At 57.4% G+C, this 130,452-nt stretch overlaps 9 protein-coding genes across 10 annotated transcripts; 8 read left to right on the top strand and 1 right to left on the bottom strand.

The window, feature by feature from the left end:
* Nucleotides 1–16,426: 16,426 nt before the first annotated feature.
* Nucleotides 16,427–21,318, top strand: PROCA1 (protein interacting with cyclin A1). Its single transcript, XM_063291083.1, has 5 exons — nucleotides 16,427–16,722; nucleotides 17,270–17,402; nucleotides 18,668–18,802; nucleotides 19,502–20,215; nucleotides 20,961–21,318. The coding sequence occupies exons 1-5, from the start codon at nucleotides 16,434–16,436 to the stop codon at nucleotides 21,316–21,318; spliced, it is 1,629 nt and encodes a 542-aa protein (XP_063147153.1). The 5' UTR covers nucleotides 16,427–16,433.
* Nucleotides 21,319–21,824: 506 nt separating this feature from the next.
* Nucleotides 21,825–56,613, bottom strand: SUPT6H (SPT6 homolog, histone chaperone and transcription elongation factor). Its single transcript, XM_063295409.1, has 37 exons — nucleotides 56,503–56,613; nucleotides 51,441–51,570; nucleotides 49,988–50,143; nucleotides 49,814–49,884; nucleotides 49,284–49,479; nucleotides 48,513–48,597; nucleotides 48,009–48,282; nucleotides 47,736–47,837; nucleotides 47,096–47,212; nucleotides 46,820–46,909; nucleotides 45,241–45,383; nucleotides 44,895–45,046; nucleotides 44,437–44,535; nucleotides 41,566–41,695; nucleotides 40,815–40,965; nucleotides 38,885–39,039; nucleotides 38,608–38,803; nucleotides 38,083–38,222; nucleotides 37,886–38,003; nucleotides 36,307–36,383; nucleotides 34,973–35,108; nucleotides 33,023–33,160; nucleotides 32,309–32,476; nucleotides 32,042–32,169; nucleotides 31,651–31,858; nucleotides 31,427–31,574; nucleotides 30,840–30,982; nucleotides 30,546–30,686; nucleotides 27,418–27,613; nucleotides 27,061–27,299; nucleotides 26,856–26,969; nucleotides 26,186–26,310; nucleotides 25,626–25,738; nucleotides 24,772–24,849; nucleotides 24,473–24,639; nucleotides 23,380–23,570; nucleotides 21,825–22,738 (listed from the first exon to the last, which is right to left on the bottom strand). The coding sequence occupies exons 2-37, from the start codon at nucleotides 51,544–51,546 to the stop codon at nucleotides 22,540–22,542; spliced, it is 5,190 nt and encodes a 1,729-aa protein (XP_063151479.1). The 5' UTR covers nucleotides 51,547–51,570; nucleotides 56,503–56,613; the 3' UTR covers nucleotides 21,825–22,539.
* A 155-nt stretch (nucleotides 56,614–56,768) lies between these two features.
* On the top strand, nucleotides 56,769–58,964 carry SDF2 (stromal cell derived factor 2). The gene is made up of 3 exons (XM_063295371.1): nucleotides 56,769–56,964; nucleotides 57,618–57,814; nucleotides 58,429–58,964. The coding sequence occupies exons 1-3, from the start codon at nucleotides 56,784–56,786 to the stop codon at nucleotides 58,714–58,716; spliced, it is 666 nt and encodes a 221-aa protein (XP_063151441.1). The 5' UTR covers nucleotides 56,769–56,783; the 3' UTR covers nucleotides 58,717–58,964.
* A 2,108-nt stretch (nucleotides 58,965–61,072) lies between these two features.
* BLTP2 (bridge-like lipid transfer protein family member 2) lies at nucleotides 61,073–86,974 on the top strand. The gene is made up of 39 exons (XM_063295398.1): nucleotides 61,073–61,202; nucleotides 63,715–63,844; nucleotides 64,500–64,549; nucleotides 65,278–65,437; nucleotides 65,531–65,649; nucleotides 67,230–67,290; nucleotides 67,870–68,050; nucleotides 68,560–68,671; nucleotides 68,845–68,969; nucleotides 69,635–69,702; nucleotides 69,779–69,927; nucleotides 71,324–71,439; nucleotides 72,401–72,564; nucleotides 72,735–73,005; nucleotides 73,620–73,825; nucleotides 74,226–75,327; nucleotides 76,586–76,777; nucleotides 76,949–77,151; nucleotides 77,237–77,355; nucleotides 77,452–77,672; nucleotides 77,820–78,010; nucleotides 78,392–78,491; nucleotides 78,584–78,786; nucleotides 79,166–79,460; nucleotides 79,942–80,099; nucleotides 80,977–81,183; nucleotides 81,806–81,905; nucleotides 82,121–82,303; nucleotides 82,644–82,765; nucleotides 83,263–83,418; nucleotides 83,519–83,640; nucleotides 83,914–84,094; nucleotides 84,184–84,270; nucleotides 84,481–84,591; nucleotides 84,674–84,809; nucleotides 84,925–85,049; nucleotides 85,651–85,752; nucleotides 85,983–86,117; nucleotides 86,485–86,974. The coding sequence occupies exons 1-39, from the start codon at nucleotides 61,132–61,134 to the stop codon at nucleotides 86,665–86,667; spliced, it is 6,717 nt and encodes a 2,238-aa protein (XP_063151468.1). The 5' UTR covers nucleotides 61,073–61,131; the 3' UTR covers nucleotides 86,668–86,974.
* Nucleotides 86,975–89,076: 2,102 nt separating this feature from the next.
* Nucleotides 89,077–94,844, top strand: RSKR (ribosomal protein S6 kinase related). Its single transcript, XM_063295291.1, has 10 exons — nucleotides 89,077–89,187; nucleotides 90,793–91,044; nucleotides 91,145–91,228; nucleotides 91,325–91,393; nucleotides 92,406–92,475; nucleotides 92,839–92,946; nucleotides 93,707–93,747; nucleotides 93,974–94,001; nucleotides 94,401–94,490; nucleotides 94,577–94,844. Exons 1-10 carry the CDS (start codon nucleotides 89,122–89,124, stop codon nucleotides 94,804–94,806), a joined length of 1,038 nt encoding a protein of 345 aa, XP_063151361.1. The 5' UTR covers nucleotides 89,077–89,121; the 3' UTR covers nucleotides 94,807–94,844.
* A 3-nt stretch (nucleotides 94,845–94,847) lies between these two features.
* On the top strand, nucleotides 94,848–95,621 carry LOC134488619 (ribosomal protein S6 kinase-related protein-like). Its single transcript, XM_063291082.1, has 2 exons — nucleotides 94,848–95,097; nucleotides 95,421–95,621. The coding sequence occupies exons 1-2, from the start codon at nucleotides 94,969–94,971 to the stop codon at nucleotides 95,619–95,621; spliced, it is 330 nt and encodes a 109-aa protein (XP_063147152.1). The 5' UTR covers nucleotides 94,848–94,968.
* A 4,405-nt stretch (nucleotides 95,622–100,026) lies between these two features.
* On the top strand, nucleotides 100,027–106,074 carry LOC134488618 (sperm-associated antigen 5-like). Its single transcript, XM_063291081.1, has 9 exons — nucleotides 100,027–100,062; nucleotides 100,576–101,420; nucleotides 102,197–102,389; nucleotides 103,287–103,410; nucleotides 104,842–104,930; nucleotides 105,069–105,182; nucleotides 105,492–105,611; nucleotides 105,714–105,806; nucleotides 105,895–106,074. The coding sequence occupies exons 1-9, from the start codon at nucleotides 100,027–100,029 to the stop codon at nucleotides 106,072–106,074; spliced, it is 1,794 nt and encodes a 597-aa protein (XP_063147151.1).
* A 3,915-nt stretch (nucleotides 106,075–109,989) lies between these two features.
* LOC134488617 (sperm-associated antigen 5-like) lies at nucleotides 109,990–116,450 on the top strand. Its single transcript, XM_063291080.1, has 14 exons — nucleotides 109,990–110,021; nucleotides 110,330–110,411; nucleotides 110,503–110,636; nucleotides 110,718–110,883; nucleotides 110,971–111,079; nucleotides 111,411–111,488; nucleotides 111,566–111,677; nucleotides 111,827–111,938; nucleotides 112,544–112,624; nucleotides 112,695–112,826; nucleotides 113,612–113,686; nucleotides 113,779–113,859; nucleotides 114,495–114,621; nucleotides 116,323–116,450. Exons 1-13 carry the CDS (start codon nucleotides 109,990–109,992, stop codon nucleotides 114,564–114,566), a joined length of 1,266 nt encoding a protein of 421 aa, XP_063147150.1. The 3' UTR covers nucleotides 114,567–114,621; nucleotides 116,323–116,450.
* A 3,593-nt stretch (nucleotides 116,451–120,043) lies between these two features.
* Nucleotides 120,044–128,962, top strand: ALDOC (aldolase, fructose-bisphosphate C). 2 transcript variants are annotated; one of them, XM_063295241.1, is made up of 9 exons: nucleotides 120,044–120,159; nucleotides 122,498–122,624; nucleotides 123,143–123,354; nucleotides 124,013–124,067; nucleotides 126,047–126,207; nucleotides 126,303–126,386; nucleotides 126,953–127,127; nucleotides 128,175–128,374; nucleotides 128,675–128,962. In XM_063295241.1, the coding sequence occupies exons 2-9, from the start codon at nucleotides 122,513–122,515 to the stop codon at nucleotides 128,768–128,770; spliced, it is 1,095 nt and encodes a 364-aa protein (XP_063151311.1). In that variant the 5' UTR covers nucleotides 120,044–120,159; nucleotides 122,498–122,512; the 3' UTR covers nucleotides 128,771–128,962. The 2 variants fall into 2 exon arrangements, with proteins under 2 accessions (XP_063151311.1, XP_063151320.1); XM_063295250.1 differs by having other exon boundaries at nucleotides 122,498–122,628; nucleotides 123,147–123,354.
* The last annotated feature ends 1,490 nt before the right edge of the window (nucleotides 128,963–130,452 follow it).

The raw sequence follows: 130,452 nt of genomic DNA, 5'->3' as shown, positions 1-130,452 counted from the left end.
AACTTGCAAAGCCGAGGAGGGTGGAGTTAACCCAGAGCAAGGGCCTATTGTTGGGGAAGGTGTGCGCTACAATAAAGCATTGTGAGCCGTTATCTCCCACGCAGTGGTGTGTCCAGTCCTTGGAAAACAAAGAACCCTCACAATATTTCTAGGCCGTCTCTTTTGCAAATTAAAGTGCCCGACCCTTTAACCCTCCTTGACTGGGCTTGCTTCCCAGACCCCGATCCTCCAGGAAGATCATACCTCTCCACGGCCCTGTTAAGTTGCAGTGCCCAGAAGTGGGCATGGGACCCCAAGGCTAGCCGAGCTCTGTGCAGCCTGGTGGAATTGACCGTGGTCTGGCTCCGTTGGTGCCTTCCAAACCTGCACTGGCCCATTTGCTTGCTGCGTTGCACAACTGGCGACCCACTGGGTCCCCTAGATCCTTCTTCTCATGTGTGTTGCAGCTGAGCCCGGGGTCTCCGGCCCTGCACCTACACATCCGATGGTGCAGGAGAGTTACATCTTTACCCTTGTGGCCAGCGCACATGCTCCTGCTGCATTTGGCCCAGGGCTTGAGCTGTGGAACACCAAAGTCATGATTTTGCCTCGTAAGGCGTTAGCTGATCCCCCTTGCTTGGCGCCGTCCGCAGATCTGGAAACAGGCCTTCCGTTCCATCATCCTCATTTCAAAAGAGGTCGAGTAGCGCCGGTCTAAACCCAAAACCTGGATAATAAAGTGCAGTTGCTCCACACACAGGCCACGTGGTGTCCAGACCAATGAATTGTGCTATTGTGCCTTAACGTGCTGGCCCAGTTCCACGGCAATGGCTGGGTTCCCACAACCCGTGGGACAGATTTGTTCCCCCCAACTTCGCCTCAGCTAAACTATGGTGAATATCCACCCCTCCAGAGGGCCTTTGGCTTGGTTGCAAAACGGTACCAGCTTTGCCAGGAAGAAAGGGTTCTGTAGGCTTAATCATTTTTGCAGGACAAAAACCTCCCTCCGGCTGCTTCATAATCTTTACCAGCAGCCTGTCATGTTCTCATTCTAATGTATGGTTAACATTGTAACGTTTCACATGTCATTCTCTGTTCCGTGTTCCTTCACCCGGGGTTTTTCCATTCTTTCGCCCTCCCTTGTTTTGAGGGCTTGGAATGCATGTTTGGGTTTGCGCTCCTGTTCAAGGTTACTTTCCCAGGCGCGTCTAACGGCTTCCAGCACCTGGGAGGGGGAGCGTCCTGACGGGCGACGGGGCGGGACCTGCTCACAAGCAAGGCTTTTAAGTTTGTATTTGGCGCGCTTTTGCTCATTCTCAGCTTTCTCTGTATTTGCATACTATTCCTTTAATAAATCAGTTATCTTTAAGCCCGAGCTTGTGAGACTGAGTATTTGGGTTTAGGCAATCGTTACATAAAGCTGAGAATCATTCTATCCATTTTCCGCTAGCCCCATCCAATCATTGGATAAGAGGGAACGCTAGCGATGACAGAACCTCTACCTCGCGCAAGTGAGGGAAGCGAAGAAGAGCGGGAGGCGGTCAAAAGCCGGCCAGTGCTAACTTCGAGAGCGCAAAGAGCAGCACGTCGGGAGTTGCGAGATATCCAATTGGACGAGCTGCTGATATCCATGCAGGAGAGTCTCAGGAGTGAACATAGAACTGTCATGGAAAGAGCACAGGGGAGGGGGTCTCCACAATTGACCTGGGAGCACGAAGTCCCCTTGTCACCGAGGGTGGTGGTAACCAACCAACCCTCGGAGGAGCCGGTCACTCCGGCCCGTATGAGGGCATTAGAAGATAAAATGGATTTAATAGTGACGATCCTCAAGGATCTACCCAAAGAGGATCTACCCGGAGAGGCAGAGCCCACCCCGGAGGATTGGGAGGAAGAGCCGTCACAGTACCCCAGGCAGAGTACCATGTTGACCCGGGGGAGAAGCAAGACTCGATCAGCCCGTCAAGGGGGGGAGCGAGAGGCAAGACCTCCTAGGGATCGACCACCCATGGGGGCTCGGCGCACGCTGACATTAGCGGCACCGCCACAGCCAGCTGAGCCGGCAAGGTCCTTCCCACCATTTGGAGTGAAGTTCGATGGGGATCCCACCACGCTCTCCTTCTTTATTACTAATGCCAAGCACTATATAGAAGATTGGGGTCGAAATTTTCGGTCTGAACATGGCAAGGTCAATTTCATTGCCAACAAGCTGAGAGGAAAGGCAGCGGATTGGTATGTGCAACTATGCCAAGCTGAGGCAACTGAGTTAGAGGACTTCGATGACTTTTTGTGGGCACTTAAAGAGCATTTCGAAGACCCCCTAGCTCAAGAAACGGCCAAAAATGACCTGCGGAAACTTTACCAAGGGTCCCTCTCAGTTGCCAAATATGCGTTGGAGTTTAAAGCTTTGGCAGGAAAAGTGGAAGACTGGTCTGAGCCAACAATCATCGAATTGTTCAAGCAGGGGCTTGAACCCGAAATCCTTCGATGGGCTTTGGGCAGAGATGATCCTAAAACGCTATATGGGTGGATTCAGTTGGCGGGAAGCGCAGAAAATGCCCTACGAACCTATGCCCATACCAAAGAGCTTAGACAAACACGTCTCGCTAGAGGAGCGCGCACATCTGGACTTGCCAGCCGCCCCAAACCAAAAACCTGGGAAGAAGAGAGGGAGCAACGGTTCTCCAAGGGTCAGTGCCTCAGATGTGGGAAAGAAGGGCATCGAGCCACGTCGTGCCCGAGACGCCGTCCAGAGGAACGACAGACGAAACCCACGGTAAAGACGCCTGCTCCTGCTCCACCGCGAAAACTGAAGGCAGCCCTCGCGGAACTGGACCCCCCAGACCTTCCCTTCGGTGAAGAGGAGGAAGAGTTGCAATTCGAGCAGCCGGCGGGAAAAGCCTACCACCTGCCCTGAAGGGCGCCCTAGGGCAGGTGGAAGAAACCGGGCGTAACCATGATTCGGTGAGTGGAAACTTCCCCACACTGACTGTTAAAGTTAAACTAAGCTCAAAAACCAAAACGGTGGAAGTGTGGGCCATGCTAGACTCGGGTTGCTCCCGTTCCCTGATGCACCCTGATGTCGTAGCGGCTCTGGAACTGCCCACGTTCCCTTTGCCAAGACCCATGATTTTCACCCAATTGGATGGAACTATGGCGGGAGGGAAAGCAGTCAATCTTTCCACGGGACTGGTCGCCTTGCAGATGGGCTCCCATCAGGAAAAGCTGCCATTTGTGGTAGCTCCAGTGGGGGGTCCTCTGGTAATCTTGGGGATGCCTTGGTTTGTGCAACAAAACCCTTTTATCAACTGGCTGCATAGAACTGTGACGTTTGCAGATGGATTTTACAAAGTACCCGAAAAGGACCTACTGCAGGACATGGAGGGTGGAGGGGTAGCGTATACCACTGTGCAAACGCTTCAACCTCTTGAGGGGCTACCCAATCAGTACCAAGATTTTGCTGAAGTATTTGGGGAAAAGGAAGCGGATCGCTTGCCACCCCACCGAAAAACGGACTGTGCCATTGAGTTTTTACCAAATGTAAAATTGCCTCACCCAAAAATATACCCCATGTCTCCCAAAGAGCTTACCACGCTAAGGGAGTTCATTGACAAAAATCTGGCTAGAGGTTTCATTGAGCCGGCAAATTCCCCGGTAGGAGCGCCTGTCCTATTCAGGCCAAAAAAGGATGGGTCATTAAGGCTTTGTACCGATTTCCGCGGGCTCAATGCGGTCTCAATATTAAATAAATATCCTTTGCCCCTGATCAAAGATATGTTATCACATCTGGCCAGAGGCAAAATTTTTTCAAAACTGGATTTGAGAGAAGCCTACTTTCGCATTCGCATAAGGGAAGGGGATGAGTGGAAGACAGCGTTCAACTGTCCTCTTGGGGCTTTCCAATATAAAGTCTTACCATTCGGTTTATCTGGGGCACCTGGGGTTTTTATGCAACTGATCAATGAGGTCTTGCATGACCACCTATTTAAGGGGGTACTGGTATATTTGGATGATGTATTGATTTATACTGAAACCATGTCAGAACATATCCACCTGGTGCGTCAGGTACTGGCTAAATTGAAAAAAGCACAACTGTATGCAAAACTGTCAAAATGTGCCTTTCATCAGTCGCAAATTGATTACCTAGGGTACCGGATTTCAGCTCAGGGCATTGAAATGGACCCTGCAAAAGTAGAAGCCATCGTGGCATGGGAACCTCCCCGTACCAGGAGACAATTACAGAGTTTCCTTGGATTCTCTAATTTCTATCGGGCATTCGCCAAAAATTTTGCGGAAATCGCCCTCCCCCTTACTGAACTGTTAAAAACTAAAGCACAGGGGGATACGCGACGTTCAAAGAACCCAGGCGCGCTCCTTAAATGGACTCCAGCCTGTCAGCAAGCGTTTGAAGCGCTCAAACAAATCTTTACCACAGAACCGATTTTACAGCATCCAAACCCCTCTAAACCCTTCGTGGTACAAGTCGATGCTTCTGATTTTTCCATAGGAGCAATTCTATTACAATCTGACCAATCTGGCGTTTTAAAACCCTGTGCCTACCTCTCTCGCAAATTCACGGAAACAGAGAGAAGATGGCATGTTTGGGAAAAAGAGGCTTTTGCTGTAAAAACAGCGTTAGAGACATGGCGACACCTATTGGAAGGCACTTCAAACCCTTTTGAAGTCTGGACTGACCATAAAAACCTGGAAGCTTTAAGCACCAGTCGGAAACTCAGTCCCAAACAGCTGCGCTGGGCTGAGTTTTTCAGCCGCTTTGACTTCACCCTTAAATTTATACCAGGCAAGAAAAATTTCTTAGCTGATGCACTCTCGCGCAGACCCCAAGATGCTGGCCCAGGGCCAACGGTCCAAGGCACCGTCTGGACCGACAAACAATTGGGTTTGGCAGCAGTGACTCGCAGCCAGACTCGAGCGCAATCAACTCCGCCTCCAGCCGCTCCGCCTTTCAGCCACCCACCTCCCTTGTCAATTCCCTCCGATTTGCAACAACAGTTGCTCTCCCACCTTAAAACAGATACTTGGTTGCAAGCCAATAGACACATGTTAACTTTCACCGATGATCTTGCCTGGCGCAACGATCGTCTCTATGTACCCGAAGCAATGCGAAAAACCATACTCCAGCGCTGCCACGATGACAAGCTAGCTGGACATTTCGGCTACGTGAAAACTTTGCACCTCGTTCGCCGCCAATTCTGGTGGCCAACTTTACTCAAAGACTTGAAGGAATATGTCACTGCGTGCCCTGTATGTGCGGCGATAAAGCGCAAACCGGGCAAGCCCCAAGGTCTCCTTCAACCCGTGGCCACTCCATCTGTCCCTTGGCAGGATATCTCCATGGATTTTATCGTTGATCTACCCCCTAGTCAACGCAAAACTGTCATTTGGGTCGTCAAAGACTTTTTCTCCAAACAAGCCCACTTTATCCCATGCGCTTCTATCCCCACCGCACAACAGCTGGCACGCCTCTTCCTCATCCACGTGTACCGCCTCCACGGTATCCCCGCCCGTTTGGTGAGTGACAGAGGCACACAATTTACGTCACAATTTTGGCGGGCATTTTTGAAACTTTTGGGTACAAAACAATCGCTTTCTACCGCCTGGCATCCGGAAACGGACGGATCTACAGAGGCGGTTAATTCTACATTGGAACAATACCTCAGAGCTTTTGTTAACTACCAGCAAGACAACTGGGTCGATTTACTCCCATTTGCTGAGGTCGCTTACAACAATTCCATTCATCAAACCACTGGTCAAGTTCCCTTTAAAACAGTTTTTGGACGTGAATTTGTTCCGATTCCTGAACTTCCTCATCCTCAACCGCTCCCAGCCACCCTCGCTGGCTGGGCAGACTCTCTCAAAGACTCATGGTCTAATATTCTACTCGCTCTCCACCATGCCCAGGCTACCTATAAACGCCATGCCGATGCAAAGCGTTCCCCAGAACCATCTTTTGCGGTCGGAGACAAAGTCTACTTGTCAACTAAGTTTATCAAGTCCCCACAACCCTCTAAAAAACTTGGTCCTAAATTTGTCGGTCCTTTTCCAATTGTTGCTCAACTCAACCCTGTTACGTTTAAACTTGATTTACCTCACAACCTTAAACGTTTGCATCCTGTTTTCCATTGTAGTTTACTCAAACCCTGCCTGTCGTCGGACCGTTGGCATCCACAACCCACTCCTCCACCTCCCCTCATGATTGACAACCAGCAACACTTCGAGGTGGCATCTATCCTCGATTCCAGACGCCAGCGCTCCACTCTACAATACCTCGTCCGCTGGAAACATTTCCCTCATCCTGAATGGGTTGCTGCTCCAGACGTGCATTCTCCTCGTCTCGTAGCCCAATTTCACTCTGCCTATCCTGACAAACCGGCTCCCTAATTTCTTTTGGGGGGGCAATATGTCATGTTCTCATTCTAATGTATGGTTAACATTGTAACGTTTCACATGTCATTCTCTGTTCCGTGTTCCTTCACCCGGGGTTTTTCCATTCTTTCGCCCTCCCTTGTTTTGAGGGCTTGGAATGCATGTTTGGGTTTGCGCTCCTGTTCAAGGTTACTTTCCCAGGCGCGTCTAACGGCTTCCAGCACCTGGGAGGGGGAGCGTCCTGACGGGCGACGGGGCGGGACCTGCTCACAAGCAAGGCTTTTAAGTTTGTATTTGGCGCGCTTTTGCTCATTCTCAGCTTTCTCTGTATTTGCATACTATTCCTTTAATAAATCAGTTATCTTTAAGCCCGAGCTTGTGAGACTGAGTATTTGGGTTTAGGCAATCGTTACACAGCCTCTCTGCATTTTGGGGATTTCCTCTGCCTTCCCTCTCAGTTGTGTTTCCTTGTTTATTGCAACTTGGGGTCCCGGGGAGAAAGTTTGTACCTTAGCACCCACCCACCCGCCCGCCCATTCTCTGGGGTTCCTGTTTCTTTCAGAGGAAGGTTACTCTGAAGTCAGCACGCTGCCTTCCAAGTCGGAGGCAGGCGCTGATCCCGCATGCAAACAGAGTGCCCTGAACAACACGTACCACAGTCTCAACGCAAGGTATCGTTCTGCATTCATTCCTGGACACGTCACCAAGACCGTCATAGGCTCCATGACCAACTTGGATGCAGAAAAGGGGTTGCCCCTTGGAGGAGGGTCTGTCTTTCCAGAGAGCGGTTATCAATAAAAATAATGCTTTTTCCACTCTGTTAGCAGAAGAAAAGCAACATGTATCTAGCTGGATCAGAAGGAATTGGGTGCTCCCAAAGAGGAGAGCAGAAAGTGAGCAGAGCTGTGTCAGGCCAGGGCCCTGAACCCTCGCACTGCTTCCCGGGGGAGAAATCGTTTTGCTTCAAGGCCAAGGCTCAGAGTCACTGAAGGCCAGCCCGGAACGTCTGAGGCTCTTGTATCTGGAGGAGAGAAAGTTGGAATGTGCAGCTGACAGACGGGCTTTCCAGCAGCAGCAGCAGCAGCAGCAGTGAGTTCCCTGAGCACCCCAGTTCATGCACCAGGATGTGTGAAAGGAACAACTCGTATTCTCTGGGTGGCCTTTGAGTTCTTCCTAGGGTGGGGAAGGGGGTCCAATGTTCAGCATCCAGGACAGGACAGGGAACGTAAACCTAGAGAGTAAATTAATTGTTTTAACTGAAATTGTTTTAATTGTTTTATGGTTTTTATTGTTGTAAGCCACTCAGAGTCACTTGCTGAGATGGGCGGCTATAGAAATTGGATAAATTGAATAAATAAAACAAAACAAAACAAATAAATGCTGGTCTCGCGTTGCAGGCAGCCTCTTCTGCTTTTTGCAGCTTCAGATTGTGGGTCTTTGCTGGCAGGCTTTGGCCACAGAGTCTGGGGTCTCTCTGAGTGGGCTGGAATTGTAGTGGTGGGGGGCTCAGGCAAATGGGCATCGCTCTTTAGCCGGGCGACAGGGGCCAAGTAGGGCAGGGAAGATGACAGGGGACCCCTAAGGCTTTGGAGTGCGGGGGCAGGTGGCCCATTTCTAGGATTGTCTGTGGCACATTAGAGCCACTCCCAGGCCTCTGCTCTGTGCTGGGAGGACGGCAGGGCCTGGCTGCTCCTCGGCCAGCTGCTGCGAGGAGGCATCTGTCTCGGGGGAGGTCAGAGTCCTCACGGCTCGCTCCCCCTGAGCGCGGGAGGCAAGCCTTGAGCGGCTCCCTTCTTCTTGTGGGGTTGAGCCCTCTGAGGCCAGGGCTGGCTCAGGCACTCCCTGTTTCCAGCCTGCCTGCGGGGCTGATGAGGCGAGCCGGTTCTGCCTACTGGCGGTGCCCTCGGGGCCTTCTCAGGACCACCTGATGATCTCAGACACAATCCGTTGGCACGTGAATTTAGCCCTCAGTATGGGCTCGTTCCCAGGATCCCAGCAGGGAGGGGCTTCACCAGGACAGACTTTCTGTTCCCCCACTGAGCATCTCTCAGTGTCGGTGTTTGGTGTTCTTTAAGCATCATTTCATCCCTCTGCGACAAAGGGCTTCTGCTACAGCAGATGTTCTTATCTTGACTGCGAGCCGTGGTCTCTCTGGTGTGCCTGTTGGGTCTCCTACAGGTTGCTGGTCTTCAGCCAGGACTGAAAATGAAGGGTCTTGTTGGTAACGTGGTGCATTCTGGGAATGCCCCCCCCCCCCCGCAAGCATCCTTCAGACTAGCCTCCTCAGTGGGGGCCCCAGATAGGTTGACTTGGTCTCCATGATCCACTGTTCATTAACACAGCCTTGGATCACCCAGCTAGGGACACAGGGAGAGGACATTCCAACAGATCTTAGCAGTCTCCCCTTGGGAAAGAGAATTCTACTGTTAGTTTCACTGTTCTTTTCTTTGCACAAACACCCTTACTTCAGACTCCCATAACCCTGTAACAAGGGAATATATATCTGTATTAAACATGCATTTAAAGGAGGAACTGTACATTTGGTGAGGAAGGTAGGGTAAAGGTAAATGTTCTTTTGAGCTGCATTCAACTCCTTCTGACTTTGTGAATGCATCCATGCAATATTCTCAGCAGCATTTCATGCTACCTTCTTTTGGGATGCTTGTTCATTTTCCAGAGTAGCCTAAACTCCTGGAAATTCCTGGTGATCTCCCATCCAAGGTCTAACCAAGCTGACTCTGCTTAGTGTTTTGAGATCAGCCAAGGCTGGCTATCTACTATTGATTGCAAAAATAACACGGGTGGTGGTGGATTAAAATCTGCTCATTGTAATTGTCTAATGCCTGAAGACCTACAGGTGCAGCTTCACCGAGGAAAACTTCAGAGACAAGGGGACTGTCCAGGTTGCCAGACCCAGGACTGCTGAGGTCAAGGATATCCTTCCCCACCCAAGCTGGTGCCCTCCAGATGTATTGGTGTTCAACTCCCATCATCCTCAGGCAGGCTGGCCAAGTGCTCAGCAAACAAATCAGCCCGATCCACCAGGTTGAACTTCACAGCCCCTATCCTGCCTCCTCTTCACTGCTTTTTAACTCCAGCAGCCTCTGGAGCAGCGTGCTCTGCCAGGCCCTGCCAAGGCCAGTTCCCCTCTCTTGCCTGAGACAGGGCTCTTGGGCCACATCCTGGCAGCACAGAGGTGCAGAGCCCCACTCCCTGGGAAGGAGAGAGCTGCAGGTGGGGACCCAGGGTGGGGGGTGGATTCTCAGGAGGGAGAGCATCCCACCTGCCTCTCATGGGAGCAAAATTCTGGCTCTCCTCAAGGGCTGGATAGGTGGGAAACCATTTTCTCATACTTTCCAGCATAAAGAGAAAGGCTGTCAGGATGTGACGTTTTAAGGGTTAGAGATTTTGAAACGGGATTTGCAGTAAGTGTATTAGTAGCAATGGGGCTGGGTATTTGCAGGGGGGCGGAGAGGGCCTGAGCCTCTGCAAGGTCAGGAGTGTGAAGTTATTGGTGCTTGTTAGTGTGAGTGTGAGAAGGAGGGGAAGAACTGGCAGGAGATGGAATGGAATTTTACCGTTTGTTAGTTAAGCAGAAAAGGGGGTTTTCGCTGTTTGATGTATGGAGATGTTTGCAGGCTTTGGGAGGGGCAAGGGCTGTAAGGAAGGTTTTAATTTCGCTTTTGCGCACACTTTTTCTCAGACTGATCTTTGAATTGGAGTGCATATCTGTATCAATAAAGGACTTATTTACCTCACCTGTTGGCGAGTGGCTGTAAGTTCTTGGAGTGATAACGGGGACTCAGTTCATCACAAAGGCCTGAGTTCAAACATGGTACTAAGCCCAAATGTGGCTTGTCTGTTGTGTGAACCTGGATAGGGGTTTGCAGGTTCAAGTGACCTCTCGATCGCAGAGCCCATGGGTGAGATGGGACACTCAGTCTCTTCACCAAAAGTATCTGAGTTTTGTGCAGAGAAAATCAGCCCCCCCCCCCGAACATTGCCTTGAACAGAAAAAAGGCAGGATGTAAATGCAATAAACACATTAATGATATAAAATAGACTCTGCCGTGGCATTTTATAAACCCTGGTGTGTGGCTTAGCCTGATGTGTGAACCAGGTTACTTTGCTTGCTCACAAGCTAGGGCCAAACTGTGAGCCATAGTGGCATGGGAGAGCCCCAAACCCTGTGCTCAGCAGCACCCACATTTGCAAGGGGGACGATGGGCTCGGTCTACCCGTTGGCCCTCCCATTGCCTCCCTGCCTGCCCTGCGTCCTCTCAGCCCAGGCTACATCAGGAGCAGGCCCAGCTCTGGGGCAAGCTCCCCCTTCACATGCAGGAGGCCCGAGCACGATCCACCCCTTCCTTGGTGGAGAATGAGAAACCCTTTTTCTATCCTGGGACCGCACACTGCAGTGCCGAGCCCTGGGAACCCCCAGCCAGGCGTCCTCCTGGCCCCTCCTCCCCCGCTCGGCCAAGGAACTGGCGTGGTGGGACCAGCACCAGGAGTCATGGTGCCCTCTTAGGAAACACCCCCTCTTCTTCTCCTCAGGGAGGCAAGGCGTGCGTGCCTGGCTATCTGCCCCAGGAGATAAGGGCCAAGGTCTTCTGTCTGAGGGAGGAAGCGGGTGCAGCCCGTCCTTCCTTCCAAGCCGCAACGTGCAGAGATGTTCCCAAGAGCCCCTGCCAGAGCCGGGCCAGTGGGAAGACGGGCCATGGAGAGACCTGGGACAGCCCCGTCACCGTGGCTGCTGACTCAGCTGTCCCAGATGGGGGGTCCGGGGTCATCGCAGGCAGGCCTCTTCCTCAGCGTGACGGCGCCTGTGTGCGTGCCTGCCCGGCCAGAGTCTGAGGACCCGGGGGGTCTCTGCCCGTGCGTGGTTTCACCTCTTTCCGTCCCAGGTTTTGTCTTCAGTAGTGCACGTACTGCACCCATCACACTTACCCTTATGGAGAAGCAGCGTTACATAAAGTGCGGAAGAGGAGTAAAAAAATGAAAGAAAGAAAAGGAAAAGAGAGGAAATGAAAGACACGAGTTCAGGGAACAGGGGAAGAAACAGAGCTGAAACAAACCTCTACCCCACCATTTGACATCCCTCTCTATAACTTTCCACCCTCCTCGGCTGCCTTTCCTTCTTCCTTCTTCTTTCAGAAGGGAAATGGAGCCCTGGGTGGCCCTCATGATTTCACTGGGGATGGGAGGCCACTGCAGAGAATTCGGGGCTCCGGGGCCAGATGGGTCACATCCCATGGTAGGGAAAGAACAGTGTTGGCTCCAGAACCAGCCTCCGTAGTCTTTGAGAGCTCCTGGATCAGCCTTTCTCAACCTTTGGACTCTGGAGGAGCCCTTGAAGTATTTTCCAGGCCTCGGGGAACCGCTGCATGGTCAGGCTCCTATATAGGCCGGAAGTTACCAAATTATTATCTTCATTTCATGGGTAGGCCTGTCTATATGCACTCACAGTGTTCTTAAACCCAAAATAAAGAATGAAACTTACCTCTTTAATGTGAAGTTGCCCAAATTTGAAATAATTTTTAAAATAAATTGTGATATCCCAGGGAACCCCTCGTGACCTCTTGCGGAACCTGAGGGTGCCACGGAGCCCTGGTGGAGAAATCCTATCCTGGAGGATGCTGAAGTGCCAGAAGACTGGAGGAAAGCAAGGGTCATCCCCTCTTCAAAAGGGAAGGAGAAGGACCCAGAAGGACCCAGGCCTGTTAGCCTGGCATCTATACCGGGCAAAATCCTCAAACAGCTTATCAACCAGGGTGTCTGTGAGCACTTGGAAAGGCAAATTATGATTAACAGGATCTTAATAGACTAACCTTACTTGCTTTTTAGTAGAGCTGGGGAATGGTGGCGGCATAATGTACCTGGCCCTCAGCAAGGCCTTGGAGCTCTCTCCACTGCAGGAGGGTACAGGCTGCTGTACATGGGCTGGGACAATGCTCTTCTTGGACAGATGCCCCTGGCTTAAACTCAGCAGAAGTTCCTAGGGAACGCAAAGTCTGGATGGCCTCTGTTCCCCTGAGGGCACACCCCCTTTCCCCCTCCTCGGCTGGAATCTGGTACCGCTCTTTCCAGCCTTCCTGATGGCAAGAACACCCCGTGTTCCTCAGGCTGCCCAGAGGCAGCCGGGGCCTGACTTAACTAGCCTTCTGCTCCTGGGGGGGCCTTTAATGCCCAACATATCTCCCCCTGCAATGCCCCCTACATTTTCCATGGCCTTTAGACTTTTACCCTGGTGCTTTGGGCTGCTGGTGGGGCAGAAAACCCGGCTTGATCCTATGCTGCTCTCCTGTCCCTGGAGCTCCTGGCCATGCTGGTCCTCGGCTCCACTGGCAGGAGTGCCCGTCCCTCTGCCCCAGTGGGGGCCCAGCTTGCTGGCTCTTCTGCCCTTCTCATCTGGTCTTGGCAGCACCCCTGATACCTGGGGCCTGTGCTGACCAGAGCAGCACATCCTCCTTTCCCACACCCAGGACCCTTGGTGGAGCATGTGGCGGCCCATCGCAGCGCTGCTCCTTCCGGGTGAGGTGAAGGGAAGCGCTTAACTGCCGCTCCGCTCCATCTCACAGCCTTGCCTCTCCTCTCGTGCCCCATGGCAGAACTGGGGCGTGGCACTTCTCTCGTTCCTGTGCGCCATCTCCGCTTTGCTCCAGCTGTCTCTCTCATGCCCTGCGGGGCTCCCTTCCCAGGGAGGCACAAAGACCCCAGCACCCACCGAGCCCAGACCCGACCCCCCTCAGTGGAGGGTCTGTTCTCCGGGCAATGCGAACAAGCTCCACTCAGCAGGAGGATGCCCCTGCCGGCTCCTGCAGAGGGTCCCCAGCTGGTCTTGCCACGGCTGCACATCTGTGCGCCTTGGGAAAAGGGCACCCCACCACTTGGCTTTCCTGCCTGCCCCTGCCCTGGAGCTCAGCGCTTTCCCCAGAAGGAGTGGATGTGCCTCCTGGGCACAGGAGCCACCTTTTCCCTTGGAGAGTCTCAGAAGTCACGGGAGCCCCCCCTTTCTGCCCTACTAGGCAGCATCAGCTCTCCTGCCTGGGGCTGAGCCGGGGCACTGGGCTGGCAAGCCAGGTACTGAAGCCCTTGGCTGTCCCGCTGGGCATCTCTAGGCAGAAGGGTCTTGCACTCCTGAGCAACTGGGCTGGACGCCTTGGCTAAGTCCTTTCTCAGCCTGCAATCCAGTTTGGTAGGATATATTGCCTTCTGGATGAGCAGGACTTCAACTCCCATAATCCCCATCCCTCACCCAGAACCCAGAGCCTCCCCTCCCCTCCGCCCCAGCTTCTTTTTTGCATTTTTCCTGGAGAAATGGGCAGAGCCAGCCCCCTCTTTGGGTTCTGAGAAGGCGAGAGAGAGAGAGAGAGAGAGACAGACAGACAGACAGACCCACACAGGGCCCAGAGCCTTCTTGGAAACTGAGGCCGGCTGGAGGGCCAGCAGAACTGCCCTGCGGGACAGCCAGTCTCGGGGGCAAAAGCTGCAGATGGCAGAGGTGGGTCAAAGAGTAGCTGGTTGCACCCAGACTGGATCCCCACACACAGCAGCCAGGGTCAAATGGGCCCCAGGCTCCCCTTGGGTCTGTTCCTTCCTGTCCAGCCCAGCACGGGGCCTTGGTCAGCCCTTCTTTGTGCGGTGTCACGGCCTCACTTGATGGGCTTCCTTTCATTAGAGGTGGTCAAACAGAGACTAAACAGATCTTTCTGGAGGCTTCGATTTGGAATTCTGCCCTGCACTAGCCGGGCTTAAGGATCCTTTTCAATTAAAGTTCCATTCTTGGGAAAGTTGAACCAGCTGATGCCCATAAGCCCCTGGTGAGCCAGCCCCAAGTGCAGGACTGAGCCAAAACCCAGCCCCAGGTAGCCCCTGGACCCTCCAACCTACGCTCTCCAATGCCACCCACCAGTCCTTGTGAATGGGGCCACTACCAGATTAAGGGAAGACCCAGAAGCCCTGAAGTGCTGGGAGATCAGGCAGAGCCCCTCAGGAAGCAGAGTCTGCTCCAAGGTGGCCCAGCAGTCCTGGATGGTCTGAAAGCAACCCTTGAGTGACAGCTGAGTAGCCACCACACATCACTCAGTCTTGGAAGCAACCCTGCTCTGCACAAGCTTCTGGGATGGTCCCTTGCCTGGAGCCTCGGCTGCCCAACAGACCAGAGCCTCCTGAGCCTTGGGGGGTGGGGGGCTGATCTTCACTGCCTTGACCAGGACCCAGGCCAGCTTGGTTTTCGTCTCCTGGACCAGCTTCCCAACTACTCTTCCCAATGTCCCTCTGGCCTCTTTGGGACTTGACCTGGGGTGGAAAATGATGGGTTTGGTGCTCCCAAAGCCTGACCCTGATGCAGACATGGGGTAGTGTCTCCCACCCCCACCCGCTTGTCCCTGCCATTCCTCTCCCCTTGAGGGTTGGCAGCTGAGCTGCTCCGCTGTCCCAGGCCTTGAGGGAACCAGGGGGGTGAAGGAGTACATGGGGCTCCAGCGAGGAGCAGCCTTGTGACCTGCGCACAGGACACATGAGAAGACCAGCCAGAGCTCTGATCATGGCATCATTTTGACTCTTTTGACCCCCCCCCCGAAGGATGCCCCTAACTGTGCAGGTAATGGCTGTGCATTTCAGCACATCTCACCAGAAGCCCCATGAAGTCGCTGCACGTGGTTTGAAAAAGCCTTCCATCATCCCTGCCGGGCTCTCAGGGAAGGGGGGACACAGTCTCTGGGGCAAGAGGGGGTCACCCCATTGACCCTGCGGGACAGGCCCCATCTCAGGACAAAGAGCTCCATCCCAGGCAGAGAAAAGGGCCGTGGAGGAGAAATCCCTCTGGCCTGAGGCTGCCTCCTATGGGCCTGGCGAGATCACCCCATCACGGTTGCCGCAGCAACCAGCCTCAGCCCACCTCCTGGAAGCCGGGGGAGAATTCAAGAGATGGGATGGGGGGGGACAGGGGGACAGGGAGGTAACTCTCGGTCAGGCCTGTTGGCAGGGAAAGTGGCCAACGCTGCTCCTAACCCTTTCCTCTTCTGTGCGCTGCAGCGCAGATGGGTTCTCTGGGAAGAGGGAAAAAAGGATCTGTGGGGTGGGGGGCAGGGGCCGGGGGGGAGGTAAAGAAAAATGTCCCTGCTCTTCTCTGATTCCTTCACCAAGTTTCATATCTGCATCAGAGGCTATTTGAGGCCAGTTTTTGTTTGACTTCAGCCAGGAAGGGGCCTTTTGGGGTGTTCCCCCCCTGAAGTATGCACAAACTTTGCTACAGGTAAGAACTTTTTGGTTGGCCAACTGAGGTTTAAAAAGTTCTTAAATGCCTGGAAATGTCTTGTATGATAGGGCATATAAAACTGTCGTAAATCAAAAAATCATAAAAGGACCTTTGCCAGGCTGGGCCAGGAGTGAAGGCTGGGCTCAGAGGAGAGGGACCATCAAGACTCACTGCCTGTGCTTGGCAGATCTGCACCTTGCTCAACACCTGTCCTTCACAGGTCCCATTCCAAGCCTCCCCACAGGAATGTGGCACCAGTGTGGTGGTTTGGCTGCCCGTCAAATGTTGTGACAGCTTCTTCCAGCTCAGTTCCGGCCTGCAGCCACATCAGCCTGGAGCGCTGGCTTCTTGATGGGGCGGTGCTGGGCAGCCATCTCTCAGCTGCCCGACGGGTCAGCGGGAGGGAAGGAACTCCCCTTCGGGAGTCCCAGTGGTACACTGAAGCAACCGGGATCTACTGAGTTTATTCATGGGGTGCTGGCAGCAAAAGGTAGACTGCAGCTGCACCCGGAGGCTCCACTGAGTCACCAGAAGCCAGCTCTCCTGGAAAGCCTTTCCCAGGGCAGCCAGTGGCCTCTGCCTTTGGGGAAGCCGCCGCCCCGCCGCCGCCCCCCCGCGGAAAGGCCGCCCGCCAAGCCCCCAGAGCTGGGACAGACCTGGGTGGTGGGGAGCAGCTGCTCCTCCCCCGCCCCACCCGGGGATCAGGCCACCGCTCGGCGGGGTTTAAAAGGCGGCGGGCCCGCGGGCGCTGTCTCTGCGCGGTGGTGCTGAAGACAGCTCGTCCGGCGGCGGGCAGGAGCAGCCCCGCACCATGGGCCCGGCAGTGGCGGCGGTGGCGGCGGCGCTACTGGCGGTGGCCGGAGCCGGGCTTCCCCCTTGCTCGCTCGGCAGCCGGGGGAGCGACGGGCGGCTCTGCGCGGAGACCCGGGCGCTCGGCGGGCAAGCGACGGCTTTGGCGCTGCGCGGAGGGGGCGCCGGCCAGCGGGCGCGGGATCCGGGCTCGGCCGCGGGGGGTCGTCGGCGAGCCAAGCGGGGCTTCACCTACCCGGGCACCCTCTGGTGCGGGGCCGGAAACATCGCGGAGAGCTACGAGCAGCTGGGTAGGCGAAGCAGGGGCGCCCCTGTGGTCCAGCCCAGCAGAGGCGGGCTGCCTAGCTCCAGCCCAGCCAAGTCCGCCACGCTGGGCGGCTCTTGCCCGCAACCCTCGGGCGGACGTCCTCGGAACAGGGAGGCACTGCTCGGCCAGGACCCCCGAGCCTGGAGAGGCCGCTCAGTCTCCTCCTCTGTCTTGTGGCGGGGAGTTCCATGAGGAGGCGCTCTCGGAAGTTTTCCGGGCACTGTCGTGCCAGGGGGAAGGCCTCTGCTACGGGATGGGAGAGGGCACAGCCAGGCTCTGGTGGCCAAAGGGGACTGCAGTGCCCGCCGTGGGCAGAGGGGCCGCTCTGAGTGGCACAGGCCTGCCTGGGAAAAAGCCAAGGCACTTCCTGCCCCGCCCCCCGCATCCTGCCTTGGAAAGTCCAGCCTGTGGTCCTAATACCAACGGAGCCGTTTGGAGTAGGAGTTGTGGCCGGGAGCGGGGAAGACTGTGGGTCTCCGTGCTGCTCCCCGCTCCAGCCACGAGCCCTCACTGCCCCCACCCCCTTGCAGGAGAGCACCAGGAAACGGACAAGTGTTGCCGGGAACACGACCACTGCCAGCACCTCATCTACCCCTTCACCTACAAGTACGGGCACCGCAACCTGCGTTGGCACACCATCAGCCACTGTGACTGTGACAGGAGGTGAGGGTGGGAGAAGAGACCCTGATTCCCCCAAGCAGAGCCTCTCCTGAACGGAGGGCCTGAAACAGCCCCCCATCTGTGTGATGAAAATGCCATCAATGGCTGCAGCGGGCAGGGCTGGGTACCTCCAGCCACTCCTGGCTCCTGGAGGCTTTGTGGACCCATCCACGCCATTATCGTGGCAACAGTACTGAAGGGTTCGGCCATTCCCTTCTTCTGTGGAGGGGCTTTTCCCAGGAGAGCCTGTAAACTCAGGATTTCCTTGTGGTCTCCCATCCCAATAACCAAATTCGGTCCTGCTGGTTTGGGGGATCAGGCAAGACTGCTCGGTGCTGCAAGGCAGTGCTGGTGAGGCCCCTGAAGGTGGCCTGGGACCAGGCACCTCTGGTGCAGTGCTAAGAGCAGTGGTGCATTTGGGAAGGGGCCTCTCGCAAACACTGATGGTGGTGGGCTGGTTCTCACAAATGGCTTCCCCACAGCTAGCTCAACCATGGTTTAACTAGTTTCCTGGTTGCACATAACACGCTGAAACCTGGCCAGCCCACAGGCAGGATTCACAGCCTGTTTTGGGAAACAGTCATAGGGTTGGGGCACAAGAAGGCCTTTCCCCTGTCCTCCCCCCGCCCCCGCATTTCCCCCCTTGCTCTCCCCTGGGACTCCTCTGCAGGCTGCAAAGGTGCTCCTGTGGGGTGGGTCTTGGGCTGACAGACCCGCCAGGCTGATCATCTCTCTTTGGTGGCAGTATGCAGTTCAGGTCCCGCCTGAAGCCATGGCTTGTGCAATGGTGGTTGGACTTGGGGGCCCTCCCTGCCAGTCTCGGGAGGATCTGCTCCTTCAGTTGCTGCTTCACCCACTAAGAAAGGCCAACCACTTCTTGGCCTGAGCAAAGTTGGGCTGGCGCAGGCCCCGGCAGATTCCCCCCCGAGTCTGGGCCCCCACCCAGCCAAACCTGTCTGCCATGGGAGAGTCCCGTCTCTGGCAGGGCCCCTGGCGACTGGAATCCCACCACAAGCTCCGCTCTGGCTTGATGCCTCGCTCAACAGAGGGGCCGCCTGATGCTGCAGGCCCTGCACTCTGGTCCCTGAGCCCTATTTTGGGCTAGCCTGTTGCATGAGGCCAGCCAGTGCTAGGCCAAGATGCCCGTGCGCAGCCTTCTCCAGCATGGGACCCCTGGCTGGGGTGCCTGCAGTTCTGCTCAGTCTTACCTGGGGCATGCCCCAGAAGGCCTTATGAGTGTGTGACTCATACAGCCCCGCCCCCCACAGGCTGAAAGACTGCCTGAGTGCTGTGAATGACACCTCTTCCCGCGTGGTGGGACAAGCCTTCTTCAACATCATCCAGGTGCCTTGCTTCGAGTTGGCCTACAAGGAGGCCTGTGTGGAGTCCTACCTCTACGTGTGGTGAGTAGGTTGCCCACAGGCTGAGCTCCCCCACCCCCACAAGCAGGCAGGGCCTCCTCCGCAGAAGGGACTTGGCCAATGCCCCTCCTCAGAGTGTCTACGGCACCCCTGCTCTCCCCACCCCACACTGAAGCTTTTCTTTGCGGGACAGTGAAGGGGTTGGGGGTGGGCTAGGAGGACAGAATGGGTGTGCAGATCAAGGTCACCGGCACACCCCGAGCAGGTCCTTTGGGGTGAGCACAAGCCAGCAGGGAGATTATCTCCTGGGGAAGTCCGGCAGCCACTCCCTTCCTGTTTTTAAGTGGCATTCGGCTGGGGACAAGATGCTGAGAATAGCCAGCCGTCGGCCAGGTTGGCCCCCACCTCGAAAGAAACGGCAAGGCAGCATGCGAATTGGGCCTCACTTAACCCTGGGGACCTGGTCCCTGCAATTTCCTTGGCAAGATTCCTACTGGGTTTCCCCTTGCCTTTTTCGGGGATCCCTCACGGGCCACTTTGAGCAAAGCATCCAGTGGGTGCAGCTAATACGGGAGCATGGAGGGCTTAAATCGGACCCTTGAGTTGATCTCTCGGCTTCCAAGCTGATCGCTCACTTGCTTTAAAGCCACCTGGGACTGGGAACCGCTCTGTGCCCCCCCCCCGGAGTTTTTCTCCCCTCGCAAAGGACCCACACACCCCGCGCGGGTCTTTCCTCCCCAGGTGCAAGAACTACAGCACGGCGGCTGTCGCCGTCCTCCAGGACCCGGTGATGTTCGAGCACGGAGGCGAACGGATAGACGCGCCAGCGACACGCCGGCCGCAACCGGCCTCTTCCACCGCCGTTCCCCCCACCAGCACCTTCCGACCAGCGGGGAGCTCCGCTCCTCTTCCTCCCCGGAAGCCAGGCCAGACTGCCCAGAGACGGCCCTCCCCCGGCCCCCGCCCCCGGCCGAGCAGCTCGCCCCCCAAGCCTCGGAGAGGGAAAGGGAAGGAGAGACGAGGCAGGAAAGGAAAGGGGGCAAAGAGGAAGCAGAAAGGCGCCCGGGCCGAGGCAGGCGCCCCTGCGCCCCTCCTGCGCCCCACCAGGGAGGGGGCCGCCATCTCCCTGAAGCAGCTGGCCGGACAGGACCCGGGGAAGGGGGGCGCCCAGGCCCCAGGCGGGCATCCCGAGGTGGGGCGGGGGGACGCTTTCAATGCCATCCTCAGTGACGAGCCTGGCGCAGGAGGGACTGAGCCGGGGGCGGGGGCTCCGCCTGGGAGCATGCAGACCCTCCCGCTCAAAGGCGCCACCCCTGGGCCGTCCGGGGGAGCGGGGAGGAGGAGGGGGAGGAGGAGGAAGCTGCTCCAGGAGGAAGAGGCAACACCGCCACGCCGTGAGCGGCGCTCCGTCCCCGGCAGAGACCCGGGGGAGGAAGCGGGGGCTCCCCGGGATGGGTGAGGGTCAGAAAACTACCGGCAGCGGGTCTCTCTGGGGTGGAGGGACCCGCGGCTGAGATGCCGAGGACCGGTCTGCTCGGCCGGCCTTAATCGAGAAGGAATAAAAACCAACGAGCCGAGCACAAGCGCCCTTCGTGCAGTCTGTACCGCGTCGCCCTCGGCCTCGGGCAGGGCGCCCCCGCAGGGGCCGAGATCGGGGCAGCCAAATCCGAGGGATGGGAAAGGGCACTCCGGAGGGCCCAGGCCGGTCCCCACCCACGTTGACCAGGAGCTGCCGCAGAGCCGGGGGGCCTCGGGGAGGGGGCCAGCGCCCACCCTGCCTGAGAATGAGCGCGTTACACCCCCAGCGCCTTGCCAGGAGACTAACTCCGGGGGATAAGGCTGCCCGAGGGAGCCGGCCACCGGGGCTCCCCACCTCCCGCTGCCTTTCCCACTTCCCAGGCTCTGCTGCAGGCCCCCAAACGGGGCTCCGGTTTCGCTGCTTTAAAATAAATGTCCCGAGAGGCTCATCGCTGGCTCTTCCCGGCCTGCCCGATCCGATCGCTTTTATGCCTCGGCAAAAACCACATTCAGCTCCTCAGAAGTATGCGGGGAGGGGGGGCACCCTCAAGAAAATAGCGGGAAGGGCCCACTCATTTAGACCGAATTAAAGATCGAAACGGCAGCAGCGATTTAATTCTCCCACCCACCCTCTGGTCTCACTGGCCCAAGCCCCAGAACAGCGGCCTCCTTGCTCCACCAGCCTTGCTCCTCCGGCCTACGGGAATGGCAGCTTGTTGCGCCTGCTCCCTTCTCTCCAGTCCTGCCTCGCCCAGGGCCAGAGTGGCCCTGAATCCAAGGAGGTAAAAGGCGCTTGCCAATGGCAAGGAGAGGATCCCAGATACCCTGAAGGGCAGCCTGCCTTTGCCACAGGTGCCAAGGAGAGCAGGAGGCCCCACCTGCCTCCAGGAGCAGCATCTGCCCAGCCAGGCTCACGGGTGTGTGCGTGCGCCTCAGGGGCCCGGAGGAACGTGCCCCCTGCTGCCCACTCCCAGTATGGGCCAGCACAATGGCCCACGCTGGCCAGCCCCGTCCCCTTGCCTCCCGCTGCGCAGCGCTAAAAAGAGTCAGCCTGGAGACTTTGTGGCAGGACCGAGGGGAAGTGTTCGCTTTGCAGGCAGCATCGGGCTCACCCTCAGGGTGGCAACCCCCACCCCGTGAGAACAGACCGAGACACACCGGCAGCATCCAAAGATGGTGCCCCGAGTCCTCCAAGGGAGCAGCAGCCGGGCAGGCAGGCGGGCGGGCCTGCTGCCCTCCTGATCCAACGGCCAGGCTCCACTCCCAGAAGGCTGGGGCTGCTCCACAGAAGGGCCCAGCTGCTGGTCTCCCCGAGAGTAAGCAGAGAGCCCACCCACAACGGGCAGAAGCACAGCTCCCTGCCAATATGAAGCCCCCTTTGGTTCTGAAAAACACCAGCCAGTTCTTCCAAAGCAAACCCGATTCAGCCCCTCCTTTGCCCAATGGTCGCTGACCGACTGGAGGAGCTGGAACACGCCAGCCGGGCACCTCAGTTCCTCCTCTTTAGCAGGCAGGCCAGAGAAAACCTGGAGGAGGAGTCGGAGTCGGTAGAAACACCATTTATTCCCTCTTTTGCTGTTGGAAGGGGACATGGGGGGGGGAGAGAGACGCTATTTGGCATCCAAGCCGCTGCAGCAGACTCCCCCACCTCGCTCGTTCACAAAGGCTGCCACTGACCGGGTTCAGCTTTCCAGCTTTTTTCTTTCCTTTCTAGCAATACAACTGAATAAATATTGTCCTGGAGAGCACCAGAGAAACCCGGCTTATGGCAGAGGCTACGTTCTCTTCAGAGCTCACACAGCAAAGCCCCCCGAACATCATCACAGCCACTGAGCACAGAAGAGCGAGGGAGAGAGGGAGAGGGAGAGGGAGAGGGAGAGGGAGAGGGAGAGAGAGAGGGAGATCAGATGGTCTTCTCACATCACTCCTGGCCTTGCCAGTTTGTGTCTGTGCAACTGCACAGCCAGGCAGCCGTGGAACTCGAGGGCGAAGGCTGGGCAGCTGGGATTGGGCGTGGGGGCGCAGGGCCCAGCAACACACGAGCACCTCGGCCTGTCCGAACGCCACCCGCCCAGTAGCAGGGCAGCCTCTGTGCCAAGAATCGTGCGGGCTTGAGTCTCCGCTCCCCGTGGAGGGCACTGCCTGGTGTCCCTGGCACACCTCTTCCGCTTGGCGTGAAGCAAAAAGGAAAAAGACGGAGTGGCGTGGCTGAGGAAGGAGGGCCGGCTTTGCTGCTCCTGCTGGAGACGGGCTGGGGAGGACTACCGGTCCATCTCGTCCAAGAGCGGGGTGGCGTCGCCCGCCACAGACATGGGTGTGCTCTCGATCATGGGGCTGGGCGACGGGCGAGGGGTCAGGCGCTGCTTCTGCTTCCGGCGCTCGGCCTCCTTCTCCTGCAGCCACTGTTCGGCCATCTTGCCCCAGTCGATGGGCGCGTGGGAGCTGGCACCGGAGCTGGACCTGTGCAGGGAAACAGGGAGGACGGTGAGGACTGGCAGCGCAGCCCCCTTGCGCAGCAGCTGCGTCTGCTGGCGTCCATCCCATTTTCCCCGAGGCCTGGAGGCCTCCTGCCGTGACTGCAGGCAGGGCTGCCGGGCCCCTGGCCCTCGCTTCTCCCTTGGGAGACGCCCTCAGGTTTCTTGAGGGAGCACCCTTCCCTGGAAAGGCCCCCCCCATCAGTGGGATTTGACCCAGCGGGAAGGCAACGCCTGCAGACGGGGCTGTCATCCAAGGGCGTAGGCAAAGATTCTCCGCTGCAGAGTGAAAGCCATCCGGTTAAATGTCTAAAATAACTTTAAAGATAGCTTGATCCCTTCAGCTGAATCTGTAAACACCTAAAAATAAGGAAGCTAAGGAAAAAAGATCTCCATTCCTTAAAATATTATGTGAGGCAGGAACCCGCTTCCCAGGACCCAGGAGGAGAGGCAGCCCTTGCCCCCCCCACCAGTGCCTGCTCTGATGCGCCGCGTTGAGAGGCAACCCACCAGCGAAAAGCGTCTTCCTGGGGTGGGTCCCACCGGGCACCAACTGCAGTAACTGGAGCTCTACCCCCCGGCCCCCCTGGGGCCGCCCCTCCCCACAGGCGGGGGCCTCTCGCTTACTTTGGCTGCTGCCTCTGCCCAGAACTGGAGGAAGGCTGGGACTGCGGCTGGGACTGGGTGGACTGCGGGGTGGTGCTGGCCTGGAGCTGGTGGTACTGGGGGGTCGTGATGGGCTGGCTCGGGGTGGCGTAGGAGTAGCTGGGGGTCAGCAAAGGGGTGGCCACCGGCTGCTGGGCGGGCGTGGTGAAGACCTGGAATCCAACAGAGACACGTCATGGGTTGGTGGCGCAGCACTCCTCATGGGGAAGAACCGGGCCATTACAGTCAGACGATAGCCCCCAGCGCCGGGGACGCGAGACCCTTGGGGCTGCTGTACAGGGAGCGAGTTGCCCTGCGCTGCTCCGGGGGTGTTCCCTTTATTTAAGAATTACGCTAAAGACCTCGCAGGCGCCCTTCGACAGACTGCTCAGGGCGACTTGGCTCAGTATGTTGCACACTCACTCCTGGGTTAGTTGAGGGTTCCATCTGTTGTGCAAACTGACAAATGAATTTAGTAACCAGGCTAAGGGTGTTGTGTGAATGCTCAGTTCTCTCCCCAGGCCCAGGGCAGACCTCCCCAGCTGCATCTGGGGACTGAGTGCAGGGCTTCTGGCGAACAAGGAAGGCTTCCCCACTTGGGCACGTCCAGCGCCTGCTGGCTGTGCAGGACAGACATCACTGTGTCCCAGCTCTCCACCGGCCAGGCGATCAGTGAGCCCCGCCTGCCCGCCAGCTCAGCACTCTCTGGAGAAGCTCCTTCGCTGGCAGCTGAACAGGACCCTCCCCCCCGGCCCCTCCAGCAGGAAAGAGCCCCCCCCCCGGTCTTCTGCCCATTTCCACCTCTCTGTCCACGGCAGCCAGGCCTGTGGAGCGGGGGGAGGGCAGCCCCGAGAGTGAGATCTGGTGTGCAGCTGACACGGCCAGGAGCAGCGCTCGCTCTCTGCTCCACGATCAACAAGGCCAACAAGCTTGGGGCACGTGGCCAGGGCTGTGGGCAACTGACTGCTGGGAATCAAGTCGTCCCGCTGCCCAGCAATTCCCAGGTGAGGGGGGGCCTGGCTGCTGGCATTGCCAGGCAGCTCGAGTGGGGCCGAGAACCTTCCTGTCCACTCACGTGGTACGCGCTGCTCCCGCCGCCACTGCCCCCATAGCCATATTGGCTGGAAGCCCACTGGGCAGGGGTGGCATTGGCATTTTGCCCCTGGCCTGTCACGGCAGCGATGGCGCTGAACATCTGAGAAGTCATGTTCTGTGGCAAGGCGTTCACGGCGCGGGTCAGATCTGTCGGGAGGGGGGAGGGGGGGAGGCTGTTAGACGTGCCCACGTTGCGATGCCCGGCAGGCCGTTAGACGTGCCCACGTTGCGATGCCCGGGAGGGGAGGTCATGCCAGGGGGGGGCCTGCAGAGACTCACCTGCAAGGTTAATGTTGGCGGGAGTCGCGTTGATGGATGCGGGCGTCCTGGTTCTGCTGCTGCTGCTGGGAGTGACCCCTGGGGAGGGGAGAAGAGAGGGAGGGAAGCGGGTGAAGAACAGGCGAGGGGCCGAGGCTCCTCCTCAGAAAGCCGGGCAGCTGGCTGAGACTTGCACGACGGGCGACGGCTGGGTAAGCGAGATGGGCTCCCACGTTCACATCAGCAGAGCACTCGGACAACGCCGGATCACCAACTTCCCACCCTGCTGGAGCCCCCTCTGGCAGGCTGCGGCCGCCCCTAGAACCGCCCCCCCAGGCAGTTGCCCCCCAGATGTTGGGGGGACAGGGCAGTCCCCACCGCTTCCTTAAGGCTGAGCTAAAGAGACGTCAGGACGGTGGAAAGACCGGGGGGGGTGTCTCCTCACACTCACTGAACAAGAGAAGGGGGGGGGGCAGAAGACAGGCCTTGAGCCACTGTGAAGGGGGAGCTTCCTGCCTGGCCATGAACCCTAGTGGTGACTCCCCAACTGCCTTGCAGGATTGGCCCAATTGCAGCTGCTAGAAAGGAACAAGCCTCTTCTACCCTCGCCTCCCCCCCCACCCAGCAAGAGAAGGAACAGCTCTGTGCAGAGATTCATTCTTGGCCTCGGGACTCAGGCACAGCTCAGAGGCACCAGCAGGCCTGCTGCAGCCGGCCTGTCGAGGGGCAGCTGGAGGGCAGAGCGCTGGGACTCAGCTGCTCTTTCCGGCAGCGTCATGGCTCCGCGTGGAGGCGTCCCCTGGCCTTCCTCTGGCTAAGGTCTGGCCACTCAACGGACCAGAAAGGGGCAGCAGCTGGGTGGGTCTGGGCGTTACCTGGCACAGGGTCCTGGTAGTGGTCCTTGAACCACCGGAAAAGTCCATTGACCGTGGGGAAGATGTGGTTGCGGTACCGGAATCCTTCAGGAGTCACCGTCACGTACTCAATTCTGTGGCAATGAGAGAATTTGGTGGCGACTCTGGCAAGCACAGGCCATCTGGCCAGCCTGGGGGCAACAACGGGATACCACCCACCTTCCCTTCTGATTCAGGTTTGTCTGTTTGCCAGAAGAAACGCAATGGGAAGCCAGAAAGGCAGAGACCGGAGGGGGTAAGCGTGAGACACTCCCAAGGGCACATTTTGGGTTTCAGATGCAGAGAACCGGCCGTATCTCCATGGCTCCCAACTGCTGCAGTTGGGGAGCAGCTCTGCCTGTGGCCGTCCCACCCACTTGTGCTTCCCTCAGGGCCTGGGGAGGGGCTTCACTCCGCAGCAGGACCCCTGCTCTGCACACAGGAGGCCTCTTTTTCATTTGCCAGTGAAAAAGCCTCTGGGCCAGGACACGGGGAAGCCCACAAGCCCCACCGTCCGGCCCGGGGGGTGGGGACACGCCTACCTTGGCTTGCCTCGTGGTTGGTAGCCCAGCAGGAATTTGCCTGGAAGGTCCTTGCAGGAGCAGATGAAGTAGGGGATGAAGGCCGGCTTCTCCCTCTTGGTCTTGATCAGCAATTCCTCCAGTTTCTGGGATGGGCGAGAAGATGACCGGAGCTTCCCGCGTATGGAGGCTCCCCCCCACTGGGGGACTTGGGCGCTTTCTCATCGCTCAAGGGAAAGACGGGGTATCACCCCCCGGGACCCAAAGAATTACATTCCCACGCCTATAGCCCTGTGTCCAAGGCAGCCCTCGGTGGTAAAACACGCCATTCCAACAATCCCTCGTGTGAAGGCTATGAGCAAACTGCTGCCTGCAGAACTGAACCCAGCAGTGTCCACCAGACCAGATTTCGGCAGACAGGAGGCCAGCCCACCTGGGAGGTGGGAGGCCCCAGCCCACTACCCCAAGAAGCTCTGTGGGAGGAGAGCCAGGCAGCCCAAAACCGGAGGGAAACTTACAGCGCCATTTCCGACTAACCAATGTTATTAAAAGGCATCGCTGTCACCTTTTAATAACATTTGTGTTTGATGAAGTGAGCTGCAGCTCGTGAAAGCTGATGCCCTTCAACAAAGGTGCTCCTAGACCCACAGTAAGGCGGGCCCACAAGCTGGGCACACTCCTCCCTCCTCACCTTCCTGTCTCCTCCGCTGCACTCCTGGTAATATTTGTGGCTGAGCAGATCCCGGGCGAAGGAGGCCATCGGCTGGACGTAGCGGGCTACGATCTCATCCAGGTCCTCAAACTCCTTGGGAGGGAAGACAGGGTGGGCGGAAGTCCCAGACGGGGCCAGGCAGGAGGGAACCTCCCTGCTCCCCAGCTGCTCCCACCCCACTCACTTCGGTGTTGATCCAGAGCGTGGCCCCCAGGCTGAACGCATTCTCCTTGCCTTCCTCCCGCACGTCCACGTGCTGGTAGATGTTGTCGCACACTTTCCAGGTGACCGTCAGATGGTTCTCCCCTTTGCTACTGGGCCGTATAATGACATCGCCTTGGTCCATGGTCTCCATCATCTTCTCGGCCTGCTTGAAGTTGATGTTGTGGAAGGACGGGTGAGCAATCACGCGCTTGATGTATGCTGCAGGAAAAGGCGAGCCAGCCATTTGCACCTGAAGCTCTCTGGCAGGGGATCCACGTGCCCCCCTCCATTCCCAAGTTGGAGGGCCGGGCCCCGGCACGCCCCACCATGGACCCACTTGTCCGCTGCTGCTTCCTCTTCACTTCTTCTTCCTGCTTGTGATCGGCAGCCTCGGCCGCAAAGTCATAGTGGGCGTCCTTGGGCAGCTTCCACTCGTTACTCCTGTCCATAAGGTCTGAGGTTCGGCAGGTCAGATCAGCACTGAACTTCTCAATGTCAATCTTCATGATCCTGCAATGGACAGTCATCCCCACCTGCAAAGGAGGGAAGGTGTTCAAAATGGATGCCGGGCAGCAGGAACAGGTCTCACTGGGTATGCAGAGGTAAGCCTAGCGTTACTGAAGCTTGAGTGGATAAGGATGGGTACGTGTGACTTGGATTTCACCAGCCTCAACCCTAATGCAATGGAAGGAGAGTGGCACCTGTCCATCAGGAGACCCTGACGGTGGCACGGAGCTTTGATCTGTAGTTACCAACCTTCCCTTTCTAGGGAATGTGAGGTGGGTGGTGGGTGGTAAGTCTAAAAGACTCTGGGAAAAGAGGATCATCGGGACCCTTCACAGTCAGAAAATGCACTGGCTGCTCTCATCAATGGCCTTGTGGGGCCAGATGTGGGGAGCACAACCCTACTTGTCCTGCTGGACGTTTTAGTGGCTCTGATGGCCTCAACCAGTGTCCTTCTTGATGGTCTGCAAGGGTTGGGTCTCAGTTGGTGGCAGTTTCCCTTCCTCCTGAGTGGGTGATTCCAGCTGGGTGAGGGGGAGGAAATATGGGGTGCCACAGCCCTCAGCCCTATCTTATTTAATGGGTACACAAAGCTGCTGTGGGACATCATTCAACGCTCTGGGGCACAGTATGAATAATACGCCACTGATACCCAGTGATGCGCCTCTATCCCAGATGCTTGGCAGATGTGGAAGGAGTCCTGACTCGGTGTCCAGCTGGGGAGAAACAGGTTAAGACCTAACCTTAGCAAGCCAGAGTGGCTTCTGGTTCAGAAGCAGACAGGATTCAGAACAATGCCAATTTTAGCTTTTGATGGAGTTCAGCTCCCCCAGAGAAAGCCAGGACGCGGGGGACTCTGGATTCTCTGCTCCTGCTGAAGCAGCCGGAGAAGTAATGGTTGGAAGGGGCTTTGCCCAACGGTGCCTGGTGCACCAGCTGTAATGGTCCACAGGGTGGGAAGCCCTGGCAACTATCATCCAGGCCCTTGGCACTTGCCAGCTCCACTACTGCACCCTGTTCCACATGGGACTACCCTTAGAGACATCTGATACGCATCAGTATTGTGAGGGCTACGCTGGCTCCCATCTTCTGAGCCAGTTTGGTCTAGTGGTGAAGGTGCTGGCTAATAACCAGGAGACTGAGCGTTCTAGTCCCACTTGAGGCACAAAAGCCGGCTGGGTGACCTTGGGCCAGTCTCTCTCTCTCAGCCCAACCCACCTCACAGGGTTGCTGTTGTTGGGAAAATAGGAGAAGGAAGGAGTATTAGGTAGGTTCGCCACCTTGAATTATTTATAAAAATAAAGAAATAAAATACAAGTGAGGAATGGTGTGGAGTCCTTACTTGCAGAAACATTTATTCCAAATAGAATTAAGGCTGCAGCAGAAAATATTTGCTGGGAGCTCCCCCCAACATGTGGGAGATGGAGAGGCATCTCAGGCAGGCATTTTCTGCAAGGGCTCCCCTGTTGCGGGACACCCAGCCACCTGATACTAAGATTTGCATCTTCGTGCCTCATTCTGAGGAAACTAAGAACCTGGCTTTCCCAAAGAACATCCAGGACTGTGGAGTGTGGGGTGGAAGTACCTGAGGTGAATTTAGATTATTAAAACGTGGTTATTTACTGATGCTTCTTTAAAGAGTCCCTCTTTCAGGGGAAGATGGGTGGTGGCAAAATTTGATAAACAAACGAACAAACGTGATCTATATAATGTTGATGTTTTTGCTATAAGCCACTTCTTAGATTCTTACTGACTGAAGTGGTATAAAAGCACCTGAATTAGTTAATTAACTAATTAAATTGTATACTATCCTGTCTCAAGACTGTGGACAGTTTTTACAACCCAAAGACCATATAATAAAGCTGCATAATTCCATAACCTTAATTAACAAATGGACCATTAATAGATGGGCACACTCCTTTGTTTACCAGATACAATTTTTTTTTTGGTGCTTTCAAGTCAAGTGTTCGCTCCCAGCGACTGCCTGGACTAGCCTCTGCAATTTTCTTGGCAAGGTTTTTCAGAAGTGGTTTGCCATTGCCTCCTTCCGAGGGCTGAGAGAGGGTGACTGGCCCAAGGTCACCCTATCGGTTTCGTGTCCATGGCTGGACTAGAACTCACAGTCTCCCAGTTTCTAGCCTGGTGCCTTAACCATGACACCAACCTGGCTCTCTTAATAGATGGGTACAAATATTCAATTGGGTAAAGAAGGGGGTCTTGAGATCAGCACAGCAAGAGGCCCCTCATGGGCCTTCTCCATCTCACTTCCAGGGCTCGACAAGCGGCATGGTGGGGCAGCTGGTGAGACCGTCAGGAAAATCTCCAAATGCCTGCTGAAAATGTCTGGGCTCCGGAGGGTGGCACAGGGGGTGGGGCCTTTCAAAGGGGCCTCTGGCCTCACCGAGACCCAGGCTGCCAAAGAACTGCTGACTGAGCAGGGGGTGACAGTCCCATGGCACAGCTACAGAACTGGCCAATATGAAGGGAAGAATCATTGGCTGCAGGGGAGGCCTGGAGAGGGCCCCCCTTTCGCTTCCTTGTTCCCACCCCACCTTCAAAGGCTCCAATCCCCAGGAAAGGCCAGGAGCTGCACAGACATCCAGCTCTCTGGTTGGAAAGACTGGAGCCCCCTCCACACCCACCGCCCCCCAGGAAAGCCTGATGTTTTGCTTTCTATTTGCCATACTGGAGGTCTGCTGCCAGGCAGAAAACAAGCCTGTTAAACAAATGGGTGGTCACTGCCTGTTAATTACTTTGGCCGGCCTCCCACCATCCGGTCAAAGTGCAGAGCAGAAGCATGCTTGGAACAGCAGACTGGTGTGGGGCTCAAAAATGCCAGCTCCCTGCTTGGAGGGACAAGCCAGCGCAGTTGGGCGCACTGCAGGGCGTGGAGGGAGAGGCCACGAACGTCCCAACTGGCCGTTAACAAAGCCGCCTGGGCCGGTTCCCCCGGGGACCCACCTTGACTCTTTCCTCTGGCCGTTTGACCACCTTGTCGCTGAGGAATTTGGTGGGGATAAAACCGGTGACCCCGTTGTCCAGTCGGGTTTTCACCCCAATGGCCTGGCCAGGGCAGGAGCCGCTATCAAAATGGTTCCAGACCTGGAAAGAGGGAGACGTCACGTTAGCCAGCCATGCGGCACGGCCGGGCCCAGATGGGGCAGAGCTTGTCCCCAAGAACGCAGCGCCTTCTGGGGGGTGGAAAGAGGGGCTTGGGGAAGCTCCCCCCCCCGATGGTCAGGCAGGCTCTACTACCTCGCTCAGCTCAGGGAAGTTGTCCTGCTGACAGAAGGGGCACTGCCAGAGGCCTGTCTCGTCGTTCCTGATGGCCTGGTCGTAGCTCTCGCCCTGTGGCCGCCGATGGGCGATTCCCGTCACGTTGCAGATGATCAGTTTCCCTGAGGACAAGAGGAGCCAGACCTTTGGGGAGGCATCAACCCGGACAAGGAGAGCTTGGCACAACCTGGGTTGCCATCTACTCTTACAGCAATGGGGAGACGGCGAGGCCCCCCCTTCCGCTAAAGCTGGGAAGGTGACTACACTGGGTGAGGCAGCCAAACCGGCGTCCTGTTTTCACAGCGTCCGACAAGATGCCAAGAGGAGGCCCAGAGGCAGGCCCCCTCCGGTAGTAATCAGAGACAAACTGCCTCCATTGCAGAAGGAGCATGCAGCCGTCCGCCATGACTACTGGCAGAGTGGAGGAACCGGGCCCTGCAAACGCCGGAGCCTCAGCACTCGACATACCTGACCGCTGGCCCTGCCTGTTGCTCACCGCAGAGGGAGTCGGACTCCCACACCTCTTCCCACTGCCTGTCTGGGCGATGGGCGCCATGCGCACCTACCTATGTAGAAGGTTTCGGGTGTCTCTTTGGTCAGCATGTTGAAGACCTCCTCGGAATTGGGAGACCGGTAGGGGCTCCGCAGGTCCTTGTAGCGGCAGCTCAGCTCAGCCCGGATGTCGTACAGGGTGATGTGCTTGTCGCCGTAGCCCTGAGAGGGAACCGGGGCTGTGAATGTTCGGAGAAACCAAGGGAGGTGCTTCTCTGGGGCAGGAGATCCTGCTCACCTGCCTCTCCAGCTCCTCTGCAAAGGCATCGAGGTCCAGATCCTTCAGACGTTCCGGGTTTTCCAGGATCTCCTCCAGGGCACCAGCTGGATTGGCATCTTCAGCCGACTCATCGTACTCCAGGGCATCGACCGCCATTTTCCTAGCCCATTCGTATGTCTCCGGATGCACCCTGGACCCATCCAGGACCTCGATGTAGGAATCCGTGCTAGGAGCACAGAGACGCAATGTCAAAAGGGAGAGACAAAGACCGGAGAAGCCACTGCTGGCTGCAGAAGAGGCGGCTGCTCGCAGCTCCCGCAGTCAGGCTGAGAGAGTGGCCCCATTTGCAGCAGCCGTCTCAAGCTGCGGACGTGTGAGGGCCTGCTTCCCAGCACCCCTGGGCACCAACCTGTCTCCCAGCGAGGCTGTGTCAATCTTGATGAACCCAGCACAGTTGATGAAGACTTTGGGCCCCATGTGGCACATGGTGACCAGCTGGGTCCGGTTCTCTAGCCTCGTGTTGTTCTGCTTCAAGATCTGAAAGGGAACCCAGGGCAGGAAGTGGATGTGCCCTCCGGTTGGGCCTGGGGGAGCCGGAAGAGTCGCTTGGGTGTTCTCCAGGCCCCGAGCAGCCACAGGGTCTCCTTGCCCTCCCCCGCCGGCAGCAGAAACCCACCTTCAGCAAGTGAGTCCCCTTGCGGGGCCCCAGGCCACAGACGTACTGCAGGAGGGCCTGGCTGTGCGGGTGGGCGATGGCGCGGTTGGCATCCACGCCCACCTCGTTCACGCGGTTGATGAACTCGCAGTAGAGGGCGTTCAGCAGGCCTTCCTTCACCACGTGGTCCTGGCCGGGCACAGGGAAGAGCGCATCAACGGTCCTGCCACGCAAGGCGGGTTGCTGAATCCAGCCAAGGGAAGAGGGGGCGTCCAGACAGCTCGGAGAGGAGGCTTCGGGCTGAGACGGGAAGTGGAGGGGGGCGGGGGGCTGGTGGCCCTCCATATGCTTCTGGGCTCCCGTTCTCTCAATTCTCGGGCAGCCTGGCCAAGCACACCCACAGCAGCACAGCCCCCCCCCAATCTTTTAGAAAGAGAGAACCCCACTGTCCTGCAGCTGAACCCCACAACAGAACAAGCGACAAATGTCCGCTCAGGATCCCAGCATGATCTGCTCTGCTGGGAAGCGACAGAGGTTTTCCACCCCACCGCTGACCTTCCTGACTCTCCCCATCTGCCTTCGGACCCTCACAGCTCAAGACCTTCCCACTGGTAAGGACTAAGAGCCAAGGTCTGTTTTCAGCAAAAGGAGGACCAATTCCCCAGCTTCCCGGCCCATCTGTCCCTCTCGTGAGAGGCCAGAAGAGCCCTCCAGGCAGGCCCTCCCTGGGGTTACCTGCAGGGGGTGGAGCTTGAGGCAGAGAATGTCTTCGTCAGAGCTGCAGACCTGAGCAAACTCAACCAGCGGGTCCTGGATGCGGCGAGCGAGGGAGACGGCTTGGCGCAGGACCGGCGGGTAGTCCCGGAACTCGTTCTGCAAGAAGAGTCAACGGGAGGGGTCCATCTGAGGATGGGGCTGGAGGGAGGAGCAACAAAGCAGGCCAGGGAGCCTCAGCTGCAACCAAGCCAAAGTGCTTCTACCACCTGTGGAATAGTAGCCTTGTTCTCACCACCTGCATTTCTTTACACTACAGGCAGTCCTCGCTTAACGACCACAATTGGAACTGGAATTTTGGTTGCTAAGCAAAACGGCCATTAAGCGAATCCGACCTGATTTTATGACCTTGTTGCAGCTGTCATTAAGTGAATCACCACGGTCATTAAGTGAACCACAGGGTCATTAAGCGAATCACACGGTTCCCCATTGATTTTGCTTGCCAGAAGTCGACCAGGAAGGTCAAAAATGGAGATCACATAACCACAGGATGCTGAGATGGTCCAGAGTCCCTCTTTTGGGGGAGATGGGCGGTAATACAATTTGAATAATAAAAATAAATAAATAAATGTGGACCGGTCGCCAAGTGACCAAACCATGATCACATGACTGCAGGGATGCTGTGATTGTCGTAAGTGTGAGCACCGGCTGTAAGTTACTTTTTCCAGCACCGTCGTAAGTCTGGACCATTACTCAACAAATGGTCATTAAGTGAGGACTACTTATACTTCATGTAAGGAAACTTACAATACAAGCCAAAGAAAAACGGACCCTTAGAAATAAGAATGAAAGGAAACAGAAAAGCTGACATTACAGTCCTCCCTTGAAAAAGCACCATCGCTTTCAAACAAGAGGTAAACAGAAAAGCCGGCTCTAGAGAAAGTTTGCCTAACCTAGATGCGCACCTAGCCATCATTTGGGGATAAACAACACCATCCATAGCACAGGGGAGGGGTGAGGAGGAGGAGGAGACAGAGAAATTAAAGGCATGTGGTGATAAGAAAAAAAAAGGAAATGTCGTTCATTCTGGGTTACTGGAACAGCGTTCTGTATCGCTCTCCGTCCTTTCCTACCCTTGCAAAGCTTTCTTGCTTTCACCAGATCCATCCGTGGCTTTGCAGGCGGCCTTTGTTCTTTGGATCTGTCATCTCTCTCTTTTTCAGGATCTCCTTAACTGCACCCAACCACGACTCCTTGGCCTTCCCTTCCGCATTCTCTCTTCAATATACTGTTCGCAGTTCACCCGACTTATTCTCTTTACCCAGCCACGCCGCTCAGATGCCTTTCGTACCGGTCACTCTGCTCCCTCTCGACCCCATCTCCTCTTGTCTTGCCGCACGCCTTCCTAAGGACCCTGTTCCCACTGAACTGGCACATCCAGCTCTCGCTTTGATACGTAAGCAGATGTTTTCACTTCTTTCGGCAAACAGTCATTCCTCCTAAAGGCTGCATATTATTCGCTACCTTTCTGCCAGTATCTGCACCTTTCTAGGATTTCTCCATTCCCCCTTCTTTAGTAAAGATCCTACTAATAGTACACAGATTTATTCTTCTTGCTGCCTTTTTTTGCTATTTATGTGTAACTTGCATCACTCCATACAACTGCCTTGGTCTCTGATATCTGCACTTTCAGATCAACGCTCCTCACTGCATCGTACAGTCTAAGATGTGTTGCAAATCATTTCGGTTTTCAGCACCATCTGCATACAAATGTCCGTGCACATGGCACGTCGCCAACCTGCCCACTTCTGAAGTTGCCACCAGCATTAAGAAGCATTAAATAACCACCTCTGCAACCGCCAATGTATCTTTGAGAGCAGAGTGGGGAGTCAGCAAGAAGGCGGGTCTAGGAGCAGCGGAGCAAGAAGTGCCCCCCTTCCCCCTCGAGGCCCTGGCCCTTCTCAGGGTTACCTCGGATTTCTTGCTGTTCATGTAAAGAGTGGCCAGTTCATTGTCCACCAACTCCACGCCGATTGAGGAAAGCTGCTGCCCCTGTTCCAGTTCGTGGACAATGCGCTTCACATCCTCCATCAGCATTTGCGCGTCCCTGAGAAAAATAAGGTGGGGGGAAGAGCTAAGGACCCCCACTAGGCAAAGGCTCCATGAGGCGAGCTGGCCTGGTCCTGCTTTCCCTCCGTCTGGGGGTGAACTGCAGAGCTGACAACTGCTCGCAAAAGAAAGCAGGTGTCCGACTCATTTCATCCTGCGCTTCCCTACAGCAGCTGCCAATTTGTCTTTTTGCACCTGGCACTGTGTTGGCAATTGCTTAGAATGACCACACTAATCCTCGTGCCGATAAAAGGCCTGCTTTTTAAAGCGGCCGTCTGGAGACTGACAGACACGACACAGAAAGGAAAAACAGCCGGGGGCAATGAGGGAAGCAAGGCTGGGGGCGCCTGGATCTTGTCCTTTCCAAGACGCTCTTCCTGGAAAGGAGGAGCTGCAGGCTCCTGGCGGTCGAGCGGCACAGGGCTGGCCCCAGCACACCCCCCGTCCTGAGGGAAAGTGAGCTGGCAGAATTTTAGCCACAGGAGTGATGGTGCCTGCGGGCTCCCTTTCCTCTTGCACCAGGTGGCCAAAAATCCAGATGTTCCATTTTAAATGAGAAGCTAAAGATTTTGCTTCTCTTCTCTCCCACGGTGGAAGGGAAGCTTCTTCTGCCCACCCTCCTATGCCAGCTAAGTCCTGAGCAAGACAGTTTGAACGTGAACACCACCAGTCAAACAATTCTGCTGGCGTGGGAGGGGGGACAAAGGAAGTTTCCCTCTCAACCAGGTGTCTGTGTGTGAAAGATGCCCTTTCACTTCCCACTGAAACTGAAAAATATCCAACTTTTACCATTGCGTCCTCTTGCACTTCATGAAGCGCATATCAACATTTAAAAATAAATGTCACTCCTCCCTAGTTTACAAAAGGAACAGAAATGGCAAATTCTTAAAAGAAAGCATACGGGTAACAGCACAAGTTAACACATGATAAGCGGGCGAGGGGCCTCCAGCTCCAAGGCATCTCTTGTGGAAGGAATGCCCACAGACTGCAGTGGAAAAAAGTCTTTCCAGACATTCTTCAGGATGCGCTTGGTAATCATAAAGGATGTCATAAGGCCCTGTGAGCATCTTCAAAAGTGGCGGAAGAGGAAGGAAAGGATTTAGAAATACGTAAAGGGACAATAAACCTGCAAAAGGGGATTTGAGCTCAGGGCATTGCTGGGGAGAGGCCCCGAGACACGTCAGTCCTAAGCTTACCTGTTTTCTCCTGCAATGGTGACCACGTGCGGTTTCTTGCTGAGCAGGAACTTCTTCAGGGTCTCAACATCCTGAGCCTACGGCAAGGAAAAGGCAGTCATGCACGGGAGAAAAAAACGTGGAGCCCCAGGCTTTCGGCAAAAGGGAGGCTCCATCCAGGCCCTGCCACCCTCACCACACTGGAAGCTTGACAGAGAGGAAAGAAAACGTTTTATTCTCCCCCAAGTTCAGCTGAATAAAACGACACTTCCCCCAGGGAGGTGCCCTTGGTTTCTGTTCTGCCAAGAATCCGGAAAAAAATATTGAGCAGCTGGATTGACCTTCTGACTGAGTTAACACAGTGAAGACTGAAGAGGATTTATTCAGCTGCAGTGAGTTCCAGGGAACAAAAAATGAATGCCCGGGTTAGTTAGCGTGCAGAGTAGGGTGCTGCCGTGCTGGACATTTGGGGGATGCTGGTGAGTTATGTCAAGCTATTTGAGCTAAATGGCAGGGAAGGGAGAACAAGGCTGACCCCTCCCGGTCTCCCATCTAGGACCACCATGCAGCATCCCAGAGCGGGAAGGGATTTTTTGGACCACCAAGTCCAACACAGCAACCCAAACCGAAGCACAGGCAACCCTTGGAGTGGGCCAGTATTACAGACTACGCCAGTGTTTCTCAACCGTGGCAACTTGAAGGTGTGTGGACTTCAACTCCCAGAATTCCCCAGCCAGCAGGGCTGGCTGGGGAATTCTGGGAGTTGAAGTCCACTCATCTTCAAGTTGCCACGGTTGAGAAACACTGGATAGACTCACAGGACTGGGACTGGGGGACTAGGGTCAGCATGCTGTGTGAACCAGGCTGTTGCGTTAAACCACAATGTAGCTACGGTTTCTTTGGCCATTACAGGTTAAGGGAAGATAGCCCCCCAGTATCTCTGTTGGGTGAACTCAGCGTGATGGTTCCTCACTGATGAGGCCAATATCAATGGCCCTCAGGAGGGGCCCTATCAAGTCCTCACCCCTCCTGGGGCCCTCTGGCTGGGGAGCCAAAAGGGAAGCTACCACTGGCGTTCAGCTCAAGCCGAGAGTGTTTTTTTGTTTATATTTCAAATTTCTATCACCGCCCATCTCCCCCAAATTTCTATCACCGCCCATCTCTTTTGTTCACAGCGCCTTTGGGGATGGCTGCGCTGATTTCCATGATAGACTTCACAGACTGAAGACTTGCACCGTTATCCTTGAATCGTGACCCCAGGAAAGAATCAGGAGATCTGACCAGGGAAGGTCCTTCCAAACTGCCTCGGTAACAATTAGATGGTTTTTACAGAGAATTTGCTTTCCCTTACTTCTCTGGGCTCTTTGGGAGGAAGATTGGTAGAAAAGCAAAATAATAAGCCAGGGAGAGGGAAAGAAAAGGAGGGAAAAGCCCTCCCATCTCCCCCAGAGAGCTGCAGGAGCAACAGAGCTAGCCATTCCCACAAAGCTTCTCAAATGAAGGCTCAGAGGGGCCGCGGCTCCACTTCCTTGCTCGTGGCAGACAGCGAGGATCCTGGGAGCAACTGGCTGCCCCTGTCAGCTCCCCAGCCCCGGCTCACCTTCCTCTCCCTCTCCTCCTCTCGCCAGGCGTTCCTCCGCTTGGTGAAATGTGGCAGACGCAGGAAATCGGTGACCTCACCTTCCCCGTTCAGCAGGGCACAAAAGACAGGGTGATTTCTGCAAACGGGACTGCTGGTTACGGGCTGGGAGGACCCAGTGGGCAGCGTGCATGCTAACCCCGAGCCTCCCCCCATACCTCGCAGAGGAGAAGGCTATGCCCAGCACGCGGATGCCCTTCCCCTGGTTCTCGTCCATGAAGTCCTCGTCTTCCTCCACTTGCTGGTCCGGGCGATACGGGGCCACCTTGAGCCAGTTGTACAGCTTCCGACTGCAAGCCTTTCAATGGAATTGGGGGCAGGGGGTGGCTGGTGAGGGGATGGCATGGGTGGCTGGGCACAACGCCCAGATCTGAATGCCGCACGCAGCCAATCAGCTCTGCCTCATGCCGTTCTGCCCTTCGGCGCCAGAGGGAGAAGGGCCACAGGGCCAGGAGCAAGGCCAGGAAGGACCCTTCCCTTGTCTGGGTCTGGGACTTGGCTGAAGACAGTGCAAGGTCTGCGGGGCCCTGAGGGCCAGAGCACCCCAGCGTGCCTCATCCCTGGCCGTGATGGGAAGGGCTGCGGGGATGCCCCCCGCCAAGTCTCCTTCTGGGCAGATCCTCTGCTGCCTCTACACAGGCCAGGCCAGGCCAGGCCAGGCCAGGCCCTGATCCTGCACCCACCTTCGTGACAAACTCCTTGGCCTCCACCAAGAGCTTGTTCATCAGCTCCTTGGCCATCTGTGGGTAGAGGAACTGGCGGAGGGCCCGCTCGATGGCCAGCGTCCGCTGACGGTTCCACTCCTGCACCTGGTGGCTGAACTCATCCCGGTAGTAGAAGGGCTTGATCTCTTCGAAGTAGGTCTGGTCATTTCCGTAACTGGAAGGGAGGGCCGGGATCAGGCCGAGGGCAGGCCACCGGGCGGGGCAACCAGGGGGCGAAGCAGCGGGGCGGACTCACCCCTCGACGCCCTTCATGTCGACGCAGATGTCGACGGTGAGGAGGTTCTCCTCTTTGGCCAGGAAGATCTTCAGGAACTGGTCGTCTCGCAGCTCCTTGACGGGCTTGTTCTTCAGGTACTTGAAGGAGTAGGCATAATGGGCTTCATCCACGTCCTGGGGAACGAGAGGGGAGGCCTCGCGGCTTGGTCTCTCAGGGGACTGGGGGGCTTCCTGGTCCTCACCCCCCAACAGCCATGGAGTCCCAGTTCCATGCTGGCCCCAAACCACCCCAGCTCTAAGCCAGCACCAGGGCAGCCGTTGGTCTCAAGGCTGGGAAAGGAACCCCAGGAGGCGCTTGTAGGGCAGGCTTCCACCTGATGGCTTGGGTCTGTCCCGAGACAGGGGTCCGTGGGAGGGAGGTTTCTGTCCCCCAAAGGCACCTTTGCTCCTCATGTGAGGGAAGGGGAGCACAATCGCCCTGTCTGTGGGCTTCTGGTGTGTCCTGGTCAGCCCTCCACTTGATTTTGAATGGATTTTTTGTTTGTTTTTCTTCAGCGGAGCTCAAAGCAGCAGCAGACATGACTGTCCCACCCTCGTGGCTTCTCAGGGCCGGGGGTTCAGCCAAGAGTAACAACGGCAAGGTTCACACAGCCCCACACAAGATTTCAGTGAGGTGGGTTCCTGTTCCCAGAAAACGCAGGTCAGTGTGTTGTGGAAACCAGCAGCTGTCTTCGCCGTTATAGGAACCCAACCGTTGCATTGGCCCATCGTACAACTGATTCTTTTGGGCAGCAAGTATTATGTGAATGCAGCCACTGTATTCCCTTAGCCCAGGCTGGGCATTCAGCACAGAAGCCCAGCCCAGCTGATCCCTGCGCCAGGTTCATCAAGCGAGGTTCATGGTGGAGCGGGCAAGGACGTGAACCCAATTCCAGTCCAAGTCCAATGTCGTGCTGCTCCTCCATGTATTAGACCCTGCTAACACCTGGACCTCAGCTGATCAAAAACGCTAAGCAGCATCTGGCTCAGGACTCAGAGAGGAGGCCACCAGGGCATCTAGACTGGTAAAAAGCCAAAAAAATATCCTGGAAGGAGGTGATAGGAGGCCACTTCCACCTGGCCCAGAAAGTTAAGCAAGGCTGAACCTGGTTTTAGAACTTGGATGGGAGACCACCAGGAATTAAAAGGGCTGTACCTTAACCTGGAAAGCGCTCCCCCCGCAATTCCCAGAAGGTGATAATGGAAAACATTTGTATTTCATTGCCAAGAAAGCTATACAGGTAGTCCTCAATTTACAACCATTCATTTAAAGACAGTCTGAAATTATGATGGTCTTGGAATGGGTGCTTTACTTCCAAGAGTCGCAAAATGTTGTACCACCGTCACGTGATCGCATTTTGGGCACTTGGCAACTGGCTCACATTTACAATCGGTTGCAGCATCCTGCAGTGGTCATGTGCTTGCATTTGGTGACCTTTTTTGCCATTTTCCAGCAAAAAACACTCATTTAGGGAAGCTGGATTTGCTTAACGAGCATGGTGATTCGCTTAACGACCGCCGTAAAAATGGTCGTAAAATTGGGTCCAGTCACGTGGTGCCTTGATTTATGACTGCAATGACTTATGATGGAAATTAAGTTGAGGACTACCTGTATGAAGGCAACCCGGGGGTCACGAGAGAGAATTTATCTTTTCAGTACCTGGAAATTCTTTCTGCTTCTAAGTCTTTGTGCTTGCAGCCAGCATTTTACTCTGTCTCCAGATTCTACCTTCACCTTTCCCTCCAGGTGCACTCCAGGTGTGGGGGTCTACACCCCGCCCCCCGACCAACAAGATTGAAGGCTGTGCTGGCTGGGGATGCCAGGGGGCACTTTGGGGAGGCACCAGGATGGGAAGGTGCAGAAGGCCCCCCGCGTGGACACACTTCCCCCACCCACCCCCCGACTGTACCTTCTTGCCCTTTTTGGTGGGGGCGACGTTGATCTTGGCCCGTTCCTGAAAGGTCTGCCGCAGCACCTGCCGGACCAAAGGCTCGCGGGCAATCTGCAGCGCCACCATGTAGCAGGCCCCTTCCAGCACAGCTTCGGGGGTAGGGAACTGGCTGCAAACATCAGTTGCAAAGGGGGGTGAGTACGTGCCACGGGACACTCCGCGGTAAGCCCCTTCCCCATTTTTATTTACAATTTACTCTTCTGCTCACAGACCACTGAAAAGAGCTTCGCCGCCGCAGAAAAATACAAAGGACAGGTAAGGACAAAGAGTTGTTGCACTGAACGGTCGAATGTCCAGCCCCCCTATTAAAAAACACTGCGCTTCAGGCAAGCAGCAGCAGCAAGTGCAAACTTACCTTTAATTAGATAAAAGCAAAATTAAAATTCAAAGCCCCATGTAGATAGTCATATAAGCTCTCCAGTGGAACAACTGGAAAGTCCGGATGCAAGAAGGACCCCCGCCTTGCTTTCAGAAAGGGGATCCAGTCACAGCTCCAAAGGAAACGCGTTCCACCTCCAGCAGCAACCCAGAGAAAGCGCTCTGCCACGGCCGGACCCTCACCTCCGCGGGGCAGTGTTCACACCCAAGGCAACGAGCGCAACTCAGAGAGACCAGTAGGAGAGAGCACCGAGGAGCCTTGTGGCCTCGGAGGGAGGGGAGAAGAGAGGTTTCCAGAGTGCCCGGAGGGAGCCTCCTGCCCTCCCCTCACCTGCACACGTAATCCTTGGCCAGTTCCAGGGGCTCTGCCGGGAACTGCTCGGTCTCGTGGCGCTGATAGCTGTCCCGCAGATTCTCCCCAAACTGCTCCGGCGTCAGCCCAAACTTCTTTGCCAGGCCATCTAGGGAAGAGACCCATCAGCCGTCAGGGCAGAGAAGGGCAGGGAAGGAACGTCCCTGCACTCTTCCTGGCCGGGAGAGGCAGGCTCTCTCCGCAGGAGTCCAAGCCCGTCCCCACACGGCTGCAACATCTGCACAGATGTTTCTCCATGTGCTCTGCTGGATTTGAACACCTATCCACCTCCATCACGCTCTGGGGAAGCAGTCTCGGGCTGGGCAAAGGAAGGCTTAAGCAATGTCAAATTAAGGCACAAGGTAAGAAAAAGAAAAGGTCAAGCCCGTTTTCATTCCATCCACCTTTATTCTTCCACCGTTTGTTCTTCGCGCTCCCTTCTGGCTTAACCAGACCTGCTTCTTGGCGACCCCAACTGCACTGCCTGCAACTTGCTCCAATGTTTCACCCAACGCGCCCAACGCTCACTTCCATGGCGCCCTGGGTGCTCTCTGAGCTTGGCTGTTTGCTTGCAGACGTTTCCTCACCCAGCGAGGTGACATCGGCTGTGCGAGACCCCTTCCGCTTAACAAAGGGGGCAGCAGCTCGCTGAGATACACGCTGTCCTCTTTTCTTCTTCAAACCATCAGTCGTTCCTCATAATGCACGTCTTAAGATCTCCCCATCCATTTTCTCACCTTTAGTCAACATTTTATCAAGTAAACAAGGTTGCTTACTTGCTCTAGCTGTTTGTGCTGCTGATACGTATAAATGTTTCTACTGGTATTTTGTGAGCTGCCCCGGATTACGGCATTTAAAATGGGCCGCCATATACTGTACGTCTTTCAAATAAATAAATAACTTGCGTTCACAAGCATCTTGGTCTCTGACGCAGTCATACCCCTTGTTGTGTTATAAAATCTATCTAACGTTCAGGGGAAATCATTTGGGTTCTCAATCCACAAGGCTACGTAACTTCATGAATCGATTGGTTGAAGTTGGCAGTATACGTTTAACAAATACGTAAATGAACTTCATTGGCATAGAAAAAGGCATAAACGTTCACATCCCAAATCAACATCCTTCTAAGGTCACCACAAGCATTCTTTATACCAGGTAGTCCTCAGCCTGTGACCGTATGCTTAACAATGGTTCAAAGTTACAATGGCCTCAGAAAAAGCTCTTTAGGACTTGTATTCACACTTACGACCGTCATACCACCCCTGTGGTCACGTGATTGCCATTTGGACGCTTGGCAATCAGCTTGCATTTAGGACTGGTCGCAGCATTCTGCGGTCATGTGATCATGATTTGTGACCTTTTTTGCCGGTTTCCAGCAAAAAACACCCATTGGGGAAGCCAGATTCACTTTACGACCAGTGATCTGCGTAACTACGATCGTAAAAATGGTTGTAAAATCGGATCCAGTCACGTGGTGAGTCGACATACGACCACAACAGGATATGACAGAAATGCCGGTCCTACTGTGGTCGTAAGTCGAGGACTACCTGTACATCTATCCAAACATACATTAAGCAGCTGAGGGGACATCACACAGCCTTGCCTTGCTCCTTGCTAAGCATTCTATTTATGCTGATGCAATCTTTATTTCCACCACAGACATCTCTTATTGCATTCAGCATATCGCATTTCAACTCCGCATTTGTACACAATGCTCAATAACTCAAACCTATCCAAGCCTATTGATTTTATTATATGCGTTCTCTAAATAAACAAATAATAAATTTTCTTTCCCACATCCATGCATTTCTTAACCACCTGACGAAGAGCAAAAATCTGGTCTGCACAGGCCCTACCTGGCGTAAAGCCAACTGTACTTCCCAAATTTGCTCACTGTCACCTCTTAAATCTTTTCAGTCAAATGAGAGATCAGCAGTAGCTACAGCTGCAGCTTCTGCATTTCCCCTTGCTACCTTCACCTGCCTTTACTGGGAATAACAATGGTAGTCTTCCAGTTGTCAGGCACACATCTAATTTTCACACACTTCTTTAACAAGTCGCACAGCCACTCCGAAAACAAACCACACCCGTGTTTTAGCATTTCTCCGCTTACACTATCTATACCTGCAGCCTTGCAATTTTAACACTCTCGCATTTCATCAGCATTTTCTTGGACGTTGACTTTGATAGCGTTCATTTCAATTCCACTCTTCGATATATAACTGCTATTACCATAGAAATCGCTAAAATATTCCTTCCATCGTTTCCTCACTTGAGTTTCATCCCCAATCATTGCATCATCGTTACCTTTATTTCCATTCACTCTGTTCCAAGCAGCTTCAACACCCCGTTAAAGCATATGGGCGATGCCTACTGCGGTTTCAGAAATAAGAAAGACATTGTAAAGTGGCGCACGGCTGCAAGTGAAGCCTCCGTGCCCTTGACATTTCATACAAAGCCGTGTCCTGCATGTCCAGAGGATAGATCATGCAAATTAAATTGAGCAACATCAGCTTGCTTTTAAAAAAAAAAAAAAGGGGGGGGGAGCCCTGGCTCAACTGTGGTTTCTTGCTGCACAGAGTCTGAATTTCCTGAGTCACAACATATAAAGAAAAGTAGCAGGCATAACTGTTTTGAAATTTCAAAAGAGAAGCGGTGGACGGATGTTCAAACAACAAAGATTATCCTTTTCAGAGTCACATGAACCCTCTTCCTCAGAGCAGCCTACTGACCTCCCCTGCGGAGAAACGTACTGGACGAGCCTGCCAGTCCCACGCGTCTTCCCACCTCCCCTCCTAGTTCGCTGCAGAGGCCCTGGGGAGAACACACGGGCGAGGAAGCTCCCCTTACCTAGGCCTGCCGTTTGGCAGATGGTATACATGTCCCGACGCGAGGCCTGCTTGAGCTCCGGCCCTTTCTGCTCTTCATCCTCGGCATCGTCTCCCTCGCCTAGGAAGAGAACAAGCCGGTCACCTTCCAAGCAGGAAACGCCAAGAACCAAAACGGCCCTTCGAAGGGCAATCAGACACGGAATAAACCAGCATTCCATGGTATGGCTTTCTGGGTGACGGAGCAGGAAGCAGACCAGAGCACCCCGGGGTGAAGGGATGACTTCCCCCATGCCAACGTTAGATAGCTCTGACCCCATCGGACCGGTCCCCCACGGCCTTCAGCACGGGGGGGGGCAATGCCACCCACCCGCAGAGAGCCTGGCTGCCACAGCAAGCAGACTCCGCAGCTACACGAAGGGGAAAAGGTGTGCTAGCGACCCAGAAGCCGAAAGAGGGAAGGAGCGAGCTGTGGCGCACCTTCCTCCTCTTCGCCGTCCTCGCGGACCCGCTTGTGCCTCTTGCGGTTGGCTTTGGCTGCGTTCTGCATTTTGGGGATGTCTCGGCCGTAGTAGAGCAAGAAGTGGTTATACACGTCTTTCAGTTCGTCCATCGACTGCACGTCCTTCAGCCTGTGAACAGAGTGCTTTCCGGGAGGGAGGAACGGGATGCCCCCTCCGCCCCTGGACAGAAATGGTGCCAGGGAGGCAGAAGAGCGATGCTTGGTCTGGAGGGAGGGAGGGAGGGAGCGCCAGCCCCAGCCCCAGCCCCAGCGGAGAGGCGCCGGCTGCCCCCCGAGCGGAAAGGCGGGAGGGACGACGGCTACCTCTCCATATCGGTGGTGTCCAGGGCCCTGATCCCATCGGCCAGGGGCTTGTCTGGGTCAGCAGAGATCTGTTCGTACTGGTAGGCCTGCATCTTCTCGAAGAGGCGGGTCAGGTTCTGCTTGCGGATCTTCAGCTGGCTCCACTGAAGCGAGAGAGCAGGGAGGACCCGTGTCTGCCTGGGCCCCCACCCTCTTCCTCCCCTACCAGGGAAGGAAGCTGCACGCAGCGAGGTCAGCCTCCCGATCTGGGGCTCCTTCCACCGAGTCAGGCTTCCTTGAGACGTGGCAGGAGGGGAACCCCACTGTGGGAGAGCGGGGGGGGGGGAAGCCACGTGGCCCTCAAGGGCCAGCTATTAGGCTAGCCCAGTGTTTCTCAGCCGTGGCGACTTGAAGATGTGCGGACTTCAAATCCCAGCATCACCCAGGCAGCATGCTTGGTGGACTCCAACTCCCATGCTGGCTAGGGAATTCTGGGAATTGAAGTCCACACGCCCTCAAGTTGCCAAGGCTGAGAAACACTAGGCTAGACCCCGGGGATTCCTCTCTCAGGGCTCTTTTCTGCTTGTTCTCCAGAAAGGCAAAATTCCTTCCCCAATGGCAGACAGGACATCCCACATGAAACCCCCTAATTTGGAAGCCAAGGGGCCCAGCGAACTGGGCTGTGAGACAGACGTGCCCTCGTGGGGTTCAGTGTCAGCGTTGCAATGGCTGTCCTCCCACGGCCACCTCTGGAACCACCCCCAGAGCAAAGACACACGAAGGGCCCTCCTGAAGTGAGTTCTTGCTCCCACCAGCCATCTTCACGGCCGAGAGAGCAGCTCTCAAACTGAGGTAACTCACCATTGAGCTTTTGGGGTTTCATTCAGCATACTGTGAGAAGCTAACCCTTATTACTGGTGGCATACAGGTAGTCCTCACTTACAGAGGACTATTTAGCAATCATTTAGCAACCATCCGGAGTTAAAATGGTGCTGAAAAAACCGACTTGCGACCTTCCTCGCACTTACGACCATCACAGCGTCCCCATGGTTACATGACTGCAGTTCGAGTGCTTGGCAACCATTGCACGTTTACAGCGGTTGCAGTGCTCTGCAGTCACACGATCACCATTTTTGACCTTCCCAGCCAGCTTCCGATAAGCAAAATCAATAGGGAATTGTGTTATTTGTTTAACAACCACATGGCTCACTTAACAGCCACCACAAAAATGGTCATAAAATCGGGTCCAGATTTGCTTAACTGCATCACTGACTGACCTAAATTCCAGTCCCAATTGTGGTCATTAAGCAAGGACTACCTGAAGTATAAGGTGAAACCCCAAGAAAAGGCAGCTTATTCTACAAACCACAATTTAACGAACTACAGATTAACACAGTGGAGGAACTGAGGTCTCTAGAAGCACTGGAGTGCCAGAATGAGGGTCTACTTTGGACCAGCAGTAAAGTGAGACCTGATCCAATCTTCTCTTTCCAGCAGAGCCCAAGATCTTCTGCTTCTCCAACAGAAATAGCAATCCACCTAGTAGGTTTGCGAACAGAAGCCACCCTTGGCAAGAGATCCCCCCCGGGGTGGCCCTCACCTTCTCGTCCCACTGCCAGACTCTCCAGAGGTCATTGATGTGCAGCTCGGGCTCCACGTACTCCTTCCGGTAGAAGGCTATGAAGGGGACCTGAGACCAAGCAAGATGCCTTTATTGACCAACGGAAGGGAAGCTGTGGATGTGAGGAGGCAGGGAAGCCTCCTTGTGTGGGCGGGGAAGATGAAGCCGTGACCGGAAACCATCTTTGGTCTGTGGAAGACGTTCTACAGCAGCCACAGCTCCTTCACCCCAAAACCAGGCCCTAAGCGAGCTTGCCTCAAAATGCTGGTTCCTCATGAAGTTAAGGGCTTCTTTGATCTTCTGGATGGTGCTGGGCCCCTTGCGACTGAAGCTGCTGCTGCTCTGGCCACGGTCCAAGTAATCAGAACTCTCCTGGGGAGGGGAAGAAAAAACCGGTTTGCGCCCAAGAGCTCCTGTAGCTCCTCCTGAGTCTTCTGAGCTGGACTGGCCGGCCCAAGGCCTCCACATCCCTCAGGCCGCAAACCCGGGTGCCCCTTTGGGCCCTCTCTCACGCTCACACCCTCCACGCAGTCTGAGGCACCACCAGTCAACTACAAGCCCCACTAAATGTGAGGGAAGCTGCTCAAGAGCACAGAGGTACTCCCGGCGCCCTGTGTTCCCAAGACCGAGCTCATCCCTGCTCAGCTGGGATGACGCTGCCTCCCGTTTCCCCCTCGCTGACACGCTGCTTTCGGCTGGGCAGCTGAGTCTGAAATCGAGCGGACTCAGCCAGCAGGAAGCCCGAGCAGACGGGATCCGAGGGGTGGGGAAACGGCAGCCGGCCCCCACCTCTCGGCTTGGGGCCCTGCGGGGCCAGAGAAATTCCAAGCCGAGCTAACATTTCGTTTCAGGCACCGCTGACTTGAGGGCTCCCGGGGGACCCCGCAGGCCCCACCTGAAGGGAGATGGTGGGCATGGCGAAGGCGTTCCTGTAGATCCAGTCGGCTTCTTCTTCCAGCTCGTCGTCTTCGGCGTTCTTCACGGGAATGGAGCGCAGCTGAGAGAAGGGGAAGGCAAGGGGAGAGGTGATTTCCCTGGAGAAAACGCCCCGGTTTGGCCAGGGCCGCTTTCTGCCCACGGGGCAGGGAATCCCCGCTCTCGAAGCTGCAGGAAGGGGGTGGAAAACGTGGACCGGGCACCGGCAAAAGCAAAACCGAGCCATCCTCACTTGGAACCTCTCAGGCATGTCGGTCACCCGGATCTCGTTGTCCTGGTCGGTCAGGTGGCTGCTCTCGAGCTCGCTGGGCTCATACATCTCGAAAATGCTGCGGCGACTGACCCGCTTCTTGGCCGTCTTCTTGGGCCGGGCACGGATCTCACCTTCCGTCTCTTCGGGCTCGTAGTCGTACTCATCCTCCATCTCCTCATCGTACTCGTTGTACTTCTCAAACTCATCGTAGTCGAAGTCCACGCCAAAGATCTCCTGAGCTTCTTGCAAGGCCCTGTTGGGGGAAGCGGAGCCGCCACCTTCCTGAGAACGTCCATGCCTGTAACGGGCGAAGCTGGCCCCGTCCTCGAGAGCCCTGCCCCCGTGGCCCAGGGAGCCCACGGGCATATCTGCCCACCACCCCCAGAGCCAGAGAAACGTCCCCCGCCCGGGCCAGCGAGAGCATCTCAGAGCAGGCACAGCGTCCCTCCCTTTCTCAGGAGGGAGGCGGCGGCGGCGACTCACGCGTCTGTGTATCCAGGGAGCTTCTTCCTCCATTTGGGCTTCTTCAGCGGCTGCCCATCGTCATCCACAATGAAGTCATCGATGTCTAGGAGAAGCAGCAACGAGAGCCACTGTAGAGCTGCCCCAGCTGGACACTCGCCTCGCCTTCGCTGGCCAGATGAGCTGGGAGCACACTCCCCAGCCAGTCCCGGTCCCTCTGGAGGACCACCGGACTAGGGGAAGGAACATCGGACTAGGGGAAGGAAACCCTGAGCGCTGGCCAGGGACTGGCGCATTTGAAGGTGTGCACGGTTCTTGGGGCATCCTTGGCAGGGACCTTCTGGTGTTTATTCCTTTGCCACTCTAGCCTGGTGTGATGCTGACCTAGCCTTGGGAAGGGGGAAGGAATGAGCCAGCCGTTGGGGGGGTCTTGTCAGAAAAGCTTAACTCAATCCTGGGAAAGAGGGAACCAGACCAGGAAATTCAGGATAACCCCACCATGATTTGGCCTGGAATAACAGGCAGCAGAGAGAAACTCTACAAGAGCGAAGGGCGTTCCTAGAATCCCCGCTGTGCTTGTTCTCTGGCCTGGCCCACCTTGAGGGACCGATGCCTGAGCATCCACAGCTACTTCCTCTTCAACCTTTGCCATCCCTCTTGCCCTGGGACTCCGATTCCTTCACGGAGAAGGGTGGGAAACTCACGACCTGGCCTCCTTGGTTCCTTACAGCCTTCTCCCCACTGCTGGTCCCCTCTCCAAGGAAGCCCCAGGGGGCCCACAGCCACACATACCAGACTCATCTTCCTCTTCATCATCCTCATCCTCGGCTGTGGCAAGGTGACCGTCGGTCCCATCACCCCCTTCCTCGCCTTCCCCATCCTGGAAGATTTCTTCTGCAATGGCTTCCTTCTCATGCTCCTCCTTCCCGTAATCTTCCTCCTTGTCGTCCTCGTCGTCTGACATCTTCCGTACCCGCCTGAATTTTTGCTGTCAAGAAGCACGTCTAGTGAACACCCAAGTCTCTCACACCAGAGAGGCTTCCCCTTCAAGGCCTTCCCCGCGAGGCTGCCCGGGGCACTGCACCCTCAGAGACGCTCACAAGAGATGTTGGCAGTCTGTCGGGCAGATTCACTGCCACCAGCCAAGGGACCACCTGCTCCAAGCAGCAAAGCCCACAAAGGACAAGGGAGGAACCAGCGGCTTTGGGAACTTGCCCAGAAGAGCTGCGTCTGGATGTCCACCAGCCGCATGGGCCTTGGCTTCCCAAGGAGGGCCTTCCTACCAGCAGACCAAGGGCTGCCAGGGCCCACATCAAACTCACGCGTTTAACTTTGACGCCCAGGTTTTCTTCAATGAGGTCAAAGTCGTCATCCTCAAGCCGGTCGTCAAAATCTATCGCAAGATAGAAAGTCAAACCAGGAGGCACCCAGAAAAAGGGGGGAGGGGAGGCAGAACTGCCTTCCTAGTCAGCTGTGTGCCTGTCCCAAACACTTACTGCGTTTCCTCTTTTTACGGCCAACGTCGTCCTCCGAGTCTCCTGAATCACTGGCCTCTTCCTCCTCCTCCTCCTCCTCGTCATCATCATCATTGATGAACCCTTTCAGGTTCCCTTGCTCATCCTGGTCATCCAGGTTCTCCTCTTCTTCCTCCTCTGAAAGCGGCAGCCAAAAAACAAGAACAAACCCAAAAGAAACTGAGAGCTGGCATTGGAAAGGGCAGATGGAAATGCAAGATGCCAAGCTTGGCAGTGGCAGAAGAACTTCTCCTGTAGAAGGAGTCCCACAAATCCCTCTGCCCTGGATCACAAGCGGATCTCTGGGAGAATTAGTAAGTGGGCAGTTCTAATTCTGGGGGCGGGCCACCTAGGTGCGTGTCTGGTTACGTTATGACCAAAGTAGCAAGCAAAACCTGCAGGTGGCTGACTTCAAATTCCACAAAGGCTGGAAGCTGTGGGGCTCCTGGAAGGCCAAGTGGCTTATTATGACAAAAGAAGTTCTTGTCACAAAGGACTGGGGCGGTCTGATCTCCAAGGCGATGTTGTTCCACAGGGCAGGTGCTGTGACAGAGAAGGCATGACCCTGAGATCTCTCAAGATGACACTTCCCAACAGAAGGGACCTGGAGCATGCCAACCCTGGGACAGGTGGTCCCCCAACCACTTGGGCCTGGTGCCATGTCGTGTTTGACAGGTGACAACCAGGGCCTTGAATCGCACCCAGAAGCCCACTGGGGGACAGCAACTTGCAGCGCAGAGGTGTTACGTGGCCGTGTTGTGGAATGCCCAAAACTGCCCGTGCCACTGCAGATCCCCCCAATGGCTTGGGACCAGGGTACCAGAGGGACCATCTTCTCCCGGTTGTTTCTACCTGTCCAATTCCGTTGGGTAGATTGGGCATGCTACGGGTCCCGTCAGCCAAAGAATGCCGGTTGGCAGGGAGTAGAAGGCCACCTTCTCTGCCGGAGCGCCTGCCCTCCGGAATATTCTCCCTTCGGAGATCAGGATGTCCCCAACCCCGTTGGCCTTCTGTAAGGCCGTGAAGACCTGGCTATGTGCCCAGGCCTGGGGCCCCGAGTGTGTTAAGGGCCCCATTTCTTGGCTCCACTAACATCCGTGCATTGTTTACTTGGAGACCGTAGACATTTATTTTGTGCTGTTTGTTTTTAATTGCTTTAACTGTTTTACAGTTTTTATGATTGTAAGCCACCCAGAGTCAGCTGTTGAGGTGGGGACCCATAGATATTAAATTAATAAATAATTCTGGACCAGTTGCGGCATCTGAATGCCTTTCAAGGGCGACCCCGGGGGCAGCGCTGACAGCAAGCCAACCACGGAGTGACTAAGGCACGAGTTACTGTGAATACGGCCCACGGGATCACGTCAGCCCAACCGATCCAGGGGCCGAAAGCCGAGCCTCACAGAAGTGCATTGTGAATGCTACGTGAGCTCACCGTCTTCATCTTCCGCAAACTTTTTGGTTGGCCTTGGAAGTACTCCCCCGTCTTCGTCGTATTCCTCCTCGGATTCCTCAGCTTCGCTTTCCACGAAGTCAGACATGGCTGCAGTTGTAAGTGGCACTGCCTGGGAGAAAAGGAGGCTGAAGTCACAGAGGTTCCCACAACGGCTTTAGAGTTACGCTTGCTCTCACCAGCCTATCGTGGCTGTTACTCGCTTACAAGCAAGGTCCTGAGGCAGCGGCTATCGGCCCCGCGCAGCAAGTACAGCTCGGGTGGCCGTCAGCAGTTCCCGCAGTTCCAAGTCCGCCTGTCTAGAGTCCAACAACTTGGAGAACAACAAACGTTTGATTACAGGCCGGGACCAAAACAACCAAACGTAATCTGAGAGTACAGCAACATCTCGTTAATTAACTACTACTGCCATCAGCTGGGAAACTTTACGGCTTGGGGGTAGAATTTAGTAGTTGCACAGGCGACTTCCGGATGCTTATCTTGTAGGAAAAATTCTAAATTCCACTGCCCAGAACAGCCAGGCAGGCTTTCCATCAAGGCTGTTGGATTAGCTGGGAGCACAACAACTTGAAGACGCACAAACCGGGACTGCAAAGCTTCCCCGACGGTAAGCCCAGAGCAGACACAACGATTCTGCCCTCTCCCTCCTGTCGTTTGTCCGAGAGTGGAAGTCCTGGAAGAACTGCTAAAACGCAGCATGTCCCCAGGTCGCAAACCTCCAGGTCACGGACAACCCCTAGATATGAATGGGCTGCCGGCAGTATAAGCAGTCCTTGTTCAACGACCACTCATTCGGCGCCCATTTGAAGTTATGATGGTGCTGAATGAGGAGACTTACAACCAGCCCTCAAAGTTGTGGCTGTCGCAGCATCCCCACAGTCACGTGACTGCAATTGGGGCACGTGGCAACCGGCTCGCGCTTATGAGGGTTGCGGTGTCCTGCGGTCACGTGATCACCATTTGCGACCTTTGCTGCCGGCTTCCGAGAAGCAAAGTCAATAGGAAAGCCAACAGGAAGCCACAAGTCACAGTCACTTGATGTCATGCTTAACGACCCATGCACGGTTAGTTTAACGACCACACCTGGAACTGACATCAAAACTTGGCATGGTCATGTGTTTTTTTCACTTTATTACCAAGTTGCCAGTCCTGATTACGGCTGTTTAACTACCTGCAATGGAAAATAACAGTATAATAAATTTGGCAAATTCTGCATTGTAACATGCAGATACAGAAAAGACAGGAACCGTGTGTTGGCTGGGGAATTCTGAGAGCTGAAGTCCACACATCTCCTAGTGGCCAAGGTTGAGAAACACCGATCTACAGCATGAGGCCACGGAGGGGACCTGCAGCATGCCCACTCTGTGGGAACTCATGGGATTGGCAGACAGAGATAGGTGGTCTTGCAAACAGCCTGGCCCTATGCCATGAAGGACTTTATAGGTGATTAACAGCATCTTGAGTTGTACGTGAAGCCTACAGGAAGCCAGCACAGCTCACAAAATAGAGGTGTGGCATGGGTGCACTGTGGTATATTCATACCAATCTGCCCCACTGCGTTCTGGACCTACAATAGTTACCAGATGATCTGGAACAGTCCAAGCAGGAGGAAACCAAGGCATGAGCGACTGTGAACAGGCCTCCCAATCCAGGAACAGGTACAATCAGCACCCAGGATGGAATTGTGCAAAGGCCCTCCCAGCACGGCTGCCAACCCCTTTTCAAGCATGAGCCACAAGTTCAAGAGAAACCCCAAACCGTGCTCCCGGTCTGTCTGGAAGAGTGCTACCACACCCAGAGCTAAAGATGAAAGGTCTCCAAATCTGGGCCCTCCGAAACAGCCATTTAGTCTTGCTTGGCTTCAGCATCTGGACACCCACAGCCTCCGAACACTGGGAAAAAAACCTTGACGGCATCACATGATCGACCCACAGTAGACATGTATAGCAGCACATCATCAACACGTAGGTAGTCCTCGACTTACGACCACATTTCAGACCGGGATTTCCATCGCTAAGCAAGGCGGCTGTAAAAGGATCCACGAGCAGTCTACACAGGCCTGATCTGACCCAAAGTCATTGCTGCCCTCTCAGTCTAGGCAGCAATTGAAGCCTCACTTGAACTGCGCATCAGGCCTCAGGAATGACCCCTCTGGAACTCAGCTGGCTCCATCAGGTGTTTGGGACGGATCAGTCAATGGGCCCTTCCTCCCTTTGGTGGGGAGTGGCTGCAGAGAACTCCCAGGCCAACAGAGAGTGATCTAAACATCGTAAGGGATTGATAGAAAGACTCCCCCAAATCCACCAGCGATCCCAACTGATTCCTGGAGCCCAAACTTATCACCAGGATCTCATACCTGGCTATGTGCGGGGCAGCAGCTCTGAAAGCCACACAAATCCAGCTGGTCAATTCCATATTGGGTGGCAGCAATAACCCTTGAGAACACCGCTACATTTTTTACGAGCAGCCACAGTTGCCCCAAAGCCTAGTAGCTGCATTTGGCTATGCCCCTTAGTTTCAGGCTGCAGCAGAGCAGGAATTCAAAGGGTACACGAGGACAGGTGGCCTCTCACCAGCATGCTGAGAGACAGGGTGAGACAAACAAGAGAAGGCAACACCACACTGCAGTAGCTCCAGAAGCACGGCAGCAGAGGCAGACTGTCCAGCCTCAGCCCAGGCTCCCAACATCATCATCATCACCACGGCTACTTGGCCAAGGCTGGGGGCCACTTTTCTTCCTTGGCAAAGTGGAACCATTCTTGCAAGTTTCAACACCACCTGCGCTTCACCAAGCTGCAACCAAGGGCTCGAGTGCATTTCCTGGCCCTTGCTTGTTACCCTGCCCAAGCACCAATTTTTATTTTATTTTTGGGGGGACCTTTGAGTCATTGTTGACTCCTGGCAACTGCCCATACTAGTCCCTGCAGTTTTCTTGGTAAGGTTTTTCGGAAGTGGTTTGCCACTGCCTCCTTTCTAAGGCTGAGAGAGGGGGACTGGCCCAAGGTCATCCAGCTGGCTTCGTGCCCAAGGCAGGACTAGAACTCACCGTCTCCCAGTTTCTAGCCTGATGCCTTAACCTCTACACCAGCCTGGCTCTCTACTACACCACTACACCAAACTGGCACCCATTATCAGACAAATAACGCTTTGCAGGAGTGTTTGGATGCTGGTAATTACAGAGCTCTGCGCTCATCCTTTCATCACACCACGCAAGGGCCCCTCCCTGTTCTGCCAGCCTTACTAGAAAGTCAAGGCATCTCCTAAATGCTGTAGTTCAAAGCCCTGCCACCCCACCCCATCCCCTTTTGCTCTTTGGGGCAACTTCCAAGGCCAGAGTACAGAAGCCTTTCTCAACTTGAAACCGCACTGGCCAGAGGATTGTGGGAGTGGAAATTCAGCACATCTGGAAGATGCCAAACCAGTGAAAACTCTTCCTGAACTACCTCAGCATCTCTCACAGTAAGTTTGTCAACCAATAATATCGTCTTGCATTGTAGTTGGGGAATTAAGACTGAAAGAGTGATTCTGCCAAGACTAGGTTGGGGCAGGATCTTCTTGCCCTGCCAATCTGCCTCCATGCTATAGAAGCTTTGCAGACACCCAGTGTCCAATAAAGGACATTAGGGCATCTTTCTCCCACCTACTATTCTTCGGGTAGGCTAGACTACAATCCCCAGAATTCCAAGCAAGCTAAGTCAGGGTGCTTAGTACACAAGGCACTCCACCCACAGCATTTCAGTGCAACAACCCCCTGAAAGGAACTACGGTTCTCATTCTGTGCAGCAGAAAAGAGCCAGTGATGAGGGCTGTGGTCACAGAAGACGACAAAATGGGAAAGGGTGGGGGAATACTGAAGACCACCAATCCCACCTGAGCACAACGCAGCGAGGATTCACACCACGCTCGTTCAGACCCACCAGCCAAATCCTTTCCGGGATATACCGAAAGGATTAAAAGCTCAGGATCACAGGAACGAAACTTGGGGGTGGAAGGGAGGATGGCTCGCCCTCCGACTTCCTTCTCCTTTGGTGTGCCTGCAACTCTAGCTTTACTCTGCGGCGCTACGCGTCGCCAGACCAAGGCCCGTGGGCACGGCCGTTATCCCCCAGGAGGGCCCCTCTGCACTCCCGACCGGAGGGCGCCTTCCGTGGCAGCGAGGCGCGTCAGTCCCAGCCCCGAGCAGCCTCAACCGCGGCTTCCCCGCCTCCCCCCGGGAGGGGGCGGGGCTGCTGGAGACTCCTGCAAGAAGCCCCCCCGAGTGGCGGACGCGGCTGGAAGAAACCGCGCGGGAGCGGAAAGTACGGGCGCTAGCCTCTCCTCCCCCCGGCCCCCTCTCTGCCGGCCCCCGGCCCGGTCGGACGGGCTCCGGAGGAGGCCAAGTACGGCCCCGGCGGCACTGCCCAAGCCCGCCGACCCCGGAGCCCCCACGCCGACGGGCCGCCCGCCCTGCCCGGGCCCGAGCGAAGCGCGCGAGGGAAGATCGAGGCGCACGAACGCGCGCCGCTCCCGCCCCGTAGACGGCGGCCAGGCCAGGCCAGGCCGGTCGCGCGCCTTCCTCGGAGCAGGCGGCGGCACAGCAGCAGCAGCAGCGCGCTCCGCTCCGCTCCGCAGCAGGAGGGCGCCGGGGGGGCGCGAGGGCAGCTCCCGCCGCCGCTGCAGAGCCCGTCCGGGGCGGCGACCCCACCGCCTCCCCCCTCGAGCGCCGCGGAGGGGCCGAGGAGAGGAGGCCCTGCCCGCGGGGCCCAGCCGCCCGCCTCCGCGCGAGGGCCCAGCGGGGGGCTCGCGCTATCCAGCCGCCCGGCCGGCTCACGGTGCGCGAGGGGTGGACGCGGCACCCCGGCGAGGGTCCCGCCCGGCTGGCCCCCGCCTCCCCAGCCCGATCGCCCCCGGCTCGGCCGCGGGCCCCCCTCGCCAGATCGGGGCCCCAAGGCCGGCGGGCGCGCCGGCCCCCCCACCCGGAGCCTGCCCCGACGGCCGCAGCTCCCCGCGGCCGAGGAGGGAGCCCCCCGGCGCCCCGCCCTCCGCCCGCGCCAGGCCGACTCACCTCCCCGCGGCCGCTCCAGGGAAAATGGAGGCCGCGGCGCTCCGTCAGTCGCGGCGCCGAAGCTGGGGGCGGGGAGGAGCAGACGAGAGCAGAGCGGCCGCGCTCGGCTTCCGGGCGGGCCGCCACTTCCGCGGCGCCAAGCGGGACGCTCTGCTCCTGCATAGGACTCCCTCTCTGTGGTTGGCTCCTCCTCTCGGCGCAGTCCGGCCCGGAAGTACCTGGGCCGCTCTGCGCGGCCCCGCCTCTATCGCTTCCTGTGACGTTCGACCCGGCGGCGGAAAATGACGCTGGCGGCGACGGCGGCCGCGGCGGCGTTGCTGCTCGTTCTTGGCCCGGGCGACGCCGGGGAGGCGGGGGACGGCGACGCCGGCGCCGGCGCGGTAACTTGCGGCTCGGTGGTGAAGCTGCTGAACCCGCGCCACGGCGTCCGCCTGCACTCGCACGACGTCCGATACGGTTCCGGTACGACCCGGGCGCGTCGGTCGGGGGGGGGGGAGAGGGGCGGCGCGCGCTCTGTACGTGGTCAGGGGCACCCTAGCAGAGGCGGCCAGTACGACCACCGTGAGGACCGCCCTTCCCGCCAGCCCGGCCTTTGTCGGTCGTCCCGGCCACGGCCCCAGACTCGACACCCCTTCTTTGGGGGGCTTTCCCGTCCGGTTGACGGCCCCGGGACCTTTCGCTGGGCTCCCCTCCGGGACTAAGTGGCAAGAGTCGTGTATATCAGATGGGGGGCGTATGAATTTATTAAAGAAATAAATAGGTGGGTCCAGCGATGCTGAGCTTTCTGAGATCAACCGAGGTCAGTGGACGCTGCGCAAAACCTGTGGAGGTTGAGGAGAGTAGCCCGACTTGTGACATCCAGGCGTCCTTCTCGGTCAAAGAGGACTTTTGGGATGGTCGGTCTTGAAAGGAGCCTCCGCTTCGCTGATAAAGCGGGGGGGGGGGGGCAGGAGGCTTCAGCACCAAAATGAAACAAAAAGAGGCCGTAAAAATACAGGAGTCTGTTTTAACGTTTACCGTCGTCACTGTTGGAGGCGTTTTACAGGGTAAACAATCAGAAGATGGAGGTTCTGGTAGGGCAAAAGTCACCTCCGCATGCTTGCTTATTTGCACAGGCAGCGGACAGCAGTCCGTGACGGGAGTCACAAGCGTAGACGACAGCAACAGCTACTGGCGAGTTCGGGGCAAGTCGTCCAGTCTTTGCAAAAGGGGCACTCCGGTAAAATGCGGGCAGGCGATCCGTTTGACCCACATCAACACAGGCCGCAACCTGCACAGCCACCATTTCACATCTCCCCTTTCGAGCAACCAGGTGAGGCTGAAGTTACCGTGAATGGCCAGCAAACACTTGCCTTTGATGCCTGGGGAGCTGGCTCAGTTGCCCAGGTTGCTTGCTTCTGCAAGCCTGCGCTTGGGTTCTGTAGGCAAGGATGCCTGCCTTTCTGTGCTGTCTTAGGGTGAACGAGACTCCAGTCTGCTTGGCTCCTGTCCAGGTCTCTGGTTGGGGCTCTCTGTAGACTTCTGGCAGGGGTCTTTGCCAACCCAAGCTGAGCGGACCACGCACGCTGCCTACCTGGCGAAGAGGTCTGCCTTTCCTTCCTGAGTTTCTCAGCCCAAGATTTCCATTTTGCTTCTCCGGCGTCTCCATCTCAGTAGAAGTAACGGAGTCTCTGCGACAGCAAAGGATAAGGGAGTCTTGCCTACAGATGTCTGGGATGGGTGGGGGTGGGGGTTATTCTGCTTCTGAAGTGTACTTCCCTTTGTCCCTTGTTATACATTTGCTTCTTCACCCTTGTATCCTCAGAAAGCACATGACTGCCCCTTTGACCATACGGCTTTCTGGCCAAAGGGTCTCCATTGTTCCCATCACAGTGATCATTGTCTTTGCATAGTTTTTGAAGTGCGTGCTAATGCTCTCTGTTCCAGGAAGTCAGTGCCTTCGGGGAGGACGGGGAGGGGGACTTCCTGGACGACTGGACGGTCCTGTGCAATGGCAAGTATTGGGAGAGGAGAAGTGAGGTGCAGTTCAAGCATTCTTCCACGGATGTGCTTCTTTCGGTCACTGGGGAGCAGTACGGGCGGCCTATCCATGGGCAGAGGGAAGTGCACGGCATGGCTTACTCCAGCCAGGACAGCTACTGGAAAGCCATGGAAGGGATCTTTGTGAAGCCTGCAGAATTGCTGAAGGCCGAGCTCTACCACACAGAACTATGACCCCCACGGGACATTCTCACATGCCCGCAGCCTGAGGCCATCAAGCCTGTTGAGTTCCCAGGTTGCGGTTTGGTGGCTGAGACGTCGGCGCGGCAGACCCTGCCTGGCTGCTGAGATGTGCCCTTTTCCGCCACCTGCAAAGGACAACGGTGTTTCCGCTCTTGTTCTCAGCACACAGTCCATTGCTGACATTCAAGCATGTGGGTGTTCTGGGAATCAGCCATAAATAAACGTTGAATATTCAAGCACGTGTGGCAGGTAGTTGGGTGTTTCTCCTGTGGATTCTAAAGACAGTTTTTAAAGAAGGACGCCACTGTTTCACCCGGAAGAGCGTTGCTTTTCTCCCTTCATATTTCAGAGTAAAGTAACAAAGCTTTGGGTGAAAACTATACAGCTCAGTCATTTGTGGCAGAGGACCACAGTGATGCCACCAAATTTTAGGAAAGGTCTGTGCTCAAGAGTCTTGTACTCCAGTCTGAACATGTTGCATCCCTGAATCCCTTCTCTTCCTTTGCTGCCCATTTGAACAGAGGTCCTCCAAAACGGGGCCCATTATAAGGGCAGAATTATTATAAGTCTGTTTTAACTCACCTCTTTGCCCTTCTCTGTCAGCATGTTCTGCCTGCATTAGTGCTGCATTTTCCTCCCTAAGTTAAAGTTGTAATAAATATGTTGCAACAAATAACAGCATTTTTTAATCTTTATAATCAATTATTCGATTTCCATTCTGCTATTTGTCGTCGTTATAGCCAATCTCAATAAAAACAGTTTTAGTTTTCCTGTGGAATGGACATGGTCTGGCCTACTTAGCAGGGTTGCTATCAACCTGGAACATGCTCTCCCCAAGATCTGGCTAAAGCCCACTGGAAAGCGATTAAAACATGGCTTGTCTCACATGCCTTTGGAGACTAACACCCACAGCCTTTTCCTATCTGAACAGTTGCTGTTTTAAATTTTATTGCTGCTTTATGAGAATTATGTTGAGCGTTATGATTTTGATGATTTGATTTGTGAACTATATAGAAGTTGTAATAGCAGGGATCCAGAGTGGAAATTGAATAATTGGGCAGAGTGGAGGAGATGGTCCTACAATGCACGCAGAACTCTCAGGCTGTAGGGCTGGGCGGGTTAAATCCAGCACCTTAATTTGTTAAATGTATTTGCTGCCTGACTCCCAGTGACTCTGGGCAGCCCTTGAACTGTTTTTGCAAACCTGCACTGTACATTTTTGCTAGGCTTGAAGCAGGAGGTCTGTGATGTGTTAGATCTAGACTGAGTTTCTTCTGACAGCCACAAAGTCATTCCCTCGGTTTTGTAATATGGAATGTAAGCCTCTGAAATAAGGGACCTGTAAGAATTAGAGATGGGTGCACCAATTCTGTTCTTTCTTCTCTGAATGAAGGTCGGTGGTTAAAACACTAGCAAACAATACAGTGCAGAGAGCTGTTTGGTGGGATGGAGGGAACGGGGATTCCCATCTTCCACCGATACCACACAGTGGCCTCTCGGCTGTCTGCAGCCCTCTTATCGGAGCTGATCCTCCTTTTGGAGTGGAGGATGCAGAAGGCCCTGCAGCAGCTTTCCTGACCCCTTGCCTCCAGATTTATTTCAGAGTTTTGAGTTTCACATTTAAAACCCATTGAAAGTCTTTTTGAATAGAGTTTCTGGTTTAGAGCATTGCAACATTCTCAACAAGTTTCCCTCTCCTGGTATTTGCTGCTGGTTCTGTACGGGCATGACTATCCCATTTGGAGATATAACTTCATTCCCAGGATTCTTCAACTGGAAGTAATAAGAAGGAGAAGAAGTTGGAAAAGGGGCTACCAGCCTCCTGATTTTTGGCTGCCACAGACTCACAAGGCTCTTCCTCGATCTGTTTCTCAATGAATCGAAGATGGGTGGCTGGCTAGGGAATTCTGGGAGTTGCAGTCCGCCCATCTTCGAGTTACCAAGGTTGAGAAACGCTGTCCTACAATCTCGCCTGGGCTGGAGCAGCCGCGTTTGCCGCAACAGCCTGAGCGGGCGACTCGGTTTCCCAGCATGCTCCACGACAGTCCTCCCGGCGCATGCGGAGTCCGGACCGCCTCGCCCAGCGGCGCGACTGCCTTGAACGCCTTTGCAAAGGCGGGGAGCGTCAACCCGGCGCCCGCCCGGAAGCTCCGCAGGAAAACCAACCCCCCCCCCCCGAGCATTGCCGTCAGTGCCCAAAGAGGGGCCCGGGAGCATTTCCCCGCGCAGCCCCCGCGAGCGGCTCCCGGCCGTGCTAGGGTAGGGCTGCCCCCCCCCCCCGGCAACCCAGGACCGTCCGGGCGGGGCCTTCCCGGGGGCGCGGCCTCCCCGCTCCTCCTCCGCGCGCGCTCCCGCTGGCCCCGCCCAGGCGCCGCCAGTGACGGGCGGTTGGAGAGCGCCCCCCCCATGGCGGTCCCCGCGCTGGGCGCCCTCCTGCTGGTGCTGCTGGTGCTGCTGGTCGGCCTCTGCCTGGGCAGGTAGGCGGCGGCGCGGCGGCGGCCCCCTCGCCCCCGGCCCGCCCCCGGCCCGCGCCCGCCGCCCCCAGCGCCCGCTCTGCGGGGAGGGGGCGCTTGGTGGCGCCCTGAAGGGACCCCGCGGGTCTCTCTCCCGGGAAGCGCCCGGCCAGGCCCCCCGCCCCCTCCGTCCTCCTCCCTGTCCCCACCGGCGCCCCCCGCGCAGGCCTCTGGCCCGGTGTCCCTCTCCGACCTCCGCGCCCCCCTCCAGCCGCCCCCCGCCGCCTGCTGCGAGGGGAGGGTGGCGCTTGGGCGCCCGGTGGGGAGGCGGAGGGTGCCTCTGAGCGCGCCCAGGGGGTCTCGGTCTCCCCCTCCGCGGCCACCCTGGGACGGTGGGCGGCAGCAGAGCCAGGCTGCAGACGGTGGGCACCTTGGGGGCTCCGCTGCCGGTCTGACAGCGGCAGCGCCCGGGAACGGTTCCGCGGGGGCTCCTCCCGGAAGGCGAGGTGGGGGACGCAGTGGTGAGCAGAAGGGGGAGGGGGAGGGTTGCCCCGTTGGGAGGTGAGCCGAGCCGAGCCTCCAGTTGGCGCTGCAAATGCCCACCACCCCGTTTCATTTATTTAGATTTGTCTGCGGCCTCGTCTGAAGCCGGTCCCTGGAGGTGGGCCAGAAATCCAGAGGGAGCGTTCAGGCTAGCCTGAAGTTGGGGGAGATGATAGTTATTGACAGTCATGCCTGCACTGGGCCTTCCCTAACTTGGCAGCCCCTTTCATATCGATTGGCATTCAGGCTTCCAGGTTGCCCAGCCAGCCTTCTGCATGCTGAGGAAGATTGGCACAATGCTAAATTACCAGGCCCATGTAACCCTCGACTCTGCAGGAGAGTCCGGGAGTGCACCCAGCAGGCATCGGGTTGGGGAAAGCTGGCACAGAACATTGGGTGCGGCTCAGGTGCAGAATGTGAGCGGTCAGCTTGGCATGAGGAGGAGAGTTGTGGCTTTTCTACTTTCCGGCCGTAATTGGCTACAGTCTGTTGCGGCCAAAGGAACCGAGAGTCTCTTAACGCTTTTTGTTATGGTTTTAGTTTCTGCCTTGGATGTAAAATGAATAGTTTGGGTATTTGTACGCCCTTGAATGCTTACTTGAATAACTAAATATTTAAGTAAACGCTTTCCTAACATTTGTATTCTGCCCAGCCCCAGAGACTCTGAGTGATTACAGGTAGTCCTCACTTAACAACCGTTCATTTATTGATGGTTCGGACTTACATTGGTGTGGAAAAAAAACCTTATGACTGGTTCTCACACTTATGACCATTGCAGCATCCCCGCGGTCACGTGATCATGGTTTGGGCACTTGGCAACAAGCTTGCATTTCCTGTGGTCACATGATCACCATTTTCGACCTTCCCAGCCAGCTTCTGGCAAGCAAAATAAATGGGGAACCACGTGATTTGCTTAACAACTACATGGTTTGCTTAACGCCCACAATGATTTGTTTAACGACCAATGCAAAAAAGGTTGTAAAATCCGGTCGGATTCGCTTAATGACTGCTTCGCTTAGCAACTGAAATTCTGGTCCCAATTGTGGTCGTTAAGCAAGGACTACCTGTACCATCCAACTTAAAACTTGCAAAACAGCACTGATCATCGTTGTCCTAACAGTCAGAAATCACGCTGAGACGAGGAGTAGGTCTCTAGTGTTTATTACTGCTACGTTAAACAGAATCCTAAGAAACTGAAGAAGCGTGGGAAAACCCCAGACAGATAAACCCCGAAAGTTAAGGCGGGTCTGATCTGTGTCTCTCTTTGAATGGCTGCTCAACTCCTCAGTACTACGCATGTGTTTTCCCCCCTGGATAGGGGCCCCCTCCTGCTCGCCATCAGTACTCATGACAATCGTAGCAGAAAGAAAATAGTAATAATAATGGTTATAGCGGGTGATGAAACCCGTGCATGTTCATCTCCAAATGCTCCCTTAAAGGGCCAAGCGTTTGTTGCTCTGCACAAAGAGAGAAGAGTGGGGGAGCTACTCGGATTTCAGGGGCGGCTCTTGAAAAATGTTTCTGGGATGCTCCCCCCCCACCCCCGTCAAGAAGGATTGAATTCCTGAAGTAAGAAAACAAAGCACACGCTGACGGGAAAAACGCTGCAGAGTAAATCTACTGCGGTGGGGGGTCAAAGCCACCTTGCGTTTCCATTAGAGGAAGTTGGGCCTTTTTCAACCTGTGTAAGAAGCTGGCCGGGCCTTGTCCTTCCGCTAAGGGAGAAGGTAGGCCGGAGCCTTCTCAGAAGGTTGGAGCGCCAAGTGGGGCTCATGCAGCAGGAGATCTACGAGTGGAGCCCAGAACTGCATCCCTGGACCTTCCGGGACCGTCCCCCGCCCCACCCCAGCCCCAGCCCCAGCTTGGCAGGTTTAATGCAAGTCCAGTTCCATGTCTGGCTGCTTCTCCTCTGCCGGGCATACAGAGAAGGGGGCGGGTGGCAGGTGCTTCCGGCCATGTACTCAAACAGTTCCTCGGTCTGTCCTCCCTGAAGGTGGCTTCTGTACATACTGATTACCAACTGGTGCCAGCGGCGACTCCGGGCAGAGTTGAAGATTCACTCATTCCGGGCTTTTGGGATCCAGAACCTCAGCTTGAAGTTCCAAGAGGAGCAGCAGACAGTGGTGAGTAGGGAGCTGCTTGTGGTCTCCCAGGGAGCAAGCAACTGCTCACCTCTGGGCAGGTCCCTCCAGTGACACGCTGGTATTGTTGGGAGGACTGTTTTGGGCGTGATAATTCGCCCTGCAGAAAGGTTGTACTACAGGTAGTTCTCGCTTAACAACCATCCATTTAGTGATGGTTTGGACTTAGGATGGTGCCGGAAAAACCAACTTGCGGCCGGTCCTCACACTTATGACTGTCACAGCATCCCTGCAGTCACATGATTGCAATTTGGGCACTTGGCAACCTGTTCACATTAATGACCATTGCAGCATCACGTGGTTACGTGATCATTTCAACCTTCCTGGCCAGCTTCTGGCAAGCAAAACCAGTGAGGAACTGTGTGATTCGCTTAATGACCACATGGTTTGCTTAATGCCTGCGATGATTCACTTAACAACTGCCTCAAAAAAGGTTGTAAAATCAAGTCGGGTTCACTTAATGACTGCTTTGTTTAGCAACCAAAATTCTGGTCCCAATTGTGGTCCTTAAGTGAGGACTACCTCGTTCTGCTGCATCTGTGGGGTAGAGAGTATTTCCTTATGAGCAGGCTAAAGAAATGCCCAGGGACTGCGTGCGTACAGCCACTGTGTGTGTCCCTGGTCTTTGTCGTTTCAGGAGATTGACAGCATCTGGCTCTCCAGCAGGCTCCTGAACCACGATGTGCCGTAAGCCTCCAGGATGCTTTTGGGCCTTGCGGGCTTCTGCTTTTCAAGCGGGTGGCCTTTAGGAAGGCCCTTTCCCCACGCAGGTGGCTTGCTGCAGAAGCATCGTAGGCCCTTGGCCTGAGGACGGATCTGTCCCTGACCTCTCGCCTGAGACCCCCCTGGGGAGAGGTCCCAGCTCTGGAGGGAGACTGCCTGTGCGCTCTGGAGGGCCTGGGTGGGACAGTCTCCAGAGCAAGTCAGGCTGCTTCTGGGGAGGCAAAGTCACGTTCCTCTTCCAATAGGCAGGGATGGCCTCGGTGCCTAGAGAAATGTACGTGGGAGGACGTGCGCTTTGGGGTTTCAGACATCTTTCCCCGATGTGGTGCCTTCCGAGAGCGCTAGGACTGCAGTGCCTAGAATTCCCAGCCAGCTTTGCCCCATTCTTGGGGCATCAAACTGGGCGCAGTGCATCCTGTCGAAGTGGTAGGAGGAAAGGGGAGGGGGGCTTCTGTGTCTCCAGCCGTAAGAGTCGTTAGAAGCCACAACAATGTCAGAACAGCCCCTCCCATGTCTCGCCATCGTTGTGTCGACATCCCGTTGCACGATTACTTGTGCCGTTTGCAGAGTGACGCCACGACGTGTGCGGCGTCTCTCCGTCTCTAGCCTCATCTCAGCAGAAGGTTTTTCCGGGCGGGAAGCAGGAGCCTGCTCCACCTCCCGGCTGCATCTTGGTTGCGGTTCCTCTGCAGGCGCTACCTGGCACTGTGTTTTGGGGAGGTGCGCATCCGGGTGGATCTGCAGAAGTCCCCCGACCTGCAGCCGCCTGCTCCCCTGGGCCCAGGGCCAGCGGAGAGGGACCAAGGGGAGGCCCTGTCCCTCGGGCCCTCACTGCTGCAGCTGCTCAGCCAGGTAAGACGCCGCTCAGCTGGGGAAGGCGGGCCGGGGTCGCGCTGCCTCCCGCAGGCTGTGTTCACAAAAGCCCTCATCTCTCTGCCCCCCCAGCTTTGCTCCTTCCACGTGGACTCGGTCAACGTCATGGTCCTGCACGTGGCAGCATCGGAGTCCCTGTGGCACGTCCAGGTGTCCAGGTCCCAGGTCTTGCTGGGCTGTGACAGCAGGAGGTGAGTCTGGCTCGTATTGTCTGGGCGGGGGGCACGGGGAGTGCCTGCTGGCATGCAGAGGGTGCCAGGCTGGCCTCTGCCTGAAATCCTGAGGAGCTGCCACCTGTTCTCAGGAGGGTGCTGAGCACCCTCTACGCAGGAACAATTCCAGCTCTGGCCTGGTCTGCTCCGGCCCCCCTCCCCCCAGTTGAGTGGTCCTGGATGAGTTGGACTGAGGAGGCCTCCTTGACAGATGTGCCCCAGCTGAGCACAGTGCCCAGATGTTGAGGTGTAGCAGGTTACGTGCTTTGCTGATGTGCCTGTGTGGTGGTGGGCTTCAGCGAGGGCAGGGATGATGGGAATGGTACCCTAGCCGGGTCTTCTTCCTTGGTCAGACCCCCTTGAGGTCTGCTGCTCAGTTCAGGGCACCCAGTTCAGAAAGGAAAGGGACGTTCAGAGGGTGGCTGTTAAGATGGTGTGGGGCTTGGAGACCAAGACCTTTCAAGAACAACTGAAGGACCTGGGTGCGTTCAGCCCGGTGCAGAGAATCAGGGAGATTCCCACGACGGAAATGGGAAAGAACCGTTAACTGGGCAAAGGGGGCTAAAGCGTCTTTTGCGTCTGGAATGTCCAGGTGATGTTTGGAAGCAGGTCAGGCAGACGCCTCCCCGGTGCGCTGCCATGTGAGAAGAGGGAGGGAAGCGCGGTCGGAGTCTGCTGTTGTAGCCAATCTCCGTCACAGGCGTTTCAGCCCTTCTGTGGAGTGGATTTCCTGGCCTTGCTCTACCTGATGTGGGCGACGCTGAGCCGGGAGGGTGATAGCGGTCCTTCAAAGGTCTGAGGACAGGGCCAGAACGATCGAGCTGGTGCTGCGAGGTAGAGGCTGAGGCTAGACTTTAGGGGGAACCTCCTGACTCTCGGAGCTGTCAGCCATGGAACAGGTTGCCCTGTGAAGGGGGCTGTTTCCTGTCACCGGAGGTCTTCCAACAGCCACCTGTCTGAAACAAAACACTTTAGCAGATTCTACAGCGAGCAGCGTGTGAGACTAGATGATCTCTGTGGACCCACCCGGTCCTATGATTTTTTGATTCCCCAGTCCTGACCCAGATCAGCTAGGCTTGTCTCATGCGCTTAACTGGGTCCGTTAAAGACCTAGCACCTGCCTTTGGACAATGCGAAAGGCTTATTTTGGCTTAGCCTGCGGAGTGAATCTTGCCTATGTGTTCTTTTATGATTCACTGGATTGCTCGAACCAGGAAACCCGATTACTTTGGCAGTCAGGTTAAGCGTGTTGGGCGAGCCCAGCCAAAAGATGCGGTTTGGGCATGGTGCCCGGCTGGGGCCATTCTAAAGCAGGCCATTGTGGTGGAACTCGGTGGCCTAGAAGGGCAGCCCTCGTTTATGCTCGTTTATAGCTGGGCCAAGTCTTCGGTGAACTGCCTGGAACTGCTTTCCCCTTGCAGCTCCGTCCCAGTTTTGGAGGGGGGTGCTGGGAGGGGGCTGTTTCCTTAACCGGACGGTTGGGGCCGTGTGGTGCTTGGAGGTCTCTGTATTTGAGTGCCACGCTCCCGCCACACTGACCGCCTCTCCCCTCCCCCCAGCGTGGCCTGCGAGCTGACCTGCAGCCAGGTGAACAGCAAGGTGCTCAAGAGCAGCCAACAGGTAAGGCAGGGAGGGAGGCACAGTCGAGCCCCCCAGCCTGCGCTTTGACTCCCTTGTCACTCCTCTTGATCCCACCCCGGGAGCTGGCCAGCCCTGCTCGCAAAGACTTGATGCTGTTGGAGCAAGAACGGGGCCAGAAATGCCCGTTTGAAAGAGCAGCTTAAAATTCGTGGCTTGGGTTAAAACAGTGAGCAAACGACATCCAGAGAATTCTTGGGGAAGGCTGGGCATGTGCAAAGGGCTGAGAACATCCCCCTGAAGGGCACTGCTCAGCTAGGGGGTCTTCCCTGGAGGGATTTGGCCCAAGGGCAGGGACCCAAGTCATGCAGGCTGCAGGATTAGTTCTGGCCAACATCCGGAGCAGAGCAGAGTAGGGAAGCTTTGCTTGGGCCAGGTGTGGTTCCATGGGACCCACAAAGGTAAAACACAAGTCCCCCCCCCCGCCCGCCTGCCTGCAGCTGTCAACTTGCCTGGAAGATCTTAGCAGCTTAGCTTTGGGGCTGTGGGCCTGCAAGGGGCTTCCTCCAAAGGGCCCCTTCTCCTCTGCACAAGCTGCCTCCTAACCGTTCCTCTCCCCAGGATGACGCGTGCCTGGCCGAGCTGTCCCTGGCACTCTCCGTCTCACTGGATGTCAGCCTGAGCAAGCAGCAGCTGCAGAGTGTGGCCCTGGGGGTCTGGAGCTTGCATGCCGAGCTCCATGAGGGGCTATTCCACAGCGAGCTGGTCCGGCACATGGGTGGCAGTCCCAGCAAGGGGGCAGGTGAGGACTACGGGCCCCTCAAGGCGGGAAGACCGGGCCGAGGGTGCTCCCTGGCAGCTCTGCCTTTCCTGGGGCCAAGAGGCAGTGGGCTGTGCAGCAGCTCGCCGGGGCCAAATATGTGTTTTTCCTGCCAGCCTGCTCTGGCCTTCCAAGGCAAGGAAGTTGGTGCCCTCTGCTTCTGCAGCTGCACTGGATTCAGTGCCCACTGGCGGCTGGGGGGGCTGGGCAGGCAGTTAAGACAGGAGGCCAAATGTGGCTGAGAGGTGGGGGCTGATTTGCACAACAGACTTGGGTCAGTCAGCTGCTGCTTGCTTTTTAATTGTTGACCATTCGGTTAATGAGGCTGCTGGATGAGTCAATGCAGGAACAGGACGAGGTCCCTTTGGGCATCCTTTGATGCCACCCAGAAGATCACTGTGGGGAGGGCTTGGCTGTCTCTTCTCCCACGCATTGCACTCCTGCTTCAATGGGCCCCTGGGGCCTTTCTTGTCACCCTTCCCGACTCCAAGATTCCCCGAAGGCTCTCATGCTCGGTCTGGCTGGCCTGAAGTACGTGCCCTCTCAGGTGAAAGTGGAGCTGGAGACCACTACCCTGGTCCTGTCCATGAACAGCCAGAAGAGGTGAGGGGTTGGCTGCTGGGGAGGCCGCTGTGCATGCTTGGCCTTTGCCCTCTGCCCCTGTGCCGGCATCCGGGGATGATCCTCCACCGCGCCCGGAGGACACCAGGTTGGGGAAGGCTGCTGGGGGATGGCCCAGGCAGCAGAGGCAGCTTCCGTGTGGCTCCCCCCTCCAGGCACCTCACCTGGACCCTGAAGCTGCTGCGTTTTGCCCACCAGTGCGATGAGGAGCAGATCCCTCTCCGGAGCTTCACGCCCACCTGCGACCTGCCCCAGATGAGCATCGAGCTGGTGCTGGAAGGCAAGTGCTGATTGGAAGGGCGGGGAGTCTCTGCCTGTCTTTGGTGGGGGGGCTGTCTCCTGGACAGTCACCAGTCTGCTCCCCCCCAGAGCCCCACATTCTCCAGACGGTGATGGCAGTCTTCCCGCGTGGGTCTTCCTCTGACCAGTGAGCAAGCCTGTCCAAGGCTTGCCCAGTGGAGATGTAGGGGGGGCAGGTCCCGAGAGAAAAGAGGGGGGGTCCAGCTGGCAGGCAGGCCCACTGTAGAGGATAATATTTTACTGCAGCTTTCTCTTCTGAGGCTGACTCTCTTCCTGGAAATTGTCCAGTTCAGGGAACGGGAAGGAATTATTAATTCACAAGCCAGTGAAATGTTCAGTCCTGCAAGCATTAGTCCTGGGAAGCAGTCCCCGACTGGAAAGCCATGGGGGGGGACCCCTTTGATTCACGGACTTTCGGGTGCAGGGAGCCCCCCAATCTCCCAGAGGAAGCCCTACTGCCCTGAGTCCACTGGCAGTTTCTGCTGAGATGGGGCCCTCTGAAGAGTGGGGAACTCCAGGAGCACCACAGCTGGCCTGTCCCATCTCCAGTAGCGCCAGGCTGGGGAAGGGCACCGTTAGGTGGGCCCACAGAAGGGGATGAGTCACCATCGTCCAGGTGAGCCCCGCTCTTTCTCTCTCCCCCAGACGGGCTGCTGCTGTCTCAGAGTCGCCAACGGATCGTGTGCCTCAACCTGCTGAAGGCCAGCTTGCAGGTGAGCTCCCGTGGGGGCCTTCGGGTCCCTCCCTGCCCCTGTAGCTGTGCCACCCTCTCCGCTTCATTTCCCACAGGTCATGGCCATCGACATCTCCGTGGCCGTCGTGCTCAACACCTGCACTGTCCACTACCGGCACCAAGAGTTCTCCCCCTGGGCGGGCATGCTGGCGTCGGCACAGCAGACGGCCGGCTGGCCCATCTCGGCCAGGAACCCAAGCAGGAGGTGAGTTTGTGCCTCCCTGCAGCCGTCACGGAGAGAACCTGGCAGCCGGAAGCTGGGCCAAGAAGGGGTTCACACCAAGCCCGGCACAACCAGCGGCTTGGCTTTGCTGCACCTTCCAAGTGGGTGCTGGGCGAGCTGCTTGGGACGCTGCTCCCCTAGGCAGCAGCCCTGGAGCCACATGCTAGTTTTTTTTTTTTTAAGTCTGATCAGCTTTTAAACTCAAAATGTTACTCGGGGGAGGAAGTCAGGTTTGTGATGGATCCTTCCATTTCCAGGCGGAACCGGCTGGGCAGAGGGCAGGTGAGGCAGCCGGCCTGCCTGCGTTCTGCGTTGCCGCTGGCTGCTGGAAACAGGCAGAGCAGGTTGCGTTGGGTCGAAGGGTGTCTGAGCCAGTCTGAGCAGTGGGCTTTTGGCTCCAGCGCCCCACCCAGCAGGGCTCGAAGAGTCTTGGTTTCTGTAGCCAAAGCGGCCCGTGCGCGAGAGTTTTGCAGGGAGCCCCTTTCGGAAGGGGGCAGGGGAGGAGGGAGCCCGGGTGCAGTTGAACAGGCCTCTTCGGGCGGAAGGCTGATGGGCTTTTTAAGGAATCCTGGGTGGTAACAGCGGGGTGGCCGGGGATCCCAACACCTCCCCCAGCCATTGGCTGCGGGGTCAGTCCTTCTGAATCTGCAAAAGGGACCCCCCAGAGTGGTTCTGCCTGCCCCTGTGGAGCAAGGGAAGCGGCAAGATTTGTTGGCGCCCAGACAGCCTGGGACGACTGGTGGGTGAAGGCGCGAGGATGCCCTGGGGCCGGGGTAGGCAGGCTGACCCCCGAGTGGCTGAGGAGGGAGGGCCATGGCCGCCGGGGCCGTGCTCGTTCGGACGCCGGAGAACTCTGCCGGACGCTCGTCCCTCTGGGGGAGCGTGCTGGGCTGGATGGCCTCACACTCCAGACACGAGCTGGGTCTCCGTCTCCCTCCCTCAGTGCTGGAGTCAGCGGACAGTCAGCACCTCCACCTTGCTGTGGTTCGGTTCGTCCCCTCCGGACTGCGGGTCAAGGCCTCCTCGTAATCCACAGGCAGAACGGGAGGGGTGATGCTTTCTGCCTTGTTGTGGGGTTGGGGTAGGTCTCCATACAGGTTTCCATGTACTTTTCACAATTTGGGGCATTTGGAAACCCTCCTACGCTGCATCCCCAGGTCAGGAGCCCCTCTGGGCAAAAGAGCTCCACCAACTTACTGGCTCTAGAGCAGAGTATCTCAACCTCGGCAACTTTAGGATGGGTGAACTTTAACTCCCAGAATTCACCAGCCAGTCATGCGGGCTGGGGAACTCTGGGAGTTGAAGTCCACTAGAGATTTACTGCCTTTATAAAGCTGTTTTCCCATGATGCCCAATCCAGTCCTGGTTTCCCACTCAGGATGCCCCAAATCCTGGCCACCATCATCCTCAGCGCTTCGATCTCCAACGTCAGCATCTCGGTGCAGCTGGGAGACACCCCTCCGTTCGCTCTGGGCTTAAACTCCATCTCTGTGGGTGAGTGGCTGCAGCCCTTCCAGCCCAGCTGGCTTTCTGCTCTCCCTCCGCCCCTGACCGTCTAGCCCTGGCAGCAGCTGCTGCTTGAAGGGCCAGTGGCAAAGGACCCTCAGCCCCCTTCCTGCGGAGGTGCAGCTCTCTGAGGAGGCAGGGGCCCGAGTCCTCTTCCGGTCTTTCCTTCCCTGCCTGTTCGCCCACTTCCCCCTCATAGCCAGTCTGTGTCACGTGCCCCATCAGCCAGATCTGCCCTGATTCTGCATGTCGACAACCCCAGAGAGGCAAACGAGGCGAGGACTGGCTCCCTCCTGTCCTCTGGCCCCCAGGACGCATTCATCCTTCTGATTGGAGCTCTGGGTTTGCTTTCCCAGAATGCCTTTGAGAGCCAAGAAGGTTGCAGAGGCATTCTGGGAAGTAGAGATGCCATGGTTTGCCAGCTCCCCATTTTATTTTATTTTATTTTATTTTTGAATTTAAAATAAAGACCCTAATGCAACCTTTCTCAACCTTTTAACCCCGTAGGAACCCTTGAAATACTTTTCAGGGGAACCCCTGCACATTCAGGCTCAAATATAGGCCAGAAGTTAGAAAACTATTATATTCATTTTGTCGGTAGGCTTGTCTATACGCACTAACCACGTTCTTAAGTTAAAAATAAAGAAGGAAACTTATGTTTTTAATGTGAAGTGGCCTGAATTTGAAATTATTTTTTTAAATAAATTGTGATCTCCCAGGGAACCCCTTGTGACCTCTCGTGGAACCCGAGGGTGCCACTGAACCCTGGTGGAGAAACCCTGCCCTAGTGCGTTAAAGAGCACCCCAGGAGGCCAAGGTCTGGTTTTATTCTGGTTTTATTGTAAACCACCCAGAGCTGGCTACCCTTTGCAGGTGGGGGAAGCAGGACCCCCATGCTGAAAGCAACCGAATGGGGGGAAATGCCCATTGTCTTTCTCCTCCGACTTAGATTACCAGCACCTGCGTCCTCAGAGCGTCCACCAGCGGGCCGTGCTGGCGGTTGACCACTTCTGCTGGCGGGTGGGGGCTGACTCGCACATCCAGCGGGCTCCGCACCCCCCCAACATGCACGTCTGGGGAGAGGCTTTCATCCTGGACTCCTTCAACCTGCAGGTGCACCGAGGGGCTGTGGGTAGGGGCTGGGCTTGATGATCCAGGCGGGAGGGAATGTGTGCAGGCAGGTGGAGTCCTTGCAATGAACCTCCGCCAAGGCCGTGGTGCCCGCTGCTTCTCGGCCCACGCCAAGAAGGGCCGCCCAGGGACGCTTTCCCTCCCACCCCCAGGGCAGCTACAACCAGCCGCTGGGCACGTCCAGCACCCACGCAGACACCCTGTTCCTGGACTGCACCCTCCGCGGCTTGCAGCTGGAGTCCTCGGATGCCTGCTCCGACTGCCTCTCCCGGCTGCTGCTGCTCTTGCGCCCCCCAGCCCCGTGCCCCCACGACCCCCACCGGGAGGAACCGCCCATCGCCACAGGAGAGGAGCCCGGGGTGCTGTGGAAGGTGGACCTGAAGGTGGAGGACGTGAACCTCTTTTCCCTCTCAGCCTTGGCGGGTGAGGCTCCGAGCTGGGGGGAAGGGCCCTGAACTCTCAGGCGTCCTTGGTGGCTGGGGACCATGCAGAGGAAAGGCCATCTTGCTCTGGTTCGGACTGGGGACCGGCCCTCCCTGCCGCGAGCCCCAGCTTTTGACCTCTGGCCCCAGAAGCACCTTTGGGGACGTTTGGCTTTGTTTTAGTCCCCAGCGCTTGATTTGCATTTTTATGGCACTGCTCCTCATCTGCTGACGCTCAGTCGATGTTGCCAGCAACCCTGGAGGAGCAGGCGTCCAGGAAGCCAAAGAGCTGCCCGTCGCCTTCTCTGGGCCCTTTTCAAACTGCCTAAAGTGGTGGCTGGCTCCACTTCCGATGGCAGCAAACAGCACGGCCGAGGGAAGAAGCCCTTCCTTCTCGTGGCCTTGAATCTTCCTGCCTGTAGTTTTGGTCGGGCCTGGTGGGAGGAGGTGGCCAGTAGCCAGGCCACGCTCTCTGCTGAGGAGAGGCTCTGCACCAAGCTGCAGTCGCCCTCCGGCTGGACGCAGTCTGAGGAAGCAGACAGGCTCTGTGGCTCTTTGGGCCACATGGGCAGTTACACCTTGGCCACGCTGAGCGTCACTCTCTCCCTCATCCAGGGGCCACAGAGCTTCGGGTGGACACCCTGACCATGCTGGGCAGTGCCGAGAGCTGCACCATCAGCATCCAGGGGGTGGCGCTGTCCCTGGTGAAGAGCCTGGCGGAGAAGATGCAGCCATGCTGCAAGGCCCCCGTCATCCCCAGCCCGGTGGCTGGCCTGGCTGCCCTCTCCCTCACCTACCGCAGCAGCATCCGTTCTCTGGAGGTGCGCTTCCTCCTCCTCTCCCTCCTCTGGCTGTCTCAAGAGGAACTGCCTGAGGGCTGGATTCGCCGCCCAGACAGAAAGCGCAGCCCCCGGTTTCCCTCGGGCACTCTCCCCAGTAAAGGAGCCGCGTTACGGCTCCACGGGAGAATCCAGAACGAGCCACGATGGTCTCTGGGTTCGGAGGAGGGTTAGGGTCGGACACCGTGGGGTGGGAAGTCCAAGGCAGCCGCGCCCCCTTCCAGGGTACTCCATTCTAGTCCTGCCCGGCAGGGTGGTTTCTCTCTCCTGCCCCCCCCATGCATGCCTTAGGAGTGGGCTAGAAAAACTGGCGGGAATAAGTGGGGATTGGCGGGCAGCCTGCTTTGGGGGTGGGTTTATTGCCCAGCCCGTCCCTCTCCAGGTGCAGTGCGGAGACGGCCTGACGCTGCTGTGGAGCCCGGCCACCCACATGTACCTGTTTGAGCACCTCCTGGCAACCCGGCGCTGCTATGAGGCGCTGCAGCGCTTGCTGTTGCTGCCGAGACCTGCTCCCCCCGCCCTTCCCCAGCAGGGCCCCGATGGCCGGCCCATGGCCCAGGGCGGGGCTCCCCTCCCCGAGGGCAGTGCCCCCCGGAGGCTGCTGGGGCTCACTCTGGAGTTCAGCTCCCTGAAGGCGACTGCCTTCGTGTCGGAGAGCTGCTACCTGAGCCTGGTGGCCGAGCGGCTCTTGCTCAACCGGCACGGCGCGTCCCTCCACGGCTACTGCCCCGGGCTGGCGGCCGGCTTTGACGGGAACAGCATCCTGGTCTGCAAGGAGGTGGAGCTGCAGGCCCTGCCGGAGCTGGAGGAGATGATCCTGCACCGTGGCCCCTTCCCCGCCCTGCGCACCCTGCGCAACCGGGTCTGGGCCCTCTCCTGCGCCAGCGTGGCGGTGGAGTTCCCCTACCAGTACGACTTCTCAGCCACGCTGGATGAGGCGCTGGGCGTGCAGAAGTGGCTGAAGGGGCTGCATGGGCGGGGGGGTGCTGGCAGGGCCCCGCCAGGGCGGCTGCCGCCGGATCTGCTCCTCAAGGTGCAGCTCTTCTCCTGGGTCTTCCTGGACGACGTCTTCGAGGTGAAGCTGCGGGACAACTACGAGCTGATGAAGGACGAGAGCAAGGAGAGTGCCAAGCGCCTGCAGCTGCTGGATACCAAGGTGGCTGCGCTGCGCAAGCAGCACGGGGAGCTGCTGCCCGCCCGCAAGATCGAGGAGCTGTACGCCTCGCTGGAGAGGAAAAACATCGAGATCTACCTGCAGCGCTCCCACCGGCTCTACGCCAACACCCCCATGCGCAGGGCGCTGATCATGTGGACCATGGCCGGCTTGGAGCTGGTGGCTCTGGCCGACGAGTCCTTCTGCGGGGCCGAGCGGGTGCTCCGGCAGATCCAGGACATGGACGACCCCAGCCCCTTCCCCCCCGAGGGCCTGGAGCTCGTCGCCCACTGGTGCCGCATGGTCAAGGGCAGTGTCAAGACCTTCTTTGGTGAGTGTGTGGCTCTCGCCCACCGTGTCCTGGGCCCTCTCCATGAACTTCTGTGCCTGCGTGGCAATTTAATACGTTGTTTGGCTGTAATTTAGTATTGGTGCGCCAGGTGCTGTGGGAAGTATGGAGGAAGGTGGGCCCTGCCCCACGAGCGTGCTTGCAGGTCTAAGCTTGGCTGAGGGAAGGTGGGCGCCAGAGCCAGTCACAGAACAGCCGGCCGTGCTCAGGGTCTGCGGAGCCGGCCGTCAGGGTTGTGTTGAGCCTCTTCTGGGTACTGGGAGCAAAGCGGTGGGCATTCGCGCTTGGTCTAGTCTGGAATCATCTCCGCCTCATCGCCGACACATCCAAAGCATCTGAAAGGGGGCAGGTGATGAAAACATTGTTCCATCAGGACTTGAGGTCTTGTGCCATCTGGTAGCGGAAGATCTTTTGATCCGGGGTGATATTGATCAACATTCCTAATGTTACTGCTTTGCTTTCTTTTCCTGCGTTATTTTAAGCTCAGTTTGCCAAGGTTCAGGGAGGCTTGGAAGCCCAGTAAAATAAACAAGCAACCCCATAGCAGAGCTGCTTGGTGCGTGAATTAGAGCAAAAACACGGTAAAATGCAAGACTGAACGGCCGTGAGTGGGAATTGCAGCGCCAAAGCAGCCGCCGCAGGGGAAGCGGTGTTCCTGCTGTCCCCGAGAAGGCCACACCTTGCCTTTCCAAGTGGGGTCTGAGGTGCAGAGGACAGTTGGTGGGGCTGCCCCAGTGCTGGACCTCTGAGCAGGGCAGGGCAGGGCTGGGCTGGGAGCCTTCTGGGGGCTGAGGCCCTTGCAGGACCAGCTGGGACCAGTGGGCAAAAGTGCTGAATGTTGGTTATTTTGGAGGGGAGACAGGGAGGGGGGCATGTTTCTCGGAAAGCTGAGGACGGGGATTTGGGCCTGGAAGAGGAGTGGTTGACCAGAGCAGCGTTGACCAGAGCAGCTGAGCCCCCCTCCTTGGCCAGGGAGGCTCCCCAGGTAACAAATGCCATGAGACAGGCGGTACCCTGAAGGCTCAGCCCCAAGGGGAGAAAGGACGAGGAAGTGAACGAATGAACAAACAAACGTCGCAAATGGCCGGGTGAGCTGTTGGGGAACGGGCCCTCCGTTAGGAGCAGTTTGAAGGGAGGTAGCTGGAGGGTGGAGGGGCGGCCCCGAGGCCCCCCCACCCCATCCCGTCCCGTCCCTCCCCCTCTCTGACGGGACCGCCTGTCCTTTCCTCTGGTTCCGCAGTGCGGATCCGGGACTACCCACGCTATCTGTTCGAGATCCGGGACTGGAGGCTGTCGGGCCGGCTGGCTGGCGCTGAGGCCCTGGGGCAGCCCTGCTCTCGCCGGAGGCAGAAGCTGCAGCTTGGGGAGCCATGGGGCCCGGTGTCCGTGGAGAGGAACATGCCGCCTTTGAAATTCTACCACGACTTCCGCTGTATGTTCTGGCGGGAGGCTGGCGTGACCCCCCGCCAGGCCCCTCAGCCAGAGTTGCCCAGAGGGTGGGCTGGCACCACGGTGGAGACAGGACTCTGCCCCTTTGGGGATGGGGTGGGATGGGGGACGCAACGTGTCGGTCACCCTGATGCCCCCTTCTCCTTTGGTTCAGCTGACGTCTATCAGTTCACCATTGTGTGGGGGCCGTGCTGGGACCCCGCCTGGACCCTGATCGGACAGGCCATTGACCTGCTCACCAAGCCTTCGGAAGACCCCAGCCCTCCGCTGCCCTGGTGGGACAAGAGCCGCCTTCTGCTCCACGGCGACTGGCACATGGACATCGAGCAAGCCAGCCTCCACCAGGTGGCCACGGAGGTGAAGCAGCCGCCGCCACAGGGAGCGGGGAGATCGGGGGAGCCTTGTGGCCCGGCTTCCCTTCCACCCTTGTCTTCTTCTGCAGGACCCCTACAACACCACGGAGAACCTGCACTGGGAGTGGAGCCACCTTTCCTTCCACTGGCAGCCGGGCCAGTTCGTATTCAAGGGGGACCTAGACGTCAACGTCCGCACGGCGTCCAAGTGCGTGGTCCTCTGCGTGGGGAGGGGGGCCAGCACGGGCTCCGCCAGCGGCTGCTTGGGGTTCTCACTAGGGCACTTCCCTCCCGTTTCTGGCAGGTATGATGACTGTTGCTTCCTTCACTTGCCCCAGCTGTGCATGACACTGGACCTGACCTGGCTGTGCCACGGAAACCCCCATGACCACCACAGCGTGGTGCTGCGCTCCCCAGAGTTCCTGCCCGAGGTGCCCGTGGGCCAGCAGCACGACTCCTACCGGGCCTTCCGGTCGGAGAACCTCAACCTCTCCATCCGAATGGACTTGACCCGCCCGGGTGGTGGTGAGTGACGGAGCTGGGGGGTGTGGGGGCAGGACGGGCTCCCTTGAGGGCCGCTCCGTCCATAGCGGTGCCTGGGGAATCTGCGCCACCGCCCTCCTAGGCTGGTCTGGCCCAGCTCTCAAGGCCTCCTTGTCTGGGGTCCCGCAGAGACTTCCCAGCCCCGCATTCTGCTGTACAGCAGCACCCTGCGCTGGATGCAGAACTTCTGGGCCACCTGGACCAGCGTGACTCGCCCCATCTGCCGCGGGAAGCTCTTTGGGAACCTGAAGCCGAGCAAGAAGAAGTTGGGGCAGCACTACCGCCAGCTGTCTTTCACCGCCCTCTTCCCCAAGCTCCAGGTGAGGCAGCGGCGAAGGATGTGCAGGGAGAGGGCTGGCAGGGCTCAGCCCTCCGTCAAAGACCGCGAAAGAGTAGATGGGGAGGATCAGCGAGTTGCAGGTGGGGGGGGGTGGCGAGCTGGCCCAAGCCAGGGGAACTCAGGGAGGCAACTCAGGTGGGGAGGGCAGTGCTGTACAGTCACTGGCTCCCATGTGTCGGGACCCTCGTGGGGTCCCTCTCTGGAGCTCCTTTCCCTGAGAAACTGTTGTTTCCATGAGGGTCCGCAAGGCCACATTTTTCCTTCCTCTGCTCCCTGCCCGTCTTCTGGGATGGTACTCGTTATCTGATGGATTTTTCTCTTTCCTCTGTCCTCTTCTTTGGGGCCTGCCCCCCCCCCCCAGGTACATTACTGGGCCTCCTTTGCCCAGCAGCGTGGCATCCAGCTGGAGTGTGGCCAAGGGCACATCTTCACACGTGGCACACAGCGGCTCATTCCCCAGGGTGAGTGGATGTGGCTGGGCAGAGGGCCTTGTGGGGCTTCTCCTGGCACCGCAGGGACCCCAATTCCACCCTGACGGGCTCTCTTCCTGCAGCTGGCACCGTGATGCGTCGCCTCATCTCAGAGTGGAGCATTGTGCAGATGGTGAGCGACCTGAGCCTGGTGAACGTCCACCTCATGGCCTCCTCCTGCGATGAGAACGTGGACCACCGCCTGGACTCTCTTGTCAAGAAGACCCACCTGCTGAGCCTCTCCTCCCTCACCTACCAGCGCCACAGCCTCCGCACAGCAGAGGAGGTAGCGTCCCCTCTCTTCACACACCCCCAGCAAGAAGGGAGAATCAGCCAGGTTGCGTTAACCTGGCTGGCTGGAGTCACAAAGCTCCCTAAGCCAATAGAAAGCCGTGGCTTACAGACTACCGTTCATGCAAAATTGAACGAGCCACGTTTGGGCATTACAGCGTGTGAACCAGCCTTATGTCTCCCTGAGTAAACATGGAGCAAAGTCTGAGACACGTTTAGGGGACACCATTTCAGGCTTCCACTCTGGGAGGGTGGATGGCGTCCACTCCCCAGGTTGGCCCCAAAGTGCCAAATTTTAGCGACTGAATTTTGTTGTCTTAAAGAAAGGGGTGGGCTCAGCTTCCCTGGGTTTCACACATCCCTTCTGTCCCCAGGAGCTTGTGCTGCGGGACGGGGATGATGTGTTGCACACGCACCAGCTGCAGCTGGTGGATCTGCGGGCGTCCTGGACGACGACCAACCGGGACATTGCCTTTGGCCTCTATGATGGCTACAAGAAGGCCGCGGTGCTGAAGCGCAACCTGTCCACAGAGGCGCTGAAGGGGCTCAGGATCGGCCCTCAGCTGCCAGCCAAGAAGCTCAAGAGGGGCCCTCCCCCTGGCTCCCAGCCACCGCTGCGGGTCATCGTGCCAGCAAGCAGCGGCCGGACAGAGCGAAGTCCCTCCGGAGGTGAAGCTGCCTGGCCCTTCCCCCTGTGGTGTGCCTGGGAGCCTGGGGGGGAGAAGTTGCCCTTCCACGTGGGGCTGCTGGTCTCTCTGTGACCCATTGCTTGGGGGCACTTGTGCGGGACCGGAGACGTGGACCAGGCGCACACGCTCTGCACAGCCAGAGAAATCGGTTTCTAGACAGGTGCCTCACCTGGAACGCTCCTGCGTGTGTGAAGCTGCCTAGGAGAGAGGTTTACCAAAAGCTTCAGGAAAAGGGGCGGCCAGAACTGGAGGGGGGAACCCTTTGGGGAAAATTACCTGGCGGCCGGGTTTTAATGGGGATGGTTCATTTCTGGCTGGGGGTTTAATGCTTATAAGTCAGGGGATGACTTCGGGATGAAGATGTCTTTCCTCACCACTAAACCGGGCCCTCCCTGTCCCGTCCTGGGACCCTGTGGGTGGCCACGTGATACCCTCGGTCCCCCTCTTTTTTCTCCCTGCAGGCGCCTCCATGTTGCAGAAGCTGATTGAGGAGACGGACAAGTTTGTGGTTTTCACAGAGGAGGAGTCGGGAGTCAGCGAACAGCTGTGCGGGATCGCGGCCTGTCAGACTGACGACATCTTCAACCGCAACTGCCTGATTGAGCTGGTCAACTGCCAGGTCTTTGCTCTTTGCCACGCGCTGCGCCCGCTGCTCCACCAGGACCTGGCCACCGCTGAGCTCAGCCGGCCTGCTTCCCTTGCCCTGCCCTGGCGTAAGGGCAGCAGCCCAAAGATGGAGCGCTTGCCGGACACTGGGCTTGCTCCCGGTGCTGTTTGTCAGCGTGCCTGGCCGGGAACTCTGGCTTGGGATGTAGAGCTTATCTCCCTCCCCTCGGGGAAGTTAAGTGGGCTTGTTTTAATCTCTGGTTCTGTGGTTGCTGGCCAAGGAGTCGCTCTAGGGCTGCATTCTCAGACCATGCTGGGGTAGCCTGAGCTGGGCCTGAGTGTGTGGAGCCTGGCCACCACCTCAGCATTTGCATGAATGATAGGTAGTCCTCAGGTTACGTCCATTTGTTCAGCAGCCATTCAAAGTTATGACAGTGCTGGAAAAAGTGGACTTACAACCTGCCAGTCTGCTTGCCTGGGACTCCCACCTCTTCCCACGCCGTGGTCATGTAAGGCCCTCGCTTAATGACCCACGTGGTCCTGGGGTTGCGACGGCAACCAGCACTGCTGGGATTGCCGTCGCTAAGCAATGGAGTCATGTGGCATCACGCTTTACAACCGCATTGCTTGGCAATGGAAATTCTGGTCCCGGTTGCCGCCATAACCTAAGGACTACATGTAGACTATCCTGCACATCTGATTATTTGCGCGGGCATAGCACGTTGGGTGAATAGAGCTGCGTTTCGTTTACGTAGGGTTTAACGTGCTACGTGGACCAGCATCTAAGCTGGGGGGGGGCAAACCTGCAGAACAGTCCTGCAGACGGATGCCGTCCCTTGCCCCAGAGCGCCTTGCAGTGACTTCCCCCTGGCTTCCCCTCCCCTCCCCAGATGGTTCTCCGTGGGGCCGAGACGGAGGGCTGCGTGATCGTCTCGGCGGCCAAAGCCCAGCTGCTCCAGTGCCAGCACCACCCGGCCTGGTACGGGGACGCCCTCAAGCAGAAGACCTCCTGGACGTGCCTGCTGGACGGGATGCAGTACTTCGCCACCACCGAGAGCAGCCCCTCAGAGCGGGAGGATGTGCAGCTCTGGCTGGAGGTGGGGCTCCCCCCGCAGCAGGCGGCCCCCAGCCCCGGCACCCCTCCCACCTCCCCGTCCCCCTGCCTCGTCCCCGGCCCTCGACATCCCAGGCGGGGCTGCAGCTGCAGAGAGAGGCGGGAAGCTGAAGATCCGTCTCCTCTTCACGCAAGACTCTCGGGAGCAGGAGCCGGGCCTGAAGGCAGACCCTGCTGCCACCCTCCCAGCGTCAGCTGTGTGCTCCCAGAAATGCCTTCCCCTCCCTTTGCTTCCTGGTCTACTGCAGCCTCCCGTGCAGTGCCTTTGGGGCAGAGGTCTACCTCCTGTAAACCGCCAGGCCTGCGGATGGCGCGAGAGTAGGACTGCCCCAGTTGGAAAGGCAACAGGGGGCTCTCTTAGTCCCAGCTGTGGGGAAGCTTGAAGGGCGCGCTGCTGTGGCCAAGGAACCAGGGTGCCCCTGTGCTCTAGCCGGCTCTAGCCAGCCACCATTCCCCAGTGCGGCTTGCTGGAGGTGCAGCTTGACTGGATCGGGGAATCTTTGCCAGCAGAGAGCACGCTCCACCCTGCAGGCATCCCGAGCGTCAGCCTGGCTTTCCTCCCAGTCTCTGCTGACCCACATGCCCTCTTTTGCCTGAACCCCCAGGTCAAGAACATCGAGGAGCACCCACAGCGCAGCCTGGACTCTGTGCAGGAACTGATGGAAAGCGGGCAGGCCGTGGGTGGCATGGTCAGCACCACCACAGGTCAGCAAAGGATTTCCTGCTGCTGAGACGGTGGGTCAGTCTCGATGCCTTCTGCAGCCCAGACAGGATTGCCCCAGGGGGCCTGGGATCCTCCTCTCAAACAGGCTCGGGTGGGGAGTTCCCAGGAGCAGCAGGGGATGACCCTGGGTGTTCTGGGCCCCGAGCAGGCGTCCAGGGTCTCGGCACCGGGCCTCAGCGGCTTTCCTCCTCCCCAGATTGGAACCAGCCACAGGAGGTCCAGCCGACGCAGCAGGTCCAGCGCATCATTTCACGCTGCAGCTGCCGCATGTACTACATCAGCTACAGCCACGACATCAACCCAGAGCTGGCCACCCAGATCAAACCGCCAGAGCTGCCGGCGAATCCCGACAAGGACGACCTCCTCAAGAAGCAGGAAGGTGCAACAGCGGGGAGACGGCTGGCTCTCCTTTTGGCGCCCGAGGGGCCGCTCTCCTTCCTGGGCCCCTCAGCTGAGGGAGTGGGCCCTCTGCAGCTTGGTGGGCTGGGCTCTCACAGGATGCTTGGCTAGTCCAGTGCAGGTTGGGATGGCCGGGGTTTCAGTGCGTTGAATCCAGCCATGGTCCCAGCAGGTGGGCGAGGCTAGGCCATCGCCTTAAGCCTCATCCGCTTCCTGTAATCTCCTCCTCCTGAAAGGGTTTCTGAGTCAGTGTTTGGGGGAGGCTGTGACCTGCTTTAGCTCGTCCAACTCACCTACCCCTCCCCCGGGCCCCATTGCAGGGGCCGTGGACACCTTCACGCTGATCCACCACGACTTGGAGATCTCCACCAATCCAGCCCAGTACGCCATGATCCTCGACATTGTCAACAACCTCCTCCTGCACGTGGAGCCCAAGCGGAAGGTGCCCAAGGGCCCAAGGGGTGCGGAGGCAACGGCGGGACAGGGAGGGTTCTGCTGGGTTCGGAGAACTCGCCCTTGCCAGTTGCCAGCGTTCTTCCCCTGCTTGCTTGAGAGGATCCAGAGACGGAGGAGGGGGCGGGCCGGCCCCTGCCACACTCCCAGCACGCCTTCCCCTTTGTGCCAGCCCCCAGGTCCCTCTAGGACCCGACAAAGGAGCCCACATTTTGTGCGCTGTCAGTGCAGCCCCCTCTCGGCGGGTGGCGTGGAGCGAAAGACAGAAACAGCAACTCCGCCTTCAGGATCCTTTGGGACTGTGGTGCCTTTGGGTTGCAGGGATCGTGCGTGAGCGGCGTCCCCCCCTCCCTGCTAGTTCCTGGGACTTTTATACCCCCCAACCCTCCCTGGCTGATCCAGCCTCTGGGCGGCTGAAAGGCTGCTGGGGGGGGCTCAGTCTTCCTCGGCCCCCAACACCAGCGCTTCCCCCCCGGCCACGCGCAGGAACACAGCGAGAAAAAGCAGCGCGTCCGCTTCCAGCTGGAGATCTCCAGCAACCCCGAGGAGCAGCGCAGCAGCATCCTCCACCTGCAGGAGGCTGTCCGGCAGCACGTGGCCCAGATCCGGCTGCTGGAGAAGCAGATGTACTCCGTCGTGAAGGTGGGGGCATCCTGAGGCTGGGCTCTCTCCCCCGGGGGGCTGGGGGGGCTGGGCTGCTTCCCTGGGGTGCCTGCACGTGACCCCTGCCTGCCGCCCCCAGTCCCTGCAGGACGACGGCCGGAACGAGGCCCTGCTCGAGCACAACCAGAAGCTGCAGCAGCAGCTGAGCCAGGAGAAGGCCACCCTGCAGCAGGAGAGCGAGGACCTGAACATCCTGATCAGGTGCGGGGACGGAGGGTCTGGCCATGCGGGGCCTGCTTCGGCTGCTGTGGGATCCCTGGGAGAGCCCGGGTGGAGCCCCCTCAAGGATGCCCCTCCAGAGACAGGCCGGGTTTACTATCCGGCTAAAGGACGCCGTGCCCAGGAGTAGTGGACATTTTGGTGTCTGTTCGTGGAGGTTCTGTTGAGCAGGACAACCAGGCTCCAGCTCGTGAAGGCGAAAGACACGGAAGCCACCGGGGCCGTCTCACGGCTTCTCATGGCCTCTTTTCTCAGGTGCTTTAAGGACTTCCAGCTGCAGCGGGCCAACAAAATGGAGCTGCGCAAACAGCTGGAAGACGTCAGCGTGGCTCGCCGAACCGAGTTCTACTTTGCTCAGGCCCGTTGGCGGTTGACCGAAGAGGATGGGCAGCTGGGCATTGCGGAGGTGGAGCTGCAGCGCTTCCTTTACAGCAAGGTGGGGCCGGGGGCCGGGGGCCAGGGGCCAGGGGCTGGGCCAGGCCGGGCCTGGCTGCAACTGCTGGCGATCCCTCCTGCCTCTTGCAGGTGAACAAGTCAGACGACACGGCCGAGCATCTCCTGGAGCTGGGCTGGGTGACCATGAACAATCTCTTGCCCAATGCCATCTACAAGGTGGGTGGCCAAGGTCCCCTCATGCCAATAATTGCTTGGCCCTCGGGGAAGGAGAAGGGGCCTGACGGGAGGGTCAGAGGCCTTGAGGGGAACCAAGATCATTCCTGCGCAGCTGCAGGAGGGACACTAGGCACGTGCAGAGTGCATAGAAACAGGAAGGCGCTTCCCCTGCAGAGAGGAGGGTTTTGATGCCCAGCTTGCTCCCCGCAGGTGGTCCTCCGGCCCCAGAGCGCCTGCCAGTCGGGGCGCCAGCTGGCTCTGCGGATATTCAGCAAAGTCCGGCCACCGGTGGGGGGCATTTCCATCAAAGAGCACTTTGAGGTGAGCTGGGCTGGGCGAAAGGGCTGAGCCGGCCCTGCCTCTCGCACACGGGGAACCTAGCCTCTGTGGCCTCCCCCCCCAGGTGAACGTGGTGCCGCTCACTATCCAGCTGACGCACCAGTTCTTCCACCGCATGATGGGGTTCTTCTTCCCGGGACGCAACGTGGAGGAGGAGGAGGTGGGTGACGAAGAGGACAAGTCCAAGCTGGTGACCACAGGTGAGTGCAAGAGGGCCGCCCGCAGGAGGCTGCCTGCTGCCTCTCTGAATGCTCCCTGGCCCCGGCCCTGGCAGGGAAGGGCTCCGAGCGCTGAGGACTTTTACCCTGGACGCAGGCATGCCGGTGGTGAAGCCCCGACAGCTGATGGTCTCGGAAGACTCGCTGGGCTCCGGGAAGGGCATGGCCCAGGGGCTGAATCGGACTGCGGGGGTCAGGCGCTCCTTCCGCAAGACGCCCGAGGTAACGGCCCTGGGGCCGCCCGGCCAGCCAGGGTGGGAGGGTCGGGACAGGGCCCCTCTGCTGGTGGGACTACGGTCTGAGGCCCAGCGGGTCCCATGCTGGGGTGGAGGGGAGGCGCTTGCCTTCCTTGCCATCCAGAGACTGGCCTTACCAGCATGCTCTTCCCACTCCCTTGAGCCCCCGCTGTAGCTGCCCTAGACGGGAAGGCGCTTGGGGACCGATGGAGTGAGGGTGAAGACGTTGGGAGTCAAGGCAACCCATCTTCAGCCCTGGAAACCCGAGGGCGACTGTGGGCAGTGGCTCTTCAGCCCTCCCTGCCTCGCAGGGTTGTTGGGAGGGCCTCTGTGCACGGCCCTTGCTTCCCGTGGAGAGATCCAGACGTGGGGAGAAGGAACAGGGCTGACCCGGCATGCGATCGTTTCTCAGTCAAGGCTGCCGCCTCGTGGTCTGGCCTGGAGTCTTGGACCAGTGGCAGCTTTGCCAGATCTTCCCTGAGGGAAATGCGGGGAGCCCCTCGGGCTGCCCGTGTGTGCAGTGTGGGGTGCGGGAGCTCACAGGAGGCCTGGGCTGGCTTAACGGCTGACCTTCCCTTCCCCCTCAGTACCCCGTGGACGACATTGACAAGATGAAGGAGCGCGCGGCCATGAACAACTCCTTCATCTACATCAAAATCCCACAGGTGCCCCTCTGCGTCAGCTACAAGGTTCGTGGGGGCCCCGGCCGAGGGTAGGGTCATACTTGCTCAAAGGCCACCAGTGGCGCCCTCTCCCCTCAGCCCATCTTGTGGCAGCGGGCTCCCCAGGATTGCTGTGCCCACGTGGAAACATCCTCCCTCTGGTCTGTCTGAGAGCGACCGTGGCTGGTTTGGTGTCTGTGGAGGGGAGCAGGAAAGGGGCGGGGGCGTTTGGTTTCTGAGCCCCGTCTTTGCTGCAGGGAGAGAAGAACAGCGTGGACTGGGGGGACCTCAACCTGGTGCTGCCATGTCTCGAGTACCACAACAACACGTGGACGTGGCTGGACTTTGCTATGGCAGTGAAGCGGGACAGCCGCAAGGCCCTGGTGGCCCAGGTAAAGGGGCCTGAGGGAGCTGCCGGTCCGTTGTTGCTCGCTGTGCGGGACCAAGGATTCCACGGAGGCAGATCTGGGGAGGGGCTCTGAGCAGAGGGTCCCGGGGGGCCATCGAGGCCCTTCCTCCAGGTCGGGCACAGACTTGCAGTGATACCTCAGGAACCTCCCCCTACTCCACTCCTGGCACTGCCACCTCTGGCAGTTGGCAGCCTTTGCAGGGATGGCACTAGTATTAATGCCAGCTCTGGTACCCAAGATACTTCTGGCTGTGTGGGCTGGGGATTATGGGAGATGCATTCCCTGGGATGAGGAGAAAGCAGGTGAAAGCCTGAAACGCTGGCTCAGCTGGTTCCTCCCTCCCTCCCAGGTCATCAAAGAGAAGCTGCGACTGAAGCCGGCCGTGGGCACGGAGTCCCGGGCCAGGCAGGAAAGCAAGCTGGAAGGGCCCGTCCAGCAGCAGGAGGAGGACGAAAAGGCCCGGCTGCTGATCGGCCTGAGCGTTGGCGAGAAGAACCCAGGCAAGAAGTCCATCTTCAGCCGGCGCAAGTGAGGAGGCGCTGGCCCTGCACAGGCCAGAGTCAGAGGCCGGGCCCACTCCCGCTGCTGCCGTCGCTGCCACCCCGCTCGGCAGCCAGCCCCGCGGGAGACCAGCCTTTGGGGCTCTGAGGCGGAGGCATGCTTGGCCAGGCCACAATCTGAGACTGACACGGGCCGTGAGGGCCCCGGAGGCGTGTGGCCAAGGGCGGGGGAGCGAGAGGGGCTCTGGGCCAGGGCTCCCGGGTAGGCCAGGTTGCCCCATGCGTTGCTCGGTGGGAAAAGGGGAGGGAGAGTTTAAATAACAGAGTTTATCATTTGGAGCCTGTGTCCTGTCGTGATTGCTGTCCTCGCCCTGCGTCTGGCAAGCCCAGGCTGGGGGGCCCTGCTGTCCCCACCCAGGCCGCCACCCCTGAGACCGGCTCACTGCTGTTCTGGAGCCTCGGATCCATCCTCCAGCACAGCTGGAGTCCTAAAGTGCTGGGGGGGGCATGGCTAAAGCAAGCCGGAGTGGACTGCAGACAGATTTGCTCTGGGAAGGGACACAGGCAGGCCTCTTTTTCCCCCCACCCAACTTGGAAATCCTGTTGGGGAATGACTTCCTGGGCTCTTGGGTGTCTTAATCTGCTAACCAGAAAATGGCTAACTCTGAAGCCCCCTTTTCCCCCTCCACCAGAGGGCTCTGAGAGTGTTTTTCTGGATTTTTCTTTAGGATTGTCAGCTTTTTGTGTTCAGGGCACTGGACCACACCGACCGAAGCACTTCTTGTTAGGCAAGGGATCTACAGGTAGTTCTCGCTTAACAATCACAATTGGGATGAGAATTTTGGTTGCTAAGTGAAGCAGTCATTAAGCAAATCCTACCCAATTTCATGACCTCTTTTGTGGCAGTTGCTAAGCAAGTCACCATGGGTGCTAAATGAACCACATGGTCGTTAAGCAAATCATGTGGTTGCACATTGGTTTGCTTGCCAGAAGCCATCCGGGAAGGTCGAAAATGGTGATCATGTGACCACGGGACACTGCGACGGTCCTAAATGCAAACCGGTTGCCAAGCGCCCAAATTGCAATCATGTGACTGCAAGAATGCTGTGACAGTTGTGTGAGGACCTGTCATAAGTAGGTTTTTCAGCATTGTTGTAAGTCTGAACCGTCACTAAACGAATGGTTGTTAAGCGAAGGCTACCTGTATATAGCCATTTTTGCTTCTTTTTACAAACAATTCCTTGCAACAGAACACAGCATGAAAACAGCAAACTCCTGCAAGTCAGCCCTGCTACCCACTCTGTAGCCTCCTCAAGTGTTGAGTGGGGCCCTTGGCCAGGAAAGGTCTTGCGCCTGCATCGGCCCTCCTCATCCTTCAGCCTGCTGGAACGACTGACGGGCAGCCCAGCTCTGCAGATGGGTTCCTCACACGGGAACCAATCCCAGACTCTGCCCACGTGAATTCCTCCTCGGAGCAGCATCTTGCCCGCAGAAGCCACCTTCGCTCCTTAACGGAAGTTTGGGCGGCCGGAGAGAAGTTCTGCCCTTTGGTGGCCCTGTCCTCCTCTGCCGGAGCGGCTCTGCAGGCCGCTGGCTCCCTCCCCGCTCCCCGAGGGCTTTGGGGCTGCCTCGGGAGAGGCGGAAAGCTGAGCGGAGGGCGGCCGGCCTGTGGAAGGGGGCCCAGCTGGTGCGAAGGGCCTGGGTGGCCCAAAGCTGCGGGGGGGGGGGGGTTAGTGCAACCGATTAAGTGGGTCCCGTGACCCCTTGGGTGGCACCACCCTGTGGCAGCCCCCCTGGCAACAGGACCCACTGAGCTGGACGGGACTGCCCAGGAGCCCAGGCAGCAGTGCAAGAAAGGCCCATTGTTCTTTTTGCACAAACCCAACCAAATGCAAGGGCAAGATGGATGGATGATATTCTAGAGGTGACGGACTCGTCCCTGGGGGAGCTGGGGGTGTTGACGACTGACAGGAAGCTCTGGCGTGGGCTGGTCCATGAAGTCACGAAGAGTCGGAAGCGACTAAACGAATAAACAACAACAAACCAAATGCAGCCAAGATGAGGCCTGGCGCTTTCCCACCAGGGGTGTCCAGATGTTGCACTGCAACTCCCATAGGCCACAACCAAGGACCTCCGAAGGAGCAGAAGCGACTGGGCGGCAAGCAGCAATTGGAGGCGGGCCGCGTACAGTATTATGCGGGAGGGGGTGTGGCTCGGCGACCTGCAGCCAATCCTGTGAGAGGTTCGGAAGGCCACGCCTCCCTAGGCTTTTTTGAGTAACCCGCCGGAGGCAGCGCGGGAGCGTCTTGAGTGGCGAGTGGGGGCGGGGCCTGCCAGGCCTGAGGCGTGCCGAGCCGGTGTCTTTTGCATAAGGGGCGTGGCCCGGGAGCTGCTGGCGGGGATTAGCGGCGGGGACTTTACGTAAGCGGGATTACCGCGGGGCCTCCGGTCCTCGGGTGAGCGCGCCCCGGCCGGCCCGAGCGGAGATGGGGGCCGCGGGCAGTAACCCCGGCGGGCAGCAGGCCGAGCGGGGCGTCCCCCAGAAGTTGAGGGTAAGGGCGCCCGGTCGGCCCCGAGGCGAGGCGAGTACCTGCAGAGCGCCTTCTCCTCCCCCAAGGGGGGGGTCGTGCGCCTTCCCAGCAGTCCCACGGAGAAGCCTTGTGGCGGGGGGGGAGGCGTTTTCGGCTTCGTGCGGGGAGGGGGAGCCCCGGCAGAGGGGTGGCTGCCAAGCCCTGGCAGGCGGGGGGTCGCCGGGAGGGCTCACTCGCTCCCTGTCCCGCCCGGATTAAGAAGGTGGGTGGGGGCCCGGGTTGCGGGGGCTTCCCTCCGCCAAGAGGCAACCGGCCCCGGGCGAAGCGGCGGCCGACCCGGGGGCGTTCGGGGGAAGGGGCGCCTCCTGGGGCCTGCGCCCCTCCTGGCCTTAGACCCCCGCCCCTTTGGCTGCTTCAGTCCCGGACGCCGGGGGTTCCCCCGTGAAGAGGCGACCTCCGTACCCCGGCGGCTGGGAAGGGGATGGGAATTGTAGTCCTGCCCGGGGCTGGCTTTGCACAGAGGAGCGCCGTTATTCCGATTTGCCGTTATCCCGAAAGCCTGCCCTGCTGCCTGGAGCGCGCGCAGTGAGCCGACTCGGCTCCGCGGAGTCGGGTCTGCTTCTTCCCCTCGCGGGGATGCGCTCCGCACCCCACCGCTTGGAGGGCTGGCTGGTGGGCTTGAGCGCTTCCTTCCGGGAGGCCTGCTAGACCCTCCCCGGGGCTTGCTGGTCTTTCCTGCCCCTCTTCCTTCTGCTCCTCCCTTCTTTTCACCCGCACAACAGCCCTGTGTGGGAGGCAGAGAGAGAATAGGAATCGGGATGGGAAAACATTCCTCGGCTGCTATTCTTCCATGCCGCCAGCAGCTGGGAAGCAGGTGAAGGGGGTTTCAGAGAGGCCTGGAACCTCAGTGACTTTCGCCCCTTGGTTTTCCATCATCGCTAGTGCTGTTCCGTGAATCGGGGTTTGCTTTTGCAGCAAAGTTCCTGGAGTGTGGAGAAAGGCAGACAGGGCTCCTAAGGCAGGGTTTCTCAGCCTTGGCCACTTGAAGATGCGGGTGGACTTTAACTCCCAGAATTCCCCAGCCAGCACGGCTGGCTGGGGAATTCTGGGAGTTGAAGTCCACCCGCATCTTCAAGTGGCCAAGGCTGAGAAACCCTGCTCTAAATTGTAAAAATGAGCTGGGAATCTTGGAAGCGATCCCTGCCCCAGCTGCCTCGCTCACTTAGGGGCACCAGCCTCCTCTGCCCCCCTCCCCCACCAAGGCAGGTGTGACCAGCTCTCCCCATTTGAAGGGGCATCCTGGGGTTGCTGGAGACGCAGCCTGGGTTCGCGATGGGCAGTTGGGGGGGAACCCATTCACACATCCCTCCGTGAGATAGTAACCTTCGCAGGATGAGTGCGGGATCCCAGCAAAATGACAAGATGGCACCCAAAGAACCCTTTGCTCACCCCTGGAGCACTTACACACACACACACACACACACACAGCTTTCAGTCACATGGAACCCGCACATCTAAGGTCACCTCCCTTCCTGTGGGGGGGGTTGTTTTTCTTTCCCTCTGGCCCCTGTCGGGGTCCCAGCTTCAGGCAGAGTCCCTAACGCCCCCCCCCCATCCCCTCTGCAGGGCCATGGCACGGACTCCCTTCCTGACGCTTTGTGGGTTCGAAGTTGGAAGCGCCTCCTCTCCCACCTCGGTGGGACTCTCCTGGGCTTGGAGCAGGCCCTGGCAGCCAGAAACTCCCCAAAGCCAGAGCAGGCACGGGGAGGCGAGAAGTCCCCCGAGGCGGCAGGTGCAGAGTGGCCAACACCCCCCCATGCCTCCCTCTTCCTTCCCGAGTTTCCTGTTCAGCCTCCAGTGCAGCAGCAGCAGCTCAAGGTGGGTGCCCCGCTTGCCCCATCAGGGCCCCTGGGGATGAGGAGGGGAGAGTTGGGAGGGCAGGGGCCGTACTGTCACGCATTTGCCTCTCTCTTGCTAGATTCTGGGCTTTTTGGCCAAGGGCACCTTTGGGACTGTCCTAAAAGTGCTGGATTGCACTCAGGCAAAGGTCTTTGCACTGAAGGTGAGCCTCCATCCCATGTCCCACCCCCCATATTGTGGTGCCCTCCTTTGGGAGATCTCAGGCCATGCCCATTTCCACCCCGCCTGTCTCCTGCAGGTGGTGCCCAAGGTGGAGGTCCTGCGCCGGGACAGCGTGAGGCAGTGCAAGGAGGAGGTCAGCATCCAGGTGAGGGCTGCACTCTGCCTCCAAGATGACGTGCCCAGGGGAAAGGGGGCTGGCATCAGATACCTGGGGGGCCAGGAGGGGCAGGTCACCTAAACACAGATGTGACACTCTGAAGGAGGCACACCATGAGAATGTCCAACAGAATGCTGGGCTGACCATCTCAGCTGTGCTGTGGACTCCTTGGATTGGCCCAGTTTGCAAGGTGGGGAATATTCTGCCTCACCTGGCAGGGCTGTTGTAAGGGTGCCCAGACTCCATTGGAGTTGGGCAGCCAATACATTTAAATCAATCAATCAATCAGTCAATCAATAATAGATAATTCTTACACTTTGATTGCTTGGCAGCTTGCAGCAATGTTGGTGAGAGACGCAGATATGAGAGAATGGTGTAACTTGTGCAAATATCAGACCCTGGCACTGAAACTCGTATTTCACATTTTTTCTGGAATATTCCTGGCAGGTCATAGTAATTAAATTATCGTACAGGAAAAAACTTTAAAAACAAATGCTGAAAATTCATCACCAAAACCCAGTGAGAAGGACCGTGCTGGTCACTCTTCTAGAGGCTGGAGCTAAAGGTGGTGCCCAGGCCTGGAGGGGGGAATGGAATTAGAGGCATGTAGCTTTAACTGATGCATAGCTTGAAGGATTTTGGGGGGGCGGGGGGTTGTGCCTGAATCCACAAGCTGTGCAAAAAAGCACCATGAACTTTGAACTCACAGCTTGAAGGATTTTTTTCTCCTTGCAGAACTTAGTCCAGCGGTGTTCCTTGTAGGCAATGCACAGCTGGGGGCGGGGGGACAGAATGCAGTCTCCCTGCCCCAGAAATTGTAGCCTGAAATTGTCCTAGATTTCTATCCTAAGTTCTAAGCCACGTGGCAGGCAGGGCGAGTCGCTGGGACGTTCTGTTCTCTTTCACTTTGCAAATAGGGAAGCGTGAGACCAGCCGATCCCCCCCAGCCAGGGAACCCCAGCCTGGCTTGCTCTGACATGCGCTTTCTCTTCCTCCCCAGAGGCAGGTGCGCCACCCGTTTCTGCACTGTTTAGGGGGCAGCTGGCAAGGGCAGCACCATCTCTTCATTAGTGAGTGAGCATCTGCCCTGCAGGGCTTAGGTAGCATAGAGCCCCCCCTCCCCCCACGCCCCTCTGCTTATGCGTGGCACCCCCTCTCCACAGCTGTCTGGGGCCGGCCACCCACCCCTGTCAGGAGCAGCTTACCCCAATTCTCCCCACCCAAATGGGGATCATGGGGGATTTCCTGCATTCTCAGCCACAAATCTCCTTCTCTCCCTGTTCCACCAATCCCAGCCAGCCTCTGGTCATTGTCGGATTGTCCTTCAAGGGGGAGGTTGGTCGGAGCAAAGGAGGGAGCTGGATTAGCAGCGGGGGGGGGGGGACTGGAGTAACAGGCCTGTTTTTTCTCCTCCCCCCCCCCAACCTTCCCAGTGTGCAGCTACTGCAGCTCTGGAGACCTGTTCACGCTTTGGAAGTCGGTGGGGCCCCTTGCGGAGGGGGCCCTCCGCCTCTTTGCCACGGAGCTGGTGCTGGTGCTGGGTGAGTGAGGGGCGGGCGCCACACCCTGTGCTGAGCTGCCACCGAGTTTATCTCCTGGGCCTGTGGGAAACCTCAGCCCTGTTCTTATTTTTGCGTTAGCCATCCACAGTGTTAGAAATCTTCCATTATAATTAGGCATACTCAGCTGCAGAAGGTGCAGCTGCACTTAAAATTAGCAGAAATTAATTGTGAGAAGACATTCTAGGTCTCTGTGGCAGGGGAGGACCCATCAGCTGTAAGGGGGAAACCCCTTAAGCCCAGGGTTGCTTCACTCCTGATTTTTCCTTGGGCTCCCCAACAGAAAAGGGCCTTCACACATGCACCCAAACACACGCACTGCCCTCAGTCACCAGACCCCTTTAGTTTTGAGAGGCTGCTGGCCCCAAACCCAGGATTTCCTGCACATGCCGTGAACTCCCCCGCCTCCCAGTCCCTTTCCGTGTCAGGGGGAGTCCTCTTTCCCAGGCACAGCCCTTTGGAAGCCTGTCAAAGCCGATGCACTGATTTTTGGCCCGCCAATGCTAGGCAGAGACTCCCCAGCAGCAATCCCAAAAGTGTATTTGGATGGTTCCTTTCTTTAGCTGGGACTCCTCCAATCAGGCACCTTCCAGGTGTGCTGAGACCGCAGCTGTGTCTGTGCCAGGTGGCAGTTTTGCAGCTGCACCCCACCCCTAACACATCTGGAAGATGCTGGGATTATGCAGATTCCAGCTATAGAAAGGGCCCCCAAACAGTCTCTTGATGCTCTTTTCTTTTCCAGCCTACCTTCGCAGCCAGGGCATTGTGCACCGGGACATCAAGGTATGGGACCCTCGCCCTGGGGGCTGGGCGGGTGCAGCCTGATTCTCAGCTGTGGGTTGCAAGCTATTTGCCCCCCATTTTGGAAGCCCCTTAGCCAAGTGAGCACCCCGCCCTCGCTTAAGCCGAGCCCAGGGAACTCTCGGCCCCGTGAGGGTGGTGTGGGGAGCAAGTGGGGAGGCCAGTCTGGGCTCCGTTGCCTCACCTGGGCTGTTTTTTGCTTTTGCAGATGGAAAACATTCTCTTGGATGAACAAGGTACCAAGGGGCGGGAGGAGAAAGGGGCGGAACGTGTCTTCCCTACCATCAGTGCAGGCATGGTGGATGTCCACCCCAAGACTGACTCCTCTTGGCTGGTCTTCCAGCATCATTTTGTGCCGCAGAAAAGGGTTGTCACAGGGCTAAATGCGCTGCAGGGAACACCTTCCAGGCAGCTGTGGAAGGCACATGGCCTGTGCCCATGATGCGGGACGTGCACCAGCATTTAACCAGCTGTTATCTAGGCTGTTGGATTCGGGGTCTGTTCCTGCCATGATCTCAAACAGAGTTTCCCCCTACGCCTGTAGCAGGTCGTGCAATGCCCCAAAGGCCAAGGTCTCCCTTCTTGGAGGAGACAGTGGACTCGGGCTCCCTGTGCTCTTTCCCCTCCTGGCGCAGGTCACTTGAAACTGGCTGATTTTGGCCTTTCACGCCATCTGCCCCGGGGCAAGCGGGCATTCACCATCTGCGGGACCCTCCAGTACATGGGTAAGGCAGAGGGGAGTAGATGAGGGGGCGGCTGGGGTCAGCCCGGGAGCTGAGATCAGTGACCTCCTGCTTTTCCTTTGGGGCAGCCCCAGAAGTGCTGAGAGGCGGTCCGTACACCCATGCCGCGGACTGGTGGTCCCTGGGGGTGCTGCTGTTTGCAATGGCCACCGGGCAGGTAAGAACAGGAACGGGGCACGATGCTCCCCAGGAATCTGTCTCCAACTGTGACCAGCCAGGTGCCTGTTGGAAAGTGCCAAGCAGGGCAGAACGGGAGCATCTGATGCCTGGAGGGAGGCTGCGGCTGAGGTTCCACTGAGCCATTGTGGCTCTGCAACCACTGGGTTGCTTCGAACTTCTTTTATCGCTGCCTCGCCAGTTCTGTGCCAAGGGGACACCAGGCAATAAACTTAGCAGGGAGGTCTTCTGCCACTGCCCGCTTATGAGATGGCTCAGCAGCCAGAGCGGCATTGGGTGAACAATGCCTTTGCCTCCCCAGTTCCCTGTCCCCCCGGAGCAAGACCACGTGGCCATGCTGCAGAGCGTGAGGCGCAGTGCTTATGCCATCCCGTCTGCACTCGGCCAGGGCCTCCGTCTCCTGCTCAGTGAGGTGAGCCTCCTTGACGCCCCCTCCTGCCCCCGTTGCACCTCCTTCTGTGGAAGCCCCCTCTGTCTTGCTTCCAAAAGAATCCAAAGGGGAAAGGCCCAAGCAGGGGCAAGCACAGGGTCTTCCTGCCTGCAGGTTGTCTGCAGTGGAAGGTTTATGTGGGGAGGAGCCCCCTGTCCTTCCGCCGAGGGGGAGAAAGTGGAGGGCTGGTCCTAGCGCATCCAAGAGCTCCCAGGGTGCGGGAAGGCCTGCATCCCAACAATTCTGACTTAAGCAATAATCCAGGTGGTTGCCAGTAATCCCTCGCCCCCTCTCTCCCCTCCAAGCTCCTGTGCCAGGATCCTCGGTGCCGGCCGTGCCACCTTCACCATTTCCGCGCCCACCTCTTCTTCCGCGGCATGAGCTTCGATGCCGACGTCCTCAGGACGCAGCCGGCAGGTTTTGCGCTGGGCCGGCAGCCACTCAAGGGCGTGCCCATGGGCTCCGCTGCCTTCGTAGAATTTGACTGCGACCTGGGCCCCCCCTGAGCTGTCGGGACTCTCTGGGGTCCGAGGGAGCAGAGCCCCAGCGGTCACTGTGCGCCGCTCTTGGGAGGTGCTTCTCGGTGCAGCTCCCCGGGTGGGACCCCGCAGCAGCAGATCTCCGGGGAGGCCGGGCCCCGTAACCCCCAGCAGGATGCGGGATCTGGCCTCCCTTCTCATCAGGCTACCCTGTGGTGCTCCGTGGACTTGGTTTCTGGGACCAGCAGGGTTGGGGGTCAGAACATGCAGATATTTTCAGAGCAGGATGGAAGGAGGGCGGGGGCGGGGGCTGAGGCTGCCTGCTGGAGCAGCCTGTGGGACTCAAAGGTCCCCTTCTTCCTCCCTCCTTCCGTCTCAGCTGTCTGGATATTACTGTTGTTTCAGGCCCCGCCCTGCAAGTCGCAGGCTGGTTCCGTCTGTTGCAGTCGGCTTCTGCCCCAGTCTCGCACCGGAAATCTCTTTTCGGGGGCCCTGCAGTTGGGCCCTGCTCAGCAGCCCTGCAATTTCCAGGGATGGGGGGGCTATTCAGGGTTTATAAAAGAGCTCCCCCTTAGCCCTTGCTGAGTTCTGAGCATTGCAGTCCTTTCGGGGAGTTTCCTGTTTAGGGTTTAGTTTTTCACTTCCTTCTTTTTTTCCGATTAATATTGATGTTGTATCACATTGTTAGCACATGGGTGTTTTTCTCCTGTTAGTTTGAAGCAATAAAAGAACCTTCCTAAAGGTGTTCCTTCCTACCTCCTGTCTCCTTGCGGAAGGATCCTTCTCGTCCCCAGCGCAGATGGGGTGCTTCCATGCCGGAACTTGATTGCGGGCACCTGTCAGTCAGCCTGTCTTGTTGTTTATTCATCCAGTCGCTTCTGACTCTTTGTGACTTCATGGACCAGCCCACACCAGAGCTTCCTGTCGGTCGTCAACACCCCCAGCTCCCCCAGGGACGAGTCTGTCACCTCTAGAATATCATCCATCCACCTTGCCCCTGGTCGGCCCCTCTTCCTTTTGCCCTCCACTCTCCCTAGCATCAGCATCTTCTCCAGGGTGTCCTGTCTTCTCATTATGTGGCCAAAGTATTTCAGTTTTGCCTTTAATACTATTCCCCCAAGTGAGCAGCCTGGCTTTATTTCCTGGAGTACGGACTATTTAGACGCAGCCTGTCTAGACGCAGCCAAATCGATGTTCCCGAGGAGCTTTATCTCAAGGCTGCTCGCAAGGGCTTGGGAGAGGCTCTGGGCAACATCTGCAGGGACCAGAGGGACCATTCAACAAGCCCTAGACAGGCTTGACCCCGGGGGCAGATGTGGAGAGGGTGGAACTGAACCAGGAGAAATGTCAAGTTCTGCATCCCGTAGGAAAAACGTCAAGCTGCAAGTGTAAGCCGCATTCACACAAGAAAGCGATCTGGGTACTCTTCTCTATAGTAAACTTTATTAGGTTTCAAGGGAGGAATAAAAACTACAAAAAACTACAAAGAAGGGAAAAGAACTAAAGTGTGGAAACGAGAAAAAAAATTCAAATTTACAAAAAGATGTGGCTTCTGACTTTTAACAGCAAGGATATTCAAAAATTTCCATAATCAATCTCTTCCTCTATATTAAACCAAAACACCACATTATTTCTATAAGTCATTCCACTTTAACACAGTATATTACTCCTCCCGCTTATATTAAAGTTCATATAAACCACCTAAACATCCTTCTCCCTTCCAAAAGATAAAACATATTTAATTATTTCCTTCCTACCACTATTCTATACATTTCTGTCAATTATAATAAGAATCAAATTAAAAAGCACATAAGTTGCCAGCTATTATACTTAATAGTACAACAATTTTAATAATCCCAATCTTAATAAACCCCCCAAAAAAGACAATTCAAAACAGTAATTCCATATCTTTAAAAGGGAATAACATCAATCAAATCCTTAAAGCAAACCAGATAAACATTCTTGAACCCTAATGCAACAGTTTTAATAATTTTCATCTTAATAAACCCAAAACACAAATCCAATTCAAAACAGTAAATCCCAATCTTTAAAGGCAAATAGCATCAATCAAATCCTTAAAGCAAACCAGATAAACATTCTTCAACCCTTATCCCACTTCAGGATAAACCAAAGCAGTGACATATCCCCACAATCTGCACCAAGCTTTCCTCTTGAATGAATCAGACAGCCCAACTGCCCCCCCCCGAAAGATTCCAGGTCCTTTTCATGGCATTCCACCAGGAGATCGATTTTACTTACGGCTTGCAGATCACCCTCTCCCTTAGATTTCTCCAACTCCATTATCCATCTTCATCCAGCATCTTGATAAAAATCTCTGTCTTAAAAAAACCCTTTCTATCGCTCTTAAATTCCTCAATTTCATCCACCACATCCCCAACCTGATGGCACATTTTAGATCTCATATTTTCCACAATGTCCTGGATATCTTGCATAAACGCTTGAAATCTTTTATCAGAAGGAATCTGTTTAAAATCCTGGTGAAGGTCAGAAAGAATCTGTTTGAAATCCTCCGTGTCTCACACAGTAGATTATGGCGCCCCCAGGAGCTTAACCAGCGAAAGTCAAAGATGTGGAAGCGTTCCCGAGCGTGTTTCCATAAAGTGAGAGTGAGATAGGCAGACAGTTCTCAAGGGAAAGTGAGAACAGAAAGATGAAGGTTCAAATCAGCCAATTCAGTGTGTAGGAAAGCGCTAATATCTTCAAATGTAATTCAGAAATAGTAACAGGAAGACAATTGTTTACTCTCAATCCTCCTTTATATTTGGAAGGGAAACAAAATCCAAAACTTAATTTTTTTTTTTCAAAAAGTAATTCCAAAAATAACACTAAGCACCAAGAGAACCAGCTTCTCCTTGCTGTAGAAAGCCTCTCTTGGGGTACGCATATCTAAAAAAAAATACAAATTGGTGATTTAGAAATGGGGTGGCCAGTCTTAGTGTCCCTTTAAGGCTGCAGCACGGCTTGGAAAGTGATGAAGCCCCCACCTCCCAGCGGGCTCTTACCAGTCGAACACAAAATGCTGTTTGCAATCTTCTGGCTGCAAGCAGCTGTCCAGAATACAGACGGGATGGTTTGAGGTATTCTCCTTGACTTGGATAATGTTTCTGGGCTTCAGGAAAACCTGCCTGAGCCCAAAAAACGTTAGTGTGTTGTCAGCTCTGCCCGCTGAACTAGCGGGCACAGCCGTTCAGTCTGCCGTTCCCACCAGAAGCCCGATCTGGGTACTCTTCTCAACCCCACCTCTGAGCCTCCCAAGGCCTGTTGGGCGGTGGCCCCCGGAATGCAGCTCCGGCTTGGGCACAGCCTCTCCAGCCCCCTCCAGAGGCGCGACAGCCAAGCGTGCAGGAGGCACGGCAGAAGAGGCAGCGTGTGGCGGGCCTCTAGCCTGCCACCCCAGCCTCCAGACAAAAGGGTCGGGGCCTGGCAGATCCCTCATCCCCGAGTCGTTCAGGGGACGCCACGGCTGGCTCTCTGCAGGGAGCCGGGTCCCTCTTTGGACCCACAGCCCCAAGCCGCCCGATTCACACCCAACTGACAGCAGCACACACGAAAGGGACCTGGCTGCCCTTGTGAGCCAGCAGAGCGGCACGGCTGCTAAAAAGGCCAACGATATCACGGGGTGTGCTGCTGGGAGTAAAGAGTCGATTGTGGGGTAACCGTCCCCTTCTATCCTGCCCTGGTCGGACCCCTTTTGGAGTCCAGTGTCTGGCTCTGGGCGCCCAGTTCCAAAAGGGCAGCGGCAGGCGGAGAGACGGAGGTGAGGATCCGGAAACCAGGCCTCGCAAGGGACGGCTGAAGGACCGGGTTAAGCTGAGCCCGAGGAAGGGACGACGGGCAGCAGACATCCAAAGGGCTGCCACACGGGAGAGGACACGGACACCTCCTCTATTGCCCCAGCGGGCAGGACCAGGAGCAGCGGGCTAAACCTAAAGCGAGCGCGTTCGGGACAGACGTCAGGAAGAACTTCCCGGCTGCGTGAACCGTCGTCCAGTGGAACAGGCTGCCACGTGCAGCGGGGTCTCCCAACTGCCCCTCTCTGGCCCCGGGCCTCGGAAAGAAAACACCCCTCCTGCCGCGGAGAAATCAAGAACGTTTACTCACGACCACCAGGAGCCGCAAGACGCGTGTCCGAGCCGGCGGGAGCAGATCCGCAAAGGCTGGATGGCGACGGAGCCGGGCCTGGGTTACCGGGCACCCTGGGAGAGGGATTCCCACGACTCCTGCGCTCCGAGACACACGCGCACATCGCACCCGCCCTCGTCCTCGGACAGGACCGCTGGGCGTGGCTTCGCGACGGGGCCCCTCCCCTCCTCCCGAGCGCCGCTGACGTCACCCGGCCAATCAGGGCGCGCGGCGGAGGCGGTTTCATTCAAAAAAACCCGGGGCGGCGGCGGCGGCGGCTTCGCGTGTCATGGCTGAGTCGGGGGGCCTGAGCGGGAGGGGCCAGGTGGGTGCGCCTTGCAAAGGGCTGGACTGCGAGACCCATCCTCCCCCGGGGCTTCCGTAGCAAAGGCCCCGGGCGGCGCGCCGAGTTGCAAGGGGGCGGCGGGCAACCCCACCCTCCGCGGTCTGAGCGGGCGCCTTCCGCCGCTGCCGGACCTGCGCCGAGGCCGCTCTCACCCGGGAGCATCTCGCAGCTGGTTGTCCGGGGGAAGGCGTGAAACGGGGCGCTGGGTCCTCTCCGGGAGCCGTTGCAGGGTTGGGGGTCCATGAGCGGCGGGGGGGGCGTAAAAGTGGCGGGCTAGTAACGCTGGGCACTTAACCCGCTCGGGCGTCGTTCCGGTACCGCTGGGCTTCCTTCCTCCCAAGGAAGGCCGTGCTGTGAGTAAAGCCGCTCCAGACAGTCTCCAGCTGCCAAGCACGTTGGTGGCCGGAAGGGGTGCCTGCCCCCTTCCCTTGGCTCTGTACCCTCTGGAATGGCAGCTCAACCCTCCCATAAGCTCAACCCTTTTGGCCTCAGGACACAGCTGCTTCCTCTGCCCAGGCTGGGCACAACGGATCACCAGGACTTGGCACCATCTCCTGGACGGCCCCCCTGGCCTGGCTGGAACAGGTCCTGCCCTCTTCGCCCATGCTCGCTGACCTCCGCCGCAGCCTCCCAATCGTGGCCTTCCAGCAGGAGAAGGGGAACCCCCTGACCCCCAAGCCCAGGGCCACCGCCTCCATTCTCCCAGGGTCTGATGGAAGCCTCTGCATGCAGCAGAAGGACCCAGCCTTGCCACAGGATCAGTGCACCAGCACGCCTATCTCCGTGGCATCCGCAGGAGTCTGGGCATCCCCTGTGAGCTGCCAGGACTCCGGGCCAAAGATGCCCTTGGAGCAGGGCCCTGATCCTCTTGAGCAGGTCGGGCCGATCACCTCCCCCTTCTTGGCTGCTCCAGGCTGCCCAGAGGCCGATGCCACTGCTTCCCCAGAAGGGCAGGACTCACCTGCCTTGTGCCTGGACCCGGGCACTGCCCATGTCTCCCCTGTGAGCTGTAGGTGCCACAGCCTCTGGGGCTCTCCTCTGAGTCTCCTGGATGATGGACTGAACGTGTCCCTGGCAGGGAAGGCACCCTCTTGGCAAGGGGCAAAAGGGGTGAGCGCCAACCCTTCTTGTCTGGCGTGTGCCCAGGTCTGCACACCCCTCAGCAGCCTGCCAGCAGTCTCACAGCAAGATCAGGGCACCAGCATCACCCCCCTCTCCGTGGCATCTGTGGCTGCCTGGACCTCCCAGCTGAGCCTCCGGGAAGCTGGAGTTAATACCTCCCCTGCAGAGAAGGCCACCACCGACAGCACAGCCGAGACCGACTCCCTGCTTTGGCAGTAAGTGCTGCTGCAGCTGTGGCTCCCGGGATGGGGCGACCCCCGTCTCTTCCCCATTTCCTTCAAGGACTGGGGGCAAGAGGGAAACTGAGGCAGCCGGGGCAGTTTCTCTCACCAGTACTCCTGAGCGTTTGGAGCAGTATTTCTCAACCGTTGCAACTTTAAGGTGGGTGGACTTCAACTCCCAGAATTCCCCAGCCACCATGTTGGCTGGGAAGTTCTGGGAGTTGAAGTCCACCCATCTTAAAGTTGCCACAGTTGTGAAACACTGGGCTAGAGGGGCCCCCCAGCGGGTGCAGCCAAGTCGTGTAGGGGGTGGGCCGGAGCACTAAGGGGGGGATTCTTGTTTTTGCCCGCACTGGCCCTTTTCCTCCTCTTCCTCGTCTTAATTATTGCTGGGTTTGCCTCTGAGCTAGTTTTCCTGGTTGCCCCCATAAAAGGTCTCCGCCAGAGGCCGCCCTAGCCTTCCTTTGTCTGGGCTGAGAGCTGTGTGGGGTTAGATCGGGGTGGTGCCTGGATGGGGGACCCCTGGAGTCCCAGGGCGCTTAGGGCTAGATTGGAAGTTCAGGAAAACATCTGGAAGAAGCCTTTACACCAAACGCACGTGTTAGCTTTCAGAAGCTTGGCACATGCCTCTTCCAGACCTATAACCCTTTGCACCTGCATCCTGGGGGCTTTGGGGAGCCCCGTGAGGTCGCCCCTCGGCGTCGCCAGGCTTTGGCTGGCCCGCTCCCTGGGCCTTGCCCGGGCTGAGCCGCGTGGTTGTGTCTTCCCAGCTGCTCCCGGGATCAGCTGAGCCACCTGTCCCGGGCAGAGCTGGAGGGGCGCCTGGAGAGCACCCTCATCATCATGGAAGCCCTCTCGCGCCAGATCCGGGCTGGCCAGGAGCTCTGGCGACCAGCAGCCCAGCTAGGGCCAGCGGAACAGAGAGACGCAGCCACCCAGACCCCCGCCTCTGAGTCCAGGGAGGTGAGTGGCGGGGAGCAGCTTCTCTTGCTGACCTGCATGGGTGTGAGCTTGATGGGCAGATCCTCCTGTTGGCAGCGCCATCTGTCCTCGCCTGCTCCCGTGCTGCAAGGACTTCATCTCCACGGGCGCTGGGAACCTGCTTCTCCAATGAGCAGCCAGGTTTGCCTGGGAGCAGCTGGGCGGGGCCTTTCCAGTCCATCTTTGCCCAAAGCACACACGTGCTGCCCCTGGCTGGGGCCCCTGCCCCCCGGGACTCAAGGCACCCGACCCTCACCCAAATGCTCGGCAGCCAAGAGGGATGAGGGGACGGGTGAGGTGGCGGATGAAGCGTGAACGAAGCCGTGCCCTCCACTGAGCTGCCCGCTTCCTCTGGAGGTCAACATTCCCGGAAGGAAAAAGGGAGCCGGGCAGAGATTGGGCAGAAGTGTGTCTGGGGGGGCAGGGGAGATATGTGCAGGTGTGGTTGGATCTGCACACTCATGTGCGTGCCAAAATCTTCTGCTTCCATGTTTGGGTCTGAAACTTAGATAAGCGTTGACTTCACAGCAATCTGTGCTTATCGGGGTATATATATATGTTCTTTTGGACCCCAATACTGGGGTGCCGGGAGACATGGACATGCCCGTTCTCCTGCTGACAAATGCCCAGCAATCTCTGCCAGGCGTTTCCTCCGGCTGTTTTATCTCTGGGGCTTTGCCTTTGGCGCACTGCCAAGGCGGCCTCTTGGCTAACGGGGCCTCCATCCCGGACAACCCAGATGTGCAAAAGTGCGGGGAAATCCTTCTGCTCCGGGCAGCCTGTGTGTTCTGGGCCTCCGGCAGCCTCTGCCCACCCCTGCCCTTGCGCCCCGAGGGCTTCTGTGCTCACCTGGGTGTATGGTGTGGTCTCCCTTGGCAGGAGGAGCAAGTCTATTGCGACTTGTACGTGGAGCTCAGGCAGCGGTTCTGGTCCCTGCAGCAGAGCCAGAAGAGCCGGCAGAAGCTGGCCCAGCGGCTGGAAAGCGCCAGCGAGGAGATGGCGAGTACCAGGCTGGGCGAGGGGCGGAGGGCGGGACGTGGGCCTTTGCTTCCCTGTTCGTTCTAAACTGCACCAGGAAGCTGCGGGCGAAAACCGCTTTGTTGCCTTTGAAATCCGCGCCTGGCATTAGAAATTCCTCACAGGCTGTTAAATGCAGCTCTGCACAATCCAGAGCAGGACTTCTCAGGCAGGGCTCCGTGGCACCCTCGGGTTCCGCGAGAGGTCACGATTTATTTAAAAAATTATTTCAAATTCGGGCAACTTCACCTACCTGAAAGAGCCAGGTAGGCTCTTTTAGCTTAAGAACGTGGTTAATGCATATAGGCAGGCCTACCCGTGAAACGAATATAATGATTTGGTAACTTCTGGCCTCTGTTTCAGCCTGAACGTGCAGGGGTTCCTTCCCCGAGGCCTGGAAATAAATCCAAGAGTTCCTCCAGGGTCAAAAGGCTGAGAAAGGCTGATCCAGAGAATAGAAAACCTAAGGCAGTTATTCTTAAACCTTTTGCTCTTGGGACCCCTTCCCACTTTTAAAAATTATGGAGGACCCCAAAAGAGCTTTTGTTTGGATGGGTTGTATTTATTGATTTTCTTTTTAATCTGTCCAGTCATGTCCGATTCTGGCTGGACAAGTCCCTGCAGTTTCCTTGGCAAGGTTTTTCAGAAGTGGTTTGCCAACGCCTGCTTCCTGGGGCTGAGAGAGGGTGACTGGCCCACGGTCCCCCAGCTGGCATCCCGGCCTAAGGCAGGATTAGAACTCACCGTCTCCAGGTTTTTAGCCCAGTGACTTAACCACGACACCAAACTGGCTCTCGTATTTATTGATACTTACTGTATTAAGAAATTAAATTGATGCGTTCCTAGAATATTTATTTATTGGATCATGGAAAAATAATATTTACACCCATTAGATATTAACATAAATGAAATATTTTTCATGGAAAAAAACTAAATTTTTGGCAGATAAAAAATAATACATGAGAAAAACGACATTGTTTTAAATTTTTACAAACGCCTTCTGTATTTGGCAAATAATTTTTATTTTGCAGACCCCTGAGGAGGTCTTGGGGGACCCACGGGGCTCTCAGACCACCCTTTAAGAAACACTGGCCTAGGGCAAGAGCAGCAGCTGCGCGAGTCTCTTTGCCAGGGGTGCAACTGGATTTTTGCCCCAGTTCAGCACCAGAAGCCTGCCGGGCACCAGTTCCATATTCTTGCTGGGGTGCTGGGAGAGCCAGGGAAGGTCCTTGTGTGCAGAGGGGGTCCAGCGTTCCAGGTGGTGGCTTGTTAAGGGCTCCACTGCCATCTTCAGAGTTTGCTGCGTCCAACTGCTGACCGGATGCCTTCCCCAGCCGGCCTCTCCCGAAGTATCTCAACCTCAGGAGGGTGCCAGGCCAGGGAGTAATGCCCAGTGGCCTCCTCCTCCTGCAGAGAGCATGGTCTTCTGAATCCAGGAGGCTCCAGGCCATGGTGGAGGCCTCCTTCCTGCGCCTTCAGGAGGACCGGCAGTCCCTCTGCCAGCAGGTGGGCATCCCTCTGTCTGATCGCGGGGCAGGGGAGCTGTCCGGCCTTCCTCCCTGCCTGGCACCCACTGTTTGTCTCTTATTTATTTATGTATTTATTTTATACATTTATTCACCACCCATCTCTTCCCATCTGCAGCAGAAGCAAGCGGGCAGCCTGCTCTCCCAGTGCAGGGCCCAGCTGCAGCGGTGGGGCCAGAAGCACGGCGAGATGGCGCGTGGGCTGGAGGCGGCCCTGAAGGCAAAGGACGCGGTAGGTGGGACGGGCGGGCTCTTTCCTGCCCCCCCGGCTGAGCTGCCGGCAGCGCTGCCCCCCACGACACAGCAAGGCCACCTCCCCAGGCCTGCGAGGGCTGAAGGCCCCTTCGGAGGGCTGTTGGCTGGCCATGTGGGCAGGGGCAGGACTGCTGGTGCTGCACCAGGTGGGCAGGCTCCTTCCCTCCGGATGCCCGTTTGCTCGCCTGAGCCTGCATTGCAAACTGTTGGCTGGCCTGGCCCGGCCCCAGCAGGTGAACACAGCACGAGTGCTTGGGGAGACCTCACTGGGCCCCTTTCCTTCCAGGCCAACCTGGTCCAGGAGTCGGTGCAGGCCCGTGCTGCTGCCCAGATCCGGACACTGGAGCTGAGCGCCGAGTCCCGGCGGTCCTTGTGGGCCCTGCTGCAGGAGGCGAAGAGGCTCAAGGTGGGGGAAGGTGGGTGGGGGGCTGGCCAGGCAGTGGGGTTGCCTGCTCCCCCCAGATGGCTGCAGCTTCCTCTGCCCCCTCACCCCCGTGCCCTTCTGCAGGCTGATCTCTGTTCCGGGTACACCAAGCACGTGGAGGACGGGGACCGCCTTGCTGCAGCCCTGCAGGCCGACTGGGCCCAGATGCGGCTCGACGTAAGTGCTGCCCGCAAGCACCCGCTCCCCTCCCATGCCTCCCCTGCGTCCCCCTGCACTCACGGGGGCTTCTCGGTCTCCCCCACAGTACGAGGGCTGCCGGAGCACGATCGCCAAGTGCCTCACCGTGGCCCGGAGGATGGAGAAGGAGGTGGAGGCCGCCCGCTGCGAGGGCGCCCGGCACCAAGAGGCAAGGCTCTTTCCCTGGTGGGGCTGGCAGAGCAGGGGGGGGCCTCCTGATTCAGCCCCCTCTTCCAAGACCCGTTGATCCCCTCCCACGTGGGTTGCACTACCACTTCTTTTCCTGGGTACGCAGTGAAATCGTGTTCTGCATCTTAGTACCTTTTGCACTGCTTGCCCAGTTCTGCCCCGTGGCAGAACTGTGAGCTTCTGAGAATCCTAGGCACTGGGGGGCACCCCCCTCCCCACTGGAAAGGGGCCGGGTGCACGGAGGGTGGGTGCCCCTCTCTTTTCCCTTGACAGACGGGGAGGGCCCTCTCGGATCCCCTCCCCGGCATCAGTGCTGCAGCTGGGGAAAGCACCCTTCTGGAGAAGTCGCCAGCTCAGCAGCCTGGAGAAGAGAGCTTGTGCTCACCCTGTCCCTCCCCAAGGGGGAAGCGCAGCCCTGGGCTCACACGCCGCGGGTGGGTCCCGCTGCCGGGGCTCCCGGCCAGGCTGCCTCGGAAGGGGAGGAGTGCAACGCAGACACTCTCTGTGATGCCCGCAGGTCTGCCAGAAACTGGAGGAGAGGACGGTGGAAGTGGTTAATGCGCTGGGCCGGGTGAATGAGCTGGTGGAAACGAACGTGCGGCTGAGCCGAGGTGAGCCCCCGACCGTGCATTGGAGCCAGGAGGTCAGTCCTGCGCCTGGGTCAAAGCAGGAGGCTGGGAGCTGCCGAGCCTGGCGAGCATGCAGGGACTGGTGCAGAGCGTTCTCGACACTTTCTGGGCCCACGCTTGGCTCTTTCCCCCGGAGCATTCGGTGATAATGCTCCAGAACGGTCGAACTGGATTTCTGTAGAAAAATATTGAATCAAGTGCTTTTTGAATTTTTTTTCCCCCTTGCTCCGGAACAGTAAGAGTTGGGGTGGAATCTGTTTTTACCCTGAACAAATCTAAAAAAACACGTTTGGCTAATCTGACAAACTGTATTAACGTGGAAATTCTCCCTGCAACCACAATGCTGAACTGAAAAATAGTTCACTATTTTCTTTGTCCTTTTATTTTAGTTTACGGTCTATCCAAAGAATCCGGTGGTTGAGCGGCCTCAAAGTGCGGTTGCAATAACATGATTATAGTGCAATCCTAAGCATCCCACTGGGAAAATGGGCCCCAGTCCTTTGTGATGTGGAAAGTGTCGTAGATAGATGGAGTTAGATAGAAGATAGAGTTCCATTACATGCTTCTGACATTGCTTATTTGCGTATAAATCATATTTGTAAGGCTGCCTGACTCCAGACAACTCCAGGGGCTAGTGGGAAGAACCCTGGCCATTGAGTGCTGAGTACAGGTAGTCCTCGCTTAACAACCATTTGTTTATTGACGGTTCAGACTTACGACGGTGCTGGAAAAAAACTTATGACGGTTGCAGCATCCCCGTGGTCACATGATCGTGATTTCGGCACTTGGCAACCAGTTCGCATTTATGACTGTTGCAGTGTCCCGTGGTCACATGATCAACATTTTCTTTTTTTATATAAGAATTTTGTTAAGACAAAGATAAAAACTACAAAAAAGCAAAAATCTACAAAAAGAAAAAAGAAAACTAAAAAAGTGTAAAACACAAGAAAAAAGGATTTTAAAGATTACATAGAAAGGTGACTTCCAACTTTCAACAACAAGAATATACAGCAATTTCCATAATCAATCCCTTACTCTATATCAAACCAAGATCACATTATTTCTATAAATCCTTCCATTAGCACATCTACAAATCACTAATGCACTTGCTCCTTCCCCTTATAAAAAGAAATATACATACACACACACACACACACATACATACACACACGCTATATATAAATTTCTAAATCAACTTCCCTCCCCCATAAGACAACATCCATTTAATTATTTCCTCCGTACCACTGTTCTATATATTTCTATCCACTATAATAAAGATCAAATTATAAAAACATATAAATTGTCTGCTTTTATAACGAATAATACTACAACAATCTTAACCCCATTAAGCCTAAAAGCCAAGCAATTATTATTATATCTTACAGATACCTTATAAATCTACAAATCGAACAAGCCTTTAAAAAGTTCATTAAATCTTAATCCAAGTCATTAAAAAGAAATAAAATCATAATAACCTCATAATCAATCCAATTGCACATTGTTAAATTTTTATCCTACTTCATAATAAACCAGATCATTTACATATCTCCCGATTACACCCAAGGCATTTTTCTTGCAAAAATCAAACAGCCCAATTGCCCCCCTTAAAAATTCAGACTTCTCAGCAAAAAAAACCTCCCACAGAGCAGATTCTCCTCTCTCCCATAACATCTCCTGAGAAAGTCATAACCATCGCTTAGAAAAACAGCTTTAATCTGCAACTCAAACTTTCGCTTTAACCCCTTCGGCACCAAAATACGGTCTTCGTCTGGCATTACTTCGGCCTCATTGTCAGTAGAAAGATCAGCATCCTTTTCTGGATCTTCATCTTCTTCCATAACATCTTCAGCCAGATGACACACTTTAGAAATAATCTCTTCCCCAATGGCCCTGACAGCACTCTGAAAGGATCTCTTTGAAGGTCTGCTTTCGCTCACAAGGAAACTCTGAAAAGTCCTCTTTGAAATCCTCCATGTTTCAGGCAGTGGATTATGGCACCCCCTGGATACTTGACTAACGCGGATAGGAGCTAATGAGTTAATACAAAGCATCCGAATGAAACGGAAACAGGAGAAGAAGTGCTAATAAACAGGTCCCAGAGAAAGTGAACAGAAAGCTGAAAGCTGAAAAAGGCAGATCCAACTGGTAGGAAAATGTTCAATCCTTCAAATTCAGTACAAAAAAAATAGCAGGAAGGCAATTATTTATTCTCAGTCCTCCTCAATCTTTAAACAGGAAAACAAGCCAAAACTTAAAAAGGTTTTTAAAAGTAATCCAGAAATAACAAGCACCAAGACAGTGCGCTTCTTCTTACTGTAGAAAACCTCTCTTAGGGTACAAAACTTCAAAAAAAAAAGTAAATTGGGTGTTTTAGAAATGGGGTGGCTGGACTTACTGTCCCTTTAAGGGCTGCAGCACAGCTTGGAAATGGTGAAATCCCAGCCTCCCAGTGAAGTCCTACCCGTCGACCGCACACGCTGTCCACGATCTCCTGGCTGCAACTCACTGTCCGGAGGACAAATGGGTTGATTCCAAGCTTTTTCCTTACTCTGGAAAAAAGCTCTGGGCTACAGGAGAAACCAGCCTGAGCCCAGAAAAGCTGCCACGATGCCAGATCTGCCCGCAGAACTCTCAGGCACAGCTGCTCAGTCCACCATATTCCCACTGGAAATCCCACGTGATCGCCAGCCGGCTCCTGGCAAGCAAAATCAATGGGGAACCATGTGGTTAGCTTAACGACCACATGGTTTGCTTAACCACCATAAAAAAGGTCGTAAAATGGGGTTGGATTCACTTAATGACCGATTCGCTTAGCAACTGAAATTCTGGTCCCAATTGTGGTCATTAAGCGAGAACTACCTGTAGTTTCTGCAGTAGATCCCCAGCAGCTTTCCCTGGCCAGGTCCTCTCCTGATGCGTTGGAGGACACCGCTGGTCAAGCTTGGCTGTAGATGATGCAGACTGTAGGCTGACACTTGTTGGGTGGAGGGGGGCACCACGAGTCCTTCAGTTCTCCTCTTGGGGTCGTCTGCCATGGGAAAGTTGACCCATGCCCCTTCTGCAGATCTGCAGGCTGCTCTACAAAAGGCGATGGCCTCGGAGTGCCAGCTGGAACAACTGCAGGAGGAACAGCTGGCCCTTGCCCGGCAGCTGGAGGAGAAGGCGGCAGCTGTCCAGGAGCTGCGGGAGAAGGTGGCCTGGTGAGTCCTGGTGGGGCTGCTGGCTGGCCGGCCGGTGCTCCAAGTCACCTGCATGGCTCAGCCTTCCCTGACCTGCTCCCTACAGATGTTTTTGGCCATAACTGCTGTGACCCCACCATCGCACCACCTCTGCATGAAACATGGATGGGGGTGAAGCTCACCGGCATCGTTTTGGGGTCTCCTTTTCATTTAATTTCACCTGGGAATTATTTCCCCAGAGGCCATATTGAAAATAACTGGTCAGCGTTTGCTTTTATCTGTGGCTTGATTGGGCGGGCCTCGGAGGGAGGCCAAACTCTGAATGTGCTTCTCGTTTTACCATAGTTCAGGTTCTCGTGTTGCTCGGGACTCTTGCGCGACCTGGCTGTCCTGGCTTGTAAGCCTACTTTAGGCGTTGCACAAACTCAGCTGGTTGCGTCCATTTGTCAAAGTGGCTTTGTAGCAGGGTCCTTCCTCCCCTGACTGGGGGGATTCTCTTCCGCAGGCTGACTCAGGAGAAGGAAAGAGCGGAGCAGGAGCGCGACAGTGCCCAGCGGGACTTTCGGGAGGCCTCGGACTGCCGCGAGGTGGGCGGGGAGCCGGGAGGGAGGGGAGGCCTCTGTTCCTGCGGCTTCCTTTGGGCTCCATCTTGGGGTGCCTTTCTCCCCCCCCCTGCAGTTTATAGAGCAGGAGAACCAGGTTGCACGGCGCCAGCTCAGCGAGACGGAGGGAGAGCTGAAGGCCAGCCTCTCGACTCTGCGGGAGCGCAGCACCCAGCTGGAGGACCTCAGGGATGCCCACCAGAAGCTCCGGTAGGGCCTGGGTCCCTCGCTAAGGTCCCTCAGGGTGGACAGCTGAGTCTGGGCCTCTGACGCACCTCTTCTCCTCTGCAGGCAGGAACAGGAGTTGCTGGGCTCAGAGCTGGCCGGCGCCAGGGCTGAGCTCCAGGGCACCGCGACCAGCCTGGGGTCACTCGCCCGGGCCGTGCTGGAGGTGGGGGCGCTCCAAGCCCAGTTCCTGGAGGCTGCAGACCTTCTCCAGACAGCGCTGCCAGGCGAGGTAGGACAGACCCGCTTTCTCTGGCCGGGTCCAGCTGCCTTGGAGCTCCTTGGGGAAGGGGCTCCTCAACGCTGGCTTGCTTTCCAGGCAGCCCAAGTGGCCCCACGAAACAGCGCCTGCACCCCGGGGCGGCGCACCCCTCACCGCTTGGGGACCTCCTTGGTGGACAGTGTCTTGAAAGCTGCGTCCCAGGAAAGTGAGCGATCCACAGCTTTGCCTCCTGTTTTCTGGGCCTTCGTTTTATCTTGGCCCAGGTTTTCCCCAGCTGATGGACTACAGGTCCCACGTGCCCCTTCACCCTCCGTCTTGGCAGGAAGCGGCCCTGCTCGGCTCAGTTTGCCACCCCCGAGCCATGAAGCAGGGGGAGAGCGCAGCAGCTGAGGGGGGCTGCTCTGCAGTACCAGGGAAAGGAATGGGGGGGGCTTCCTTTGTTTCCTACATTGGTCACCTACAGCCCCCTCCTTGCAAGGGCTCCCCCCCAGGCAAAATCTGACTTTGCTAAAGGAGGAAACCTTGGTTTCTTTCAGGCACGAGGACCCCAGGCCTCTGGAGCGAGACCACGGCGTTTACACAGGCAGCCCCGGCGGCCCCTCCGCAGCCATCAGGTACCCCTTGCTCTGGGGCAGCCCCCCTGTCCTCGCCCTGCTGCCTTCTCTCATCCGTGACTGGACTCTCTCTGCAGAGATCAAGGCCTCCCTGGCTGCCCACACTCAGGACCTGCAGCAGATAGCAGAGCAGCTGCGCCTCCTGGCCAGGCGTCGTCAGGAAGAAGTCCGAGAGCTGCGGGCCCAGATGTGAGGGTTGGCGTGGGCTCAGGGAGGGCGGCTGACTGGGGAGGGCGGCCTTCTCCCTGGCTCTCCCTGGCCGGGCAGGAAGGGGTCTTCCGGGGCCCTCTCCAGGGCTGAAGAAGCCACTGTGCCCTGAGCTACCTTCCTTCTGGTAGTTTGCAGCTGGAGCAGCAGCTGGAAACCTCTCAGAGGCAGCACCGGGCCGAAATGGACTCCTGCAATGCCGCCCGTGCCAAGCTGAGCAAGGCTTTCCACCTGAGGATCCAGGTGGGCTCTCCCAGAAGGTGGGAGGGGCTGCTTGGCCTGGGACTCTCTAGCACATGAGAAAGGATGTTTCTTCCCACCCCTACAGGGATTTCTGCTGTTGAACTGTTCCCCTAAACTAAGGTTCTAGTCCTCATGGTTCTCAATAGAGGACTGGCTTAAATAGGAAATGGCCTTAGGACTGGCTGAGTTCATACAGTGCAGTAAGCCACGATTTGTCAATTCAGACAGAAGAGTCTCATTCATGCCCCACTGTAAGCCATGTTTATCTGATTCCACTCTCCCATGCTGAGGCAGAGCCAGTGCCCATGGAGCCGGGCCGTGAGGTTGGGTCAGAGTCGCACAGGGAGCATCTTGGGGCTTCAGGCGGAGCCCTCCCCACCCGAGAATCGCAGGGAGGGCCCAAGGGTCACCTCTGGCCTGGGCACATTCTGGCTTCTGCAACCCAGTGCCCTCCAGTTTCCTGTGTTCTCAGCAGCAGGCAGCTGCTTTGAAGGGGGGGAGGGTTGCAGCTTGTTGCTGCAGCCTCCCCAGACCTCCCAAGGGCCTGGAAGCCTGGCACACCTTGCTGCTGCTGCTGCTGAAAAGTCCCCCCTTTTTCCACCCAGAACGAAAAGGAGTTGCAGGAGCTGCTCCGTCAACAGGAGGAGAAGCAGGACCAGCTGAGTGACCAGAGGAGGGAAGTGGGGGTACGTCCGGGGCAGCGTGGGGGGTGCCCTGCCCTGCCCTGCCAGCAGCTGACCGGGCTTTCTTCGCCAGACCCTGCAGGAGGAGGTGGCCCAGCTGCGGCTGGCGCTGCAGAAGTCGGAGACGACGGCCACTACCCTTTGGGAGGAGCTGAGTGGGACCCGACTCCCTGACGTCCAGGAGAAAATCTGGCTGCGGCAGGAGGTGCGAGGGGCTGGGCTGGCTCTGCCCGCATCCTTCGGCACACAGCTTCGCCCTCTGCTTCCAGCCCGTTCTCAGTCCAACCCTCAGGCCCCGCTGCACTCTCCAGGCTTTGTGACGGCCTCCCTTTTCCACGCCTGGCGAGGGACCGGGAGCCTCCTTGTCCAGAAGGAGATGCGTTCAGCGGAACCGGCGGCTGCTTCCAAGAGTCCCCGTCCCTGGGCGCTTTCCTCTCCGCTCAGATTAGCTTCCTGGCCGTGGACCGGCTGCCCTTGATGGAGTTCTGTGGGGAACTTCCAAACTCAGAGGCTAGATGGCTATCCCAATATTGTGCGTTTCTGTGGGTCTGTCCTCTTTGCCTCGTTCTTGCAAGTTACTTTTGTAGTAATAGAACCGCTGGCTTAACGTAAGTTGATTTTTCGGAGAATCTCAGGGATGGCCGGTGCTCAGGGCTGTTTTCCCTGAGTGTTTTGCATTCTCCACGGGCAGGAGCAATTTGCTGCTTTCGTGGGAGCAACTGTGGGCGTGGTGTGTTTTAAAAGCACCGTAATTCTGCCAGATCTTTACTGAGCTATAACCCCTGCCAGCCTGGAGGCCCTTCCTTCCAGGTAAAGGGCACAGGACCACAGCTCCAGCCTGCCAAGTGGCAGTCGACACCAGCCGTGCGCTCGGTTGGCCGCTTTCCGCCCTGCACTCCCCAGAGGAAGCTGGGCAGAGTGGAGAAGCCGCTGGGTGCCAGGCCGGGTGCCCCCTTCTCGGGCTCACGACCCATCTCTCCTCCCTTGCAGGTGGGGAAGCTGAAGGAGCTCCTTCTTCAGAAGGATGCCGAGCACACGGAAGCCCTGGCCCGCCACGTGGTGCAGGTGAGGGGCTGGGAGGGTTGCGCCTCCCCTCGTGGCAGACCCTCGGCACCCGCCCTCACCCTCCCCTCCGGGGCTCTGTGCTCCCGCCACAGGTGAGATGCCTGGAGGACCGGCTGCGCCAGGCCCAGCAGCTGCTGCGGCACCAGGAGAAGGCAGAGGTTGGGCTGAAGGAGGTGAGGGGCCTGGGGCCTGCCTGCTCCCCTGGAAGTCCCGCAGGGGGGCAGCCTGCCCAGGTTTCGTTCTGAGGAAGAGCAGCGATGGCAATAAGCCCAACCACCGAGGGCAGGTTGGCAGCAGAAAGCGGGTACCTGTAGAACGGGGCCCATTCCATTGCCATGCCTCGCGCTTTGAGTGGATTGTCCTCTTGCTTCGAGCAGCCTCTCAGACCCTGCGCCCTCAGGGTTGGTTAAGCTCCCAGTAGAGGATTCTGCCTGGAGCTGAGGTGGCCTTGCCCTTGTTGGGGGCTTTCAAATGGCAGCTGGATGGCCACTCGCTGGGGAGGGGAATGGGTGGACTAGATGACCTCTAGAGTCTCTTCCAGCTGGTACCTTCTGTGATTCAACCCCCGCAGCCCCTTTGGTCTGCTAGCGAAGGGAACCGCTGCCGCGACGTGCGGCCAGGAGAGCAACCCCGAGTCTAAACTGCCATTTTAAGTGGGGGGCAAGGAGGCCTCGCCCAGAGCAGTCCTGCGGCCAGCCTGTGCAGGGCCAGGGGCCTGGATTCAAGACCCTGGGAGAAGGGTGACTCCAGGCGGCTGTTGCTGCCGGTCAGAGCCCAGTGGCCTCAGCGCTGTCCTGTATCCCGCCAGGCCCTCTCCGTGTTGCCAGCTGAAGTGTCCGGCCTCGCCGAGGTGCAGCACCTCTTGGACCTCCTTGACTGAAGCCACCGGGGGGGTGGGCAGCAGGAGGCCGCTCTCACCTTGTCTGTCCCTCGAAGTAAATGTTGACATTACCTTTGCAAGGCTCGGCCTGTTTGTCTCTGCTTCCGCCCCACCAACCGCGACACCCTCGGCTTGGTGTGGTTTGCAGACCCCCAAGCTGCGCTTGGTGCTTCCTCTGCCCCACCAGCGGGGCCCCCGGCACAGAAGGGTCTGGCTCCCTGCCAGCCTCCCAGAGCATGAGGGAGCCTTGCTTGGCAGAGGAAGCCTCTGGGGGCGGTCAAGGACGTGGGCAGCCAGGGGCCCCAGGAGCCTCCCTCGGGGCCCAGAGGCGCTCTGCCCCTGAACTGCAGTTCTGTCTCCAGAGTCCTGTGATGAAGTAGCAGCAGTGCAGGGAAGGACATCAGAAGCTGTCCGGTGGCTTCCTTTGTAGCTAACAAGCTTTATTCAAGGGCGCCACTTTAGTCAGAAAAGGGGTCACCACCCCGCCCCCCCCATCAGACTAATGTGGCTCTCTTCCCGCAATGTCACAGGGAAGCCCAATGCTGGCATCGTTTTTCCTTGTGAGCACAAAGGCCTTCCTAGAAAATTAGCGAGGGGCTACAGCCCAGAGCCTTGCCTGGAAAAGGAGAAGGCAGCTGGGGCGGGGGGGGGGGGGGCAGAGAGGCTTCTCTGGGGCCAGTGGGCTGTGGGAGGGGGAGCTCAGCAGTTTGCTGTCTGGGAAGGCGAGCCTCTGCTAGCCCCTTGGCAGAGCAAGCCCCGTGTACCCCCGCCCCCCCCCCCCGCTGCCGTTCCCAGCCAAGAAAGTGCCATGGCCGCCCTGCTCCCTCCAGAGCTAGGCTGCCTCTCATCTGGCTGGCAGTTAAGTCGGGGGCTGGGGTGGGGGGACCTCTTCCTGCGTCCCATGGGTCTTCCTACTTTCAAGGGCGGGCATTACACACCCAGCTGGGTCTTCTCCACCGCACCAGTCATCCCTTTCCCTATGGTTTGTCCTTGCTCTTATGCCCGGATGGTGTTGTGCCTCCCCACTCTCCTGCCAACCCCCCCTGCAGGGGGGTGAGCTGGCTTTCCTCAAGCTGGAGGTTGCCTGGGGAGCCTCCTCCCCCACCCCCTGGCCTAGATTCCAGTTGCTCAGAGCCTTTGCCCGATTCCCTTGCCAGGGAGGTGGGAGTCCGCTCCCCCCACAGCCCTGGGCCAGAGGGGGAGGATGGGGCCGCTGCAGCCGCCTGGGGAAAAACGCCAGCCCCAGAAAAGCTGTTTCTGGTGGGCATGTGACCAGTCAGCCCTTCTTTCGCACAGGCCTCCTTCGATTTGGCTGGGCTTGGCTTCTGCCACTTGTACGAAGGATGCAAGCAAGCCCTTTATGTTACAGAGAGGAAGGAAAGGGCTGAGAAAGCCCTCGAAAGCCCGGGTCTGTGGTGGGGGCTAGCGAAAATAAGGTTCATCCCCCCCATTCATCCCACCATCAACCATCAGCCCAACTGTAGGCTGGATTTATGCCCACATGTGTTGAGCCCTCCCCTTCAGGGAGATTCTCTTTGCGCCCCCCCCCCACCTGTCTGGGTGACACAGCTAATCCTCCACAACTTCTGTATTTGCTGTTTTCTTATTCTGAATGTGTAAACAACTGCTTGCAAATATTTAGCAGATACATACACCCTTGGGTTTGCAGAAAGGTGTGTCCACCAGGTGGGGTCAAAAATGTCAAGGAGGCGGCTGCAACAATGCAATCAAAGCTCTGCCTGTTTTTTGTGTGCAGTGCCTGCATCCTGGCAAGATCATGCTGTCAAAGGCCTTGCTGTGGTCAGCAAAAGGAAGGGCACCCTCCTTAAGTCCTCTTCATTCTCCACCTTAGGCTACGAGCGATCTCGTGCCCGTCTGCCTGTTTGCAGGGCACAGGTCCTTTCCGTAGGGTGACTCCGAGGAATTAGTGCAAGTCTGGTCATCTGCACTCCGTGGCCTCTGGCATCCCTTCTCTGACAGACGTCTAACATGCAGGTCCCCCGTGTGTTGATACCGAGCTGCCAGCACCTTGCCTGCATCTTCCCCTGCAGCTGCGGGCTTTTTGTCGATGCCTGGTACTGTTCTGCTAGTTTATTTGCTGTATTTCTGTACTGCTATACTTCCCAAGCACTTGAGGCAGGGCACAATTAAGAGACACTGCAGTAATAACCCATCAGTAAAACTATATAAATTGTGTATCATAATAAAACTCCAATGAATATAAATCTGCATCCAGTGAAGAGATGCCAACCCCAGATGCCCTTTGGCAGAATTCTGTTTTCAAGGCCTCCTTGGAACTCGGCAAAGCAGAAAGGGGCTCTTCTGCAGCAGGGCGGCTAAGAGCTAGCAGCCAGCCCACCTGGACAAGCATGCCCGACAGGTAGGATCCCCTTGAGGTAGATGGTCCTGCAGTACCTGGTGCCCATATCAGCAGTTTGAATTGTGCCCAGAAGCCTACTGGCAACCAGGCAGTGCCTACGGCACAGTTGTGAGACCCACCACCACATTTTGCGCCAACCACAGCTTCAAAAGCTTCCCCAGGCAGAATCCAAGCAGGAGGTGACAAGGGCAAGAGTCATTGTAACTCGGGCCACCTTCTGCAGGAAAGGCTCCAAACCAGAGCCTCTGCCAGCTACCCAGCAGGAGTGGTGAATCTAGGAGAAACCTCACGTGGGAGGGAAGCACAGTTCCTGGCATGGTTAGAGCCCCAGGTGGTTTCTGGACAAACTAACCCTGGATCTGTCAGTGAAGTGGGTGGGGCTGGGCCAGGAAAGGGCTCTGCCTCGCAGCCAGGCGGGCAAGATTCCAAGCTTGTCCTCACGGCCCAGAGTCCTATGAAGGCACTCCCAGCACAGCGCCTGAGCAGTGCCCTGGAGGCCTCCAGATGTTCTTTGAGGACTACACCACCCCTCGGCATGGCATGGCACGGCACAGCACGGAGATCAGGCTGTAGGGAGGTAAAAAAAAAATCCTAGAAGGTGGTCACAGCAACCCTTTGGTCCTGCTGCCCCCAAACCTCCCTGGATGGGGCCACCATCAGCAGGAGTCGAGTCTGCCTTGACGGAAGCGTTCCCTTTCCCTTATTTTCAGGCTCCCGGGTAGCCTCTCCACAAATGCTTCTGGCTCATCCCATGTCTAAAGTCCTCCCCCCTTTCTCTTACTTACTCTTGGCTATTCCCTGGTGACTGGCAATTTTCCTAGACTTCCTCTGCTCATAAAAGCCGCTCTCCCATTCCTTTTCTGGTCACACGCTTCTACTCGATGAAGGTTTTTTCCCTCCTCTTCCTTGCTTGATGTTGGAAATCTGCACTCGGGAGCTGGTCCTCCTGGTCATCCAGGGCAAACCGCTTTGGAGCAGACTCGGTTCAGCAGAAGCCCCGCCTGGAGTGGCTTTGCACAGGCACATGCACCAGGGAAGCCGCTTCTGCTGAGAATCGCTCCACTTGGGGCCCTCCGTCCACCACGAAACAGCCCAGTTCCCCAAAAGTTCTCAGATGGGCATTTCCACTTGGGCACAGGCCCCTCGGGGCAGACGTTCTGTGCTGCAAGGACTCGGCATCTCCCTGGGAGCTAAGACAGGCTTGGCTGCTTCGCTGCGGCCACAGCAGAATGCGTTTAGTGCCCTCTGTGAGCACAGCAGCTTCAGAGATGTCAGACGTGTAAGAACATAAGCAGGGCCATTTTATTTGTCAGATTTCGAACCTGCCTCATCATCAAAAACAAATGGGGGTGACATTAACAATAGGTTAATTCAAAAGAATAAGGTTATATTATTCCCAAAACGTAAATGCTAACTTAACCTGGCTGGTTTTGTCCTAACCCTGAACCATTTGGGTTGGGCCCTGCTGAATGCGAGTGACACCTCGCACGCCTGCCGCTGCAGCAACAAGGACACCGCCGAGATGGCCACAGGCACTCTGTGGGCACAGTGGGCACCGCCCCTGGCTTCCCTGCTGTCATCTCTTGAGCAGCCCTGTCCAGGAACGGGCCAAAAAGGCATCTGCGGTGGCTGGTCTTTGGGGGGAGGTTCCCTGGGGCCATTGGGAACATGGAGGCCTTGCATCCCCCCCCCCCAGGTGAGGGCAGGATGCCCCCAGGGCGCTCTCCTTGCTCCTGCCAGCAGCCACCCCTCCCTTGGTCCTCATCGCTCCAGCAGGACACGAAGGCGCTGAATCACAAAGGTCCTGCTCCAGACTCATTCCAGGGAAGGTGGCGGCTCTGGGGCACTGGTGGTGCTCAGCAACTTTCCTTGGCGAAGGGCCGACCCCTCCGGCCTGCCCGGAGGCCCCCTCTGCCTACCCCTGGTCAGGAGACTTTGCTTTTGGGATCTTGCGATGCACGGTCAGTCGGTGGGTCCATGGGTGGCTCTGCTTGGGACGAGGCCCAGGGCCAGGATGCAGCGATGGAGGGATGCGGGGGTGGGCCTGAAGGCCTGTGGGGGCTTGGGGCATTGCATGCCCCCTCCTGCAGATGGCCTCACTGGCCAGACAGCCTGCTGCAGGGCAACACTCCTGGTTTTAAATTTCTGCCCTTTGTTGTGCTTGCTTTTTCTTTCTAAAGAGGTGCTGAGGGCCCTTCTCCCCAGAGCCAGCAGAGGAGGGTTCTGCCCAGCTGAGGTGCTGCTCAGCCAACTTTCACAGCTTCTTTTTAGGCACCCCCACCCCCAAAGCTGCAAAGCCAACTGGGCAGGGGAGCTGCAGTTCTGCCCCACCACCAAGCCCACCCCACGGCCCTGCCCTCGGGCCCTCTGCTGCCTGCCCGGGAGGAAGCGCGACTCAGTTCGTTTCCAGCATCCGACCTCAGCCTGGAGCCCCCTCCCGCCAAGCACGGGTTGAGGGCCTTTTGGGGTTCCAGCACGAAAGAACGATGGGTTCCCAGAAAGGTTGGAAGTGACTTCAGAGATCATCTAGTCCAACCCCCTGCCCAGTGTAGGAATCTACCGGTAGTTTCCCCAGCCGATGGACGTCGACGCCAGCCCCTGTTTAAACCTCCCCAGTGACGGGGAATCCACCCCTCCCGAGGCGTCGGCCCCACTGCCAGCTCTGAGCCCTCCTCCTCCGTCTTCCCCATGTCAGCCCTTCCGTTACGTACTTGGGGGCGGCTCCAAGGGCTCCCCCAGGCAGAAGAGGCGCAGGGCGTCCGCCGGTTGGTCGTAACCGAGCCGAGCTCGACGCGCGGCGCCTCCTTGTTTATCCACAGCGCGGGACGGGGCGAGGCCAAGGGGGAGGGAGGCACTTCTCACGCGCTCAGAGGCACCCTCTCTTCGGGGGGCCTGAGGGATGGGACGCTGCGCCCCTGCGGCGTCTGAGCGAGCTGGGAGCTGCCGGGCGCCGGGAAGCCGCAGGCAAGGCGAGGGGACAGCTAAGCCGCCGCCGGTCCCCGAGCCCTGGACCAGCACAAGGAGACCGGCGCCGCCTTCCGAGTGGGGGCGCCGGGGAGACGCCTGGCCCCGCCCCCCCGGCCTCCCGCCGCCTCCGTCGGTCACGTAGCTCTGCGGCACCGGCAGCGCCTTTACAGCCGCGCGCGAGAGCCGGCGCCGCACAAGCAGCGGAGGCAGCCTAGACGGCGGACGGGCGAAGGGAGCAGCTGAGCGGTAAGGCGGGAGCTGTCCGGCCCCGGCCGGCCGCTCATCCGGATCGCTCCCGGGGGCAGTCCCGGACAGGGGTCGCGAGCCGAGCGGTCTCTGCGCCCGCTCCGAGGAGCCCCTCGCGCCCGCGGGAGAGCCGGCGCGGGGACAGGGGCCCGGGGCCCGGCTGCGCTGCCCGCCTCCCAGGCTGAGCGGCCCGGCTCGCGTTAGGTCGCCGCGTCTGGAAACGTGGGGAGCGCCGCAGTCGAGCTCCTGCCCGAAGAAGGCCGCGGACCCGGCGGGGGGCTCCGTGCACTCCGGCCTCTCTAGCTGCCCCCCCGTGTGGCCCTTCGGACCCTTTGCAGGGAGGGGCGCGGAGGTACCCCCCTCCGCAGGTGCTCCGGTCTTGCACCGGGCGCGAGGCCTGCGGGCTCCCCGGAGAGCCCCGTCGCTCGGGGCTGGGCTGACCCGACCCTTCCTCCTGCCGCCGGATAGGCTTGGGGGCAAGCAGCCGTAAAGGCGCTCCTTCTGCCCCCCCACGTATTGCTTCCATCGCCTTCCGTTTGGAGGCCGCCGGCTCCGGTGCCGCCGCGCACCCCGGGTGGGAGCCGCTTGGAAGGTGGAGAAGGCCGGGCCAACCTGGCGCGTCTGGGGAGGTCGAGGTGCCTGGGCAGCTCTTGGGTCACGGACGATTGCGGGGGTGGCCCGATGGAGCGGGAGGGCCCCCTTCCGTGACTTCGCCCACCTTGAGGCTAGTTGGGGGAACCGGCAAGGGGGTGGGCAGAGGGGAGAAAGGGCGAGGTCCTTCTGGCCGATTTCGAGGTTCCTGCGGGGCTGCAGCGATGCCCTTGTAGACTGAGCGGTGAGGACGAGGAAGGTGCCTGGCTGCTCCAAAAGGCTCCTAATCCTGGGGGCGGGGGGGGGGGGAGGCGACAAAGCAGTCAAGGAGACGGCAAGGGCATAGAGGCCGCCCAGAGCGGCTGGTCCCGCCGGCGCCTCCCCTCGATGCGATGCGGGAGGTGGCTCTGATCGTCTCCCCCTTTCCTGTGCCCTAAGTGTGCGGGGGGGGGGGGAATTGCTTAGCCTTAGCAACCGCAGGACAGGTCTCTGACAGACGTAGGTGGTCGCTTTGTATGAGAGTCTCTGAGCCCTCTGCCCGGCCGTGGCAGGTGTGATGCTCCAACAGGTTCAAAGGATTGTAGCGTAGCGCTGTTCTCTCTTTCTCTTGTGAAAATACAGGGACAGGAGAACAAATATCAAGAAGAGGGTACAATATGTAAAACCTCGCTAGTTTAAAAAAATAAACAAAACAGCAGTTGCAGCAAACCAGGATTGCTGTCTAGCATCAGAGGCTGAAATGTGACTCAGCAGCCCAGGGGAATGGAGATGGCTGTTGGTGTGCCCGTCTTTGGGGACAAGCTTTGCCCCAGGCTGCGGAGGAGAGGCCTTACAGACATGCAGCTTTGGCAGGCAGTGATGGAGCTAATCCTGACTCATCGTAATTAACAGTAGCCTTGGGGGGGGGGGGATCAGCAGCGGGGGCTTCCATCTGCCTGGCTGGGCCACAAGGCTGGGTGCATGTCTGTGGTGGCCACCAGAAATAGGCCATCCTGCTCCAGTTTTGCAGCTGATGCTCTGTGAAGGCCTGGGTTGGCAGGGGGGCAGAACGGTGCCTTTGGCACAGAGGCAAACTGTGGCCTCAGTGCCATGGCAACGGAGGCAGAGACGGTTCCTTCTCAACTGGAGATCGAAGTCCTGCTCCAGAATGACAATTTCCTCTCCTATGGCATATGAAAAATGTATAGCGATTGTGACTCCGAGCGCATGCAGAGTACCATTTATTTACTTGACCTTCAACTGTGCCCTCTTCCCCACCTGGCTTTGTGTGTCTTGAGAAGAGGGGGTTATTCTCTGCAAAGCCCCCCTCCAGAGCCCGCACTCATTAGGAATAACGAATCATGTGAATAGGAAAACATCTGGGAAGTGGTTGCTTGGAACCCTTGGCCAGGCTGACCGGGAATTCTGGAGTCGCAGTTCCAACTTATCTGGTGGGTCCCCCATAGAGGGAGAAAAGAATACAGAAGAGCCATCCATACCATGGCAGCGCTTCGCTGTGGCCAGGTGAAGGTTTAGGGAAAGGACGTTGCTAATACCTGAGTTTGGTTGGTTAAAAATCTAGGAGGAAAAGAAGTGTGGGAAATGGGGCTGGTATGGAATAGTCTGCAAACAACACACAAAGTCGCGCCAGATTGGTCCTGGGGTGCTTTTGCCCACACGTGTAACCCGGCAGCTGAAAATTGATCTGGACAATAAAGACCCAGTAACCCTGGCAGCCGTTTGGTGACATGTTCTGATGCCCTTCCAGAGAAGGTCAACCAAGATGACCCACCAATACCCCGCTCTCACTGCCGAGCAGAAGAAGGCACTCTCGGACATCGCCCAGCGAATTGTGGCCCCGGGCAAGGGCATCCTGGCAGCCGATGAATCAGTAGGTGGGTCTGGATTGCAGCTGGGTCTTCAGCCTCTGCCAGGGAGGGACGGGCGGGGAGGTGCAGGGCAGCCTGGCGTCATTCCTTGTTGCAGAACGGCAGCAGTGGGCAGGGGAGGGGTGTCCTGGGCAAGGCAGGGGCTGAAATGACCACTGAGCTGCAGCATCCTTTCTCCTGTAAGGGTGGCGTAGAGCAGGCTCTGGATCTCCAGTTTTCAGAGAGGCGAGGGTGCTGTGGATTCATTCCCTGGGGACACGAAGGATCCCTCCGTCCTACCGAAGCTCGAGGGGCTGGTGGGTGGGGCCCAGGGGCAGAGGAAGCACCTGTAGCCATGATTTCTCACCCAGGCCACGTTTTCAGTCTTCATTGCTCACGATCTGCATCCTCAAGGTCTCTGTCTGCCAGGAGCCGTGATGCCCGTTTATGGGTGGGAAGAGCCCAAGCTGGGGGGCCGGCCCGGCCCAGGCCATGCTGTGAGCCGGGAATGAGCTCAGGCAGCTCCCTCCCACCCACTCCCGCAGGCAGCATGGCCAAGCGGCTGAACCAAATCGGGGTGGAAAACACGGAGGAGAACCGGCGCCTGTACCGGCAGATCCTTTTCAGCGCAGACAGCCGGGTCAAGAAGTGCATCGGGGGCGTCATCTTCTTCCATGAAACCTTGTACCAGAAGGCAGATGATGGCACGCCCTTCGTGGAGATGATCAAGGACAAGGACATTGTTGTGGGCATCAAGGTGCTTGTCGGGGCTCCCTGTGATCTCCTCACCCGGCTCCTGAAAAGACAGGGAGCGTCCTCTTTCCCTCTGCACGACGGTTGTTCTCCTTGGCTGAAAACGATGCCCAGAGTGGGTGCCAGCGGTGCAGGACTGGTGGGGTGGGGGGAGACACCGCTGCTTCTGGGTGAGGGTCCTGCAGACCGGGCAGGGATGGCTCCGAAGGAGCTTCCCCCGCTCCCCATCCAGGCTCCCAAATCAGCAACCGCCCTGAGCTCCGTCAGCAGGCCGTGAAATGATGGTCCACCTGCCCCTCCACAGTCAGTCGGAGGCCCAGGCGGGGGATGGGTCCAGCCCACCCCTGTTGTCTGATCAGGCAGAAAAGCCTCTGGGCAGGGAAGAGAAGAGCCGGTTCCCATTTTTTGGAAGCCGTCTGGGTGGATGCAGAGCTTGCTGCAGGGTGGAGGGAGGGGGTTAAGGCAGAAGCACTCACTCGTGTTCCTGAATAATCCAGGATCTCTGCAGAATGGCTGCTTTGGGCACAACCCTCTTCCCTTAAGGGTCCGAGTCTTTTGCTGCAGGGCTGCCGGCCGCCTTGGCCAGGAGAAGCCCGCCTACCCCTCCCTCCCCGGCCTTGGCTGTGGGGCTGCGGCCATAACCCTCCCTGCTTCCTTCACAGGTCGATAAAGGGGTGGTGCCCCTGGCCGGCACTGACGGAGAAACCACCACCCAAGGTAGGGGCAGAAGCCGCTGAGAGAGATTGCAGGCGGTTAATGCTTTAATTCTGTGCGTGGTCAAAGCAGGCCTTCCTGTGGCCCCTTGGGTGTGTGTGTGGCAATATTGCCGTTGCATTTTGTCCTGTTTGGGGAATGTGGGTCAGGACTCCTTGAAGGCACAGTGGTGTGTATTAAAATAGTAATAATAAGAACACCACCACCACCACAGTATTTTGAAACCTTCTGCCTTATTATTTGCACAAAGGCAGTGTTTCGTTGACCGAGGCTGCAAATCCCATTCAGCAGAAGGTTGGACCAACAGTGCTTGCTCCCAAATAGATGCATGTAGCACTGCAGCGGAAAGCAAGGGCAGGCATTGGGTCTTCAGACCCCTCCAGGGCGCCCACCATGTTCGCTGCACCACCTGCCTTTTCTGCAAACGTTACTTTAATTTAAATATGCAGGTGGCATGTTGCAAAGCAGAACGCTGGCCTCTGGCATCATTTTTATTTGCAAAACCCCTGGTAAAGGAAAGGTCCCAGGAATTGTGTTCCTGGGAAACAGATTCAGTTACAAAACTGCCGGCTCGGGCAGCAGCAAACACCAAAAATAGTTGCCGTAATGAATGATCTGCTCCTTGGGCCTATTGCCTGTTTCCTTTCGCAACCATCTCTAGAGCTGCAGGATCCCCGAAGACAGGAGGAGCCAGCACTGGCACAGAAGCAGACTGAAAACAGGGGAAAGGTGGGAAGAGTTTAACTCACCTTCCCAAAATCTCCAGGGAGCCTGGCAGTGAACTGCTGCCCACTCCAAATAGATCAGTCAAATAGAAAAGGCGGTTTTATGCCGTTCCTTGTGCATCCGTTGGCAAAAGTGACAGCGGCTGGAGTCGAGAAGGGGATTCCTGTCAAGAGATAGGGCTAGTCACATGGGGGCAACAGCCATGTCTTGGCACAAGCGGTTGCCATTGAAAAGGGAGAACCAGAAATAAAAACATTTCGTGAGTGCACCCACCCCCCACCCTCAGAATTCCCAAAGGGCATTCCTCAGAAAGAGCGAAGCCATTCTTTGGGTTCTCTGCACTGCCTCAACAAAGGGACAGCACCGCCCTTGGTACCTGTGGTCCAACCATTAATCAGGGATTCCACAGGAAGATGGCTACACTTGATACCAACCGAGTACCCTCCAGATGGCAAAAGTTCCTTTGCTGGAGTGAAGGAAATGCATCTGTGTGTGTGTACAGGTAGTCCTCGCTTAACAACCATTCCTTTATTGATGGTTCAGACTTACCACAGTGCTGAAAAAAACTGACTTACAACCAGTCCTCACACTTACAACCATCGCAATGTTCCCTTCAGTCATGTGATCATGATTTGGGCACTTGGCAACCGGTTCACATTTATGACCATCGCAGTGTCTCATGGTCGCATGATGGCCATTTTCAACCTTCCCAGCTGGTTTCTAGCAAGCAAAATCAATGGGGAACCATGTGATTGCTTAATGACCACATGGTTTGCTTAATGCCTGCAGTGATTTGCTTAGCGACCACCGCAAAAAGTCATAAAATTGGGTTGGATTTGCTTAATGACCGCTTCACTTAGCAACCAGAATTCTGGTCCCAATTGTGGTAGCTAACTGAGGGCTGCCTGTATTACTGGGGGCGACCAAACATCCACCAGGAAGGGAAAAGAAAGCTTGGGGGAGGGGATCTGCTTGGAAGGGGCAACCAGGAAGCCTTGGGGGGATTTGTGAGATCAGGTGGGCATTGGCCCTTGCTCCAGGGCCAAGAGGGCCTTCTGGTGCAAGGAGCAGGAGGGTGCCCAGATCTCCTTGAGTGGATTGGATCAGGTGTGGAGTAATGGCCGGCCGGCCGGCCGGCCAGCCAGCCAGCCAGCCGGCCGGCCGGCCTGCCTGCCTGCCTGCCTGCCTGCCTGCCTGCCTGCCTGCCTGCCTGCCTGCCTGCCTGCCTGCCTTCCTGCCTTCCTTCCTTCCACCAGGGCTGGACGGGTTGGCAGAGCGTTGTGCCCAGTACAAGAAGGATGGGGCAGACTTCGCCAAGTGGCGTTGTGTGTTGAAGATCAGTGAGAACACTCCTTCCTCCCTGGCCATCCTGGAGAATGCCAATGTGCTTGCCCGCTATGCCAGCATCTGCCAGCAGGTGAGGCAGCTGGCCAGTCTGCCCCCTTGTTTGGGGCTCAGGGAGGGCCTCGGCCTCCCCAGGGGCCTCAGTGCTATCGTTGGCTTTCCCTGCAGAATGGCATTGTGCCCATCGTGGAACCGGAGATCCTGCCAGATGGGGAGCACGATCTGAAGCGTTGCCAGTATGTGACTGAGAAGGTGGGGCTGCCCTGGGGGGTTGTGGATTATGGGGGCGGGAGCAGGATTGGTGGGCTGGCAATGTAGGATACAGGGAAAGAGGGCATGAAGGATGGCAGGGAAAGTGCCGACTGTCCCCAGTGAGAGCCAGGGAGGAGTCATGGTGAGGGTGCCAGACCAGGAACAGGGAACTCCTGGTTCAAAGCCACCCTCAGCCGTGGAAACCCACTGGACGACTTTGAGCCAGTTGCTCTCTAGCCCACCCTAAATCACAGTGGGGTGGTTGGGGGGATAAGAGGAAGAGAGGTGCCTTCCTTGATGGCCCCCTTTTTGAGGAAGGGTGAGTGTCGATTTAACAAGAGTGCAGCTCTCTAAAGCAGAGAGTAAAGCGCCAGCAAGACTGAACTGGGCAGAAGCTGTATTAAAAGACAGGCGTAACTGGAAGGATTTTTGTGTTAATATTGTCTTTCTGTGGTTCCGTTTTTATTCCACGGAGGCTGTCATTGGAGCCCCGGCTGCCTCAGACGCTGGTCCCTAGCGAAGGCATGCGCGGCCCTTGACCAGCCTGCCTCTGGCCCCGTTCCCAGGTCCTGGCTGCTGTCTACAAGGCCCTGAGCGACCACCATGTCTACCTGGAAGGGACCCTGCTGAAGCCCAACATGGTGACCCCCGGCCACGCCTGCCCCACCAAGTACAGCCCTGAAGAGATCGCCATGGCCACGGTCACTGCCCTGCGCCGGACCGTGCCACCTGCCGTGCCAGGTAAGCTCACCGTCATACCCCCCAACGCATGTGTGCCTGTCCTGAGAAACCAGCATAAAAGGCCAATTTTGGGCTGGGCTGGCAGAAGGGAGCTGTCCGTGTCACGGGGAGCGACTATTCCGGAGCAGCTGTGCTTTGGTCCGGCTTCTTGAGGACCGCGTCTGGCTCCGAAAAGGACGGTGAGAGGATCGCGGCCTGTGAGGGGAGCTGCTGGGATGTATGGCCTTTAGAGAGGAAGACGAGACCCCTCCCGATACCCAAAAGGACGCTGGGTGAAGGGAGGTCAGCCCTGTTCTCTCAGGCCGGCCACACAGTCGAGGGTTTGTGCTGCAGGAGGCAGGCTCCGACTGGCCACCAGGGAGCAGCTGGACAGTGGGAGCCACGATCCCGAGTGGGGGGGCTCCCCTTAGCTGGATTGTGCAAGCGGAGACTGGATAACTGGGGGGAATGCTTTGCTTTGGAGCCCTGTGTGCAGGAGGGGCTGGACTCAAGGGCCTCAGGGGCCCCTTCCAGCTCTCTGGGGTGAGTTGCTTCTTGGAGCATTGGATGCCCAAACTCCAGGCCAGAAGCCAGCTTGCCTTGTGACGGAAAATGGGTCTGGACTCACGCCCGCTGTTGATTTTGCTCCCTTTTCCTTGGATGCCGAGCTGCCCCCTTCGTCTCCAGGATCAGTCAAGGCTCTTCCCCTGCAGAGTTTTCCTTCCTCTCGCGTAATACTACACCCCGGGACCCCTAAAAGGATCTCTCCACGCAGCTCATAGTTTGAACCTGTGGAATTCACTGCCACAGGATAAAGTGACCGCTGCCGACTCAGAGGGGCCCAGAGGGAGGGTGAGGGCCTCACGGGTTGCCAGGCAGGAAGCGGTGGCCACAGCGGGCTTCTGCTGGGAGAAACCAGGCTGCGGGTCTGGCCAGATCCAGCTGGATGCTTCGAAGCCCTGGGAAGGACCGGCCGGGGCCAGAGACACGCTCCTGGGCCAGTGAGGGGTGCCAGGAGGGTTCCGGGGATGTGGCTCTCGCTACTGCCCCTCTTTCTGCCCCACGCAGGAGTCACCTTCCTGTCTGGCGGGCAAAGCGAGGAGGAGGCCTCCATCAACCTCAACGCGATCAACAACTGCCCGCTGCCCCGGCCATGGGCCCTGACCTTTTCCTACGGCCGGGCCTTGCAGGCTTCTGCGCTCAATGCCTGGCGGGGCCAGCGGGAGAACGAGGAGCTGGCCACCGAGGAGTTCTTCAAGCGAGCTGAGGTTGGTGGCCCGGGCAGGGAGGAGAGGGGTGGCCCAGCTGCCCAAGGGAAGGGGTCCAGGTGGGCTTCCCAGAGGTGGTCCTCTGGGCCAGGGGTCCCCGTCACTCTTCTAGGGGTGCTTGGCTGATGGCTGGGAAGGACTTGCGGGAGCATCTGGAGGTTCCAGGCTGGCTAAGCGGTGCTCGGTGGCACCTCTGGGGAGGCGAGAGCGGCCCCCCTGTTTTGCCAAGCTCTGGGGCGCTGCCGGTCGTGGGCAAGGCCCCAAAGGGAAGGGCAGCCTCAGCGTCCCTCTGTCTTGCAGGTCAACGGCCGGGCAGCTCTCGGCAAGTACGAAGGCTGTGGCGACGGCTTTGGCGCAGCCGGACAGTCTCTCTACGTAGCCAACCATGCCTATTAACCCCAGGCAGGGTTCTCGGGCCCTGCTGACCATGCCCCGGCTCCTCCGCTGCTTTCCATCCCGGCCCCCCATCACTCCCTGCTTTTTCTAGCGTAGCCATGACAGCAGCGAAGTAGGCAGGGGAGCATCCGATGCCGGAGAGAAGGCTGGGCAACGCCAGAAGGAAGACGGGACACAAGCTTTGGTGGGGTGCTGCCACTGGATGGGGCAGGAGAAGAGCCCGGGCTCGCCTTGCGGGGTCGTTGGAAGCCCCAGCGAGAATCAAAAGTTGATCAATTCCTCCAGAGACTGCAGGAGAAAGGGTGGAGGTCTGTGCCACAACGTGGGAGGAGGGGAGGGTGAATCTTGCAGGGGCCTCCCGTATAGCTCAAAGAGGAAAGCCGTTAGGGGGCCAAGAGATCCGGGGGGCATTGTTGCGGTCATCTCTAACACTACCCTCCACTCTCTGTCCCGCTCCCCTGCTTTTCATTTATTTGAGGACCCCCCCCATAAGAAACCCTGTTTGGCTCTGCACTTTGATGTGAATTGTGGCTTTGTGGCGCAGCCCTGCCCTTCCTGCCCCCTCCCCACAGTAGACTCACCAGTGGTGCCCTTGGCGTGGACAGGAAGGGAGCCCGTTGCCGCTCAATGCGTGTGCCCTCTCTGCACCTGGTGTACCAGCAGCCTCCTGACTAATAAAGCATAGAGGTACCACCATCTTTCGCCTCTTCTTTTCCTTCTTCTGGCACCAAATGTCAAAACGGCTCTGCCTTTTATTGGGGGGCTCAACTCTACCCAGGGAAGGGGGAGATCTGCGCACAAGGGCAGTTTGGCGTGGGGACCCCTCCAAGCAACCTTAGAGGGCTTTGGGTGGTGGAAAGGAGACCCAGCTTGGTGCCCCTGTTTCCCCACCCCTGAACTGCAACGGAAGAGCCCGGGTGGGGCCCTCAAGTGCTGGGCTCCGTCATGGTGCACTGAGGAAGGCACAATTGGCTGCATTCACCTACAACGCTAAGTCATAAACCATGGTTTGCAAACTATGCAGTGGGGTTCACGCCATGTGCTAAACTGCAAATAAGTTTGTTGGCGTAGAGCCTTGTGGGAACTCTGTTTGGTGCCCCAGGAGTTTGGGTCACCACATCCATCTCCCATCGGGGTGAAGAAGAGCTTCGGTGTTCTGGGCCAGCCGGGTATCGCCCACAGGAAGCCCAAAGCAGGGCAGGAACATGAAAGCCCTCCCTCATTCTTTGCTCTCCACATGGGTCTTGCAGTCAGACTGCCCCTGACCCTGGAAGTTCCCCATAGTGAGCATATGTAAACCGCCCAGAGTCCCCCATTGGGGGAGATGGGCGGTGATATAAATTAATTAAATCAGTCAGTCCGTCTTCTAAGCATAACACCATGGACTCCATAGTCCACCTGTGAGAGTGGCTGGCCAGGATCAGCAAGGCGAGGGGCTGCGTAGGGTGCGGACCATATGCCCCCAGCCGCACCAAAGCTGCCCTCGCTGGGGTGAGCCCACATTTTCTTCCCTGCAACTGCCGGAAGACCCAGAGATTCGAATTCTGGCTCTTTCGCATTTGGAAGCTCCATCCTCGTTGGCTTTGGAAAGCTGAGGCGGATCAGGTTGAGCTTGTCCTGGGAGGGAGACCACCAGAAAATAACAGGATTATAGGTTAGACCAGTGTTTCTTGACCTTGGCA

Source organism: Candoia aspera, chromosome 1, assembly GCF_035149785.1.
Source record: "Candoia aspera isolate rCanAsp1 chromosome 1, rCanAsp1.hap2, whole genome shotgun sequence".
NCBI classification, from domain to species: Eukaryota; Metazoa; Chordata; class Lepidosauria; order Squamata; family Boidae; genus Candoia; species Candoia aspera.
This window is presented reverse-complemented; position numbering and strand designations above follow the sequence as displayed.

Coding starts and splice junctions, on each gene's coding strand:
- PROCA1 (XM_063291083.1), top strand. CDS start 16,434: ATGGGCCCGGCAGTGGCGGCGGTGGCGGCGGCGCTACTGGCGGTGGCC. Junction 16,723..17,269: donor GGAGAGCTACGAGCAGCTGG/GTAGGCGAAGCA, acceptor ACCCCCTTGCAG/GAGAGCACCAGGAAACGGAC. Junction 20,216..20,960: donor GCGGGGGCTCCCCGGGATGG/GTGAGGGTCAGA, acceptor TTGCTCCACCAG/CCTTGCTCCTCCGGCCTACG.
- SUPT6H (XM_063295409.1), bottom strand. CDS start 51,546: ATGTCTGACTTCGTGGAAAGCGAAGCTGAGGAATCCGAGGAGGAATAC. Junction 40,966..41,565: donor GCCAAGGATTACGTGTGCAG/GTGAGGGGAGGG, acceptor TGATGTTTGCAG/CCAGTTCCCTACCCCCGAAG. Junction 32,477..33,022: donor TCAAGCTCCACCCCCTGCAG/GTAACCCCAGGG, acceptor GTGCCCGGCCAG/GACCACGTGGTGAAGGAAGG.
- SDF2 (XM_063295371.1), top strand. CDS start 56,784: ATGACGCTGGCGGCGACGGCGGCCGCGGCGGCGTTGCTGCTCGTTCTT. Junction 56,965..57,617: donor CGACGTCCGATACGGTTCCG/GTACGACCCGGG, acceptor TTATTTGCACAG/GCAGCGGACAGCAGTCCGTG. Junction 57,815..58,428: donor CTCCCCTTTCGAGCAACCAG/GTGAGGCTGAAG, acceptor TCTCTGTTCCAG/GAAGTCAGTGCCTTCGGGGA.
- BLTP2 (XM_063295398.1), top strand. CDS start 61,132: ATGGCGGTCCCCGCGCTGGGCGCCCTCCTGCTGGTGCTGCTGGTGCTG. Junction 63,845..64,499: donor AAGAGGAGCAGCAGACAGTG/GTGAGTAGGGAG, acceptor TTGTCGTTTCAG/GAGATTGACAGCATCTGGCT. Junction 78,787..79,165: donor GCCTCCGCACAGCAGAGGAG/GTAGCGTCCCCT, acceptor TTCTGTCCCCAG/GAGCTTGTGCTGCGGGACGG.
- RSKR (XM_063295291.1), top strand. CDS start 89,122: ATGGGGGCCGCGGGCAGTAACCCCGGCGGGCAGCAGGCCGAGCGGGGC. Junction 91,394..92,405: donor AGGAGGAGGTCAGCATCCAG/GTGAGGGCTGCA, acceptor CTTCCTCCCCAG/AGGCAGGTGCGCCACCCGTT. Junction 94,002..94,400: donor CATTCTCTTGGATGAACAAG/GTACCAAGGGGC, acceptor CTCCTGGCGCAG/GTCACTTGAAACTGGCTGAT.
- LOC134488619 (XM_063291082.1), top strand. CDS start 94,969: ATGCCTTTGCCTCCCCAGTTCCCTGTCCCCCCGGAGCAAGACCACGTG. Junction 95,098..95,420: donor TCCGTCTCCTGCTCAGTGAG/GTGAGCCTCCTT, acceptor CTCCCCTCCAAG/CTCCTGTGCCAGGATCCTCG.
- LOC134488618 (XM_063291081.1), top strand. CDS start 100,027: ATGGCTGAGTCGGGGGGCCTGAGCGGGAGGGGCCAG. Junction 101,421..102,196: donor ACCGACTCCCTGCTTTGGCA/GTAAGTGCTGCT, acceptor GTGTCTTCCCAG/CTGCTCCCGGGATCAGCTGA. Junction 102,390..103,286: donor CCGCCTCTGAGTCCAGGGAG/GTGAGTGGCGGG, acceptor CTCCCTTGGCAG/GAGGAGCAAGTCTATTGCGA.
- LOC134488617 (XM_063291080.1), top strand. CDS start 109,990: ATGGGGGTGAAGCTCACCGGCATCGTTTTGGG. Junction 110,412..110,502: donor AGGCCTCGGACTGCCGCGAG/GTGGGCGGGGAG, acceptor CCCCCCCTGCAG/TTTATAGAGCAGGAGAACCA. Junction 111,678..111,826: donor CGAGAGCTGCGGGCCCAGAT/GTGAGGGTTGGC, acceptor TCCTTCTGGTAG/TTTGCAGCTGGAGCAGCAGC.
- ALDOC (XM_063295241.1), top strand. CDS start 122,513: ATGACCCACCAATACCCCGCTCTCACTGCCGAGCAGAAGAAGGCACTC. Junction 127,128..128,174: donor CGTGCCACCTGCCGTGCCAG/GTAAGCTCACCG, acceptor TGCCCCACGCAG/GAGTCACCTTCCTGTCTGGC. Junction 128,375..128,674: donor AGTTCTTCAAGCGAGCTGAG/GTTGGTGGCCCG, acceptor TCTGTCTTGCAG/GTCAACGGCCGGGCAGCTCT.